This window comes from Miscanthus floridulus, chromosome 16, assembly GCF_019320115.1.
Source record: "Miscanthus floridulus cultivar M001 chromosome 16, ASM1932011v1, whole genome shotgun sequence".
Taxonomy (NCBI): domain Eukaryota; kingdom Viridiplantae; phylum Streptophyta; class Magnoliopsida; order Poales; family Poaceae; genus Miscanthus; species Miscanthus floridulus.
Window position 1 is genome coordinate 98,025,343 of NC_089595.1, and position 124,367 is coordinate 98,149,709.

The 124,367-nt window shown below is 47.3% G+C and overlaps 7 protein-coding genes and 5 pseudogenes across 7 annotated transcripts; 7 read left to right on the forward strand and 5 right to left on the reverse strand.

The window, feature by feature from the left end:
• The first annotated feature begins 11,741 nt into the window (after positions 1-11,741).
• LOC136511091 (dynein axonemal assembly factor 3 homolog) lies at positions 11,742-12,518 on the forward strand. Its single transcript, XM_066505305.1, has one exon. The coding sequence runs from the start codon at positions 11,742-11,744 to the stop codon at positions 12,516-12,518; it is 777 nt and encodes a 258-aa protein (XP_066361402.1).
• Positions 12,519-47,242: 34,724 nt separating this feature from the next.
• Positions 47,243-50,322, reverse strand: LOC136513550 (ribosome production factor 2 homolog). The gene is made up of 6 exons (XM_066507530.1): positions 50,060-50,322; positions 48,685-48,888; positions 48,176-48,421; positions 47,858-48,094; positions 47,680-47,745; positions 47,243-47,593 (listed from the first exon to the last, which is right to left on the reverse strand). The coding sequence occupies exons 1-6, from the start codon at positions 50,129-50,131 to the stop codon at positions 47,486-47,488; spliced, it is 933 nt and encodes a 310-aa protein (XP_066363627.1). The 5' UTR covers positions 50,132-50,322; the 3' UTR covers positions 47,243-47,485.
• A 325-nt stretch (positions 50,323-50,647) lies between these two features.
• Positions 50,648-51,470, forward strand: LOC136514089 (uncharacterized). Its single transcript, XM_066508072.1, has one exon. It carries the CDS (start codon positions 50,759-50,761, stop codon positions 51,260-51,262), a length of 504 nt encoding a protein of 167 aa, XP_066364169.1. The 5' UTR covers positions 50,648-50,758; the 3' UTR covers positions 51,263-51,470.
• A 2,910-nt stretch (positions 51,471-54,380) lies between these two features.
• Positions 54,381-54,977, reverse strand: LOC136511092 (pentatricopeptide repeat-containing protein At1g53600, mitochondrial-like; annotated as a pseudogene).
• LOC136511093 (pentatricopeptide repeat-containing protein At2g35030, mitochondrial-like) lies at positions 54,940-58,110 on the reverse strand (annotated as a pseudogene).
• Positions 58,111-58,315: 205 nt separating this feature from the next.
• Positions 58,316-63,343, forward strand: LOC136510126 (calreticulin-3-like). The gene is made up of 14 exons (XM_066504692.1): positions 58,316-58,519; positions 59,028-59,135; positions 59,662-59,854; positions 60,399-60,657; positions 60,741-60,797; positions 60,875-60,922; positions 61,234-61,320; positions 61,402-61,459; positions 61,624-61,691; positions 61,794-61,889; positions 61,964-62,020; positions 62,135-62,224; positions 62,781-62,804; positions 62,897-63,343. The coding sequence occupies exons 1-14, from the start codon at positions 58,414-58,416 to the stop codon at positions 62,906-62,908; spliced, it is 1,263 nt and encodes a 420-aa protein (XP_066360789.1). The 5' UTR covers positions 58,316-58,413; the 3' UTR covers positions 62,909-63,343.
• A 317-nt stretch (positions 63,344-63,660) lies between these two features.
• LOC136513955 (uncharacterized) lies at positions 63,661-65,923 on the reverse strand. Its single transcript, XM_066507930.1, has 2 exons — positions 65,388-65,923; positions 63,661-65,256 (listed from the first exon to the last, which is right to left on the reverse strand). The coding sequence occupies exons 1-2, from the start codon at positions 65,812-65,814 to the stop codon at positions 65,165-65,167; spliced, it is 519 nt and encodes a 172-aa protein (XP_066364027.1). The 5' UTR covers positions 65,815-65,923; the 3' UTR covers positions 63,661-65,164.
• A 1,878-nt stretch (positions 65,924-67,801) lies between these two features.
• LOC136511095 (jacalin-related lectin 3-like) lies at positions 67,802-78,861 on the forward strand. The gene is made up of 11 exons (XM_066505306.1): positions 67,802-68,405; positions 69,671-69,906; positions 69,997-70,137; positions 72,383-72,811; positions 73,046-73,141; positions 76,189-76,407; positions 76,677-77,135; positions 77,230-77,472; positions 77,556-77,906; positions 78,030-78,245; positions 78,361-78,861. The coding sequence occupies exons 1-11, from the start codon at positions 67,949-67,951 to the stop codon at positions 78,655-78,657; spliced, it is 3,144 nt and encodes a 1,047-aa protein (XP_066361403.1). The 5' UTR covers positions 67,802-67,948; the 3' UTR covers positions 78,658-78,861.
• Positions 78,862-88,031: 9,170 nt separating this feature from the next.
• On the forward strand, positions 88,032-89,981 carry LOC136512089 (thioredoxin H-type-like). Its single transcript, XM_066506086.1, has 3 exons — positions 88,032-88,268; positions 89,352-89,474; positions 89,567-89,981. Exons 1-3 carry the CDS (start codon positions 88,137-88,139, stop codon positions 89,699-89,701), a joined length of 390 nt encoding a protein of 129 aa, XP_066362183.1. The 5' UTR covers positions 88,032-88,136; the 3' UTR covers positions 89,702-89,981.
• A 132-nt stretch (positions 89,982-90,113) lies between these two features.
• LOC136512085 (uncharacterized) lies at positions 90,114-94,246 on the forward strand (annotated as a pseudogene).
• Positions 94,247-94,526: 280 nt separating this feature from the next.
• Positions 94,527-95,316, forward strand: LOC136512086 (uncharacterized; annotated as a pseudogene).
• LOC136512088 (uncharacterized) lies at positions 94,857-96,069 on the reverse strand (annotated as a pseudogene).
• Between the last annotated feature and the right edge of the window lie 28,298 nt (positions 96,070-124,367).

Here is a 124,367-nt window from a genome sequence, read left to right on the forward strand (position 1 = left end):
AAGCTATGATGAAGATCATGACATTGGTGATGATAAAGTGCTTGAACTTGGAAAAGAAGAAAGAGAAAAAACAAAAGGCTCAAGGCAAAGGTATAAAATGTAGGAGCTATTTTGTTTTAGTGATCAAGACACTTAGTGAGTGTGATCACATTTAGGATAGATAGCCGTACTATTAAGAGGAGTGAAACTCGTATCGGAATGCGGTTATCAAAGTGCCACTAGATGCTCTAACTCAATGCATATGCATTTAGGATCTAGTGGGGTGCTAACACCCTTGAAAACATTTGTGAAAATATGCTAACACATGTGCACAAGGTGATACACTTGGTGGTTGGCGCATTGGAGCAAGGGTGAAGAAGTTAGAAGTGAAAACGAGTTGGTCGCGAAGACGCTGGCGTCGGTCAACTGACCGGACGCTGGGTCTGAAAGCACCGGACGCTGGCAGCGTGCGTCCGGTCGAACTGGTCGGTCGGCACAGTACCTAGGGTATTGCACCGGACGCTGGTCTGGGTCCGGTCAAGGTGGACCGGACGCGTCCGGTCGAAGAAATACGCCTCAGGAAGCTTACTGGAAACGACCGGACGCTGGGGCTTCAGCGTCCGGTTAGTTTTGCCGGAGCGTCTGGTCAGCTTCGTAGCCGTTGAAATCTGACGAACAACGTTTGAAGCTAGTGACGCGTGGCGTCCATCGGGCGACCGGACGTTGAGGGCCAGCGTCCGGTCAGTATGACCGGAGCGTCCGGTCAGCCCGCGTTGTGCCCAGTGAAGGGGTACAACGGCTCTAATTGTTGGGGCTTCTATTTAAAGCCCCATGGCCGGCTCAAGCTCTTACTCTTGCACATTTTCATTGACATAGCAACCTTATGAGCTTAGCCAAAGTCCTCCCACTCATCTCCATTATTGATTCATCATCTTTGTGAGATTGGGAGAGAATCCAAGTGCATTGCTTGAGTGATTGCATCTAGTGGCACTTGGTATTCGTGTTGCGCTGCGGATTTTGCTTGTTACTCTTGGTGGTTGCCACCACCTAGACAGCTTGGTGCAGCGGTGGAGGATCGGCACGAGTTGGTGATTGTTCGTGGCCATCTCTGATGATTGTGAGGGGAGTTGTACCTTCCCCGGCGGAGCGCCGAAAGGTAACTCTAGTAAATTGCTCGTGTCATTGAGTTACCTCACTTGTGGGTCGGTTCTTGCGGTGTCCAATCGTGTGGACGAGGTTTGTGAAACACCTCTTAGCCGCCGAACCACCAAGTGTTGGTCGACACAACGGGGACGTAGCGTGTTGGCAAGCACGTGAACCTCGGGAGAAAATCGTTTGTCTCTTGTTCTTGGCATTCTCCCGGTGATTGGCTATATATTCATCTTGTGATTGGTTCATCCCCTACACGTCGGTATAATCACCCTGCTCACTTATTTACATTCTTGCAAACTAGTTGATACAAGCTCTTTAGTGTAATTAGAATTGAGAGCTTGCTTTATTATTTACATTCATCTAGTTGAGCTCTTTAGAGTAGCAAGATTGAGAACTCTTAGTGAGTAATTACATTGGAAGTTGTGTGCCTAAGTAATCATTGCAACTAGAATTGTTGGATAGGTGGCTTGCAACCCTTATAGAGCTAGAGCAAGTTTGCATTACCCTATTTGTCATACTAATCAAATTGCTCTAGTTGATTTGTACATTTTTAAATAGGCTATTCACCCCCCCTCTAGCCATATTAGGACCTTTCAACGACCCCGTTTTCGCCAAAACTCCCCCGATACATTTCTTGCATCTAACAAAACGGTTGTAATTTAACAAACAAAAATCAAAACATCATAAATTAATGTCAATGAGAACCATTTGCATTACAACAAATAAAATATAGACTACACTTTGGTGCAAACTCTATCTTAGATGCAAACATGAAAACTATATAAATACTATACTTTGGTCATTAAAAAATAAAATTTGGTACATCAACCGTGTGTCCATATATATATTCACATATAAAAGTTGAGATGCAAACTCAAACAAGCAAAATACACGGTAATCATAATTCTAACTAACCAATTAACCTTAACATTGGCAATCCTAATCCTAATCCTTCAATCCAACGTTCTAACGAACTCATATTTTCCTCCATACCCTAACTACTCATTCAAATCATTCGATCCACCGTGGAGCCCGAGGAGAAGCTTCATTACCTTGACAAGGCTGATGAGGAGCTTCGGGGAAGGTAGGGAGGGGAACGGCAAGGGATAGAAACTCGGCGGCCGGTCGTGGGGGAGCCGGGAGGCAATGGCGCGGCGGTGCGGGCTGGGAGGCACGAGAGGGGGGCAGGGCGGCACGGAGGCGGCTGTTGTGCCCTGGCGAGTGAAACAGAGAGGGAGGAAAGGGACCAGGCCGTGGGCCTATATTTGCCTCTGCCGCGCCCTGGCGAGTGTCGCGTCACTGCCGCGCCTTGATGCATGGCGCGTCACAACCGTGCCCTGATCGGTGGCGCGGCAGAGCCGGCCACGTCACCGGTCAGCGGCCCTAGTCGCTGCCACGTGAGCAGCCTCGCCGCGCCTCCATGCATGGCGCGGCAGCGTTAATTCGCCGCGCCGTGCGATTATACGCGGCCAAAAGTGTTAGATTTGAAGAAAAAAAACAGTGTTAGTTTTAAAATTAGTTTAAAAAATGCGTTAAAAATAAAAAAAATCCCAGCACATCTACCCGACAAGTCAACTCTTGGCTCCCATAAAAAAATCATATCTAATAATGCATCATATGTACTTACATTACGAAACAAATTTTAAAGCATCGGCGCATGTGGTATTGCCGTTAAGTGTGGATCTCTGTCAGGCTCGCAAACGTGCTTTGGGTAGCTAGTCGTCATCGTACCCAGTGCACAGTATTTTATAAAATGAGAAAGAAACGTTGAGCTGCTGCTGCTGCCCGTGGTACTCTCCCGATATAAAAAAATCTATTTTTTCAGTGCATTTTTTTGGCTTTCTACATTATTACCGGTTTCACATCAGTGTCGATTTATAAGAATCAACAGATCGGTTCAAAATTCAACAATAAATGAGATTTTTGAACCGACGGTGATGTTAAAGATCTAGGTAGTGAAATGGCAGGCATACAATACAACCATCGTTAACGTGCTTTGGGTAGATAGTCGTCATCGTTCCCAGTGCACAGTACTTTATAAAAATGAGAAAGAAACGTTCACCTGCTGCTGCTGCTCTGGTAGTGGTGGCAACTACATATATATTTCTGTATGAGGATGCCTGCCAGCTGGGTGCTGAGGACATCCAGGGCACACCACTACCAGATCAGAGCAACAGGGCACATGCATTTCAACGCATACAGCAGCGGCTATATTATATATACAGGTGTACGCCTCTACAAATTATGGATGACGTTGAGATCTACAGTGTTCATATAAAGTTAATCACTTTATGAGCTCATATGAAAAGAATTACAATTTTTTAATGTGTTACAAGGAAAAGTGTTACCTCATCTTTTTTTTTTAACGTGCCAAATTCAATATACATCTTAAAAAAACAATTTCAGGAGCCAATGAATTTTAACTTCCGGGATGGCGTTTTAATGGCACCATCTCTATAAAATTATTTTGGAGATCAAAGGCCAATACCACTCGCGCGCCGCAAGAAACCACAAAGCCTCATAAAAGAAGCCACCCTGGCCCAACCACACATTGTTGGTATTGTTAAATCAAAGTTTAGAAGAGATATGAAAAGGACACTTTCAGAGATACCAAATTAACGAGATGGAGATGAAAGTCTAAGCATTGACATTGGGAAAGTGTTATGATTATACTAGCCTCCTCCTACAGTTTCTCATTATAAATAGGAGGTCGCTTTCATTAGATGTAACACAAGAAAAGTGAAATACAAAAGGGCTCCCACTTACTCTCCATTCTCTGTTCTAGACCTAGTTGAGTGTATGCGAAGAATTCAATCGGACGGTCACGATGAACTATTACCTCCTAGGAGCCGTTCATTGATTTTGATCGGACGATCACCAGGAGGTAATAGATGAAATGTATATTTATTAGTTTTTTATTTTATAAAATAGGATAAATAAGGAGAGATTTAGATATAAAAATCTTTTTTCTAGATTTGATTGATGCATGCGTGATCTCTTACTAATATGGTAAATCTTTTTTATTTTATAACTTTGGACTTGATATGTTTTGATTTGCATTAAATTTTTAGCGTGTGTATGCATTTTAGGTGATAGTGGATACGTGACATGATTTTTACCGTGTGTATGCAAATTTTTTAGCGTGACACATTAAAGTTTTATATGCAATATGATTTGCATGTGCGTGCTTGTGTTAGCGTGTGTATGCATTTTAGGTGAGTGGATACGTGACATGCATGCATATTATTAGCCTGTGTATGCGTGTTAGGTGAGTGGGTAACGTGTTAGTGCATGTATCATAATTTCATTTGTAACTTTAGAATTTGATAAAAAAATATGTTTGTAACTTTAGGATTTGATAAAAGTTTCTATGTTATATATTAATTTAGTGACATTTTGTTTAATTGTTGCAAGCTCTAATACTAATAAAAACTATATTAATTTATTGATATTTCACCGGAAACATCACACGTATTATGTGTATATGAATCGAACAGTTCAAATTTAAATTTATATTTGGATATCAACTTGATTTCGAAGACAACAAATATCCACTTACTTTATCTATTATTTTATTAGAATAAATAATTGTGCATGTTCAAATTTAAAACACCTCCACGGAAGGAATGGGCTAGCTAGCGTGTACGTGGTCAGCGTGTGTGGACGCGGCTAGCTAGTGTGTGTACTGCGAGGACGGAGAGGGAAAGAATCGCTGCCGCGTGATTAGTCGGTGATCAGGGGATCGGCTTGCATGTGGGGAATCGGCATGCATCTCCTGCATTTCCCTCCCGTCATTAGGGGATGTCGCAAGATTTTATTTTGTTTTCCTGGATTTTTTTAATTTATTGTAGTATATAAAATGTGCAAAATTAATGGCTCGGATTGATTTGAAATATTACCTTCTCAGAGGTAAAGTTTGTACCTTAGCATTGCCCGTTAATACAATGTTCTGCCTACCAAGATAAGCGTACGAAAGTTGAAAAAACCAATCAGTTCTTCCACACACTTATTCAAGCACACATTTACGGAGTCGTTGTTGCACCGTCACCTTGCCGCGCAGGTTGCCGCTACGATTGAGCAGGCCACATGCGTACGTGCACCAGCCCCGACGCCGCACAAGCCTTCGAAAGATTAGGGCCGAACAGGCTCACCCATAAATCACCAAACTGATGGCCGAATTTTGAAGAGCCTTTTTATATCTGTGTGAGGAACAACATGAACAATCCATCCTGATGGACGTCCATGGATGGCCAGGTCTCATTCGGGCCGAACAGGCTCACCCATGAATCGCCGAACTGGGCTCCATTAGGCATACTGTGAATTTTTGCTACACAAAGCCCTTGAGTATGCAAAATAGTGGCTCGAAGTCTACTCTGCCATACAAACACATGACCTAATGTACGTAAAAATAATATTGGTCTGATATCCTCAACGTAAAGCGCGTTGCAAATTATTGCATTTTATTCATCGCAAATTATTTATTCCATCTATTTATAGAAGATTACACCCAGGAAACCTGTAGGGTAGTAAGACGACTACATATAGTCGTAATCCTCAAGATTACGAATAACTGATATTTACTAATCCTATAAATTAATAATGGTGAAGACATGTTGAACATCGTGAAGAAAGACTATGCCGAGCTTGCACTAGATGGCAGCAACTACCATAATGTATACATGTTTATTTGGTCTACATTGTGCATTGCAGTATGCTTACTTTTTACTTAACAGTGATGAAACGTGTAATTTGATATTTAACTATTATTTCTAATAGCTTAGAGTAGTATTTACATTTAGTTTTGGAAGGTATTTTTTATAACAACAGAGGTGGATAATTTAGATACAAATTAAAACATGTTACTTATATTATCTTTCATAACAGCGAGGAAACGATTTTAAACAATATGGCCGGTATCGTGGATAGTGAGCCAGTGAGGTTGGTCACCCGATTTTTTTAAAACTTTTTTTTGAAAAATATTCACATTTACATCAGTGAAAGACCTATCTCCGAATTTGAACCGGCGGTGATACGACCGTGGCTCTGATTTCAAAAAAATAAAAGCTGTCAGTTTGTCAGGCCTATCGCGACAGTGATACATGGAATCACTGCCGGTTCTAAAAACCGGCACTAATGATCCCTATCACTGTCGGTTTTTTAACAAAACCGACAGTGATATGAATATTCCCTCACGGGCCAGCAGTGCTCCCGCTGATCACCACAGCAGGAGCACTGCTCTCACCTACCGTGACAGCTAGCCTATAAAATGGCGTCCTCCTAGGGAGCCTCTCCATGCATGTTGATTTCAGTCAGGGCTTATCAACCATGATACAGTGTTTTTCTCTCACAACAAACCACAGATATCGTTATACGTCGTAGTCCACCAAAATGGTGCACACAAGAGGTACTAGAAGAATGCTACTGAAGATAGAACAACGCCGAAGATTAGAGATGCCACGAGGTTCATAGAACCATCCGCTGCGGTGCGCATCTGGAAAAAGGTCATGTACAGACAAGGCGTGGATTCATGGATGCCACCTTATCATCTCCAACCGGTATAGCTCGTAGACCACCTCGGTGATGCTGTTTGACCCTAGTGGGTGCTAGAAGAATGCTACTGAGGTGGTTAAATTATAATGTGTTGATACACATTGATTGTAACATTGACCTGTACGCAAAAAGGTCTTTGTTATCGTATATGGAATTTTAGTGTAAGGTCTTTATTATCGTATATGTAATTTATTTCTAATATTTTTGTTATTTTTTGATGTGTTTCATTACTATCTAAATAAATATATCGTTGTTGTTAAAACTTTCCCAATATACTATCTAAATAAATATATCCTTTACATATATGCACCTTCACTATTGGTTCTACTTACAAACCGGCAGTGATATTCACTTTCACTGTCGGTTCTATTTAAAAACCGGCAGTGATGTCCATGCCCCCTATATAAAACAAAACATTGGCCACATACATCGATTCCACCCACCCACGAACTCTCACAGTCTCATTTCTCATGTTTTACTCTCACTTCTTAAGAAACACACTGTCGGTGTTTTGGACCGGGGGATCCTCAACCAACCAGTGAATTTATGCTGCGTGTTCCCAATCCTGGATGGTGATGCAAAGAGACACAAGGTTTATACTGGTCTAGGCAATTGGTGCCCTACGTCCAGTCTGAGAGATCGATCTTGTATTCCTTGCACCGAAGTGCTTGTAGTAGGGGGTTACAAGCACGGTGAGAGAGGGAGCTAGTCCTAGGTCTCGACGGGGAGTGATGTGGGCTGCTTGAGACGTTGCTCTCAGACGGCAGGGAAGTGTGCGTGTTACCGGGTGTTGTTCTTCGTGAGTGCCTCTGTCCCCTAGAAATCGCCCAAGTCCTTTCCTTTCATAGTTTGAAGGGAGGACAAGGGTAGTACATGTGCTAACTATACGGCGTCGTGCGAACAGAGGCGGCGTGTTCGAACCCTATAGCCTGTTCCTGTGGCGGTGTGGTCGTCGGAGTGGTCCATCCTTGGAGCGCTGGGGCGACGTGCTGGTCACATCTGATCCTGTGCGTCATAGGAGCTCTAGGGCTGCCTCAAAGCGGGTGCGGCGGTTAGCGTGCGGGTCGCTGTGGATTGACTGCGCGTGAGGTCGAGGCTCGGTTGGTGCCGAGGCCGAACCACGGTGGGGGGTCTCGGCAGACGTGAATCCTGAGATAGCCGAGACCCTGGTGTAGAGTGCCGAGGCCCGGAGGGAGCGGTTGATCTGGTATACTGGTTTGGAGGCGATGATGACCCGGGCCAGGCTTCCCATGTCGCGTTATTTTTGGGGCGGGGATCGCGGGGCACAGTGTAGTGTGGGCGCTGATCGTGGGCACAGCGCCAGAATACAGTGGCCGGTAATCCCCACCGTGCCCTGTCTCAGCCGGTATGGCACTGATGCGACCTCATGTCCCGTCGGCCACTCCGCGGTGTCGAGCCGTCGTCCGGCTGAGATTGTGGGAGTGGTTGACGCATTAATGGGACATGACATGCTGTCGGGAAGGCTGGTCGAGGCGAGAGCGATGGGTTATTGTCGAGCCAGCCTCGAGTGATACGGAGAATAGCTGTCTCGCTCGAGGCCAGACGCACGAAGCCTCGGGCGAGACGGAGATTGGGCTCTCTGCCGAGGCCTCTCGCGAGAGGCCTCGCGCGAGGTGGAGATTCCGTCAGGGTGTCGAGCCCTCCTGTGCGAGGCCTCAGGCGAGGCGGAGAGCCAGTGGGCTTGGTCGGGGCCGGTGGTGAACTCATGGCTTACCTTTTGGCTTTGTCGTTGATGGGATTTAAGTGGCTCTTTTGGTGTACGCTCGGGGTACCCCGTTCTATGGTACCCGACAGTAGCCCCCGAGCCTCAGGGGGAGTGCGTGCACTCTCCCTGAGGGTTTGTCGAGACTTGGCTTGCGGCCGCTCCTGTAGGGATTGTGTTTTGCTTCTTGAGGTTTCAGTGGGTGCGCGCGAGCGCACCCGCCGGGTGTAGCCCCCGAGGCCCTGGAGGAGTGGAGTCATTCCTCTAGGGGCTTTTTTCGTGTTTTAAGTGAGGGGTTTTTATCGTATTTGCCGAGCCCACAAGTGCGAGTTCGGGTCGTGGGGTCTCGGCAAGGTTGCAGGAAGAGCCCCCTAACCTCTGCACGGAGCAAGAGGTCCGTTAGGGGTTCCCCTGGCTTTTCATACGACCCTCACGCTTCCTTTTCGCTTGGAAGGAGGGGTGGAATGTGCCAGGCTACCCTCGGTGGGCTCGAGCGTTGGCACTTCCGGTGAGCTGTTATCGGGTAAATCTGAGTGGAGGCCCGTGCCCCGTTCGCTAGGGGACGGCTAGCGGTCTAGAGACGCACTCCAAGAGTACCGGAGGGTTTCTCTAGTGGGTGCCGAGGCCGTTCGCTGGGCCTCGGTGGCTCGGTGCCTTCCTACGGTGGGATCCCATTCGGAGACCTCCCTACCGGTCTTGGACATGACTTAGGATGCCTCGGGCAATCGTTTGCTCGGGCCTTGGCCATACGTGGGCTCGTCCATAGTCGTCCCTAACTCTATTGCCCTGGGGCGGCTGTCAAAACCTTAGGGGGCCCAGCCTTCGAACCCCTAGACTGTAACGGGCTCGGTGCCCTTTGTCGTGTTTGCAACGAAACTTCTAGTGTGGGCTTAAGGTCGTTTGTCTTTGTCTTGGGTGCAGGAGGAGCCCTCGAGCCTCCACTCAGAGCGAGAGGGCGGTCAGGGGTCCCCCTAGCTTTTTTGTTCGACCCTCACATATCCTTTTCGTTCGGACAGAGGGGTTGTTTGTCGAGCCCATTCGGGTGTGAGCCGGAGCCGCTGGGTCTCGGCAAGGTTACAGTAAGAGCCCCCTAGCCTCTGCATGGAGTGAGAGGGCCGTCGGGGGTTCCCCTGACTTTTTGTACACCCCTCGCGCGTGAGGGTTTGTTTGCCGAGGCCCCTTTGGGTGCGAGCCTAGGTCGTAGGGTCTCGGCATATCTACAGGAAGGGCTCCCTAGCCTCTGCATGGAGCGAGAGGGCCGTCAGGAGCTCCCCTGGCTTTTTGTACGACCCTCACGCTTCCTTTTCGCTCGGAAGGAGGGGTTGTTTTGCCGAGCCCCCTCGAGTGCGAGCCGGGGTCGTTAGGTCTCGGCAAGGTTGCAGGAAGAGCCCCCTAGCCTCTGCATGGAGCAAGAGGTCCGTCAAGGGTTCCCTGGCTTTTTGTACGACCATCACGCTTCCTTTTCGCTCGGAAGGAGGGGTGGAATGTGCCAGGCTACCCTCGGTGGGCACGAGCATTGGCACTTCCAGTGAGCTATTATCGGGTAAGTCTGAGTGGAGGCCCGTGCCCCGTTCGCTAGGGGACGGCTAGCGGTCCAGAGACGCACTCCAAGAGTACCAGAGGGTTTCTCTAGTGGGTGCCGAGGCCGTTCGCTAGGCCTCGGTGGCTCAGCGCCTCCCTACGGTGGGATCCCATTCGGAGACCTCCCTGCCAGTCTTGGACATGACTTAGGGCATCCCAAGCATTTTGCTTGCTTGGGCCTCGGCCCCGTGTGGGCTCGCCCGCGGTCGTCCCTGACTCTGTTGTCCTGGGGCGGCTGTCGAAACCCCTAGGGGCCCAGCCTTCGAACCCCTGGACCGTAATAGGCTTAGAGCCCGGTTCCTTCATCTAAAAGGAATGGGCAGGGGGATATCTTCCCCATTGGCTCGGCAACGGCTGGCGCGCTGTTTGAGGCGGTTTTCTGGGGAGGCAAAACGATGCATGCTACCGCAGTGGTCGGGCGCAACATGGTGGATGGGACATAACTGTTCCCGCAATTAATGAGAAAAAAGGTGGGCGCGTGGGTGGTAAAATTGGATCGTGGTTAACCGCACTGGATCGAGGGGAAACTTCTCCGATTTCATCTCCCGTCCGTTTCGCCTTCACCCTGCATAAATACTCAAAGAGCCTCGCCCCTCCTCACCTTACCTCGCCTGCGTTAGCTCTACCTCCATTGAGCCGTCGCTAGAGCAATGGGTGTCGGGAAGAAGAAGGGAGAAGAGCGAGCCAGGGAGAGAGCGAGAAAGAGAGAGAGAGAGAAACTCACCGCCGCATTTGATCCCTCCACCGCGCTCATGGCCGGTGACATCGTTGTCATCGAGGCACCCTTGGGATCCTTCCAACGTCACTATGGAGATGCTTCAGTCGCTCGTCGACGGTGGACTCCTTCGTCCGGTGACGGACCCCAACAGGCCAGAGTGGATCGCTCCGTCGGGCGAGCCGGAGCCGAGGCCTCACGACGGTTACATCGTGAGCTTTGTCTCCTTTCACGAGCGTGGCCTCGGCGTCCTAGCGGATCGGTTCATGCGGGCGCTCCCGCACTACTATGGCATGGAGCTCCACAACTTCAACCCCAACTCCATCGCACAGGCGGCCATCTTTGTTGCCGTCTGCGAGGGGTACCTGGGGATTGCTCCCCATTGGGAGTTGTGGCTCCACCTCTTCTGGGCAGGGCATACTACTAAGCCGATGGGCACGTCGGGCATGAGGAAAGCGACGAGGGCCGGCGGCTGCACTCTCCAAGTGCGCCAGGACCACCAGCACCTCTACATCCCGGCCCAGCTCGCGTCATCCAATCGCCGATGGTACACGAGCTGGTTCTATCTTCGCAACAACGACGGAGGACTTCCCCCCTACACTGGGTGGATTGTGGGGAGCTGCCCAGAGAGGTGGAAGTATGGAGTCCCGAGGGAGGATCAGCCCAAGCTGCAGCCGCTTCTGGAGGGGCTGGAGAGGCTACGGGGCCATGGCCTTACCGCGGCTGTGGTCGTGGCAGCCTTCCACCACCGGAGGGTGCTGCCGCTGATGGCTCGGCGGCGGCGACTGTTCGAGATGAGGCCAAGTGAGCCCAATGAGGGCATCCAGATGTCCTCCTCCGCCCTTTCCGATAAGGAAATTCTTTGTCAGGTGGGGGAGACGGTGGAGGCGAAGCTGAGGGGCGGCAACCTAACCCCCATCACGATGCACCCATCGCGGGGGTTCCTCTTGCTGATAAGTCATGCGCCATTGTAGCCCCCGAGCCTTCTTTGTTTCTCCTTACTTCTCATTCCCTTATGCGCGTTCGCCGTTCCTGCAGGGGATGAGGGACGTGCGCGCCTCTCCGCCGCCCGTTCCCGAGGACGTGAGGCGGCGGGTGATCAACCGGGCGCACGCCGAGGCGCAGAAAAAGAGGAAGGACGCCAAGGCGGCGAAGCGCATGAAGAAGATCCTCACACGCGAGGAACTGGATAAGCGCCGCCGGCAGCAAAGGAAGGATGGCCTCCCGTTGGAGGAATCCCCATTGCCATCGCTGTGGATGGAGGGCTCAGACAGGGATGACGAGGGCGAGATGGGGTGGGGTCCCCTGGACCATCTCCCTGATGTAGGGGAGACGGTGCCCGGGGCATCGGCTAGCAGCCCAGCCAGCAGCCCGGCCAGCAGCCCGGCGCTCCCAGTGGGCGGTGCAGCTGAGGTTCCCTTGGCCGCCGAGACCACCGGGACCGAGGTCCCCGGGGTTTCACAGGCCGGGGCGACGGAGGCTGCAGCGCCCAGGACCATCGAGGCCGCTGTGGCAGGCACCGGAGCCCTTGCGATCGCCGAGGCCACGATGGCGGAGGTCGGAGCCCCCGAGACCACCGAGGCCACGATGGCGGAGGCCGGAGCCCCCGGGACCACCGAGGCCACGATGGCAGAGGCCAGAGCCCTCGGGACCACCAACACTGATGTGATCGTGGCGGAGCTGCCGGCCCAAGAAGTGGAGATGAAGGCGGCGGAGGCCTTGGCGGCACCCTTGGTTCAAGGCCCGTTGCCGTTGCGGGAGAGCGCTCGGGAGGTGGAAGTTCTTCCGATCTCCTCCGACGATACTTCCCGGGCGTAGGAGATGGCCGGCGCTGAGTTGGCCGACGTCGTGGAACAGCTGGTTCCAACCCCGGGCGAGGGAAGCTCGACCCTCGCGCGGGTGCGACCCGATCCCCACGGGTGGAACCACCCGCGTGTCCTGTGGCAAAGCCAAGATGATCCTAAGGCAGAGCCTCTATTTGCCCTCGAGGATGCGGCCGAGGGCGGTCACTAGGACACATTCGAGCAGTACCGCCAGCTGGTGGAGTGGTCTCTACGGACGACGCTGTCCGTGGTGGCCAATGATTTGCCCGGAGTCGCCCAGGTTCGTGCTTTCTTTTCCCATGCGGTGGTCTTTTTCCGAGTTTTCTTTGTAGGGATTGACCCCTGTTTTGTTTCCCCCAGGAGCTCGAGACCTGATCTCTTGGGAAGTCAGTTTTTCTCCGCCGAGAGAGGGATGTCTGGGACCAGCTTCAACGGCAGAAGGGCCTTCTTGCAGGCGCCAACGAGCTCCTATCGGTGCGAAGCGCAGAGGTGGAGGACCTCCACCTTCGTTGTGCCGACGCGAAGGTCGAGGCGGCCATAGCCTAGGAGCAGCTCACCCCTCTGGCGGCGCGGGTCAAGGAGTTGGAGGAGGAGCTCACCCGCGTGGCCAGTGATTGGGATGCCTTTAGGTCTCGAGCCGTAGAAGCTATGGCCTCGGCCACGGCTCTTGCTGGGCAGCTAGGGGCGGAACAGAATGCGCACCAGCTGATGAAAGGTGCCTTGGATGAGGCCCTTGCAGCGGCTGAGGCCTCGCGAACCGAGGCTGTGGTTTGGAGGGGAAAGGCCGAGGGTGAGTCCTAGTCCCTTCGTTTTATTCGTTTTTTCTTCTGTTCGTTCCCTAACTTCCTCGTGTGATGCAGAGCTGGGGAGTGAAGCTTCTAGGGCAGCCGAGGCTTCTCAGGTCGAGGCTCTGCGTTTGAAGGAGAAAGCCGAGGCCTTTCGGGTCGAGGCCCGACACTGGGAGCTTAAGGCCAAGGGTGAGTTCCGTAGGCTTCCATCCCTATTTAGCTTGTTTTTTCTCTCACTCAACCCCATTTCGTTTTCCGTGGTGCAGAGTCAGAGGCGGAGGTTACCCGGGCAGCCGAGGCTTCCAGCGCGGTGCAGACGGTGCTCGAGACCGAGATCGGGGAGCACGAGGCGTTGAAGAGTGCCGCCCGTGCCACCTGCGAGGCCCTGGTGGTCGAGGGGGTTCAGTCAGGCAGCTCCCTTGGGAGCCGTCTGATTGCGCTGAGCGGTCAAGTGCGTGAGCGGCTCCTAGGAGCGTTGCATGCGGGCGTCAAGCGCGCACTAGCCGTCATCGCCTCGCACTATGTTGGTGTTGACCTTCAAGCCATCAACGATGGCTATGTCTTGCCCGATGATGACGATGTGGCCGATGAGGTGGTGACAAAGCTGTTGGAGGCGGCGGAAAGCCCTGGCACCATGCTGGCAACATTGTTTGAAGAGGAGGTGGTCCCTCCCCCACCGTCTGCCGATGTCGGAGGTCCTGAGCCTTGACCTGGGCCCAGGCGGCCATGTAAATAGAGTAGGAATTAAATTTGTATCGTAACGCTTGTGGCCGTTGAGGCCTTTCTTTTTAAAGTACTCGTGTTTCTTTAATCGCTTGTCTTGTATTTCCGAGCCTCTGCCCTCTTGTTGTCTCTGATCTGATTTCTTTGCAAAAAACCTCTTTGGAGCCTAAGCCGTCCCCTGGGCGAAAGGTGGTGTGGGAGCGCCGTAGCCCAGAGGCTTAGGCCGTCTCGCGACTCAACTGGCCTTCTAGCCCTGAGACGGGCTTTTGGTCCTTGGGTTTTCCGCAACCGATTCGTCAGAGCGTGCTAGAGGGTTTGGCGTAGGATTTTTTTCGAAAAATGACTAAAAAATGGCGCGTGGGACTTTAGGGGGCATCCCCCATCTAGCCCTTGAGGGAGATTCGGTTCTGTGGAGGCAAAGCCGAGTCTCCCTTATAGTGTCATCGTATTGCCGAGACCAACGACAGGCTCGGGGAATTTCTTGAAAAATTAGAACAACTAAAAAACGGGTTTCAATTGTATTCCGGGAAACAATATATACAATGCTTGGAATTTTAAGGATAAAAGCGATGTAACTGTTCTATGTTCCAAGCGTTGGTGAAGATTTCGCCCTTTTCGTTGGCTAGCTTGTAGGTCCTGGGCTTCAGCACTTGGGCGATGATGTATGGTCCTTCCCATGGCGGGGTCAGCTTGTGGCGGCCCTTGTTGCTCTGCGCTAGCCTCAACACCAGGTCGCCTACCTTCAAGTCTCAGCCTCGGACGCACCGGGCCTGATAGCGCCGTAGGGTCTACTAGTATTTAGCCGAGTGCAGCAGCGCGACGTCTCGGGCTTCCTCCAGTTGGTCGAGGGCGTCCTCTCGGGTGGTGCAGTTGCTTCATTCATTATAGGCCTGTAGCCTTGGGGAACCGTATTCCAAGTCAGTGGGGAGGATGGCCTCGGCCCCATAGACCAGGAAGAAAGGCGTGAACCCCGTGGCTCGGCTTGGGGTGTTCCTCAGGCTCCAGATGACCAATGGGAGTTTGGCGAGCCGTTTCTTGCCAAACTTCTTCAACCGGTTGTAAATTCTTGGCTTGAGGCCTTGTATGATCATGCCGTTGGCACGTTCTACTTGGCCGTTGGTCCTTGGGTGTCCTACGGCCGACCAGGCCACACGGATGTGGTGGTCGTCGCAAAACATCAAGAATTTTTTGCCGGTGAACTGTGTCCCGTTGTTGGTGATGATGGTGTTAGGGACCCCGAACCTGTGGATAATGTTAGTGAAGAACAGTACTGTTTGCTCGGATTTGATTCGACTGATCGGATGAGCCTCGATCCATTTGGAGAACTTGTCGATTGATACCAATAGATGGGTGTAGCCCCCAGGGGCCTTTTGCAGAGGCCCGACCATGTCGAGCCCCCACACGGCGAACGGCCACGTGATGGGGATGGTTTGGAGGGCCAGGGCCGGGAGATGTGTCTGCCGAGCGTAGTACTGGCATCCTTCGTAGGAGCGTACTAGCTTGGTGGCGTCGGCGACCGCCATCGGCCAGTAGAACCCTTGGCGGAAAGCGTTTCCCACGAGCGTCCGAGGCGCCACATGGTGCCCGCAGGCCCCTGTGTGCAAGTCCCAAAGCAGGGCTCGGCCTGCCTCGGCGGTGATGCATCATTGGAGGACACCGGAGGGACTTCACCTGTACAATTTGTTATTGCAGAGGACGTAAGTCTTGGCTCGGCGTGCAAGCCATCGGGCTTCGGTCCTATCGTACTCGGCCGCATTGTTGGAGGCGGCGAAGTGGAGCCGCACCATGTAGCGCATGTGTACTCCGAGGGGCGAGATGAAGAGGAGACCCGCGCCTGCCCCGGTCTTCATCAGAGACCCGTCGAAGTACATGGTCCAGCATTCTGTCTGGACTTGAGCAGGTGGTAATTGGGTGTCAGTCCACTCAGCCACAAACTCAGCCAAGACCTGAGACTTAATTACTTTCCGAGGCGCAAAAGTCAAGGCTTCCCCCATAAGCTCGACGGCCCACTTGGCTATCCTGCCTGAGGCTTCCTGGTTATGGACTATCTCTCCTAAGGGGAAAGACAATACCACGGTAACTGGGTGGGACTCGAAGTAGTGACGTAGCTTGCGCCGGGCCAGGACTACGGTGTAGACCAGCTTCTAGATGTGGGGGTAGCGTGTTTTGGTCTTGGAGAGCACTTTGCTAATGAAGTAAATAGGTCGTTGGGTGGGTAGAGCATGCCCCTCTTCCTGCCTTTCTACTACGACGGCCGCGCTGACCACTTGGGTCATTGCGGCGACGTAGAGTAAGAGGGCTTCGTCCCTGGCCGGGGGTACCAGGATGGGAGGATTTGTGAGCAGTGCTTTGAGCCTGTCGAAGGCTTCTTCGGCCTCGGGGGTCCAAGAAAAGTGCTCAGATTTTCTCAAGAGTCGGTACAGAGGCAAGCCCTTTTCGCCGAGGCGCGAGATGAAGCGGCTCAGGGCCGCAAGGCATCCCATGACCCTCTGCACTCCTTGGAGGTCCCTGATTGGTCCCATGCTGGTTACGGCCAAGACCTTCTCTGGGTTAGCTTCGATGCCACGTTCCGAGACTATGAATCCCAAGAGCATGCCTCGGGGGACCCCGAACACACACTTCTCGGGATTGAGCTTGATGCCCGTCTCTCTGAGGCACTTGAAGGCTATCTTCAAGTCGTCGATGAGATCCTCGGCTTTTCTGGTCTTGACCATGATGTCGTCCACATAGGCCTCAACGGTTCACCCAATGTGGTCACCAAAGACCTAGGTCATGCACCGCTGGTATGTGGCCCCTGCGTTTCTGAGGCCGAAAGGCATAGTCACGTAGCAGTACATGCCGAATGGGGTGATGAAGGAAGTCGCAAGCTGGTTGGACTTTTTCATCTTGATTTGATGGTAACTAGAATATGCATCAAGGAAAGATAGGGTCTCGCACCCCGCCGTGGAGTCAACGATCTGATCGATTCGAGGTAATGGGAAGGGGACTTTTGGATAGGCTTTATTCAAACCAGTGTAGTCTACACACATCCTCCATTTCCTATTTTTCTTCCTAACTAACACGGGGTTAGCCAACCACTCTGGGTGGGACACTTCCTTGATGAACCTGGCCGCCAAGAGTTTCTGCACTTCCTCACCGATGGCCCTACGCTTTTCCTCATTGAATTGGCATAGGCACTGCTTCACTGGTCTAGAGACGGCCCGGATGTCCAAGGCGTGCTCGGCGACCTCCCTCGGTATGCCCGGCATGTCCGAGGGCCTCCATGCGAATATGTCGGCATTAGCACGGAGGAAGTCGACGAGCATGGCTTCCTATTTGATGTCGAGGGTGGCGCGGATCCTTAGCGCCTAGTCGTCGGGGCAGGCGGGGTCGACCGGGATGAGCTTGATGGCCTCCGTGGGCTCGAACACCCCTGCACGACGCTTGGAGTCAGGCGCCTCGCCACTAAGTTGGTTGAGGTTGGCGATGAGGGTCTTGGCCTCCGCGAGAGCCTCGGCGTACTCGATGCACTCGATGTCGCAGTCGTATGCATGTTCGTACGTGGACTTAATCGTGATGATACCGCTGGGGCCTGGCATCTTGAGCTTGAGGTAGGTATAGTTGGGGACTGCCATGAACTTGGCGTAGCACAGCTGTCCTAGGATGGCATGGTAGGTTCCCCTAAACCCGACCACCTCGAAGGTAAGGACCTCCTTGCGGTAGTTGGAGGGGGTGCCGAAGCAAACGGGAAGGTCGATGCGCCCGAGGGGTCACGTGCGTTTCCCTGGCACGATGCCGTGGAAAGGTGCGGCATCACCTCGGAGCCTCGACCGGTCAATTTCCAAGAGCTCTAGGGTGCTAGCGTAGAGGATATTGAGGCCGCTGCCTCCATCCATCAACACCTTGGTGAGTCGGGTGTTGCTGATGATCGGGTCGACAACAAGTGGGTACTACCCGGGATTCGGAACATGGTTGGGGTGGTCATCTCGATCAAAGGTGATCGCCTCCCAAGACCCGTCGAGGTACCAGGGAGTGGCCACCTTGACCGAGAAGACCTCTCGGTGTTCCCTCTTTCGCTGCCATGCCGTAAGGCACGCCGAGGGTCCGCCGAAGATCATGAAGGCGTTGTGTACCTCAGGGAACCCATCGTCCTTGTCATCGTCCCGGTCACCGGCGCCCTTCTGCTTGGTGTTGTCGTCGGGGAGCCTGAGCCTGGCGTAGTAACACCACAGCATGGAGCAATCCTCGAGGGCGTGCTTTACCGGGCCTTGGTGGTAAGGGTAGGGTTTCATAAGCATGTCGTCGAAAGGCCTAGGGCCCTTGGGGCCTCGGGGATTCTTGCGTTCTGCGGCCATGACTAGATCGGCCTCGAGGACGGCCCGCTTCCCCTAGCGATCCTTTTTCTTTCTTTTGGGGAGGTGGGGAACTGAGGCCTTGGGGGCCTCATCCCTCTGCTTCCCCTTGGCATCGTTCTCGAGGAAGATGGCTCCTACAGCCTCTTGGCCCGAGGCGAAGTTGGTGGCGATGTCGAGAAGCACGGCAGCCGAGCGCGGCACGTTCCGGCCTAACTCTCGGACCAAGTCTCGGCAGGTGGTGCCGGAGAGGAAAGCCTGGATGATCTCTGAATCGTCGACGTTGGGCAACTCGGTGCACTATTTAGAGAAGCGCCGGATGAACTCTCGGAGAGACTCGTCTGGTTTCTAGTGACAGCTCTTAAGGTCCCAGGAGTTTCTAGGGCGCACGTATGTGCCTTGGAAATTCCCGATGAAGATCCTAACCAAGTCGCGCCAGTCGTGGATCTGAGAGGGAGGAAGGTGCTCGAGCCAGGCTCACGCCGAGTCTGACAAGAGCAAGGGGAGGTTGCGGATGATGAGCAGGTCATCGTCCGCGCCGCCTAGCTAACAAGCCAGGTGGTAATCGGCAAGCCAGAGCTCGGGGTTGGTCTCGCCGCTATACTTTGTGAGGTTGGATGGCTGGCGAAACCGGGCTAGAAACTGAGCATTGCGGATGGCTCTACTGAAGACCCATGGGCCAGGTGGTTCAGGAGAAGGACTGTGGTCTTCCTCACTGTCATAACGGCCACCCCGATGTGGATGGTAGCCTCAGGCGGGCCCCTCACTGCCGTGGCATCGTCGTTGGTCGACCACCTCGTGGTCACCCTACGCCTCATGTTGGTTGTCGAGGCGGTCATGGACTGAGGGGACCCTGTTGATTATCGGCGCCCAAGCGGGCTCGGGACGAACTGAGGCCTCCCTATTCTATCGATGTGGTGCTGAGGGGAGGTCCGAGATGGCTTCGCACTGCCGAGAGGCGGAACTCTCTGCCTGCTGCACCACGGTGATCTCGAGGAGATCCCAAAGCTCACCATGAACCCATCGCCCTTCCGTGGTGGAGGGCTCGGGCATTGCGCGCACTAGCATCGCCGTAGCCACGACATTCTGGCTAGCGCGATTGAAGATTGGGGAACAATCGTCCCCTTCGTCGTCGTTGATGCAGTAGTGCACGTCGCGAGCCCATCGCCGGGCTCCTCCACCGTCACCGTGGCCTTGCTGCTCCTGCTCGAGAGTGTTTCGGAGCTGTTGTAGATGGAGTCGATCTTGCTCAACCTTGGCCTGAAGCTCATGGAGCTGCTCCAGGTCCGGGCATCGAAATTGTCCGAGGGCAAAGTTCTCATTCCATGCTGCCGGTGGGACAATGCGTGAAGGCGTGGCATCGCCCGTTCCCTGATGAAGCGGAGTGTGGTCGCCTACCCCCTCGTCCTCGTCGCCCGTGCTTGGCATCCCAAGTCCGATGTGGAAGCACTCATGAGAGTAATCGTAAGTACCTTCATCGTCAGAATCGGAGTAGCCAAAGCAATAGTCACTTGCGGCCAAGAAGCGATGCATGGTTTCACAGTCGTGGAGGTCGGAGAAATCCGCTCCGGCCCATGCCTCGTCCTCCTCCAAGGAGTCGGCGTGGGTGTGGGTCGACGCGGTGGTGTCGAAGTCGAAAGCGAAGCGCTGGCGGCGCTCCGAGAGATCCGCGTGAGTGGAAGCGTAGGCGTAAGCATAAGAGATGGTGGCATTTCTCAACCCGAAGGGGTATGGAGAAGGTGCCATCGCCAGGCTCTGCTCCATTGGGGTTGGCTCCTTAGAGAGTGGTGGAGCGGAGCTTGATGTCGGGGCGTCACCGGGTGCCACCGGCGTTTTTCCCTTGTCCAGGCTCAGGCTAGACAGGTCCCCAACCAGGGACCTTGCGCCAACAGCCGGTCGTGGGATACCGTCGGAGAGTGGCGAATCGCCCTAGGTTCGTGTGGCATCGGGGTGATCCTGCTCACGTCGTGCCTGGCGAGCGCGGCGAGAACGGCCGCCCGGGCGCCACCTGCGCCTGGGCTACCGGTGCATGACGTCGTCGGCGGCAGGCGGGGCTCGGGGTGTGAGAAGTACCATGTCGTACTCGTGCCCTAGAGACATGAACTCCAGGCTCCCAAACCAGACCACCATGCTGAGACGCAGCGGTCGTACGGGGTCTGCCATCTGGAACCTGTTGGGATGACGAAACTGACACGTAGAGGCCCCTACCTGGCGCGCCAACTGTCGGTGTTTTGGACCGGGGGATCCTCAACCAACCAGTGAATTTATGCTTTGTGTTCCCAATCCCGGATGGTGATGCAAAGAGACAAGGTTTATACTGGTTTAGGCAATTGGTGCCCTACGTCCAGTCTGAGAGATCGATCTTGTATTCCTTGCACCGAAGTGCTTGTAGTAGGGGGTTACAAGCACGGTGAGAGAGGGAGCTAGTCCCAGGTCTCGGCGGGGAGTGATGTGGGCTGCTTGAGACGTTGCTCTCAGGCGGTAGGGAAGTGTGCGTGTTACCGGGTGTTGTTCTTCGTGAGTGCCTCTGTCCCCCAGAAATCACCCAAGTCATTTCCTTTTATAGTTTGAAGGGAGGACAAGGGTAGTACATGTGCTAACTATACGGCATCGTGCGAACAGAGGCGGCATGTCCGAACCCTGTAGCCTGTTCCTGTGGCGGTGTGGTCGTTGGAGTGGTCTGTCCTTGGAGCACTGGGGCGACATGCTAGTCACATCTGATCATGTGCGTCATGGGAGCTCTAGGGCTACCTCGGAGCTGGTGCGGCGGTTAGCATGCGGGTCGCTGTGGATTGACTGCACGCGAGGTCGAGGCTCGGTTGGTGCCGAGGCCGAACCGTGGTGGGGGGTCTCGGCAAACGTGAATCCCGAGATAGCTGAGACCCTGGTGTAGAGTGCCGAGGCCCGGAGGGAGCGGTTGATCTGGTATACTAGTTCAGAGGCGATGATGACCCGGGCCAGGCTTCCCATGTTGCGTTATTTTCAGGGCGGGGACGCGGGGCATAGTGTAGTGCGGGCGTTGATCGTGGGCACAGCGCCAGAATACAGTGGCCGGTAATCCCCACCGTGCCCTGTCTCAGCCGGTATGATGCTGATGCGACCTCATGTCCCGTCGGCCACTCCGCGGTGTCGAGCCATCGTCCGGCTGAGATTGCGGGAGTGGTTGACGCATTAATGGGACATGACATGCTATTGGGAAGGCTGGTCGAGGCGAGAGCGATGGGTTATTGTCGAGCCAGCCTCGAGCGATACGCAGAATAGCTGTCTCGCTCGAGGCCGGACGCATGAGGCCTCGGGTGAGACGGAGATTGGGCTCTCTGCCGAGGCCTCTCGTGAGAGGCCTCGCACGAGGTGGAGATTTCATCAGGGTGTCGAGACCTCCTGTGCGAGGCCTTAGGTGAGGCGGAGAGCCGGTGGGCTTGGTCGGGGCCGGTGGTGAACTCATGGCTTACCTTCTGGCTTTGTCGTTGATGGGATTTAAGTGGCTCTTTTGGTGTACGCTCGGGGTACCCCGTTCTATGGTACCCGACACACACTCTCTCTCTACGTGATTTGGTCATAGCTCCTGCATTTTTTAATGGTATTGATATGTTGTCTTCTTTAATATTCTATTTATATTCATTTGATCTATATTTATATTCATGTTTCTTTGCATTCTACATTTATATATATTCTTATTCCTTGCATTCAATCTATATTTAATTATGTTGCCACATTTTACTTGGAAGAATTTTTTGTGCATATATTTTATGTTCATATTTTTTTGCATTTTATCGATCAGGTGGTATGAACAACGGACCTCCCCTACCACAAGAACTAGGTTTCCACCCTGGCAATGAGCCATTCGCTCCTAATATGGTCATTCCACAGTTTCCTATTCCAGCTATTGTATGAAATGTTTTTCAACAACTTTTGTTTTTTGATGCTAACAAATAAGTGTAATTAGTTTAATATCATTATTGCATACATATATGTCGCAGACTATATCCCCAATAAATTGGCTGCGAACAGCACTTAGCTGGTCCTTTATCTCGGACATCGTCGAGAACACGACATCTATTGCAAGTGGTCGGCTATGGACGTGTGAACTCGGTTTTTCCATCCCTTTGAGGGGTGCAAATCATCGGAACCATATCTATGAGACGAGAAGATAGAGCCCGGACGCCCAATTTAGTGCCGTGCGCATCTGTTTAGAGGCACTTCGACGTGTTTGCTATGATGTGCCTAATTTCTCACACTTCAAGGCACTTGCTTTGAATGCTGGTGATATCCTCGTCTCGTAAGCAAGTGAATGGTTTCGAGCTACAACCGTGTGGATGTGGTAAAATGGTCACTTATACCTGAGTCGTGGTTATTTATTGTTTATTATTGTAATAACATTCTCTTTTTTTTCTTTTTCTCCACATATAGATTGCGCTCCAGGACCTTACCTATGCTGCATGTGGCTTTTGGGTCGTTCTAGACTAAGCTACGGAGCAACTCGGGTACGATTGAGACTTCTGCAATGAAAACCTCGGCCAGCTCACTATAGAAGGATGCCAGTACTGCATAATGATTACTAACAGAGGCAGTGGTCGTTCAGTAGGTTACATCTTTGACCGACCATTCTTTCGGTATTATGAGGCACGAGAGAGTGCACTCATACGGACATTGACCTTCATCGATACAAGCGGATACATAATCTGTGACATCAATTACCATATATGGCTACATAGGCATGTTAGTGTGTGTGGTCCGATTGATCCCGACAGTGATTCTAATAGTAATTAATGTTTATTTATCTAGGTTTTCAAGGTCGTAGTTTAATTGGGTTCTAATTTTAATATGTACGGCTTTGTGTGTTTAATTATTGTCATGCATGTAATTCGTGTAATATTTGTTGGGCAACTAGAAATATATATTCTGGTGTCACATTGGTCTCAAAATTATTCTCAGGCTTGCACGTGATACAGGTGAAGGAAACACCAAGTTTAGGATTTTTCCGAAGATGGTTTGCTACTTTTTGAGATTTAATTGAATTTTCGCGTGACGACACCGATTAATTATAGGTTGAACTGAGTCTACCCACAAAAAGATTCAGAATAGTGCCAAACTTTTACACAGACTCTAATGTGCCTTAGGGATAAGAATTTTATGGAGGTCGATGAAAAAATCTATTGGGTCCAAGAAGTAATTCACCCTCTTTTGTCTCATTCAGCACAGAGAAAAATATATTAATAAAAAAATCATCAGAAAAAACTTAGATCTTGTTTCGGGCCTTAATTTGGGTATACATGCTTGCCAAAAAAATTTCAAGACATTTCGACATAGACGGAGTATACATTCTTCATAGAGTACATGACCCCTTTCATCGAACCATGACTATACACATATATTATCAAGGTTTCTGTGGTTCATACGCATTCCGGTGTCGTGTTGGTCTCAAACTTTTTATTAGGCTTGCACATGCCACATGTGAAGGAAACACCTAGTTTAGGATTTTGCGGAGATGATTTCTTACTTTCTGAGGTTTAATTAAATTTCCATACGACGATACCGTTTAATTATAGGCTGAACTGAGTCTACCCACAAAAAAATTCGGAATGGTGCCAAACTTTTATATAGGCTCTAATGTGCCCTAGGGATAAGAATTTTGTGGAGGTCGATGAAAAAATCTATTGGGTCCAAGATGAAATTCACCCTCTTTTATCATATTCAGCACAGAGAAAAATATAATAAATAAAAAACTAATCAGAAAAACCTCAGATCCTGTGTGGGGTCTTAATTTGGGTGTACATGCTTACAAAAAAAATTCAAGCCATTTCGACATAGACAGAGTATACATTTTTCACAAAGGTACATGAGTCATTTTATCGAACCATAACTATATACATAGGTTATCAAGGTTTCTGTGGTTCATACGTATTCCGGTGTTGTATTGGTCTCAAAGTTTTTCTTAGGCTTGCACGTGCCACATGCGAAGAAAACACCTAGTTTGGAATTTTTCAGAGATGGTTTGCTACTTTCTGAGGTTTAATTGAATTTTCGCGCAACGACACCGTTTAATTATAGGTTAAACTGAGTCTACCCACGAAAAGATCCAGAATAGTGCCAACTTTTATATAGGCTCTAATGTGTCCTAGGGATAAGAATTTTGTGAAGGTCGATGAAAAAATCTATTGGGTCCAAGATGAAATTCACCCTCTTTTGCCTCATTCAGCACACAGAAAAATATAATAAATAAAAAAACTAATCAGAAAAACCTAAGATCCTGTGTGGGATCTTAATTTGGGTGTACAAGCTTGCCAAAAAAAGTTTAAGCCATTTCGACATAGGAATACACATGCTTCTATTTATTCAGTATATAAAAGAATTTTTTAATATATATAAACATCGCTGTTGGTTTTAAAAAACTGACAGTGATGAGACAAAACCGACAGTGATGTTGGTTATCACTGTCGGTTTATTTTTAAAACCGGCAGTGATATATAAAAAATTAAACAAAAAATGTGCCAGCCCTCATGTTCGAGCTCAGGTCTCGGGCTGCAGAGTTCTGAGACTTAACCGTTGCGCTAGTATAGGATATGTGCCAAGGCTAATTTATTTTTTCTTTTTGACCTTTAGACTGCTTAATAAATTATAAAATTAAACCAAAAAGATTAAGCCACCTGGGTCTCGAACATGGGTCTTGGTGGCTAAGTTGCGGGGTCTTAACCGTTGAGCCAGTCGGAGGTATTCAAAAGAAATGGAAAAGATAACGTACTTAGGTCGTAACCGCTATACCGCAATCACCGCCGGTTTAAAGAATGGCCCGACTGTGATATTTTTTCATCACTGTCGGTTTAGACTTACAACCGGCAGTGATAAACCTTTTCCCAAAGTTATTTAATAATTTATAAAATTGAACCAAAAAAATTGGGCCGCCTGGAACTTGAACACGGGTCTCGAGGGCTAAGTTGCGGGGTCTTAACCATTGAGCCAGTCGAAGGAATTCGAAAGAAAAGAAAAAGTTATCCTACTTAACCCCTAACTGCTACACCCCCATCATTGCCGGTTCAAGGAATGGCCCGACAGTGATGTTTCCTCATCATTGTCGGTTTATGATTAGAACCGGCAGTGATGAACTGTTGGTATAAAAGCAAGGCGTGGGTTAAAATTTTTCAAATTCATTTCAACCCTGAGCCAACCCCTCCCCCCACATCGCTGGAGCACCAGCCCGCGTCGACGGACACACCATTCCCCGTGCACCCGTCCACTCGTCCACTGCCCCCCGTGCTAATGTTCCTAGCCCCGCGCTCCTCTTCTTCGACGCCGACGCCCATGCACCGCCCCACGCCGGAGCACCGCGTCGTCTGTGCCCTCATTCCCCGTCCATGACGCTGGCCGTGCCCCTCCTCCTCCACGCCTGCACTCCCATCGCTGAGGCCTTCAAGAGCGCGCGGACAGCTGCTTTCCCACCCCCACGGTGAGTGTGTGGCTCACTGCCCGCTATGTGTTCAATGAAATGCCCCACGGTGAGTGCAAGGGCCCTAGTTAATTGCATTCACTCCTGACTCAGAGTTACTTTTTTTAGGAAAACAAGAGGGTGTAGGCCCCTACTGTGCTTTTATTATAAGACTCAAAGTTACTTGAATAGATGTTCCTGAGCCCTGACCTATGGTTTTCATAGAAAAGCTATGAATCATGACATGTGTTTTCCATAGAAAAGATGTGAATCAGTAGAGGTGTTGTTGCTTACTTGAATTAGTATGCATGGTTTATATGGAGATGTGGATATATCAGAATCCATGGTTCAAAGTTTTTTGGGAACAAAAGGACCATTATCAGAGAAAAAATTATTTTTTGTCTAATAGTTTTTAGCAAGTAAGCAGCCAACCTAATTCTGGTGCATGTACATTTATGATTTATTAGGTTGTTGTCTTCCTAGTAGCAGCCGATTCCTATTCAATTGAGTTATAGGCTACTTGGCTAAATTATAAGACTTAGTTTGCTTTTGCAAACCTGCAACCACACATGTACAGGCAGCTTGGTCAAATTATGTCATATATGCTTCTACATGTTTGGTGTGTGTAGTCTAAACATTTGAACAGAGTATAAATTCTTGTTTATCGAGATGCACTGAATATATGTCTCACACATCATCTAGCACAATAAGTTTAGACAAGTGCTTGCTAAATCTCTCTGACTAATAAGGTCATAGCTGGCTAAGCTTTTTAGTACAAGTGATCCATGGAGAGAATACAAAGCTTCAAAATGACACATAGCTTCAAAATGGGATTTTCTTTAAATTAATTCACCATGAAATGATATTGACTGTTGAGGCACATCGTGTGTTTTTGTTCAAGGTCAACTATACCAAAAATCGGTAGGTGTGTAAATCCTACATGTTCTATGTGCTATATAACCATGGCTATCAAAATCCTAGCTGTATGTGAACTTAATATTCTGATACATCATGTTTGAATGACAACCTAATTTACTAAAATGTATAGGCAACCATGACATGGTATGTAGTGCATGTTGGTCACATGTCTGGGATTTATCGAACCTGGGAAGATTGCTATGCTCAAGTCAATCGCTACCCTGGTAATTTGCACAAAAAATACAACACAGAAGTTGAAGCTTTGAGGGCCTACTATAGTCATCTGGCCTACCTTGCAAACTATGGGCAACCGGCCTACTATGGTCCAATGAATGCAAACCATGGCCATCCGCTGGCACTGGAGATTGAAAAGAAGTCACCCGTCGGAGATGTGAAGATTAGGAGAATTGTTCGTTGGTCTTGGAAAGATGTCATACTTTTATTTATGGCTATGGTCATTGCTTTTTTTATTTAGAAGTTGATGTAGGCTTAGTTTCGTAGAACAGTAGGTGGACTTTGTTGTATGTGGACTTATTATTAGACTTTACATTAAACATATTATATATATAATATGAACATATGCTATTAGTAGTTATTTGCAGCCAAAACTAACCATGATCGTATTATAGCCATGACTCATCATCACTTATTACCTCATCACCGAAGAACAGATCAGCAACAAGAAGAGGCTGATATCACTAGGACCGGAGAGCCGCATGATCCGACAAACGGTGACGGTGTCAATTAGGACGGTGAGAACGAGAAGCCATGGACCCCGTCCGACCTGCTCGATCTGGGTTAAAATGACCAAGATGGCCAGGTAACTTTAGTATCATTTGACTATGTAGCCACACACGCTAATCAATTGAGAGGGTCATAGCTTACTTGGTGTCTCCAGCAAGAGCCTCTGCCTACCAAAGAGCTAGAGGGTTTGGGTAGCCGGAAGGCCAGATCCAAGCGAGGCGTGTCAAAGATTTCTGTTGGTAGGAATGCACACTGGCACATCATTGAGTTTGATGAATTCAGGGATCCACTCTCACCGCCTATAGCTTTGACCAAATACAAGACTATTCTCGGGTTACTTGTAAGGGACTTCGTCCTGATTAGGTACAGGAAGTGGATTGGGAAAGATGATGACCCATGGAGGGTTCCTGAAAGTGAGAAGGATTACATATGGGATATCAATATCCTAGAGTATTTTACTTTCCCAATGGAGTATGACAAGGAGTTAGTCAAGAAAAAAGCAAAAGAAATCATGGGGACATGCTTCAAGAATTTTAAGGGGACATTGTACAAGAATTTTGTCCTCCAAAATAAAGAGCCAGATTTCGATGGTGGATAGTTTAGCAAGCAGAAGGACTTCTGGCAGGATTTCAAGGAATACAGGTTATTCGAGTACTTAGAACTAAGCAGGAAGAATAAGGAGAACTCGGAGAAAGCGATGAATTCTCATCATCTCGGCTCTCGTGGCTATGCCAAAAAGATGCTAGAATTTGAAGCAGAACTTGAAAAGATGGATCGCCTTGCTGAGGAAGGCGTTCAGGTTGAGACCACCGATTGGGAGCCCAGATCGGTAATATACTGTATGAGGAGGAATGTATAGCACGTCAAGGATGGGAGCTTTAGCTCCACAAATCAACCCATGAGCGAACTCATCCAGAGGATCTCCCAGGTAACTGAGGAGGTGAGGCAAGAGACTCGCACTTCTAATAGGGAGAAAGACGTGCTCACCCAAGCACTCGAAACCAAGGAGCACCCTGATCGCACTAGAGGAACCGGTGTTGTTCCTTGAAAACTAGCATTCCTCCAAGAATCTAACACTTACCAGAGCCACTCGAGGGGTAGAGCAGATCAGGAGGTAGAGTATTTGAGGCGATGAAAGCTCTAGTTTGATTTTGGTGAATTGATGAAACCCTAAGTGCTAACCTAGTTTATCAAGTGATCATGAGATAGGTAGCACATTCCAAGTGGTGAAGCAAATGAAGATCATGACATGATGATGGTGATGCCATGGTGATGATCAAGTGCTTGGACTTAAAAAGAAGAAAGAGAAAAACAAAAAGCTCAAGGCAAAGGTATAACTTGTAGGAGCTATTTTGTTTTGGTGATCAAGACACTTAGAGAGTGTGATCACATTTAGGTTTGATAGCCATACTATTAAGAGGGGTGAAACTCATATCGAAATGCGGTTATCAAAGTGCCACTAGATGCTCTAACTCATTGCATATGCATTTAGGATCTAGTGGAGTGCTAACACCCTTGAAAATGTTTTGTAAAAATATGCTAACACATGTGCACAAGGTGATACATTTGGTGGTTGGCACATTTGAGCAAGGGTTAGGAACTTTACTGGTGGAGTGTTCGCCCGTAGAGTGCGGATAGTCCGATAGTGCCACCGGCACCCTAGACAGAAAAGACGGAGGTCACTGTAAGTGACCGGACGCTGGTCTCTGTTGGACTGGCGCGTCCGGTCAGTAGCAGCAGAGGGCACGCAGCGTCGGTCTCTAACCGGATGCTGGGTCACTTAGTGATCGGACGCTGGACGGCTACGTCCGGTCCCACGAACATGGCAGTACATAGAGGAGATGCCAAGTGATCGGACGCTGGGAGAGTCCGGTCGAGCATGACCGGACACGTCCGGTCGTGAAAAATCATTTCTGGATGCTTACTGGAAACGACCGGACGCTGAGGTCCAGCGTTCGGCCACTTTGAGCTGCTGGGTCCGGTCGTCACTTGACCGTTGAGATTAGGCGATCAACATTTGAAGAGAGGGGACACGTGGCACGCATCGCGTGATCGGACGCTGAGGTCCAGCGTCCAGTCGATATGACCGGAGCGTCCGGTCACCCCGTGTTGTACCCAGTGAAGGGGTACAATAGCTCTATTTCGTGGGGGCTTCTATTTAAGCCTCATGGCTGGCTCAAGCTCACTCTCTTGGCCATTTGCATTGACATAGCAACCTTGTGAGCTTAGCCAAAGCCCTCCCACTCATCTCCATCATTGATTCATCATCTTTGTGAGATTGGGAGAGAATCCAAGTGCATTGGTTGAGTGTTTGCATCTAGAGGCACTTGGTGTTCATGTTTTGCTGTAGGATTTGCTTGTTACTCTTGGTGGTTGCCGCCACCTAGATGGCTTAGAGCAGCGAGGATCGTCGAGCGAAGGGTGATGATTGTCTCTGGCTCTGATCGTGGTGATTGTGAGGGGTTCTTGACCTTTCTCTGGCGGAGAGCTAAAAGGTACTCTAGTGAATTGCTCGTGGCTTGTGTGATCCTCATCTTGTGTTGGTTGTGCGGCACCCTATTGAGGGTTTGGCGTGTGATGCCAATTAGCGCGTGAACCTCCAAGTGAGTGAATCGCCACAACGAGGAGTAGCTTGTCGGCAAGCAAGTTGAAAGGTCCTAATATGGCTAGAGGGGGGTGAATAGCCTATTTAAAAAATCTACAGATCAATTAGAGCAATTTGATTAGTATGACAAATAGCGTAATGCAAACTTGCTCTAGCTCTACAAGGGTTGCAAGCCACCTATCCAACAATTCTAGTTGCAATGATTACTTAGGCACACAAACTTGCTATGTAATTACTCACTAAGAGCTCTCAACCTTGCTACTCTAAAGAGCTCAACTAGATGAATGTAAATAATAAAGTAAGCTCTCAATTCTAATTACACTAAAGAGCTTGTATCAACTAGTTTGCAAGAATGTAAATAAGTAAGTAGGGTGATTATACCGACGTGTAGGGGATGAACCGATCATAAGATGAATATATAGCCAATCACCGGGAGAATGCCAAAGACAAGAGACAATCAATTTTCTCCCGAGGTTCATGTGCTTGCCAACACGCTACGTCCCCGTTGTGTCGACCAACACTTGGTGGTTCGGCGGCTAAGAGGTGTTTCACAAACCTCATCCACACGATAGGACATCGCAAGAACCGACCCACAAGTGAGGTAACTCAATGACACGAGCAATTTACTAGAGTTACCTTTCGGCGCTCCGCCGGGGAAGGTACAACTCCCCTCACAATCACCAGAGATGGCCACGAACAATCACCAACTCGTGCCGATCCTCCACCGCTGCACCGAGCCATCTAGGTGGTGGCAACCACCAAGAGTAACAAGCAAAATCCGCAGCGCAACACGAATACCAAGTGCCTCTAGATGCAATCACTCAAGCAATGCACTTGGATTCTCTCCCAATCCCACAAAGATGATGAATCAATGATGGAGATGAGTGGGAGGACTTTGGCTAAGCTCACAAGGTTGCTATGTCAATGAAAATGTGCAAGAGATCGAGCTTGAGCCGGCCATGGGGCTTAAATAGAAGCCCCCATGAAATAGAGCCGTTGTACCCCTTCACTGGGCACACTGCGGGCTGACCGGACGCTCCGGTCAGACTTGACCGGACGCTGGCCCTTAGCGTCCGGTCGCCCGATGGACGCCATGCGTCACTAGCTTCAAATGCTATTTGTCAGATTTCAACGGCTACGAAGCTGACCGGACGCTCCGGCAAAACTGACCGGACGCAGAAGCCTCAGCGTCCGGTCGTTTCCAGTAAGCTCCTCGAGGCGTATTTCTTCGACCGGACGCATCCGGTCTACCTTGATCGGACACAGTCCAACATCTGGTGGTTAACCCTAGGCACTATGCCGCCAGGTCAGTGCGACCAGACGTAGGCAGTCAGCATCCGATGCAATTAGATCCAGCGTCCGGTCACACGATCGACGCTGGCATCATTTCGACCAACTCCATTTCAACTCTAACCTCTTCACCCTTGCTCAAATGTGCCAACCACCAAGTGTATCATCTTATGCACATGTGTTAGCATATTTTCACAAATGTTTTCAAGGGTGTTAGCACTCCACTAGATCCTAAATGCATATGCGATGACTTAGAGCATCTAGTGGCACTTTGATAACCGCATTTCGATACAAGTTTCACTCCTCTTAATAGTACGGCTATCTATCCTAAATGTGATCACACTCACTAAGTGTCTTGATCACTAAAATAAAATGGCTCCTACATTTTATACCTTTGCCTTGAGCCTTTTGTTTTTCTCTTTCTTCTTTTCCAAGTTTAAGCATTTGACCATCACCATGCCATCACCATTGTCATGATCTTCACCATTGCTTCATCACTTGGAGTAGTGCTACCTATCTCATAATCATCTTGATAAACTAGGTTAGCACTTAGGGTTTCATCAATTAACCAAAACCAAACTAGAGCTTTTAATCTCCCCCTTTTTGGTAATTGATGACAACCCTTATACAAAGATATGAATTAAAGTTCATTTGAATCCATGTTGCTTGCCCAAGCATATTTACCATGTGTAAAGGATATGGGCAAGTTTCATGAACTCCATATGATAGCAATTGCTCCCCCTACATATGTGCTAAGAGTTTGGATTAAAGCTTTGCACATATGATTAGATAGGAAATATAGGAGTCAATTTCTACCAAATGATGCTAAGGTATAAGAGATGGACCTTTGAAGCGTGATACCAATCGGAGTGCACCAATATACCATCCTTAGCACCATTAGTAACTAGACATATACAAGAACTAGAATACCCCATGAGATCAACATTACATGCAAGGGTCTAGTTTCCATAGAATGAACATAAGTCTAGTTACTTAGCCTATGCATGCTAGTTTTTCACTTCAACATTCAAACCTACAACTAGCATACACCACACAAGCATGGATATTTGAAATTAAAACTTATGCCATGCAAGTAAACATATGCAATGCTCATTCAAATGCACCATACAAGTTTATGAGCTTGCTCCCCCTATTTGTATGCTCAAAATTTTAATTGATCCCCTTCTTTTGTCATATATTATCTCTCCCCCTTTGTTTCACTATCTTTGTACACTATTTCTCCCCCTTTATCATCAATGACCACAAAGGCTTAAAGTATAGATAGGGTAGGATTATTAATGTCAACAATTTGCATAAAAGGTGTCCTCAAATTATAGATATGTTGGGGTAAAACCATGTGAAATGAGGATCATTTTCCCAATTTGGTTCAATCTAGATTACTTGCAAAAGATATTTAACTCGGTTTGATCCAAGGATAAGCTTCTTCACACCTCCAAATAAGGGTTATCTTGTACCATGTTGAGTTAAACACTTATAGCTCATTTTCTAAATTAAATACTAGGTTTACAAGCCCACAAACATGTCATATGCTACCACTAGATCATTTCAAACATACAAGCAATAGTGGTACCATACAAGCATCAAATTCATTTGATTTTCATGAACGAGCCTATTCAAATGTGAAATATGTCTAGATGCACTAATCATGTCCTTAGCAAGGATGTATGCCATGCCAATCAACTTTTACCTTGGATTTGCTCGAAGGAGAGGCATGTCATATAATGGGGTTGCATCAACACATATTGGAGAAGTCAAGTATGTTCAATTCATTCCTTAGCTTGCAAAACCTCTTCTCATCAAGTGACTTGGTGAATATGTCGGCAAGTTGATCTTCGGTGCCCACACTCTCTATGCAAATGTCCCCTTTTTGTTGCTGATCTCTTATGAAGTGATGACGGACATCTATATGCTTTGTTCTTGAGTGTTGAACCGGGTTGTTGGTGAGCTTTACGGCACTTTCATTGTCACATAGCAATGGCACTTGCTTGAACTTGATTCCAAAGTCACTCAAAGTAGCCTTCATCCAAAGTAATTGAGCACAACAACTACTGGCCGAAATGTACTCTGCTTTGGCGGTTGAAAGTGCTATACTATTTTGCTTCTTTGATGACCAAGATACAAGTGATCTTCCCAATAGTTGACATATGCCCAATGTACTCTTTCTCTCAACTTTGCATCCCGCATAATCGGAATCCGAATATCCAATCAACTCAAATCTTGCTCCTTTGGGATACCATAATCCAACATATTGTGTATGCTTCAAGTACCTCAATATTTTCTTTGTTGCCTTCAAATGACTTTCTCTTGGTGAGGCTTGAAATCTAGCACACATGCATACACTAAACATCACATCCGGTCTTGATGCAGTCACATAGAGTAGGCTTCCAATCATAGACCGATACATCTTTTGATCCACCATGTTGCCACTAGCATCACTATCCAAGCTTCCACTTGTCCCCATTGGTGTACTAATAGCTTTACTCTCATCCATTTCAAACTTCTTGAGCATGTCCTTGATATAGTTGCCTTGACTCACAAATGTACCATTCTTCATTTGCTTGATTTGAAGACCAAGGAAGTAACTAAGCTCTCCAATCATAGACATCTCAAACTCACTTGCCATCATCTTGCTAAACTCCTCACAAAATTCTTGATTTGTTGATCCAAAGATGATATCATCAACATAGATTTGTATTACAAACAAGTCATTGCCAAGCTTCTTAGTGAAGAGAGTGGTGTCAACCTTTCCCATCTTGAATCCCTTAGAGAGTAAGAAATCCCTCAATCTCTCATACCATGCTCTAGGTGCTTCCTTTAATCCATACAAAGCCTTTCTCAACTTGAACACATGGTTGGGTTTCTTCTCATCTTCAAAACCAGGAGGTTGCTCAATATACACAAGCTTATTGATGTACCCATTGAGAAATGCATTTTTCACATCCATTTGGTACAACTTGATGTTGTTGGCACAAGCATAAGCTAGCAAGATCCTAATTGCTTCCAATCTTGCAACCGGGGCATATGTTTCTCCAAAGTCAAGACCTTCAACTTGAGTGTAACCTTGAGCCACTAATCTTACTTTGTTCCTTATTACTATCCCATCTTGATCTTGCTTGTTCTGAAAGATCCACTTGGTTCCTATCATATTATGATCCTTAGGCCTCTCAACTAACTCCCATACTTGGTTTCTTATGAAGTTGTTTAGCTCTTCATGCATAGCATTGACCCAATCAATATCATTCAAAGCTTCATCTATCTTCTTAGGCTCAATGGATGACACAAATGAGAAGTGCTCACAAAATGATGCCAATCTTGATCTAGTTTGTACTCCCTTTGAAATATCACCAATAATAGTATCCAATGGATGATCTCTTGCAACATTGGTTGGTTGAAGCACTTGCACTTGATTGCTAGCATTTGATTGATCACTTGGTTGAGATGATGAACTAGCCATTTGTTGATCTTACACATTGCCATCACTAGTGCTTGCTTGGATTTGATCATGAGAACCACTAGCTTGCACATTTGAGTTAGAGAGCACTTGATTCTTGTCATCTTCAATATCAATCACCTCTCTAGGCCTTAACTCACCAATGTCCATGTTCTTCATTGCATTGACCAATTGAGTGCCTCTTACATCATCTAGATTCTCATCTTCCTCTTGGGAACCATTTGTTTCATCAAACTCCACATCATGAACCTCCTCAAGAATACCACTAGCCAAATTCCAAACTCTATAAGCCTTGCTAGTAGTGGAGTAGCCAAGCAAGAAACCTTCATCACATTTCTTTTCAAACTTGCTTAATCTAGTGCCTTTCTTCAATATATAGCATTTACAACCAAAAACCCGGAAGTATGCTATGTTGGGCTTTCTTCCATTCAATAGCTCATAAGGTGTCTTTTCCATCATGGGGTGACAATAGAGTCGGTTGCTATAGTAGCAAGCCGTGTTGATTGCTTCGGCCCAAAATGAATGACTCACATTGTACTCACTCAACATTGATCTTGCCATATCAATCAAGGTTCTATTCTTCCTTTCAACTAAGCCATTTGATTGAGGAGTGTACTTGGCCAAGAATTGATGTCTAATTCCAAATTCATCACACAACTCATCAATTCTAGTGTTTTTGAATTCACTACCATTGTCACTTCTAACTTTCTTGATGGTTGTTTCAAACTCATTTTGAATGCCCTTGACAACTGATTTGAATATTGCAAACACATCACTTTTGTCAACAAGAAAGATGACCCATGTGTATCTAGTGAAATCATCCACAATCACAAATCCATATTTGTTTCCACCAATGCTAGTGTATGTGGTTGGTCCAAACAAGTCCATGTGCATCAACTCAAATGCCTTAGATGTGCTCATTATGCTCTTCTTAGGATGTGTATTATCAACTTGCTTTCCGGCTTGACATGCACTACATAGCTTATCCTTCTCAAATGTGACATCTTTCAAGCCTCTAACTAAGTTATGCTTAATCAATTTGTTCAATTGTTTCATTCCAACATGACCAAGCCTTCTATGCTATAACCAACCCATGCTAGACTTAGTGATCAAACATGTTGACAATTGAGTTTCTCTAGCATTGAAATCAACCAAGTATAGATTCTCATATCTAAATCCTTTGAATATCAAGTTAGAGCCATCTACACTTATGATCTCTACATCATCCACACCAAATATGCACTTGAAACCAAGATCACACAATTGAGCTACCGATAATAGGTTGAAGTTCAAGCTCTCTACTAGTAGCACATTAGAAATGCTCAAATCATTGGATATTGCAATCTTACCAAGCCCTTTGACCTTGTCTTTGCCATTGTCACCAAATGTTATACTATCAATCCCATTGCTCTTGCTTTCATTGATTGAATTGAACATTCTTGGATCACCGGTCATGTGTTGTGTGCACCCACTATCAAGCACCCAATACTTTCCCCTGGCTTTATAATTTACCTATAAAAGAAGATCAATTCCTTTTAGGTACCCAAACTTGCTTGGGTCCTTGTAGGTTAGTCACCAAGGTCTTTGGTACCCAAATGGCCTTCTTCTTTGGGCCCACAATTGGTATACCAATGAACTTAGCCTTCACACCATTGGCACCCTTATAAAGCATATAATAAGAATCAAATTTGATTGAGGATACATTAGGTAGCTTGTTCTTGTTAGTCTTGCAATTTTGCTCTATATGCCCAACTTGCTTGCATCTATTGCAAAACCGACCATTGCCCTTCACAAAGCTAGCTTTGGAAGTGACAAAGGCCGCCTTGCCTTTCTTGGGGGTATAGCCTAATCCCTCTTTGTTGAGAGAAAATCTTTGGCTACCCAAGCACTTTAGCAAGTGGGCTTCTCCACCATAGGCATTGCCTAAGGCACGAGTGAGCTCATTCACCTCCTTCTTGAGGGTTTCATTTTCCACCATAAGTGAGGCATCACAAGTGAGACCATCATTCAAGGGTGAAGTAGAAATAGTAGTGCTACAAGAAGTGTTAGTAGGAGCAACAATAATGGGTTCATGAAAAGATTTATCAATAAGATCACATGTTAGTCCCACATCACATGTTATGATCACTTGCTCCTTCTTGGCTTCCTCCACTTTGACTTGCTCAATGAGAGAGGAGTGAGCCTTTTCAAGCTTAGAGTGAGCTTTGCCAAGCTTCTCATGGGCTTCCATTAGCCTCTCATGAGTTGCATTGAGCTCATCAAGGGATTGCTCAAGAAATTTGACTTTCTTGTTTAATTCCTTGCACTCCTTTCTCTTCATCTCAAAGCAAGTATGCACTTGCTCACACATGTCCATGAGCTCCTCCTTGGAGTACTCCTCATCATCATCATCACTCCTACAAGCATCACTTTCACATTCATCATCATCACTCACATCATATTTTACCTTGGTAGGTTTTGTCATGAGGCACGTCGATGGAGTGTCGAAGATGGAGGGCTTGTTGTTGATGGCAATGCTTGCTAGTGCTCTCTTGATAGATTTCTTGTCATCATCACTAGAGCTATCACTATCCGAAGAGCCATCACTATCCCATGTGACCACATAGCCTCCACCCTTCTTCTTCTTTTGGAATGTCATTCTCTTCTCTTTCTTCTCCTTCTTTTCTTTCTTATCCTCCTTGTGCTTCTTCTTCTCATCCTCATCATTGTCACTATTGTGTGGACAATTTGCTACTACATGATCGGGGCTTTTGCAATTGTAGCATCTTCTCACATACTCTTTCTTCTTGGTGTGATCTCTTCTCTTTCTTGCACCATAGCCCTTCTTCTTCATGAACTTGCCCATCTTGCGCACAAAGAGAGCCATAGCTTCATCATCAATATCACTAAGATCATCATCACTTGATTCTTTCTTGGACTTGCCCTTGTTCTTTGATGATGATGAGCTAGCCTTGAATGCTATGCTTTTCTTCTTCGTGTCTTCTTCTTCCTTCTTTGTCATCCTTGTCATCCCCCTCCCTTTCCACACGGTATGTATCTTGTGTCATGACATCACCTAGTACTTGGTTGGGGGTAATATCCTTCAATCCTCCTCTTATGATTAGCAATCTTAACATCTCAAATCTTGGAGGTAAGCACATCAAGAATCGATGGGAGACATCATCATCCTTGATCTTTTCTCCCAAAGCCTTCAAGTCATTAACAATTACTTGTAGCCTATGGAACATCTCTGGAATGCTCTCATCATCCTTCATCTTGAAACTTGTCAACTTGTCCTTGAGGATGTACAACTTAGCACTCTTCACCGCCGGTGTGCCCTCATATATTTCCTCCAATCTCTTCCACACCTCATTTGCTCTTTCACAATCCTTGATTTGCTCAAACACCTTAGAATCAATGGCATTGTATATGGTGTTGAGAGCTATTGTATTGCATTGCTTGTTGATCTTATCTTGGTTGGTTGGATCATCGGGATCAATGATAGCATAATCATTCTCGGTCACTTCCCATACTTGATCATTGATTGAACCAAGATACATCCTCATCTTTCTCTTCCAATAATCATAGCATGTGCCATCAAAGAATGGTGGTTTGCCCCCCACATGGTTGAACACAACTTGAGCCATAATTTGACACCGAGGTTGTTAAGCCTTCAATCAAACGATGACCACGGCTCCGATACTACTTGAAAGGTCCTAATATGGCTAGAGGGGGGGTGAATAGCCTATTTAAAAAATCTACAGATCAACTAGAGCAATTTGATTAGTATGACAAATAGCGTAATGCAAACTTGCTCTAGCTCTACAAGGGTTGCAAGCCATCTATCAAACAATTCTAGTTGCAATGATTACTTAGGCACACAAACTTGCTATGTAATTACTCACTAAGAGCTCTCAACCTTGCTACTCTAAAGAGCTCAACTAGATGAATGTAAATAATAAAGCAAGCTCTCAATTCTAATTACACTAAAGAGCTTGTATCAGCTAGTTTGCAAGAATGTAAATACATGAGTAGGGTGATTATACCGACGTGTAGGGAATGAACCGATCATAAGATGAATATATAGCCAATCACCGGGAGAATACCAAAGACAAGAGACAATCGATTTTCTCCCGAGGTTCACGTGCTTGCCAACACGCTACGTCCCCGTTGTGTCAACCAACACTTGGTGGTTTGGCGGCTAAGAGGTGTTTCACAAACCTCGTCCACACGATAGGACACCGCAAGAACCGACCCACAAGTGAGGTAACTCAATGACACGAGCAATTGACTAGAGTTACCTTTCGGCGCTCCGTCGGGGAAGGTACAACTCCCCTCACAATCACTAGAGATGGCCACGAACAATCACCAACTCATGCCGATCCTCCACCGCTGCACCGAGCCATCTAGGTGGTGGCAACCACCAAGAGTAACAAGCGAAATCCGCAGCGCAACACGAATACCAAGTGCCTCTAGATGCAATCACTCAAGCAATGCACTTGGATTCTCTCCCAATCTCACAAAGATGATGAATCAATGATGGAGATGAGTGGGAGGACTTTGGCTAAGCTCACAAGGTTGCTATGTCAATGAAAATGTGCAAGAGATCGAGCTTGAGCTGGACATGGGGCTTAAATAGAAGCCTCCACAAAATAGAGCCGTTGTACCCCTTCACTGGGCACACTGTGGGCTGACCGGACGCTCCGGTCAGACTTGACTGGACGCTGGCCCTCAGTGTCCGGTCGCCCGATGGACACCACGCGTCACTAGCTTCAAACACTATTTGTCAAATTTCAACGGCTACGAAGTTGACCGGACGCAGAAGCCTCAGCGTCCAGTCGTTTCTAGTAAGCTCCTCAAGGCATATTTCTTCGACCGGACGCATCTGGTCCACCTTGACCGGACACAGTCTAGCGTCCAGTGGTTAACCCTAGGCACTGTGTTGCTAGGTCAGTGCGACCGGATGTAGGTAGTCAGCGTCCGGTGTAATTAGATCCAGCGTCCGATCACACAATCGACGCTAGCATCATTTCGACCAACTCCATTTCAACTCTAACCTCTTCACCCTTGCTCAAATGTGCCAACCACCAAGTGTATCATCTTGTGCACATGCGTTAGCATATTTTCACAAATGTTTTCAAGGGTGTTAGCACTCCACTAGATCCTAAATGCATATGCGATGAATTAGAGCATCTAGTGGCACTTTGATAACCGTATTTCGATACGAGTTTCACTCCTCTTAATAGTACGGCTATCTATCCTAAATGTGATCACACTCACTAAGTGTCTTAATCACTAAAATAAAATGGCTCCTATATTTTATACCTTTGCCTTGAGCCTTTTGCTTTTCTCTTTCTTCTTTTCCAAGTTTAAGCATTTGACCATCACCATGCCATCACCATTGTCATGATCTTCACCATTGCTTCATCACTTGGAGTAGTGCTACCTATCTCATAATCATCTTGATAAACTAGGTTAGCACTTAGGGTTTCATCAATTAACCAAAACCAAACTAGAGCTTTCACAAGTGAACCTCGGTAAAAATTCATTGTGTTCATCATTTGATTCTGAGGTGATTGGTCTTCATTGTTATTCATTCTTGTGATTGATTAGCTCCTTCCTCGACACGGCGGTATAAACAAATTGCTCACTCTCCTTACATTACCGCAAACTAGTTGTCAAGCTCTTTAGTGTAGCTAGTTGTGAGAGCTTGTTAGTTTGGTTAGTGTGGCTCTTTAGTTAGTTTTTGAGAGCACACTAACTTAGTGTAGTGTCATAGCTATTGTGTGGATAGAAACTATATAAACTAGAATTGTGATAGGTGGCTTACATTTTTAGTATGCTAGCGCAACACTTGCTTCGTCTCATAATTGTCTAACCGGTTTGTTAAGTGTTGTTGTAGAAATTTTTAATAGGCTATTCACCCCCCCTTAGCCATTAGGACCTTTCAGGCGACTAAAAGAGATGGAAGACAGAATGGACGCATGGATTGAGGCGACTATTGAAGCACGAGTCCAGCAAATTTTGCTGTCCAAGGGGTCAGGAGTACCATAAAACCATACTCCTACTACCTTTAGCCCACAGTTTAGGGGTCGTAGCAGCTGCGGATCGACCCCGCTCGACGAAGAAGATGCGAATGTGCCTCATCCGATGGACGACATCACTGAAACCGTCAATGTCAAGTTGTACATCCATCAGGAATGGACAAAGGACAAGGTGGCACTCGGCCAGGCCTGGCCTGTGGGAGAAGGGACCATTAATGGCCGTCCAATTCCATAGGGGTACGCTTGCATCACTATTGATAGAATACTTGATAAGAAGTATAGCAAGATACACATTGAGTACCCCACAGCGGAAGACAGGCCAAAACTTGGTCATAACAAGGGCTCTCAAGTGGCCTGGCGCAAGCGCTTCATTAAGCTTGACCACCAATTGTCCTCTAATGATGAGGACGACTACGAGTCTTCGCCCACCCGTGATGATCACTCACAATCTCCCAACAGAGATCACTCTCCTCCTCATCCCTTGCCATCACCCTCGAGAAGACAGAGGTCTCCTTCTATTCCTCCTCGTCCGACTCCATCTTCATCAGCCCCAAGAAAAGAGAAGACTCCTCCTCCTTCATCTTCATCAGCCCCAGGAAAATAGAATTCTCGTCGTCATCCTCCTCCTCCTCCTCCACCTCAGCCCAAAACAAGATCAAAGGCATCCTCGCAGTCGTAGAAAAGGTCCTTGGATTCGGTCGCTAATGCTCCCAAAGTGGACCAACAAAAAAGAAAAAGGTCGTTCAGTGGTAGCGTTACAAACTTGATGGAAGAAAAATTTACAGCACACATCTCGAAGTAAGATTGTGTTAGTTTCTTCAATCTATGTGTCTCACTGCCTCCGTGTTTGTTGAAGTCCGAATTCGAAAGGCAAACACAGAATCAGTATGCTACAATAAGAGCCGATAAAATACACAATGAAGATTTAAGGAAGATATAGAAGTACGTCGAAGACAACCCTGAATTAACCATAGAAGAGGCCGTGAACATATATTATGATGTACAAGGGACGGGAACACCGGCAATGAAGTATAAAAGGGGCACTCTTTTGGTTCCTGATGACGAGTATAAAAATTTGACAATATATATGCGCCAGTTGCATGAATATTACATGGCTCAAGAAACAAAGACGGAGGACTTTGGTTTTGAGGTTATTATCCGTTTGCCACATGTTTTTCATTATTCTGGAGAAGAGAAGTTCGATGTCGAGTGGGAGTGCTTGTTCCGGCTATACCAGAAACGCTCTCTCGATTCACAAATGTTGACGTTGTGGACTATGTAAGTACCCTACACGCACGATATTATAATTAACTACTCTCTCGAGACACAAATTGTTAACTTTTGACTAATTCCCATGATTTTATGTAGGTGTATAGCAAAATTTTACATACTAAAAAGCAAATGGGATAACATAGGCTTCTTGGACCCCTTGCGAGTCAATAAGAAGACATGTTTAGGCCTTCATGGATGTGACGTGGAAGACTTGAAAGAGAGATTGATTGTTGTTTTCGATGAATTCAAGATGAAGAACAAAACCCACATACTTCTAGCCTACAACTACGAGTATATGTTCTCGGCTTTTAATTGTATGCTTCTTTTTTCGTTAAGATTATTCGATAATTAGGATTCTGTGATTGCAGCAACCATTTCGTCTTCATTTGTGTCAATCTTGCTAAAAATTTGATCGAGGTGTGGGGCTCGAAGAAAAAATCATTTCATCATCTGGATGCACTGGTGGCAGTGCTGAATTAGTAAGCGATCCTAATAATATATTATTTTCTAGTCACACATACCGCTTTCTAATGTTTCTCCTTTTAATGTTGTACAGTGTCTGAAGAAGACATATCGGTGGGACGCAGGTCCCATTTAAGGTTATCGAAATGGAGGGGAAGTACCTAAAACAGCCGGCGGAAAATAATGAATGCGTGTTTTATGTAATGTGGGCAATGCTTCGCTACATCGGCGGAAAATCGGAAGAAGCCGATAAGTTGGTGTGTATAATCCCCATTTCATTTATGTCTGTTAATAATTTAACAAAATAATTTACTGATTCCTCTTTGAATATCATCTTTTTTGAACAACAGCGCAAGAAATATAACCACGAAAGGCTGTTAGACATGGAGATCATCGCACTGCAATCGAAGGTGGCAAAATTCATCTTAGCCGAGGTATTTGAAAAAGATGGAGTATTTTCTATTGCACAATCCGTGAAGTTCAAGGACTAGTATAGCCCAGAGTGGCTCGCTAGATTATTCTAAGAAGTCCGAGAAGCATGCTTCATCTTATCGAATAATTTCTTTTTTTATTTTGAGGGATCGAGATCTTGATAAGAACATTTGAACTGTAACTGTAACATTTGTAATGTTTAATATTGATGGACATGTCGTCTACGTAGCGTATATAAAGCGAAACCGATTCCACAAAAAAATATAAATTAAAATAAATTATAAAACAATAAAATACGAACGGGCCATCACTGTCGGTTAGCAACAAACCGACAGTGTTGTCGTAACCATCACTACTGGTTAGAAACAAACCGGCAGTGTTGTCGTAACCATCACTACCGATTAGAAACAAACCGACAGTGTCGGCTTGATCAACATTGCCTGCTTGAACCATGAATCGACAGTGATGGTTACGATAACACTGTCAGTTTGAGCCATGAACCGACACTGTAGGCTTGCTCAACACTGCTGGCTTAAGCCAAGAACCGACACTCTTGAAGCAACCATCACTGTCGGTTGGGACTACAAACCGGCAGTGTTGTTCAACTGGACACTGCCGGGTAGAGCTAGGAACCAACATTGTTGCCTGATGATCAGTGTCGTTTTTTAAGAACCGGCAGTGATGTCAACCCCTCATCATTGCCGATATGCCACTGTCGGTTCAAAATCCGACAGTGAATGGGGTTTTTTAACCGACAGTGATGTTTAGATCTAGCGTAGTGTCTATTGGTGCCCATAAAATATACTGGCAAAGGTGGCCTAATAATAAGTTATTGGTGCCCATAAAATATACCGGCAAAGGTGGCCTAATAATAAGTTGACTAGACCTAATTAAACATTAAGGATGGATGGGTTTCACATGCCTGTTCGCTGGTTGATTTCTGGGCTGGTTTGGGCTGGCTGGTGTTGGTTTATTGTGAGAGAGAAACACTGTTGACTAACTGGTTTGGGCTGGCTGAAACCAACAAGCGAACAGGCCTTGACCAGGAGACAGGAGTAGACCGGAGACTTAATGGACACGAACACGACACAGCTAAGCAAAGGGAAGTACCACTGTTCGTCTAAACGGCCGTTTAGCCCGTTTAAACACCGTGTAAACGCTACACGGTGGTGCGCCGTTTCCGTTTAATCACCCGTTTACCCCGTTTAATTGGCCGTTTAGCCCGTTTAATGGGACGTTTTGCCTGAATAATGGCTAAACGGTAGGTGACCGACTGTTTACCGTTTAGCGTTTAGGAAAACACTGGGAAGTACACACTACTTGCCAAAATGGTGATTTTACGTGGCAACCGGAAGGAAGAAAAGTTCAAACGCATGTGGAGAACAATTTTGCATGGGCATGATATTTGTCATGCGGGCTGTCTACCTGTCGTTCGCGTGTATTGTGGTCCACCAACACCCGGTTGCTACAGCTAGAAAAAACAACCGATAAATAGTACACGTCGGGTGTTTCTATCTTCTTTTTTTTTAGAAGATCGGGTGTTTCTAGTTTTTTTTTTAGCAAAATCGGGTGTTTCTAGCTTTTTTTTTTTAAGGAAAATCGGGTGTTTCTAGCTACTACTACCTGCTTTGGGTTGGACTTCCCAGCATGCGGCCCGGTTCAATTGGCAGGCCGGATGTCTATACGGGCCGCTTTGGTATATGGCATCATGTTCTATTTTGTTATGTTAAAAAATGCCGGTTCATTATGTGGCACGGCCGCACGGGTAACAATTATACCTAGTTGTTTATACAGGCTAGTTCATTTGTATTTATCCGATGTTTATACATGCCGTTTGTCAACATGAGCCAAATGTTCACCGTACCAAATTGTAGTATAGAAGAAGCCCAAGCCTAATGGGTCAACATTAGATTTAAATTAACAAAAAGATCAGCCGAATGTTTTTGAAAAAAAAATCGCGACCAATACACACATCCTCGTGTGTTGCTACGTGTGTTGAATGAATTGAAAATACACCAAGAAATAATAAAGGAAAATGTCTAACAAAGAAAGAATAATTTGGAGAATACAAAACAAAAATGAAAAACATTCTAACAATTTATACCTGCACCATCCACAACCAACTACATATGGCAGGTGCCATGTTGCTAATCTTGTGAACCCACCGTGCTCTTGCATATGAGAGTAGGCACAGTGCAGGCATGGGATTTACCTAGGCGCATGGGCGTTGAGGGCGGAGGGGATTCGAAATTGCAGAGGCCAGGGGGTGAGGGCTGCTAGGCAAGAGGAAATCAAGGGTTCTATGTCAGGTGGTGGTCTGAGAAACCTAGTAGGAAACAGATCGTTTTTCACATGGTGAAATCAGTACATTTGTGCCGAGAGAATCGATGGATCTTGGCATGGAGAAATGACCTTGGCTTTGTGGGGGAGAATAGATCGTCAAGGGGAACAAAAGAGTTATTGGAGAGGGGAGCAGTAAAATAGATCGAGCAGGTTAGCGACGATGACAAAGCGCTAGATAATGACCGGCAAAAATTTAGGTGCTGAAATTTGGCTTATGTTGCTGCTTAGACTGTCTCCAACAATCGTGACCCAAAATACAAGACACATTCATTCTTTAGGTAGCGCTACAGACAAAGGGTTCAATATCTATTTTTTTATCTTCTCCAACAATAAGACCTAAAAGACAACATTTTCTACATATGAGTCTCCAGGAGAGAGGATACTCAGATTTGGGTTATGCCTCTCCTATCACCTAAAATGGGTATTCCATATAGATACTTTATTGGAGATTATATGTATTGTGTTGGAGACCTATTTTTGGTTTGGGTTCCGCAATGGGTCTTCTGTTGGAGACAGCTTTATGCTGATTTGTTGTAAGAGAAAAACACCGTTCGTTCGCTGAAAAGTACTGCTGAAGTACTGCTGCAGAACATGGCGTTAGTCGTCGGGTATCCTTGTACAACGCCTCAATCCTGTAGTAGTGAAGGACTCATTCATGGGAAAAGAGGAAAGGAGAGGTGTTAAATGTAAAAAAAGCATGTCATGCTAACGTATCACATCAACATGAAACGCCTATGTGGCTGACATAGACCTAGAGTGCACCCCTCAGTAAGCTTAGGGACCAAGAAATATATTTTTAAAGTTTATGGACTTTAAGTGTGACACCCTTATAAGTTTAAGGGTTGCTGATGAATTCAACTCTTTTTTAATTAATCTCATCTCTCGCTTATGTGGCAGCTCATGTTGTTGTGCCTTGTTATCATCAAATAGTTTAGGGTTTCATGGTATCCATGCATACATAAGTAAAAAATGCCCTTTCTATCCTTACCTATAAGGTTACTAAATTCCTTGAACCCATAATGAATCCAAATGTCTGTCATATTCCATCATCCATCTTAACCGTTATTTCGAATTAGAAGACACTTTGGCTTTTCCAGTTATATTGTTTTTACTATGTATCTAAGTATAGTGCATATCTAAATATAAAAGCTATGTATATAAAAAAAAGTCTTATAATTTGAAATAGATAAGGTAACATTCTAAATCAATTTATCTCCTAAAAACACCCTTCAACCATTCGCACAATCGCTCTCCCACATAGGACGTCGTGGGCTCGTGGCCGCAGCCCACAGGTCCCTCGCACGCCTTCGGCCTAGCACAGCCTATCCACCTCATGCTGCTTCCCCCCGCCGAGTGCTCCTGTCCCCGTGTCTAGATGGTCGCATCCAAAAGAAACAAAAATGAAAATTGAAACGGCCACTCTGATAATTAAGTGATGAAATTGACTTTCATCGTTTCATGACGAAGTCTGAGACGAAAGCAGCAATTCCACCAACGTAATACATTGCCAGTTAGAATAGAAGCTTCTCAAGATATGGAAGTACGGTGGGGGAGCGGCCTTTCTTTCACATTTTCGTTTTGGGCTTACTCTCACATCGCCCAGCCATACATAACCTCCAAAGCCTTGGGATGATTCTTTGCCAGTGATATTTGACTTGCTCCAAGACCAGGTACACTTATCCAGAAGCAAGAGCAAGACGATAGACATAAGTGGAGGAAATGACTCGTGATCTTTGCACAGCACAGAAACACAGAAGAGCAGATTGCATGGCAAGATGACTCAATTGCAACTGCGAATTTGTTAACAGCTTGAACCACGTTGATTGAATCATAGAAATGCCATCCATTTCGTGAGGGCAAAGCACATCCATCATGGACCAGTGACATCAGTACTGGCAAATGTAGTGTAGGATAACATTCTCAAAATTTCCATGCTTATGTCTAACATGAATGAATTGGTACACAATACTGTTGTGGAAGTCATACCAAAGGTTTCCTAAGAAGATGGCACTAAACTATTTACCACAATCTGACAGCAAGCGGCTTCCACTTGGATAAAACAGCAGTTGGGAACAGTTACAAGCAGGGTTCCTTAATCTGACATGTATCCAAGACAAAGGTAAACATAAGTGTTCTTTACTCAGGGTTGACCTTTTGCTTCTTCGAGTCGTCCTTGTTTTTCTTGGCTTCGCGGCGCTCCCTCTTTAGTCCCTTTATGTCGTTTGACAAGGTCAACTTTCCAACCTGAATTCAGGCAAAACCGTGAATCGGGTTATCATGTCAAAGGCAATCCTGCTACAAGTTTTCCGAAAGCAAGACTCAGTACGAACCTGCTGGTCTGGCATGTAGACCTTGCCCAGCTTGCCCTGCACTGGATCCTTAGTGACATTTTTCATCTGCAAGAAGGTTCACGATAGTTGTGAATATCAGTGCAGTGACTCAGGAAGTCAGGAGGAAGATTTCAGTGAGAACACAGAAAAAGGCAGATGTTAGTTCCATTGGGTTTACCTTCTTAGCATGTTCAGCAGTCTTCATAGCTTCTTTCTTTAAGCTTTCAACTGGAAGTCTGTGCCTCCTTACAACCAGATCCATTGAAGGTCCAACTTCGACCAGCTCCATCCTAGGAATAGATGTACCTGACCTTTTTAGACGAAGAGCACAGTGCATCATGTAGACAGTAGTAGGAGAGATTGCAGTGCACACATAGATCTGATCCACACCAGCAAGGCTTAGATTCTCTACGACCTGCATTCAACAGCAACAGTTTATTAGGAAGCTCAAGAGATTTATCCATGCATGCCACCCTGTAGTTACAAAATTGCGCACCTCTCCTCTGAAAAGATCAAGCAGCACTTCTTTCAAATGTTTCAGCTCTTCAGCACTCTCAAAGTGTTCCCCTATGAAAGCAAAGAAAGGCTTCGATCCAAGTTTTGGTGCTAGCTTCTTATCATAAACATAAGACTCCATCGACTTGTAGTTCTCAACTCCTACTTCAACAAGGTCATATATGTGGTGGTCATACGTTCTTCCCAAAATCAGATTGTTGGGCCTCTTCTTTGAATGAGAACCATACTGCATCATGAGTTAAACAAACAGTTGAAAACAATGGAGTGAGATAATCTCTTTAAGACAAGGGTACAATGACATAAGGATAAAGCATTGAAATAGAAATAGAAAATATTATACTCATTTACAGATACATTTAGCAGGCATGGTTGACAGAAATTAATTATGTAGCCACTAGATTATTCTACTTCTACTCCACACTATGAATTATTACAACATCAGCAAATACAAATAGCAAACGATGAACTAGTCAAAATGATGTCACTCACCACTATAAGGCTACAGTCTGTCTTGAGGGAGAAAAATTCCAGAGAAGATTCTCCACCACTTTCAAAAGGCCTAATGTTGTCATTCTTCTTGGTATATTTCACAGCATTATCACGCTTTAGGTGGTAAATATCTGACAGCACAGAGTTCAACACAGCACTAGTCTTGGTACCATGGAGGATCAGTGTCTTCTTGCTGGTCTCAACCTGGCAAAATTATCAGAGCAGAAGGCAGATGTGAGATTGAAACACAAAGCATCAAACATGCTATTTCTATTACCACTTCAAATTATGCAGAACCTCCTTACATGGATACTAGATAGCTAAGACCAAGAATACCACATGATTTTCGGCATAAAGCATAGTGCATTGCACAATGTGCCAAAAGGTCACGTCTTTAACCAGCTAGCCAACCCACTGCGAGATTTGATAAAGATTATATAGAGCTTCATCACTAGAAAGGATATGAACATCACACAAGACTTGCTAAAGATTATCCCGAGATTGCCTTGGCAATACTGTTTGTTCTAAGATGGTTCCTGCACACTGACCCTGCAGGGCGGCAGCACAGCCACAGTGTTCCATGGTAGTGGCTGATCAGGACATGGTATGATGACGAGGTGCCCTACTAGTATCCAGTAGCAAGAATCATTTCTTTAAGGGCAAATAGCAATCACACACATATAAGATATGCAAGCAAGTATGATACTTTCGTCCTATACGTGTGTTTGCCAGAAAATAAAACACTAAGGCCTTGTTTGGATGTCATTGGATTCACCTCAATCCATGAATCCGATTACATCCAAACAAGGCCTGAAGGACACAGGAACCCTCCTTGCCAGGGCACCCTGCGGACAGGAGCGCCAATTGGAGCAGACGACTAGGGGAGGGGCAGGCCAAAAGGGCGACAGACTGTGTGGCAGCCCACCGCGAGCAGCAGGGCCATACCACACATTTTGAAGGGCCTCTGCATACATTACATCAGCAGGAGCGTACCACAAAGACAAGGCTAGCTAGTTTGTACTTTGTAGATTAGATAGACGAGGTACAAAATCCGGATGAGAAGCTGACATATACAGGACCCTCATCGATGGGTATTCTGATCTGATAATAGTTTAGATGTATGACGAAGCAATCTCTCGAAAGATTTCCTACGTTTACTGTCTCTGCTCCCATATCTCTTTGGAGTGTCGCAACTAATCTGCATAATTCTTGATGAAAAAAATTAAGGGCGCATAATTTGTTGGAGAACCCGCACGGTCGCCATCCTGCCGTCCTAGAACTAGATACCTGGTGGGCCTCCCCACTCCTTCTCGCCGCAGGGAGGTTTTGGAAAAGGGTACACGGGTGGGAAAAGGGAGCAGAGAAGGAAGCTTACGAGCTTGGGCGCGTGCTTGAGTAGCTCCCGCCTGGCGCGTTGGGTCTTGGGCACCCTGATCGCCGCCACCATCTTCTCCTTCCGCTCCGATCGAAGCCGCCGCCGCGGAGAAGAACAAGCTGAAGAGGAGGAGGGGAGGCGGCTACCTGACAATACAGCACCGGACCACTAAACCCTAGAAAACCCCGCGCCGCTTTTGTTCAGTAGGGGATTCGCGTGGCGCCAGGCAAGCCAGAGAAGCGCCGTCGAAGGGGAGTGGAGAAACGGCGGCGCCAGCCTCGCCTGGTCAGCAAACCTAACCAGCTCGATGGGCCTACTGGCTTCTCCGGCTCACTAGTTACTGGGCTGCCATCACATGTGTCGTTGTAGGCCCATTAGCCCATGAGGCGAAGTTCCTTTCTCCCCTTTTCGTTCTCGGCCCTCAACGTCTCTCTCCCTTCGCTTCCGTCGCACGCGACTGCCAGGCGGACAGGCTCCTCCCCGGCACTAGCCGTTAAGCCGTCGGTGCCCAACGGCTCCATTCCCGCCGCGCTCCGCTCTATTAATGCTCGCTCTCCGGTCAGTCCACTCCACTCCACTCCTCGCGCCGCATCCATCCTTCCATTCCCTCTCGATCTCTCTCTGCTGTCTCCCGGTCGCAGATCCCGACCGAGCAAGAAGCAAGCCGGCGCCAGCGGCCAGCGCAGAGGGTGGTCGACGATGGCGGGCAGCACGCGCGCGGCGCACAAGGCGTTCCTGCTGTGCAACTACACGCTGCTGGGGGCGGCGTCGGCGTGCATCTTCCTCACGCTCTCGCTCCGCCTCGCGCCCTCCGCGTGCGGCCTGCTCCTCGTCTTCCTGCACGCGCTCACCGCCGTCTTCGCCGCCGCGGGCTGCTCGGGCTCCTTCACCGAGGGCGGCGCCGGGGCCGGCCGTGCGCACGCCGCGCACACCGCGGGGGCCGTCCTCACTGCCATCTTCCAGGGCGCCGCCGCGCTACTCGCCTTCACACGGACCGCCGACTTCCTCGCCGAGCTGCGGTCCTACGTCCGGGAGGAGGACGGCGAGGTCATTCTCAAGCTCATCGGCGGGCTCGGTACCGCCATCTTCGTGCTCGAGTGGGCTGCGCTGGCGCTCGCGTTCGCGCTCCGGCTTGACGACGATGGCAGCGAGGAGATCGACGGCGTGCACTGCAAGAGCCGGGCGTCAGGGTACCATGTCTGATTCTCCTCTGATCAAGCACCGCGTCTGAAGAGATACAGGCACAGAAATCAGAAAAGAGGGATATTTTTTTTGTCTTCTTTTATTTACAGCTGTGGATCTATTCCGCTGTTGTTACTGTGATCATGGACCGAAGTGCAAAGGCAAATGTTTTGCTTTGCACTGTATTCAATTCATCTGTTATAAGTAGCAATAAAAACTATTCATTCAGTGAGCCGTAAAAGAGTGACTCTAATCCTTTTCATCCAAGCGAAGCAGACTCATCACTATTAGAAAAAATGACAGTAAAATTATTGTCCAGTTGGAGGGTAATTTTAAAAATAACCTACCAAAAAGATTTTGTCAGTTTAATTAGTAATGATAACATAAAAGCTTAAAAACAAACTTCCGAGAAATAATATTGAAGGATTGGAAACATACTTTTCACCAAGTAAAGCACTGGAAACATACTATTGAAGGATTGGAAACATACTTTTCACCAAGTTAGAATATACACACAAGCCTCAGTACAAATGCAATTTGAATCTTTTTCTACAGCTATGTGTAAGTTGAATAAATAAATAAAGATCAGACATCCACCATTACATACAGAAGCCAAAAAGAACAAACAAGAATGCAAAGTGAAAGATAAAAATAATGAAAGCCAGCCTAACTGTTCATACAACGAGCAGATTGTAAAACAGAATATGATTAAAACATGAAGCTTATCAGTCTGGGGCCAACTTAAAGATCATAGTACGGCAGTGTTTGTTCTAATGTGACTGAAAAGAATAATACCCATAAATATCATCCTTGCGTTGTCTGTAATTGTAGTCGTTTGATGCTCCTAAGCACACATGTGGGAGTCATGAACTTTAAAACTCGTTGGTGGTCATTCGTCTTCTGCTGCTGCTCAGCGACACCTTGAGACCTGTTACTGATAGAACCCACATATAGACCTGTTACAAAGATGGTTGTTGGCTTCCCAGGACCCCGGAAGCAGGCCATAATTCTCAACTCTGATTCATATCCAAATCAGTGTCAACATCTTCTTCATCCAACGAGCAACAGTAACCTTGTTCGGCAACTGTTTCCCACATTCCATATGGTGGCAATGTTCGGCTTTTGCTGTCAATACTGATCAAGTTTCCTTTTCCATTGGTGGAAGAAGGAAATTGCAGAAGCCATCACCAGTATCATCTTCTGTTACTTATCCTGCCATTATGCAGCCTTGCTGACACAGTCACTTAGAAAATTATCACGTACGTCAGACATTAGTCCTTTCTTTGCATCTTCCGGCAATTTTATGGTAACCTTGAGGAGCTTTTCTTCCTCTGCTTTCTGAATAAGAAGCCATTGTGCATATGCACGCTTGCAGAGTGGTTTCTCTCTCAACCACTGAAGATGCGTTTGGATCCATCCAAAATTCCATAAGCTGGTAGAAGCTAGGTTCATTCAGCTTTTGAGATTGTGGAAGCTAGCTTGGTGGATGTTTGGAGACTATCCCAGCTTCCACAAGCCATTGTGGAATCTCACAAGATCCAAACAGGCCGTTGACAACTGATAATTGATTATATGGACCTATGATCATATTGCCCATCTGCCCTCAGGTGTGGGACTTTGTTGACACAACTGCTATATTCATGAAGATGCCTTGAATATGCTTTCTTACAATTGGCTCACAACTTATCTCAAAACAGCTGCCTGATAACAAAGAAGAAACAAGGGGACATGGAATATTGTTGTCAGATAGAATGAATTGACTAGATTAGCAAGTTTTGTGCACTACAAAAAGGGGTAAGATTGTAGGAGTAGGAGTATTAAATACCACGTGTCTTGCACCATGAAGAACATCTTGTGTTGTTTCAAACATTGCACATGTGAAATTTGCAGCAACCTCTTCAAGAAAATCTTTCCTGATATGAAGCTCGCCTGCTTCTTGAAAGAAACATATATGCATAAGGTGTCAAACTTGAAATCATTTTCTGTACAATACAATTTTCTAGAGCATGAAAATTAATGTAAACAATGGGTACGTTGCGCAGGCAATATTGTTCTAAAGAAGAAAAAAATGATATGAAGTGTCAGCTTAGATCATGTACATGTATCTTTGTTAATGTCAGATGGTGACCTGATTGGTCAGCACTGCCAAATTGGGTGCCAACCTCCCATTGCCTCTTAATGAAAAACGTGCTATGCAGGAGAGCTGCGCGTTGTTTCATAAAGAGAGGAAAGATGTTTCGAAAAAAAAGGAAAGAAAAATACAAAGGAGGAAGCCAAAATGGACCCCTCCCCAAACACATCAACACAAAGCCGGCTAACAAACATGACTACAAAAGCGCCACAAAATAAACAAGGCAACAACCAGAAAACAAATTAGGAGTCAGGGTTTGAGCAACCTACGGAGTCCGTGGAGTGTGCAAGTACCAGCGAAACACCACAAACTCATCGGTGTAACAAAGTCTGAATACTTGGCCGGGCTCCCTCAAACACGCAGGCGTTTCAGTGCTTCTAGACTTCTGAAGTCACTAGGAACAGCTTCCATTCCTAAAAATGATGGAACTGATTCACGTCCCTAATGTCAATTTCTCTCTTTGTGTTTGATGAAAGTGTGACAGTCAACACATATTGGGTGTAACAAGGAGACCCATAAGCAAGCAACAACAAGCTTCTCACTATGGTACAGAAGCAAGCTCTCCTTCTGTTCTTCATCTATGGCATGGAGAACAAATTCAGTGTCAAGCACATTGCTTTAGCCATTAACAAAGTGTACAGCTGCTGGTGGGTAGCCTATATATCTTAAATTTACTCATGTTCCTCATCTTCAGTGAATGAGTGGATTCAGTTCTTTATCTGCATCCAACTACAACAAGTCTACTTGTTGACACCTTGTTCTTTCATAAGTTTTCATACCTTCGCAACTTCATCCCAAATCCCTTGGGAGATGAGAGGAGTATATATTTGATAACATGACATAGTTAATAGCATTTGATGGCTCAATAGACAAAAGTTTCTCAGCTGCCCTTCAACCAATTTCTACATTCTTGTGAATCTTGCATGCCCCATGAAGAGCACTCCAGATCACTGTACCTGGCTGAATAAGCATATTGTAAATAAAATGATCATCTCCTCGCATCACCAACTCACTCAAGTAGGTCCACCATGCAAGCATAGTGCTCCAACAGAGGAGTTAGTCCATAATAACTGTTCATAGACTTGAAAAACTATTGGTTTAAATCTACCAAACCAGAATGAGCATATGCGGATATTATTGTAGTCCAAGAGACAACATCTCGACTCGGCATATTTTTCAAGTGTATCTCTTGCTTCTTCCAAATATATATTATTTTGTATAAATGTTGTAAGAAAGAAATACACGATACTATATCCTTAGTTGTCATCTAATCAAAGATCTGCCTCGTGAACCCTATGTGGCTATGTTCCTGCTAGTGACCAGTGCATTACAAACATACCTATTAAACTGACACCTGGCCAAGTGAATGCACTTGCTTTCCTGTCTCAAGAGCTTCGCTATTTTAACAAGCAAAGAAGCTACTAGACAGGCTAGGTAACATCCCGTTCCTATAGAGTGCTTGGAGCAAAACAAAAGCTTGTTCACTCCTCCCATTATGTTACCTTGTGATCATCCCAGCCAAGATTTTGTGTTTCTGAAAGGCATCCTGTTAAAAAGCTCTTCTGCTTCATCTACCATTTCATCCTGCATGTACCCAGTAATCATGGCATCCAAGGATACAACATTAATTTAGGCTCAGGTATCTGCTCAAATAAAATTCTTGCATCATTAATCAAGTTGACCAAAGAATTTTTGCATGTACCCTTGCATGTTACCTTTAGGCTCGAGAATTCTTGCATGTACCCTGAGAGAGTGCAGGATTCACGGTTGACCAAAGAATTTTAGTACTCTGTCAAGTATGGCAGTGCCAACAACCACATCCCTCTCAAAGACAGACTTACGCACGAGAACATGGGTACTCTAACTCTCTAGAATGCCAAGGTTACCAAGATGGCGTATAGCTGAAAGCACAGAAACAAGGTTTGATTGCTCTTATGGCATTCCATCACAGAGCACTGTGCCAAAGTCCAAACTTGTCCCAATCGTTGCCATACTTCTCAATTAGAGTATTACCCAGAGAAATCATCACTATCCGAGAAACCAAGTTGCGTTCTGGCATTTGTTCAAACTTCAAACAGATTCATCTGCATCCACCATCAGTCGGCTACTGGCAGTACCCAGTAACTGTAAGCACTGTGTTCCGCGATGAGGCATCCCTGCTCGGCATTGCATCAAACAGTATGCGCGCAAGAGTAATGCCCTCATTCTGGACATAGCCGGTAAGCATGGGCATTCCACGCTACGGTGTTCCGAGCGCGCGTTTCATCGAACACACTCCGAGCGTCGCGCATACGCTCGACGCACGAGTAGCCCGACAGCGGGATGGTGCCCGTGCGCGTGCACCGAGCAGCGAGTCGCGGGGGATGAGCAGTGGCTGGCGCATACACGGCCGTGTCCCCGCGCTACGGCCGCTGAGCTCCCTCAGGGTCAGGACCCATCTGCCAGAGAACGGTAGCCGTTAGGAGACGTGGAAGTGGAATGCAAAGAGCTAGAGCAAGAACACATGTATGGGAGCATAAGTCTTTAATAAGCAAAGCCAAAGAGATAGGGCGAGATGATCGAGAATTAGGCCAGTCTTAATGGGGATTTCATAGAGTTTTATGGGCATTAAATATGCTGACATGGCACTGTCTTGATGAAGAGAGAGAAAATAAAAGTTTCATGGGAGTAGAGAGAGTTTTATGGGGATCAAACTCTTCTTCACTGTTTCCAAAATATGGGTGTGTTGGAAACTGGGAGATGAAACCCCCACTGAGACTGGCCTTAGGTCCAATTAACCAATTCCATGAAACTAGGCTAAAAAAGATCGATTAAGGCCCTCTTTGGCAAGGCTCTCGGAGGCTCCGGCTCCTCCTCAAATTCACCGCAGCGACACTGTAGCAGGAGCCGTTTCGAAAATCGAGGCAAAAAATGAACTGGAGAGAGCCGGAGTCAGTGAAGCCATGATTTCAAGCTTCTCCAGCTCTGTGCTACAGTACCCAGAGCCGGAGCCGGTGAAGCCCTGCCAAAGAGGACCTAAGGCTATGGCATTGACCAAGTGAGCACTAGTCATAGTAGAGATGAAAATTAAACTCTAGATAACTTTAGTTGCAGGTTGCAGAGACTTTGACAGGATTTTGCACAACTGAAGCAACATCTTTTTATGAATGTACTCAAATATTTGATTTGATTTAAAGTAGGCACGATAGAACACTATTCATGAAATATGTATATTGCGATGTAAATGATGCCCAAGACATGAAACTGCAAAAATGACAACACCCAACACAAACAAAAACAAATGACACCTTTAGAGAAAGCCACCGATCCTTTTCACTGACTTATATGCTTCTAATGCTACGCTATCTTCCAGTAATGTGCTCCAAATTATTATAGACTTATCTAAGTAGAACTTTTAAACTTTGATCACGTCATTATTGCAGCGTCACTATTTATGAGTTTCCCCTCTCTCTAATGAAGCTATGATCACGTTCGGCTGATGGTTTCTTTAGCTGATAAGCCGGCTGATGTTGTTTTGTTATGAAAGAAAAATATTGTACCATGACTGATAAACCGAATTGATAAGTTCAAGCGAATAGGACGATTTTTTTTGCCTCGTCCACTGCAGCTAAAAGGCAGTGGTTGCAACTGCAACATGTCATTCTTCACATAATCTTTGGCTAGGAGAATAAGGACATGTATAGTTTGAGCTCAGCCATGAATTTCAGACGTTCAATTCTAGAGGCTTAGGGCTGAGATTGTTGACTAGCCTAGGAGCTATCTAGATGGACTTCAACCAAACAATCCCTAACACTAATAGCCACAAATTGCAGTTGCAACAGTTTTAGTTGTGCTGAACACCTCATTTGTTTCACCCACTTTGACTTCACTAGTAAAACCAGACTTATGTAAGCCATGTTCGCTTGAATTACTTATCAGTCATAGTACAATATTTTTCTCTCACAACAAAACAACATCAATCAGCTTATCAGCCACAAAAACCATCAGCCAAATAGGCTGTAAATTTCTACCAAACAAGCTCTAAGATATCAACCACTATCATACACAATACAAGGATGAATTTAGACATATTTATCGGGGTCACAAGGGCGAGTTTAGGCATATTTATCGGGATCCCAACTCCCAACCCAATGGCATATGCAAATCCTTTATTAAAACATTGTTATAAATTAAAAAGATCCATGTCATATAATAAAGTTAACCTTGTAGACGTTAATGGTGTTCTCGCTCGGCTAATTTTGCCCATGACCATACCCTCCTTTCGTGGGTTCTGCACTCCTATAGCAGCTATATACTTTATCTTTCAAGTTCACGCGTTTACCTTTGCAGGTTCCTTCATATCATTTCGCGACAGAATGGTCGTCACACGTTGGATGCTTGGATAGTTGGATGTGAAAATCTGATAGTGATAGACAGACACCGCCGCACCGGAGGCAAAGGCGACCAAAAAAAGGTTCTTCCACCATGCACACAGGCAACACACTACACGTCGTCCCGGTGGCGTGGCGAACTCCTAGTGGCTGTCTCTGCAGCTCCGACGAGCGGCGATTCGCTGCGGCGGGGATCCGTGACGCTCAGCAGAGCAGACAGCAAGCAGTCAACGTCGTGCTCAATAGGCCCAGGTCTCCGGCAACGGGCCCTACCTACAGCTCGGGCCGTGCCGCCGTGGCCCGTGGGAGTCCAGGTCCGCCATGGACTTCGACAAGTCAACGTCGTCGCCCACCGCGTCGCTGTCCATCTAGCCGGTCCGCCACGGAAGACTCGACCGGCCTTCACCAGCGAGTGACCTCCCCACTCTCTCCCAAGCTGACCCGGGCGTTCATAACAACCACAGCAATGCCATCCCCACGTCGGCAAGACGGCGCGGGACGGAGTGGCATCCTCGTGAATAGCCACGCTTCCTGAGCCCCTTCTCGGATCCGCTCTCTTAACAAATATTCCCTTCGCGGTTCCCAGTCGCCCACCGAGACTGGTAGGAAAGCTCGTCGCCGTACGGGGCTCGGCTCAGGTGAGCGAGCGGCGGGTACTGAGGCCGGAGGCGATGGGCCGCCTCCGCGACGGGCGAGCCTTCCTCCACCGCGCGCTGGTCCTCTCGTCGCTGCTCCTCCTCGCCTCCGGCGAAATCTTCTTCGAGGAGCGATTCGATGGTACTGTGCGTCGCTTGGGTTGATTTTGTTTCCGGTTTAGCTAGTCGGCGCGTTTAGTTCGGTGGTCAACGGTTGTCTTCGAGGAGCGATTGGGTGATTCTGTGACTGTGTTGGATTAATTTGGTGCTCCTTTGTCCTATTCGCTGGTTTAGTTGCGCATTGGTGTCACTGTGACTAGTTACTGACTGCCTGCTAACGCCGACAGATTCAGAATTTCGGTTTGTTGGTTCAGAGTTGTTCGTTATTCATATGGTTTAGCTTTCCAGAGAAGTGAATTAGTCTAGAGGTATTGTTACTGCTAGTTGTGCCTTCTGATATGCTCCAGCGGTCCTGCCTCCAGGACTCGAAGAACTTACAGTTGACTTTCAGTCCGTCGTCCTATCGATGTGATGCCATGTGCAGTCCATGAACTTATCAGTAGTTGATGTCTGATCAACTTTCTTGTTTTTCTAGGTGGATTTCTTTTTTTAATTTGATTAATGAAATTGTGCAACATGGTAACATTCAGATGGGTGGGATAGCCGTTGGGTGAAATCTGATTGGAAGAAGAGCCAAGGACAAGCCGGAACCTTCCGACACACAGCGGGAACCTATTCTGGAGACCCTGACGATAAAGGTGAGGGTCTATTCATGAGTGGACCTTTATATGCAGTGCCCTATTCTCTTGGCTGATAAGCTATGGCTGAAAGTACTGTTGGCTGATTTGTTTCGTTGACTGAAAAAGTACGGCTTATAAGCCAAGCGAACAGGGGCATGTGGTCCCTCTTTGCTTCTTGTAGTATCTTGTGTTTTACAAAGAAAACAAATCTGTATTTGACAGTGACAGTGGATATTTTGATACCCAGTTTCCAGCTAGATATGCCTTGGGTCTATTCATGTTATTTCAACTACTGAACTTGAGCATCTTTTTAAAAAACTTCAATCAGAGGAGGTGCTCAGGCTGCATTCCATTCGCCACCCCCTGTTTTCATCATAAACATTTTTTTTGTTAAAAAAAAGAGGAGCATTTCTAGATTTGTACATACTTTATCAATCATCTTCAATTTTTAAAACCAAAAAAGGTATAACCTTATCTTTGGCTTTTTGCCATGGTTTGTTTCGTGTGTCATATGATTATTTGCATTGTGCAACCATCTTTTCAGGTATACAAACAACTGGGGATGCCAAACATTTTGCTATATCGGCAAAATTCCCAGAATTTAGTAACAAGGGCCGGACATTGGTGATCCAGTACTCTCTAAAGATTGAGCAAGACATTGAATGTGGTGGTGCTTACATCAAACTTATGTCTGGTTATCTCAACCAGAAGAAATTTGGTGGCGACACTCCTTACAGGTCAATTTGCTCTCTGTGTTTGGCCTAAAAAAGTTTGTTTATGAGGTTCCTTCATATAATGTTCAAAATTATAGATATGAAATGTGTCCTTGTGTATCCATGAACTCTACAACTGCAGCTTTTCAGTCTTCACCTTGATGTAGAACAATTTTTTCATAAAACCTGGTAGTAATCCTACCTTCGGATCTTGCGCATATTCCTAGAGAATCATCAGTGGTAATTTGGTGTATTGATCATCTGTTGAAGTTGATTGCAGCTGTTAAGGGAAGTCGATAACTTTACCAAAAAAAAGTATTAACACACTGTGTTAGCATGCTTCAAACTTAAAAAAAAATCATTAACTCTCTTTTTCTTCAAAAAGCCAATGGGTATCATGATACATACCAGCTGAAAATTAGTTGGAAGATCATCTAAAACAGAGTCAATCTAGTTACTAATGTATAGTGTCCTGGTTGCCTTCCTGTTGAACTGTTAGTAATTATTCAGTCTGTCTTAGCTTCTACTGGCTATTACCTACTAAATGTCTTGATATTTGCTTATGCAGCTTCATGTTTGGGCCTGATATATGTGGGGATCAGAAAAAGAAGCTCCATCTCATACTTTCGTACCAAGGGCAAAACTACCCTATCAAGAAAGATCTAAAATGCGAAGCAGACAAGTTGACACATTTTTACACATTTATTCTAAGACCTGATGCCACTTATAGCATCCTTATCGATAACCGGGAGAGAGAATTTGGAAGCATGTACACTGACTGGGATATCCTTCCTCCTCATAAGATCAAAGATGTTAATGCAAAAAAGGTTTGAGAGTTTTCTGGTGTGATGAAAACATTGTTATACAGTAATTTCAACCATGCCTTTCCTTATGCATCTGTTTCTTTCAGCCAAAAGACTGGGATGACAGGGAATATATTGAAGATCCTGATCAAGTTAAGCCAGAGGTATGCCTTGTCATATTTCCTGTCTTAAACTTATCTTGATCAATAATTCTATATAACCTTTTACCTGCACTGAACAGGGATATGATTCAATTCCTAAACAGATACCTGATCCAAAGGACAAAAAGGTATGCATGATTCTGAGTTTTTTTTTTAAATATACACCAGTTCGGTTTTAACAATTTAATTAACACTTTCATGCTTCAGAGCACTTATTCAGATCTCAGTATGCAAATGATAGACCTTTATTGTTTATATTATGAAACAAACGAGGGTAGAGAAACATTCAATTTTACACATTCATGCCTGTTACTTTTCCTTTCTTCTTTTTGAGCATCCCAGTCACTTTTCCTGATTCACTAGCGTGTGTCAGTAATTTCTAGACATTCATCACTCAACGAACACAATATGACAGTATTTTTGTTTTATGCTAAATCAGCCTGAGTCATGGGATGATGACGAAGACGGTACATGGAAGCCCAGAATGATACCTAATCCAGAATACAAGGGACCATGGAAGCGGAAGGTTTATTTACTTGACTAGTAATCTTCTCATGACCTTTTGTTTCTTTGAATAGTTATGTACTCATGAAATTTCTGCTCTCAGAAAATTAAGAATCCTAACTACAAAGGAAAATGGAAGACCCCATGGATTGACAATCCAGGTGAGAGACATATGTCTAATCTTGTGCCCTTTACATATGTAGATTATGTCTACTGTCTGGTCGCATGACAGTTTTATGTATTTCTCGACAGTAATTTTACTGCATGTGTCTTTGAACTGAATCTTGCACGCTTGATCCAACATTAATTAAACTATATTTTGCAGAGTTTGAGGATGACCCAGACCTATATGTTCTGAAACCTTTGCAGTATGTGGGGATTGAAGTCTGGCAGGTATGAAACATCGTAACTGGACGAAGGCGTGCCCCATCACAATCTTTGTTTGTATCAAATGATTTAAATCCTATCTGAACTAACTACTACCATGGTATACAGGTCAAAGCTGGTTCCGTTTTTGACAACATTTTGATTTGCGATGATCCAGACTATGCAAGACATGTTGTAGATGAAACTTTTGCTGCAAATAAGGAGGTAGACACACGGCATGTTGTGATCCATGTTGTCCCTCCCTGGGAACCCTTTTTCATTTTATTTCTATGCTGCAGGCTGAAAAAGAGGCCTTTGAAGGAGCTGAAAAGAAGAGGAAGGCTAGAGAAGAAGAGGTTAATTAACATGGAATCTTATCCTCTTTCTGCTCTGGTTGCTGTTAACTGTTAACAATTCTGAAATTCTGAAGACGAGCCTTGGAAGAATTAACAGGCGTTGCTTTTCTGCAGGAAGCACGGCGAGCACGCGAGGAAGGGGAGAGACGAAGGCGGGAGAGGGATAGGGACCGTGGCAGGGACCGTTACAGGGATAGATATAAGGTACATTTCTTCCATTCGCCATACTGGATCCCTTTTCCCTGTTGCAGTTATGTTTGTCCTTGTTATATAAGACCTTCTTTTCTTGATTTGTGTTCCCTCCATTCCAAATTATAAGACATTTTGGCTTGTCTAGATACATAACTTTTGCTATGCGATTAGATATACATTATGTCTAGATATAAGTATAGTTAAAGCTATGAATCTAGAAAAGCCAAAACGTCTTATAATTTTGAGTGGAGTGAGTAGTTCAATATTCCGTCCTCTTAACTTATCAGTAGCCTTCTTAAGGATTATTATCTGCCAAAAGTTTCAGGTTGTAGGTCCTTGCTTCCCTGTAGAACAGTGATATAAACCATTGCATGAATAATATTACAATAACAGACGTGGCCCGCACACCTATGAATAATTTCAGCGTATTCACTCCAGTGAACAAATTTAGCAAAAATATGTGCCAAGTATTCATATCTCTTAGCTGCATAGTCAGTCTCAGTAATATGGCAGTGCTTTATATATCAACCATATGCTAACATATTGTTTCTTTCCTCTGCATTTGCAGCGTCATAGACACTACGACTACCATGTAAGTTACAAAGTATCTTCATTTCTTATCCTGGAACGCCCAAAGCACAAGAAAAGGTACCTGACGTTATAAGTTGTTTGTTTCGTGTTCAGGACGAGCTATAGATCACCTGTTCTTTTGAAATCTGCACGATATTGGTTGTCTATGGAGGGCCTTGATGATTGTGCCAATAAGGTGTACCACTTCAGGACGGGCACAGATGTTTGAGGTCCTTAACCCTACTGTTACAGTCGTGGAGAGCACACGTGCAGAACTTGTATGTTGTACACGGGAATCAAGCTGAATCTGTGATTTTGGCGATGGGTAGAGATTGACCATCGCGGCTGTAACTAAACTTCCCCGTTGCGAACTTGCGATGCAATATGAGCTGTAGTACTGTCCTTGTACTAATATTTACCTCGAAATGTTATATTCGTGCTGCAAACGTTGATAAACCTTTCATTGTCAGGAGTCAGGACAAGGAAAAACACGAAGGGGCCTGATTGAGGACTCCTTTGTTGTTTGCTTCCTATCAAAATAAAATGTTTTATCTTTGTATACTTGCCCTACTCACTCAACTTTTTACTATTTTCCAACAGTTCGACAGCTTAAAATGACTATTGTACCAGAATCAGAATCCAGAAACAGAATCCTTTTATTTTAGACTCCAGAGCCAGAATCCTTTGATGGAAAGGTGGTCAAAACAATACAAAGGCAATACACGTGCAAAATTCCTGACATTACATTTCAGACCGTTGCACCACCACATTAGCAGCGTCAGTCAGGCCTACCCTGTTCCGGCAGGCTGATCGACATAGCAGAAATAGCCTGAAATCCCAGGCCTAATCCCAACCGAGCTCTGCCACACATTACAGGATCCAGCGAACAAAATGCATGCTACAACAATAAATATACATGGATCTACTGAACAAACACCCAAAAATTCAGATTGGGCAAACATGTGAGCTCTCAGCTGTTATAATACAAGAAAATAATCAAAGTCAGTCGATTTAACATGAAGACATTAACATAATACATCAAATTCTTAACAGGAGCAACTGAACACTTATATTTCTTCTACCAACTAAAACAATAGGCTGAAGAACATCCGAAGTCAAAATCATCAAGGTCTTAACAGCAGCAACTGAACATATATATTTCCTCTGCCAACAGAAACAATAGGCCGAACAGCAGCAACTGAACATGTATATTTCTTCTACCAACTAAAACAATAGGCTGAAGAATATCTGAAGTCAAAACATCATGGTCTTAACAGTAGTAACTGAACACGTATATTCTTCTATACCAACTAAAACAATAGGCTTTGAAGAACATCTGAAGTCAAAAGGAGGAGTCTTGTCAAACTGTCATCAGTCATCGAACAACAAGAGAACAAGCTTTCCCAAAAACTCAACTCAAGCAACACTTTGCTGAGGTCACTTGCAACTCTGTAAGGTGAGTGAAGAAATCAGCAACTCCAAATGTCAGGGCCGCTGAAAATCCAAGACACCGCAGGAGCCAGTGGAACATGAGCAAAGGGCATGATGCGCATGTCTGGTTCGCCTGTGAACCTGCCACCAGCAATGCCACCCAACTCATTGTAAGTAGGTGCTCCAACAACACACCCGAGTTCACTGGAACAGGATGCCGTGATGTCATTGATCCAAGAAGCAGAGGACAAGGCCCTCGGTGCACAGTGAGCAGGCATTGGAGGGGCAGGGCTGACAAACCACCCGAGTTCACTGGAACAGGATGCTGTGATGTCATTGCCTATCCAAGAAGGAGAGGACAAGGCCACCTCCGGTGTACAGTGCGCACGCATTGGAAGAGCACCGCCGGACATCAAGAAGCTGCAGTTCATCGATGATTTGTCTACCTGTGATGCTTCTGTCTCCGATGTCCAGAATCTCTGAATAATAGACTCGCTGACCTTGTCCTGCGATGGCTCTAGTTCGGACTTGAAAGCAGAATCCAATGTAGCATTGCTCTTATCCTGTAGCAGCTTTTCCTGCGACAACTCTTGTTCTTCAGACGCCCCTGTCTCGGCCTTTGTCCAGAATCTCTGAATAATAGACTCACTGGCCTTGTCTTCAAGCCTGAAAGCTGAATCCAATGTAGCATTGTTGTTGCCCTGCAGCTGAAAGTTGTACGAGACTCTAGAGCTCAGCTTTTCTTGCAACGTCTCTAGTTCTTCAGGCTTTGCTTCCTCATCATGCGATGGCTTGGGTAGCAACCCGCTGCACAGAAACTCCAATGAAGAAGAAAGTTGATAAGATATGACCTGTTCGTGCGATGCCTCTGGTTCTGCCTCGTCCTGCGACGGCTTGGATTCGATCCCACTGTGGAGAGCCTTCAATCGAGCAGCAGGTTCATACCACGCTTTATAGCTGACCGGTTCCTGTGACGCGGCCGCCATAGAAATTGGAGCAGGATAGTCGAAAAGCCGGCGCTTTGCCATCACGGGAGATGAAACCTGATTGAGGAGCTCGTCAGTGGGCTTTCTCTTGCGCGCTGTTGATGATCTAGAACTAGAATTAGAGTGGGCCTTATAGATCTTGCAAAGAACTAGCACGGGCTCGCCGCCATGGATGCGGTCGTGGTTACCTTTTTGATCGTCGTCGCTGAACTCCACCATATACCATTGGGTCCTTTCACTGGAGTTCTTGCCGGTCTTAATCTTGTACGAGAGATACTGAAAGTGGCCGATGCAGTTACCCTCGTCGTCGAACACGGCACGGGGAGCACGCTCGGAGTGCCAGGTGCCCACTCCGCCGGCGACCTGGCGAGACTTGCGGGTGTCACGGCTGCTCTTAGGCTTCACGTGGGTGAAGAAGAACCAGGAATCGCCATCTCCTTTCTTCGCCGGGGCCGGCTCGTGGACCGATGTGAGGATGGCTGGGTCGGCGGCGTAGATGTCGACATCGTGGAAATGCGTGGCGGCGGTGGCGAGGAGCTGCTCGCCGGCGAGCTTCCGGCGGAGAAAGGCTAGCAGCCTGTCGTCCGAGTAGTCGGACGGCATCGGAGGCGTCATCTCCGACGGGAGGGCAGCTTGGCGTAAGGCGGCGGCGGTCGGCCCTAAACCTAATTGTCGCGAGCGGCGGATTAGGTTGTTCGTGGGACGCGGCTGACCAAAATTTCAGTGGGCCAAAATTTCTTCGATGCGCACCGTAGGTTGTTCGTGGGTATAGGCCCTGTTTGGTTGAGCTGTGGCTGTGAGAAAAAGCTGTTGTGGGCTGTGAGCTGTGGAAAAGCTGCTGTGGGCTGTGAGCTGTAGAAAAGCTGAAAGCTGTTTGGTTAAATAAGTATAAAATATATATTTTATCTTTATCTCTCTTGAAACAACTATGGAAGAGCTTTTTATTCCACCAATTTCGAAAAGCAGAAAACCAAAAGCTAAAAGCAGGGTCAACTCAGCTTTCAAAAATGAACTACGAAAAAGCAGCTGCTTCTAAAAAAGCACCCTTTAAAAATAGCCCCTTTGATTGGGCTTTTAGCTTTTGAGACCAAAAGCCAAAGCCAAAAGCCCAACCAAACAGAGCCTAAATCTACCATGGCGGGCTGCGCGGACAGTTTTATTTTTTCCTTTAAAAACGTCCTCATCTTTGTTGCGTGATGAGTCCGATTTAATTTTTTAATAAAATGGATTTAGTTTTTCGAAACCGTTCCTAAGCGGCTTTAAAAGTTCGCTAATGAGACACCACGTAGTATGTCCTATATTACATCATTTCAACAACGAGGATAGGTTTTTTAAAAAAACGAGAAGGATAAATCTAACTTTCGCAATAGTTCAAAGCGGTTCTATAACTATTTGGGACTGTATGGATATAGTGGATTATTTGGACTGTGCAGAACATGCTACGTTGATTATGATGTTCTTTGTGGTTGCATTGTGCTCTCTGGATGATTAAATATTTTGATTATATAATGATGTTTCTGTTTGTAACTGTGGATGCTCCTGAAACAAGGAAAACTTTTGCGATTTTTTTTCCGTGAATCATTAATCATTCTACACTGTTAAAATAGCACAAATATAGTACACATATTAAATGTAAATTCATTAGAACGTGTATAGTCCAATCGTATCGTACAGACGCTTTGCAGATGAATCTAGGCCTTTTAAGTAACAGTGAACAAATAAAGGCTTTTTAGACAATGAAAATGGACTTTTCAGTTATAAGGACATCAGCGATTTATCACTTCACTGACATAGTACTGGCATGCCGGTTTTTCGTCGATTCTGTGGCCGCCGGTTTCCTGTTCTAGATTTTCCGGAGTTTGGGTTAATCCCCAGAGATGATTTGTTGGGGATAAGTTCGTAGTTAGTTGAATTTCTCGTAAAATTTAGGAGCGAATCATGGAGTTTTGAGTTAGATTTCGTCGATTTTGTTGTCGCCCTTTTTCTGTTCTTGAAGGCATCAGCCTCCTGTTCTTCTGCTTGCACACAGGTTCGAACAACAGGGCCAGCGCAGTGCACCGCTCATCCTTGGCTAGCAGCCCCGATCACTCACGTGCAGTAGGCAGGTAGCACCTGTTGTTCTTCGTTTTTTCCTGCTTGTTCGTCGTGGGAGGCCGAGCAACAGGAGCCGCGTGCTCCCAGCGCCAGATCCAGCGACCGGTTGCTCGCCCAGGTGCTCTGCTCAGCGGTGAGCAGCTCCACCGCTCAAGCCCCTCTTTGTCTCCCACCGTCTCTCTCTGTGCCCGGCGACAAGCAGCACCACCGCCCGCACTTCTCTCTCTGCTCGTCTGCTCACTTTTTCCAGTCGCGGACAAGGATAAAACGATCACGCCTGGTCAAAAAAGATGGGTCAGAAATTTACAAAGTTAGAAAAAATACGAAATGATAAAAAAAACGTGTTGGATTTATTTCAGTGAAGGCCACAAAATTAATAGCTTTGGGCGAAGCCCACTCCCCTGGGCAAAATTCCGATTTTCTCCTGCGCCGGAGTCGGCCGTCGCTTTCTTGGTGGCTTGTTCATCGTTGCCTCCATCCAATCGGCCGCCTGCCTTCCTCTCCCAGCGCGCTCGTCTTGTCGTCGCCATACCTTCTCCACACTTCTCCGCTCTCCGGCGTACGGCTCCGATCCGTACACGTACAATCCAAACCCTACTTAAAGCTCCGCCACGAGAGCAGGCGAAGGAGTGCCGTGGTGGGTGGAATCGCCAGAATGCCCTCCGTCCTCCACCTCCTCCTCCCGCTGCTGCTCGCCGCCTCGGCCGCGGCGGCTGGCGCCGGCGGGGACCCGCCGGCGTACGAGGCGCTGTTCGACGCGTGGTGCGCGGAGCACGGGAAGGCCTACGCGACGCCCGAGGAGCGCGCGGCGCGGCTGGCCGTGTTCGCGGACAACGCCGCCTTCGTCGCCGCGCATAACGCCCGCGCCAACGCCGCTGGCGGCGGCGGCGCACCCCCGTCCTACACGCTCGCGCTCAAGGCCTTCGCGGACCTGACGCACGAGGAGTTCCGCGCCGCGCACCTAGGCCGCATCGCGGCGGCGGGGGCGACGCTCCGGAGCCCCGCCGCGCCCGTGTACCGGGGCCTCGACGGCGGTCTGGGCGCGGTGCCCGATGCGCTGGACTGGAGGGAGAGCGGGGCCGTCACCAAGGTCAAGGACCAAGGGAGCTGCGGTGAGCTTCCGTTACTCGATTCTGCTCTATGCTTTCGTTGAAATTAGCAAAACCCAACCCATGTGTTCCCCACATCAGATTCCAGTGTAGTGTTCAGATTGCTTGTTAAACGAAGCACACAGTAGTGAGTTAATCGCCCTGTTCGCTTGGGCTTGTTTGGCTTATAAACCGGTACTTTTTCAGCCAACGGACATTATTTTTCTCTCACACCAAATCAGCCGAAGGAGGAGTAGATTCGATTCGTAGAATTAAGCTTAACAAGTAAAAGGGAACCGAGGATGAGGAATCCAAGCCTATTTCAGACTTTTCGAATTCATCAGGTGCACCAAAACATGGAGGGTTGATCAATCGATAAGAATAGCTCACTTGCTTTTCTACGGTGGATTAAGTCACACCTCTGGTGTTTCTCATTCTGTCCAATTATGATTTTTCCAATGCTCAGGGCCTCAGTGGATGTGTCACAAGTCAACCTTAAATGTTTTGTTTACATGATCATTTGCAATTGTACCAACTAGAAGTTTGAAACTGTGTGGTCTCATTCATTTGAAGCTTTCTAGATCTTTCCAGGCTTTAGATCCAACACGAGTTTTGCTATGACAAAGTTAGCAAATGTCTACCGCCTGTACTTAGAGTTAAATTGAGTCATTTGAATGATCTGGTGACATAGAGATGAAAAGTCACAAATGAAATCCTTCAAAAATAAGTTTCACAATCCATGTGAGATTCTTCATTGCGTTCAATGCGATGTCAGCAACATGTCTTGCTTCAGTTTACAATGTGTTGCACTGAAAAATTGCATACGGGGAAAGACTTTTAGCTTCTTACTGTTGGAATAGACGTACATGTCTTGGATATATTATGTAATGCACTTGGCCATTATGAAGTTCATAAGATTGTTGGAAATATCAGTGCTTATGCTTCAAGCAATCCAGTGTCTGTTAGGGTGGCTACAGTAAAAATAGGGGGAAAACATACATCTTATGTAATACATACACGCAAGAGCTTTCTCAAAAATCTTGTTTTACAACATAGTAGAAGCAGTAGTAGGGCCACCTAGTAGGAATGATGGTTTGCACAAGTCTGATCTGCTTTGGCGTAGTCTGCCTTGAGTCCTTGACTTGTATCTAGTTTTATTTTCTCCTTCTGTTGAAGCCTGTTTTGATGATAATTCTCCTTTAAATGTTGGTGTTGATTTTTTGGTACGTATTTTCAATCATTGTATGCGCCACAAGTTAATGTGCCTTAATTTCTTTATTGCTGTTCAGGAGCTTGTTGGAGTTTTTCTGCTACAGGTGCTATGGAAGGAATAAACAAAATCAAGACAGGCTCTCTGGTCAGTCTTTCTGAACAGGAACTAATTGACTGTGACAGATCTTATAATAGTGGCTGTGGTGGTGGCCTCATGGATTATGCTTATAAGTTTGTGGTTAAAAATGGTGGAATTGACACAGAGGAGGACTACCCGTATCGTGAAGCAGATGGTACATGTAACAAGAACAAGGTAACATGGGGTTGCAGAAAAGTACCTTCACAAACTGTGTAGCGCCTTTTACCATGCCATGTTTATGTGATGTGTTTTCTTATATTACAGCTGAAAAAGCGAGTTGTGATAATTGATGGTTACTCTGATGTACCTTCCAACAAAGAAGATTTGTTACTCCAGGCTGTTGCCCAGCAACCAGTTAGTGTAGGAATATGTGGCAGCGCTAGAGCATTTCAGCTATACTCCCAGGTACAGTACTGTTTATTTTACTTCCCTTCTATATACATAATTAGTTTTTTTTTTGAGGTCAACGGGGGGAGGCGTTCCCCACCTGATTTCATATATTGGCCCAAAACGGCCCGTTATGTTTTACAAGGCATTTTGTACATATAAGTGGCACAACCAAAGTTCACCAAAAGAGAGAGAAGACTACATCACGGCACAAGAACTCTTCGACGATGCCTCCAGGGAGGTGAATGACGCGTAGATGTAATCATCGTCCGTCGAGCAAAAGCTTAGCAGGGCTTTCGCCCGAGTCTTGTGCCGAGGAGAAACCGCAATGGCCTGGCTGACCCTGAAGAGGAGGCAGCAGGAGGTTCTTCAGCGATGCCATCAAGAAGGAAGACGTGCTCGAAGGCGATCTCATCGCTGGCCCAGCCAAGAGCTGAGCAGAGCTTTCGCCCAGAAACCTCGCCGTCGCGCTGTGGAGCCGGCACTCTCTGCCCTCCCTGACAAGAGGCACAGGGGGAGGGCAGCCGTGGACACGCAGCCCCGCTGCCGGCACGCCCGTGGCCAAACCGCGCGCACCGTGCATGTACGTGAAGAACATTGCACCGCTGCCGAGAGGACAGCGGCGGCTCCACCGAATCCGAGCACGAGCCATCGGATCTAGCGAAGAGGACGCCCAAGGCAACGCAGCCCCGCCGCCAGCAAGCTCACGGCCAAACCGCACACCTAGGGCCCTGCACACGCACATGAAGAAGAGACACCACAGAGCAGCTCCAGAAGTACCCGTGCAGGGGCTCCGCCGCTCGGGAGCACCGCAACGGGGAGTTCACGCCAGGGGGGTCTTGCACCAGCACGTATCCGCGTCAGGTCGCTGAGCGCTGCACTGGGGCTTCCCGCCGACCAGGGGTGGTGGGCCACCGTCGAGGCGCCATTGGGGCCGGACTCACCCGCGATGATGGGAGGCGTGCACTGGCAATGCCAGCCGCCGCCACACGTCGTGGAGGCGTGTGGACTCGCCCGCGACGATGGGAGGCACGCACTGGCAGTGCCGGTCGCCGCCACACGTCGCGGAGCCGTTCGGACTCGCCCGCGATGATGGGAGGCGTGCACCGGCAGTGCCAGTCGCCTCCATACGCCGCGGAGCCGTTCGGACTCGCCCGCGACGATGGGAGACGTGCACCGGCAGTGCCGGCCACCGCCACACGTCGTGGAGCCATTCGGACTCGCCGCGCCGATGGGAGGCACTCACCGGCAGTGCCAGCCGCCGTCACATGTCGCGGAGCCATTCGGACTCGCCCGCGACGATAGGAGGCGTGCACCAGCACGTCGCCGCGCTGAAACTTGACGCCCCCGTGCTGATCTGCCCACGACAACACGCGGACAAGAGACGCAGCATCAAATTACCGTGTCGACGCGGAGAAGCTGGCCGCCACAGCCCCCAGTCAGCAGCCTGGCTGCCATTCGCCACCACGCGCCGTCCACGTCGCCGCGCCTCGCCGTCATTCGCTGCCCTGAACGGCATCTTTTCCCGACGTGGCCATGGTGCGGGCAACCACCGGAAGGACTGGAGCCACTGCATCAGGCCCCCGCACCACAGTCGCAGCAAGCAGTGGCCGCCCGCCAGCGCCGGCGAGCCGCAGCCGCATGCGCCAGCACCACCCGGCTGTGGGCCACAGCCACGACGCTGCCGCGACCTTATGCACCAGCCGTCCACGCGGATCCGGTGACGGTGGCGGCAGATCCGGGCCCTGGGGGGCCGAATCCACCCCGCCGGCCGCCCACGCACGTCGGAGATGAGGAAGGAGACACGGAGGGTGTCGGTGAAGCCGAAGACGAGCCAGAGATCGAGCATAGCACAGATCCGCGATGGAGGAGTACGGATCCAGTCGTCTCCTATGCGCATCTGAAGCTAGCCCGCGCAGCCGCGCCACCGCCAGCCAACGAAGCCTGCAGCCATGGAGGAGCGAGGGGGGGGGGGGGGGGGGGAAGAGTAGAGGAAGTGGGAGCTGGGCCCTGCCGCCGCCTTCATTGCCTCCGTGCGGGCACCCGCCGGCGAGCTCTGGCAGCAACAGGGGATGGGATGGGGAGGGAAGGGCCGGCGGTGGTGTGGTCGGGATCGCCGCCCTAGTCGCCCACGGAAGGGACGACGCGGGGGCCACAAGTGGAGCGTTTTTTCACCTTCACATAATTAGTTTCTTCTGTACTAACATGTGTTACAGAACAGTAACCGTTTATTTTACTTCCCTTCTGATTTTTTCTTATGCAGGGTATCTTTGATGGTCCATGTCCAACATCTCTTGATCATGCTGTGTTGATTGTGGGTTATGGTTCTGAAGGTGGCAAGGATTACTGGATTGTGAAAAACTCTTGGGGTGAAAGTTGGGGAATGAAGGGCTATATGCATATGCATCGAAACACTGGTGATTCCAAGGGTGTCTGTGGTATAAACATGATGGCATCATTTCCTACCAAATCAAGCCCCAATCCTCCTTCACCAGGCCCAGGTCCAACCAAATGCAGTCTGCTTACATACTGTCCTGAAGGATCCACCTGTTGTTGCTCGTGGCGTGTCTTGGGCTTTTGCCTTTCCTGGAGCTGTTGCGAACTGGACAATGCAGTTTGCTGCAAGGATAACAAATACTGCTGCCCTCATGATTATCCTGTTTGCGATACAGATCGCGGGCTGTGTCTCAAGGTTTGTTCGCTTGACATGTGTGTAATCTGTTTGAACTTTAGCCATTATTTGTTAGGGCACTGGCCTGCATCAAAGTTTATTAGTGTTTGTTCTAATCTTTTCTGAATTAATTTTCGTCTTTATTTGATTATTACCTTTCCTTTTTCAGTTATGAACTTTTCCATGTATGGTCGTTTAAAACATTTCAGTAACTGACATCATAACTGAATACTTTGATTTATTGTATTGTATCAGGCCAGCGGCAACTCTTCTGCTATAGAAGGAATTAGGAGGAAACAGACTTTCTCTAAAGCTCCCTCTTGGACTGGCTTGGTGGAATTGATGGACCAATGAGCATATATAATCAGATATGGATGGAAGGTAAGATTAAGTCAACTTGATTTCGCTAATGCTGTTATATTTGACGTCCATTCCTTATATTACAACCCACCCATGCTGACCGCTGTTTGTCTCCAACAAATAACAGATTCAAGCAAGTTCTCGTGCGATCGGTAGGTCGGCTAGTGGCCTTGTTCAGGTGCCCTGCCACTTTCCTGTATGTTCTTTCTCTGCTACCCGCCGCATTGCACCGAGATGCCTGGATTTGCTCTGTATTATTCGGCCTGTTCGCTGGTTGGTTTCTGGGCTGGTTTGAGCTGGTTGGTGCTGGTTTGTTGTGAGAGGAAAACACTGTTGGTTGGCTGGTTTGGACTGGTTGAAACCAATAAGCGAACATGGTGATTGAACCCTATGCTGGTGTAAAGTTTCACGATTGTACATGTATGAGCTTATGAATTAGAGAGGCCCTGCACGGATGATTTACCGCTGTTGAGGGCTATTGAGGGCCAGGCCGCATAATAATAATAAAGAAAGAGATGCGTCATGCATCTAGTGCTGGCCCAGTGTGTTATGTCCCTGTTTTATTTGACTGTGGCTTGTCGTAAACGATCGTAAATTTTCAGTCGGAATAGTATTTTTTTCTCACACAAACCAGCCAGCAGAACTTCTTCACGAACCAGCAATGATATGAACCGGCCAACCGAACCGGCTGAGCAGTGCCGTTTTTAAGCTAAGCCGAAGAGGGCGACGAGAAGGGCCTGGTGGCTCCGTCGACGAGCCCATCGACCCTCTGGAGATCTTCACCGTTTTGCTCCACCTGCCGGCGACTGCTCCCTACGAGGCTACGAGATCGCCGACCATCTGCAGACCGTCCACGTGATGTGCATGTGCGCCAACCGGCACTCCGGCAGTAGTTCATCGTCCTCTCCACCGGCCCGGCGGCCCCAAAGCTATTTGGTGTACCTGGTGTACGACACGAAAGCCGAGGCCCCCTGTCGCAGATGAAAAATTAAATAAAGACTAATGTTTACCTACAGTAGTATGTTTCATTTTTTTTGAAAGGTTAGTACTATGTTTCATTTGGTATGGCTCCAAATGGAAAGTAAGTATTTTTAGAGAATCACTTCATGTAATAAAAACTGTTTGGCAAATAGATTCTCAGCGTGTCTAGCTGTGATTCAGTGGTGTCAACGATTTGTGGTTCTCCTCTCTTTTTCTGAAATGCGTTCTTCTGCTCCACGTCGGTAGAAAATGTGCCCGCGCCGGAGCGGCGGAGCCGACGCCGTGAAGCCGTCGCATTCGCCGTGGAGAAATAGATTCCGATCCTCGATACACCGGTGATGGCGCCATATGCTACGAACCCGCCCCCAGCCGCAAACGTGATAGGCCGACGGTGATGGGTGGTGGGCTGGTGGCTGTCTGTTGAGCGTCAGGCGAAGCGACCCTCCCCGATTCGGTCACGTCGGCCGTCGCGTCCGACGCTTCGCTTCCGCCTTCGGACGAGCGGCGCGCGCGCGCGCTGGCAGCGTGTGGATGAGGTTCGCTCTCCCCACGATTCCCCAACGCCAACGCGCAGGCGTTGCTCTCCAGTTCATAAAGGTGAGGTATGGCGGAAAACGAGATCCCCACCAAATTCGTTTTTAGCGTGGGAGGCGCGCGGGGCCACGACGGCATCGAACTCGTCGGCGCTTCGAAAGCTCAAGTATGCCAAGAGCACATTGGCAGATTGATTGGGTAACCTTTTCTATTGTTTTTTTTAAAAAAAAAAATTGCTGACTTCCTGTTCAGATTGATGAAATTGCCATGCTGCAGAACTAAGGTTCAGGAAATCAATTTCCATTTTGTCAGTGTGTCCACTGCTTGAAACGGAGTCAAGACTATCCCGGAGAAGTGCAAGCAAGCAACCCCTTCTCGAAGATGGAATCAAGAACCCACCAAGTTACATTTGCTAGGTGAGTGCCACCAGACCACCTCCGCCCACAACAGGCAGAATAACGAGTGAAAGAAAAAACATTATATTGCAGGATTCATATCATAAGAAATGTGGCTTCTTTAATTTCCCATCGCTAGTTTGCAGGGAATCATGCAAAGGTCGGTGTGGCCTGGGATTGCAGATCAGTAAAAGGCGAATATGAGGGGCTGGAAACAGACTGATAATCGCGTCGTGGAAACTGTGTGCGTGAATTGGCTCCAGTAGGTCAGAGAATCTAGTTCCCTTGTTTGCTTTCAGGTCTCCTCAACCGTTAGCGCTGCCGCCTGCTTGCGAGTTGTGACTAGTGGCTGGTTTGGCCCTGGCATCCTTTGCTTTAGTCATCCTATAAATTGGCAGGGGCATGCTTCTTCTTGTCTTATTAAACTCACAACACGGTAGCAGGGGGTAGTAGAAGGCATAGGCTCAGTTCTCTGACTCTCAAAGTGTTTGAGTCTATTTTGCGCAACGAAAAATGGTACTTTCTTTTGTTTGTTTGTAAGCTTGTATGTGCGCGTGCACACACATATTTCTGTGTTTGTTTTCCAAAACATATGGTGTGTCGATAATGGTCTAACGAACTTCTAAGTATGCATAGAACCTTCAAAAATAAAAAAAAGGCAGACCCAGTGTCGGAAGCTCCCACATGAGTGGGGTCTGGGGAAGGGAAAAACCGAGGCAAGCCTTCCCCCGCAAAATCTGCGGAGAGGCCGCTTTGAACCCGCGACCTGGTGACTCAGTAAGACAACTCTCACCACTGCACCAAGCCTGCCCTTCGTATAATTGTGCAGAATAGTTGGGATCACATCACGTGACAAACCATTTGGAGTTTTCATTTGCCAGTTTTGGAAATTGGACACTTTTGGACCCTTTCTTGGAAATCTTAGAATCTGGAACAGGACTTGCATTCAATGATGTTTTTTCATTCCATGAAAAACTTGCCAACTGAATGTGATAACAGCACTTCGATTTTGCTGGATATGAATTTAAATCAAAGTTTAAAACACAATGGTTTATATGTCATATAGTTTTTAGAATTCTAGTTCTGTTACCATGTTCTAACAAAAAATTTGTGATCTATGTCTACTAGAGCATCAAAAGCATTAACGGGAAGAGTCCCATAGTGGTTGGACCTTGGGGAGGGACAGGAGGATACCCTTGGGATGACGGTGTGTACTCAACAATACGCCAGATCGTGGTCGGCCATGGTGCAGCTATCGACTCAATAAGGATTGAGTATGATCTGAAAGGAAGGTCAGCTTGGTCAGAGACGCATGGAGGTACTGATGGAGGCTCTGAAACAGATAAGGTATACTTCACTAAATCATCCCTGAAACATCTGTATTTTTTCTATTTTGATATGAAATGACCCTATTTGGATGCTGATGAACTTCAAAGACAATTTTTCATTTTGTTAATCTGGTTTACTCAAGCTGCACCGAGTTTGCACTCGACAAGCCTAATTTGATCTCTATTCTAATCGAGACAAGTGGTTCTGTGTTGATCAAGAAGTTCAGTATTTCAAATCAGTTTTCACGCCTGTTTGACAAAATTGTTCATGCTTTGTGTAATCTGCAGGTGAAGCTAGATTTTCCAGATGAAGTCCTTGTGTCTGTAAGTGGACATTACGGATCTGTTTGCGGGACACCGGTCATCATAAGATCATTGACATTTCAGAGCAACAGTTCGACGTATGGACCTTTCGGCACCGAAGATGGGACACCTTTCTCACTTCCAGTGAGCAGCGGCAAGATCATTGGATTTCATGGGCGGTCTGGGTCATATCTCAACTCAATAGGTTTCTACCTGAAGCAAGTGCATTTTCCAAATCCAATGAATTCTCCACCTTCACCTATGAGCCTCCCAAGCTCACAAAGTAGAAACGGCTATGGACTCACTCGTGGTGATACTGGACCTGACATGGTTCTCGCTGTGCGAGATAGAGGTGACAGCTATGCTGTTTATGCTAACAATCAGCCCAAGCAGCAGTATACAAACCCATCACCGGACTACAATGATGGAGCACTCTGGAACAAGGTGTGACAAACTAGCCTACCACATGCATCCTGTTCTCTTGTTATCAAATAATTGTACAAACTTTAAATTCTGAAGTCTGAACTTTGCCTTGCAGATGGTTTCTTTCCCCAGTTACTATGGAGATACAGGAGCTGCAGCCGTGAGCAGCCCTCAGACTTATGGTCCCTGGGGTGGAAGTGGTGGAACCATATTTGATGACGGTGTATACACTGGTGTGTGGCAGATCAATTTGACACGCGCAGTGGGAATTTCTTCTATTAAGGTTCTGTATGATCGAAATGGACAGGCAGTATGGGGTAACAAGCATGGATTCAGTGGAGGTGTTATACCTGACAAGGTAATGTAACTGTCGTATCAGTTTTGTTGTTGAACAGTAACGTTTATCAGGTTTGGATGATCTGACAACTTTTGTCTTGGCAGATAATATTCGATTTCCCCTCAGAGGTGTTGACTCATATAACCGGGTTCTATGATTCAGCAATAATCATGGGCCCAACCGTGGTCAGATCTCTAACGTTTCACACGAACAAGCGGACATATGGACCATACGGGGATGAGTATGGCACATACTTCTCCACAAGTTTTACCAATGGAAGGATAGTAGGATTTCATGGCAGGGAGGGGTGGTACATCGATGGCATTGGAGTTCATGTTCATGAAGGCAAGTTGACATCACAGCGATTTGTTAGCAGACCGAATGCCGCGACTAGCCCATCAGTACATTACAACATGCTTGCTCAAGCGCAGAGCTATACATATACAGACAATGAGGTAACTAAAATTCTTAAGTCTGAAACTCTGAATCCGGTTCGGAAATGTGGAGCCATCACCAGCATTTCTGCAGGGGAGATAGCTGAAACAGACAGTGATCGATGAATTCTAATCATTTTGCAGGTTGCTTATGGCATGGTGAAAGAACCGGTTCCGATGGGACCAGGACCATGGGGTGGGGAGGGAGGCCGGGCGTGGGACGACGGCGTTTACACTGGCGTGAAGCAAATCTACATCATGAGAGGAGCATTCATCGGGTCGATACAGATCGAGTATGACAGGAGTGGCCACTCCATCTGGTCTTCGAGGCATGGGAACAGCGGCCACATAACGCACAGGGTGAGTGCCGAATCAAGTTTCTCTCATGTTCATCCATCCCCTTGCCGGGATATGCCATGAGCCCTGCATAAATCTTCAGCATCGTGACATCGTTTTCCCCTGAACGCATGTGCAGGTCAAGCTGGACTTCCCGCACGAGGTGCTGACGTGCGTGTACGGCTACTACAACACGAACAGGGAGGACGGCCCCCGTGTCCTGAGGTCACTGACGTTCATCACCAACCGCGGCAAGTACGGCCCGTTTGGCGACGAGTTCGGCGCCTACTTCTCGTCGGCGACGACGGAGGGGAAGGTGGTGGGGTTCCACGGCCGGAGCGGGCAACACCTGGACGCCATCGGCGTGCACATGCAGCACTGGCTCGGGGACAGGAGGCCTGCCCCCAAGTACGTGCTGTCCAAGTACCTGTTCTGATTTCTGATCACCGGGCTGGTCGGTCTACACGTAGTAGATTCAGCTCTATACGAGAGGGATGTATCTAATTTGGGCTGGCCGATTTAATTACTTGTAGCTTCAGCATTTGTTGGTCTTCATTCCCTGTATTCGGGGCATACTCCTATGTATCGATCGAATTAAAGAGATGCAGTTGTTCCAAGTAGATCCTCTCTGTTGAATTTCAATACATCCTTTGTCAGTTCTAATGCCCAATATTCGAATGTGCTGCTGCTTGATATTCGAATGTGCTGCTGCTTGTTATGAACGCAGAGGCAGGGTGCTCTGAGTTCTTTTTTCAAAAAAGAAAAGTAGGTTCCCTATGTTTTATTCTAAGAATAAAATACACTTAGCGTATTTGAGGCGCGGCCGTCATTCTTATGTTGAATTCTTTCTTTTAGGGCGCATTTTGCAGATCTCCGGCTCTCAAGTGGAGCAGCATTGTTTGGCTCCGGATAGCTTCTCAATAAAAATATTCGGTAAAATAGCTTGTCAAACCCCCTCCCCCGCCCCCCCCCCCCCCCCCCCCCCCCCCCCCCTCTCTTCTTCTTTTTACGTATCCTCTTTTTTTCTTCTTTTATTTTTTCCTCCTCTCCTGATTGACTATTTCTCCTTTCTTCCCTCTTCTCTCTCTTTCAGATCAACTTGGCCCTCCTTGCCTCCGCCCCACCTTGCTCGTCCTGTGACTCGATTGCCCGTGCCCCGATCGCCTTGCTTGGACCGTTGTCCACCTTGCTCCTTGCCTAGACAGAGGGATGTTTTGGGGAGGCCCGCACGCATATACAGAGGAGCCAGACGAAGCTACCGGTCTGTTCGTTGTTGTTAAACACTTTGGACCATCCGTGGCGTAGATCAGTGGGGTGATATCTTTTCTAATCGAATCACATAGACCTGGAGTTTGCTTCGGGAGTAGGAGAGAGAGAGAGAGAGATGTAGGAGCATCTGACAGTCGGAGAAGCTTCTTGCCTTCGTTGGTTCGTCGGTGAAGATCTGCGCACGGGTAGCGACGTTTGGTGTAGCTGTGGAGACCGGCGGTGGTGGAGGCAGTGACGCTTCCCGCCGCTGGCAGTGTCACCCTCTGGATCGGATTAGGGTTAGGACAGTGGGGCTGTGGCGACGGTGAACCTCGTACCCAGAGTCGTTTGCCCCACCTCCTCTTTATAGGCACTGTGCGACGGAGGCCCACTAGCCACTAGATGACTGGACGTCCCCGATCAGAACGCGGTCAAGGGGTCCGTCTCGACCGTTGGGTCAAGACGGATGAGATCAATTCTAACATTCTCCCCCTTGATCTCAACTCATACTTTAACTTTGAACTTTGACTTTAATCCCTTTCACTTTTATTTGTTCCATCATAGATTAGTGCATAGAGCATGCTTCATCGTCACGGTCAATCGCCGATAGACTTAACAGCTACAATACACATCTCTGTTCTGAAACAGATTCTTTAACTTTGGGCCCTTTATTGTCCAGAAATCATAGGCTATACTATAAACCCATGTCGACTGTGTGTTCTCCAAACACACTGGGTGGTAAGCCTTTTGTACGCGGATCCGTAAGCACTTGCTTGTTACTTATATGTTCAATACTTTTAGTATGATTCCGGACTTTCTCCTTCACAACGTACAACTTTAACGTCAATGTATTTGGCAGCACACTTGACCCGTTGTTATAGGAGTGAACTACTTAAATGGTTATTGCTGTTGTATACCATTATCAATTCCGGGTGTAAGTTCTTTTAACCACTTCGCCTGTCCTTAAGCCTGATAACAAGCTATACTGTGGGTATGCATCTTTGATGACACCACATCTGTTTCTTTGGAGCTTTTTCACAATAAAACTCCAACTGTGAGTGTTAGCTATAATGTGAGTTTCACTAAACATCTCACCAAAATTTAACATTTGTACCCACAACTATTTGAGAGTACTTATTCTTTCTTACTCACCATGAGGCCTATAAATCTTTGCACAATTGCAAAACATTCTTAACTCCATTTCAGTGATCTATATCTGAACTGGACTTCTGCCAAAACATCCCGGATACATGAACTATGTCAGGGTAAGTTCTTACTTATAAGCATTCATTAAGCTTCCAACGGCTGAAGCATATATGACGTCCTTTTAATCGATCTTACATTGGTTCTTGGAACACTGGAAGTTCTCAAAACTATTACCCTTTACTATAGGAACAGGCGTATGTTTACTCACATATATACTTTATTTCTTTAGAATCTTCTCTAAGTATATACTTGAGATAGTTCTAATACCCCTTTTCCTTTTATCTCGGTAAATTCCAATTTTTGGAACGAATGACGCTTTACCAAGACCATTCTCATTGAAACTCGAGGACAAGAACTGTTTCTTCTCCAACAGTAGATTAACACCACTACTAGCGAGTAAGGTGCTACCCACATGCAGGATTAGGAAAATAAATTTCCCATGTTTAAACTTTGCATAAATACAATTGTCCTCTGCATTCTCTTTAAACTCAAACTTTCTTATTATACTGTCAAACTTCAAGTACCAATGTCTTGAAGCTTGCTTTAATCCATAAATAGATTTCTTTAGCAACATCCCTTACGTTCTTTTCCTTTCACGACAAAACCTTTTGAGTTATGCCATGTAAACTTTTCCATACAAATCCCCGTTGAGGAATATGTCTTTACATCCTTCTGATGTTACTGTAAATCGTAATGTGCCACTAACGCCATTATGATTCTAAAAGAATCTTTGCATGCTCATTATAATCTATTCCTTCTCTTTGTGTAAATCATTCGCCATAAGTGGTTCTTTATAGCTTTCAATATACCCTTTGGATATCTTTCTATATTCCCTTTGGAGTCACCTTTTTCTTGTAGATCCATTACAGCCTACTATTTTGGCTCCATTAGAAATTTCTTCTAAGTCTCAAATATTGTTGGTATTTATCGATTTCATTTCATCTTCCTTTGAGAGCTAACATCAGGTGTTGTATATGTCATACAACATCAATATGTATTAAGCAATTTGTTGCTCTAAAATACTGTAGTGGATATGTAATCCCACTTCTATTCAAGCCTTAGGTATCTACATACCATGCTCCCCCAGATTACTCTATCTTCTGTAAGATGGTGTATCTTCAAATTTTTTATTTTGGGTTTAATCTGCTAAAAACTCATATGACGCGTTTAGCATTGCTTTGATAACTCTGAACTCGTCCAGTATGAATACTAGTCGACTATGCTATCTTTCTATTGGAACTGTAAAAGGTCCAGGAATTTAGCTATTTCTTTACTTTAGGGGTATCGTTATTATGACCGTCTTACTCCCTCAACGATCACATTCATCTTTTATAGATCACTTTTACCTTCAATGCATAGTATGCATTGCATTATCTGAAGTATGGGGAAGTATCTTTCTAAATTGTCTTCCTTAATTAATCTTACATTTCTCCCCCTCGAAATGTGGTATGAACTTTTCTACCACAATTTCGAAACATTCAGAACTCTTGTGAATGAGGAAACTTTGATTACTTACTTCATCCACATGATTACATCATGCAAACAAAATACATATGGGAGTACATTTTTCTCATTACACTTCAAAACTCAACATAGTCTATTATTATCAATACTTCTGCAAGTCACACTTGTATATCATTCTTATCTTTTGGTTCACATGCAACTTTCTTTTGTTCTTAAACTCATTGAGTACTTATGACCATGACACAATCAGAGTGTATGGTAAATACTAGGATAGTATAAGAGCTATCCCAAACTTCTCTCCATGTGCGGGATATTTCTTTAGAGCACATGAATCATCACATCCTCCTCCTGCCATGCGGGATAAGTACTATGCCAAACTCTCCCGCCATGCAGGATTGGTTAACATATGTACTATGCCAACTTTACCCCGCCATGCGGGTATTTTCTCAAACTTTTTCCGCCATGCGAGATAATTCCCTTGAACAGACATAATTGCCAGGATTGGCTCGTGTTCAATCATCAAATTCAAAAATAAATTCGAATATTCTTTAACACACATGTGTAATCCAATGTTAGTCAAATTAAACATGTATATGACTTTTACAACTCTCATAAGTGAAACTGAAAATAAATTCTTCTTCACAGAGAGTACATAAAAGACATTTCTCAATGAAGACTCTCATTGATCTATCTCTTTTCTTGGATCAATATCCTAGAATTCTTTTCTTTTGAAGCCATTCTTAAAGAGAACACAGTCCCTTAAACAATGGCATTCTTTTATACATAACTTGCCCTTAGGCATTTCATCATCTGAGTCACAAGTACCCAGCTCATTTCTCTTACTGCCTTCAAGAATGAAAGCATGGAGGTCTTTTGTCTGAAAAAATATTCAACAATAATGCTCATTAAACTTTGAAATCTTTATGTTCTATTCTATATCACCGTTGGGCAGAAATAGAATAAAACATCATTCTTCTACATTAATTCCACATCACCGTTGGGTAGAAATAGAATTAACGTATAGAAATTCAATAATCATGAAAACGTAGAACTGCTCCTCAAAATTAAATTCTCCCGTTGGTTTGAATTTAATTAGAAGACAAACAACTTCATTGCAGCGGAAACATGAAAATACATTTCTCTAGTTTAAGAGCATTCCTTGATCTTTATCTTTTCTCTGAAAAATTGGTCACTTTGATGCAAAATTCATCAGAGATTTAAACTTTAAACATAAAACTCATAGAATTATAATATTGTTATCATCAACGTTGGTCAGAAAATAACAATACCATAATTTAACTTTAAACTATCAACCGACTATTCCTCCAATTAAAATTTTCCCGTTGGTTCCAATTTTAACTGGAGGATCAACTTTTCATCATTTATTGAATAACTATAACTGCTCTTCAAATTAAATTCTCCTGTTGGTTTGAATTTAATGAGAAGATAATATTCTTTAACTTTGTAGCGGTAGCATGAAAAGTTCTTGAAAATAATACTAATTCAGAAGCATTTTTACTTTACTCATCTGTTCTCTAAACAAATTATCACGTTGGATCAAATTTGAGTAGAGTTCAAACATTTAAACTTAACTTTATTCATTGAAAATAGCTTCTGAAAAAAAACTGAAAACATCTCCTTGTTCATTTGGCCTGGAGGCCTGCTTGGCTTGAAGGCCTGATCGCTTGTTCGGCCCAGCAGTCGCTCGCGCAGCGCGCACCCGCGCCCAGGCCGCAACCTGGGCCTGGGCCGGGAAAGTGGCATCCCGCCTGGGCCGCTGAGTGGCCCGGTCATTCCACATCGTCGGATCAAATTCGACGACCGTCCGGCCGTTTCGCCTGATAAAAAACCCCGCCGCGGCCGGCCTCCCTTTGAACCCTAGCCTCATTTCTTTCTCCCCTTCTCTCTCGCGCGTCTCTCTCTCTCTCAGCAGCGCGCCGCACACGAGCGACAGTGAGCCGCGCCGGAGGAGAAGACTAAGACGGCGCCACCGCGGGCCCTTTTGCCGGCGAGCGCACTCCCCGTCGGGAGAGCGCGCCGCCGTCAAGCGGCTCCGTGTCGGCGCCCTATACCCGTACCCGCGCGGATGCATCTCGGTGACGAACACCGGCACGGTCCGGTCTTTCCCGCACGATGGCGGAGATGGTAGCGGTGAGGTAAGCCACCGGCCTTGCTTTTCCCTTTCCCCGTTTCTTCTTGTTTGGATCTTGCTTGCTCTTCTCGGTTTAGACCGATTGGGATGGGGATCGAGTTAGGGTTAGGGTTTCGGGTTAGGGATTCACCCTTTTCTTCTTCTTCCCCGAGTCTGTAGCGGGTTAGGGTTCGGATCTCATCGTTTTCTTGAATCCAAGCCCTCTGTTTCCATCTTCGCCCAGTTAGGGTTAGGGTTAGTGAAAACCCTAGTCTGTATGCTCAGATCCGAAAGGATTTAATCCGTTCTTTTCTTTTCTGTTCTTTTGATTCTCTTCCCACACGTCAGCAAGCCGGCGACGGGTGCTCCATCCCGCGTGAGGCGGTAGTGACGTAGCGGGGAAGCCCTGGTAAGACTTCCTCGGACCGTCCAATTTCTTTAGGGTTAGTGTTACATTTTCTCCGAACCGAAGTTCGTTTCTCTTTCTTTTCTTTCTTCTTTTCTTTGCCCCGATCTAGATCACACGCCTAGGGAACTGGCTCTGATGCCAATGTTATACACTTTGGACCATCCGTGGCGTAGATCAGTGGGGTGATATCTTTTCTAATTGAATCACATAGACCTAGAGTTTGCTTCGGGAGTAGGAGATAGAGAGAGAGAGGGAGATGTAGGAGCATCTGACCATCGGAGAAGCTTCCTGCCTTCGCTGGTTCGTCGGTGAAGATCTGCGCACGGGCAGCGACGTTTGGTGTAGCTGTGGAGACCGGCGGTGGTGGAGGCATTGGCGCTTCCCGCCGCTGGCAGTGCCACCCTCTGGATTGGATTAGGGTTAGGACAGTGGGGCTGTGGCGGCGGTGAACCTCGTACCCAGAGCCGTTTGCCCCACCTCCTCTTTATAGGCACTATGCGACGGGGGCCCACTAGCCACTAGATGGCTGGACGTCCCCGATCAGGACGCGGTCAAGGGGTCCGTCTCGACCGTTGGGTCAAGACGGATGAGATCAATTCTAACAAAAAACACTGTTGGCTGATTGATAAGCTCTGACTGAAACCAATAAGTGAACAAGCTGGTACAGGGTAGAGCACAACAGAGACACTGAAAGAGAAGCATGTTTGGTTCGTGGAACATGGAATTGCTATAGGAGCGCTATTGATGGGGCCTTAATAACATCATATATGAGTTTTCTTAACTTTATTCTTGGTGGAAATTTGATTCGGATGCTTTGCTTCTCTGTGTTCACTTCAATCTTCAAGCCTAATTGTTTTTGCTTTTATTTGGCTTCTGCTGGCCAAAAGCCAGAAGTTCAAACAAACAATGCAGTTGTTGAGTTTACTTTTGAAAATCTAAAAAGCTGGCTTCCGAGAAAATGAACTTAAAATTGAAAGGCACGTTGATAGCAGCTTTAGAAGCTAAAGATTCATTACAAAATCCAATAGCAGAATTAAGAAAAGCCAGCTTAAGCCAAAATTCTAAAAGACACAACTCAAACAAATAGGCGCTCAGTCACTTGTGGATTTGGAATTTTTAGTATTGCGAGGTTCACTTTAGCCTGAGTTAACCTAGTCAAATTTAATCCTATAACGATATTTTTTTAGACGGAGTGAGTAAAGATTAGTAGCAGCTAGTACGAAAAATGCCAACGATCATGGGGCATAGCCGCATAGTCTGCACGATCATCAAAGACGACGAACACAAATGACAAACCGAGTCAGCGATGCCCGTACAGCCAGTGTGCGGTGTGCCACTGTGGCACTGTCTGATAGCAGCAGATCCAAAGATGCCGCTTGGCCTGCCTGAGCACGTGCATCCTGCCGTTCGTTCCCGACCGGTCCGGTTCGCTCGTCTAAAACTTAGTTAAAATTAACTGAAAATACTATTTCAGTTAAATTGTTGTAAAAAAAAACTATTTTAACTAAAAAAAATCGAACAACCTGAATATGGACGAACAGGACTCTAACCTGCGGACCAAACCGTTTACTCCAGTCCCGTGCGGCCGTGCCCCCGTTATATTAAAAAAAGGCATAAAAAATGTGTTTCACAGTTTAAAAAAATATAGATGAATAGATAATGCAAGGATCTACATTCATGCAAAATTTGAAGATGAATTTTGACAGAAGAAACAAAAAAGAGAAAATTAGCATGCAGTTGATGCGAGTTGGATCCAGGTAAGTGGTAAACAGTGCACCCGACCTAGTTACATTTTTTTTTGCGGGGAGACCTAATTACATCTTGATTTTCTTTATTATTCTCCTTGTACAATTTTTTGTTCATTCTAAATTTTTGCACGAACACGGATGCTTGCATCACCTTTCCAAACATAATTTTAGTTGAATTTTTCAAGCACTTTATATAAAGTCTACGTAAACCCTTCAACTATTTAGTGTGTACTGCTCCACCCCAACTATGAAACCGGATTTTCTATCAACTGAACTTTTCAAAACCGGTCAAATAACCCCCGAGCGATCTTGGACAGTGGTTTTGCTACCGTGACAGTGGTTTTATCTTTTTCTTTTTATTTATTTCCGCTAAATCTTTAAAAAACATAGTAAACCACGGAAAAATCATAAAATAGAAAATTCAATTTTGTTGGACTCCACATGAGTAGATCTATACAATGAACGTATAATATGGTATGTTTTAGTAGAGTTTTTATTATAGCTTTAGATCTATGTTTTTTGTAATTAATTAGAATAATTTATAGCTGTAGCTTCTGTGGTTTAATTATGGTCAAATTTTTACGGTGAGCTAATTATTGTATGCTTGATCTGTAGTAAAAATTTCATACTCATTAATCATGTATAACTTAGTTATAAATTTATTTAGGTTTATACTTGTTAAATCTATGCTTTATCTATAACTAAGTTATACATGACCTAATGAGTATGAAATTTTTACTATAATTCAAGCATACAATAGTTAGTCCACCGTTAAAAATTTCACCATAGGATCATAGAAGCTACAGTTATGAATTATTTTATTTAATTACAGAAAATCATAGATCTAAAGCTACAGATAAAACTTTATACTAAAGAATATCATATTATATATTCACTGTGTAGATCTACTCACCCATTTTATTATTTTTCTGTGATTTACTATGATTTTTTCAAAGATTTAGCGAAAATAAATAAAAACGAAAAAGACAAAACTACCGCCACTGTAGCAAAACCATCGTCCAAAACCGCTTGGAGGTTATTTGACCAGTTTTAAAAAATTCATGATAGAAAATCTGGTTTTATAGTTTATGGTGAAGTAATCCGACCTATATATAGCCTGTTCGACAGGCCGTAAACGATCGTGGATTATTTACTGCTGGCTGGTTTGGTGTGAGAAAAAAATACTATTTAAACTTATAATCTACGATCGTATGCGAACAGCTTAGGCCTTGTTTAGTTGGCGAATTTTTTAGCGAAATGGTACTATAGCACTTTAGTTGTTATTTGACAATTAGTGTCCAATTATAATCTAATTAGACTTAAAAGATTCGTCTCGTGAATTTCATCTAAACTGTGTAATTAGTTTTATTTTTTATTTATATTTAATACTTTATACATGCGTCTAAAGATTCGATGTGACAAAGAATCTTGAAAATTTTTACAAAATTTTGGGAAGTAAACAGTACCCTATAGTCAGCGTTAGGTAGACCTTTTTGTTTATTGGAGCACGAGAGCGTCTAGCGTTATGTTCCGAGACTCCCGCTGGGCGCAAGGGCATATTCGTAATGTGGTCCCACGGGATAAATATCTTGCGGAGCGCGTCCCGAAAAGGAGAGAGAAAGACAGAAGAACAACCCTTCCGTGTCTGCGTCCAGTGTGTCCGCTCCTCCTCAACTCCTCAAGCGGTAGCGTGCGCGCGGGAGACGGAGATGGCGACTTCGGAGGCGGCGGCGGCGGCGGCGGCGACACCGGTGGCGCCGGCAGAGGGGTCGGTGATCGCGATCCACAGCCTGGACGAGTGGAGCATCCAGATCGAGGAGGCCAACAGCGCCAAGAAGCTGGTTTGTTTCTCTGCCTTTGTATTTCGCCTCTCCCCCCTCTGTGTGTCGCTGCAAGGAATCTGGCTAGATCAGTCCATGCCTACGCTCACTTAGAATCTGCTGGATGGATGGTGTGTTTGACTAGGTTGTCTTGGTCTGTGCCGATTTGTAGAATTTCGAACCGTTTGGTATGATTATTAGTGTATTATACCTGGTATATACGTTTGTTTTCGCCTACTTGTGGGCTTGAGGCTGAGTCTGTCCTTATTCAAATCGGATTGGGATTTGTTAGTTTGCATGATTTGGGAAGCGTGTTGGATCTGTTTTCCCCTTTTGTTGGTGCGTTAGGGGATATTTATAGAAGAAGGGTTTATGTTTAATCTCGTGTTCCCATTTTTGAATTTCATACTTCCGGTAGGTGAAATATGATGACAACTGATATACTAGGAGTTTAGCAGCAGGGTTGAAAAATGTAACATCCTTTGTGGAATTCGGCCCTCTTGTTTGAAGTTAGCATAATAAAAAGTGTGTAGCTCTGCATTGAAGGTTGATCCCAGTTTCAGCCTACTCATTCGTTCTTTGTAAGTAAAATACTTTTAGTATTATGGTTGATTTGCCGATGGCATATCTCCTTTTACAACTGCTGCAGTTTTATTATGTGTAGTGTGTCTATCCCAACATCCTTGGGACCGAAAGTCTTTGTTGTGTTGCTCCAGAAGTTCAGATTGGTATTCTTACAATTTTCTAATCTGCAGAGAATACTCGTCTTCTAATATCATCCCTTGTTTTTGTAATGCCGAAATACTGTTCTAGTTGAATTGTCTATGTATACTCATAAGATTGCGTGCAAACCATGATATCACATTGTCACTGCAATTACACATATCAGATGATTCATAGCATGTTATTCACTAGACCCCTAAACCATGATATTGTTTGTGAAATGGTGCGGCGTTGAGTTGAGAATTTGGTTGTTTTGGTAATTTTGATGTGACAAAATCATCACAATTTATAATGTAAGATCAGATAGGTTTATTTTTCAACACACTTCATATGCTTCTGCTCAACGCGTGCTTATTTATATACTTTTCCTTGTAATAATAGGTGGTGATTGACTTCACTGCCACATGGTGTCCACCATGCCGCGTGATAGCTCCAGTTTTTGCTGAACTGGCCAAGAAGCACCCAAGTGTTGTTTTCCTGAAAGTTGATGTTGATGAAATGAAGGTTGTTGAACTTTCTAACACTCTTTTCAGATTCTCATAATACAATATACTTTATAATTGCATCGTTTGTTATGATATCTATTTTCTAAGCAGACCATTGCTGAGCAATTCAATGTTGAGGCCATGCCAACATTCCTGTTCATGAAGGAGGGCGACGTCAAGGACAGGGTTGTCGGCGCAGCAAAGGAAGAGCTAGCAAAGAAGCTTCAACTGCAGATGGCCCAGTAGACCAGTAATGCTGTAATGAAGTAGTATTCGCCTAAATAAGAAGACGCCTCAACTCTGAGAGAACTAGTGCCTCTGTGATGGTACTTCGTATGAGAACTAGTGCCTCTGTGATGGTACTTCGTATGTAGTATTAACTCCTATCGTACTATGTTGTTTAGTTTCTGGATACTGGTAGCATAATGCCCTGCTTGATCCAGCTTGTGCTTTTCATACCATGTTTCCTCGTTCAGCTGAGGTGCTATAATGGTGAATCAGAGTCAATATCTTGGAAATTGCTTAACTATTAGTCGAGTTTTTGTTTTTTTTATGGTATTTGCCTAGCAGCCACTCAAGTTCTTGTTTAGCCACAATGCGTGGGTTCTTTCGGACCGTCTTCTCATGCCAGTATGCTTCTTCTCCCTGAGCACTCAAGTTTCCAGCTTTACGATCATGGTCTGGTATTGAGAACTGATATCTTCATGTTCATCTCCAAACCAATGTTGAATGGGATATATTCTTTTCTTCATCTGGTGCCATCTCATCGGTCCAAACTCGTGCTCTTGCAGAGAAGCAGAAAAGGCAATTTACCAGCCGCTGAGGATATCTGACAGGTTTAAGAGAGAAGAAAGGATTTTGATATCTTACAGGTTTCAGAGAGAAGAAAGGTTTCTTGAAACTTTGGGGGAGATTCTTATCTTGCAAGAAATGCCACCGCCACAAGCCATGACCATGAGACATGACTCATAAAAGAAGCCACCTCGGCATCTTGTAAATGGACAACAATTCCAATTCCATTCATTGCCGTTTCTTGCTGTTTTTTTCCTTCAATTCTCTTTCAGTTTCATCTTCTCCCTTCATGGATAAATGCGTTGGCTTTCCATGATCTGCTCCTGCCACTTCAAGAGCCCCCGCTGGTCAGGTCAGTGGATCCAGTCAGGCGAGCCCACGATGGAGGTAAGCCGGGCAGCCATACGCGGCATCCGGGAGAGCCTCAGCACGGTGCAGGGCAGCCTGCTGCGCCTGGAGGTGGTGGTGCTCCTGAGCGCGCTCATCCTCGCCGCCCTGGTGCTCTACGGCTCCGCGAACCGCCGGAGCAGCGACAAGCTGCTCCGCGGCGCCATGTGGATGGCCTACTCCATGTCCTACGTGGTTGTCTCCTACGCCGTGGGGATCATCCAGGACGGGCCCTTCCGCGGCGAGACGTTCGTGCTCTGGGCGGCCGCGCTGCTGCTCATCCAGGCGAGCGCGTACTCGGCGCCCGTGCACAGCCGCCGCGACGTGGACCAGCGCAAGAAGCTGCTGCTGCAGCACGTCCTCCAGACGTGCCTCGTGCTCTGGCTCATCATCAACGCCACCGGCCGCAACGCCAGCTACCGGGCCGCCATCTGGGCGTTCTGGGCGCTCAATGTGCTCAAGACGGCGGCCAAGATCGCCGAGATGATCGAGGCCAGCCGCCCCGACCTGTCCGTCAGGGTGGTCGCCGAGTACATGGCCGAGTACGTCGCCGACAGCGACCAGCAGCCTGCTGCTAACCCCGTCACCATGCAAGGGTACAAGTACATCTTCCACGGCGAGGAGGTGATGGAGCCGGTCATCCACACCGGCGGCCTCCGCGTCCGTGAAAACATGCTCTCCCAGAGCGCCGCCAAATCGGTCGTCACGATCGACCAAGTTTACCAGTGGATCGATCAGCAGCCGGACAGCGATGTCGAGAAGGACAGGGCCAAGGACTTCTGCCTCGCGTTCGCCCTGTTCAAGCTGCTGAAGCGCCGGTTCTACGGGTACGTTCCGGCGGAGGCCGGCTCGGAGAAGGCGCGCAGCCTCGTCCTGAACGGGCTCATCCACATGGGCACCACCGGCCCTGACGCCGCGTTCCGGGTCGTCGAGGCGGAGCTCGCCTTCCTCTACGACTTCTTCTACACCAGGAACATCGTGCTGGTGGGGGCCAAGACGTACATCTTCATCGCCGTCGCCGTGGCAGGACTGACCATGTGGACGGCGTTCTTCGGCACGCTCGGCCCCGGCTACCATCGCCTCCACATCGGCGTGCGCGACCTCGACCGCTCCGTCACCATGCTCGTCGTCGTGATCACCGCGGGGCTCGAGGTGTTCCAGGCGGTGGCCGGCTTCTCCTCCAACTGGAGGTACGTCAAGACCGTGTACCGCTGCGTGCGCGACGACCGGCCATGGTCAGGGCGGCGGCTGGGCCACCACCTGTGGTGGAAGCAGAGCATCACGCCGCCGGAGACCAGGTACTGGGAAGACAAGGTCGGCCAGTACGTGCTCCTGAAGCGGTTCAACCACCAGCCGTGCAACCTGCTCTCGTGGCTGACGCTCTACCTGGTAGAGCCGCGGCGGCAGGGCCAGAAGCGGGGCCGGAGGAAGCCGCTGCAGCCCGAGGTGAAGCGCGCCGTGCTCCTCTGGCTCAAGCAGAGCCATTGCCAGCTCAGCAATGGCGTCGTGACCCTGCGAAAGCACCATCTGCTGCCGCGTCTGGCATGGGCGTGCAGGCTTCCCAAGGTCACCGATCAGATCCTGGCGTGGCACGTGGTGACCACGAGCTGCGACTGGTCTTACAGTTTCAGTCCAGCTGGGCGCGCCGCAGTCGGTGACGAGCACCACCGGCTCGTCGCGAAGAAGCTGTCCAACTACTGCGCCTACCTGGTGGCCTTCGTGCCGGAGATGCTGCCGGACCCCAGCTACAACGCCGAGCAGATCTTCGACACGGCGGTGCAGCAGGCGCGGGACCACCTCGATGGCTGCAGGACGCAGAGCATCATAGTCGCCAGGCTAGAGGAGATAGAGGCCGCAGAGCGGCCGTACGTGCAGGAAAGTGGCACGTACGATAGAGCCGCCGGCGCCACCGTCATTGAGAGGGCGGCGGTGCTCTGGGGGCAGCTCAGGGCGGCCTTTGGCGGCGACGACGCGCGGCGGTGGGAAATGCTTGCCGAGTTCTGGACGGAGCTCGTGCTGTTCCTCGCGCCGTCGGACAACGTGGACATCCACGCCGAGATGCTCGGCGCCGGGGGCGAGTTCATGACGCAGCTGTGGGCGCTGCTGTCTCACGCCGGCGTCCTGGAGCGACCGCCGATCATGCAGAGGCAATGATGGAGTTATTATTAATAGGTTGGTTGACATTGACTGGAAAACCCGAAAAAAAATAGGAAAATCTGTCTTGCATCAAGTGCGAGCAAGAATGTTTATGCATGTTATTGTTTTTTTTCCCGATCGAAACAGGCGAGCTGCGGATTATATATTAAAAAAAAGATAAACTCAGACCGAGTAAAATAATAGAGGTAGCAACATGACTCCAATAATAAAAACAACAATAACTAACAGTATTAAACGGTTGCAATTCCAATTTTTGAAGGTAGTGGGAACCGTCTTGCCTGGCACTATGATAAAAAGGGGCTCTTCAGTGTTAGAAGCGCCTGTAGAGTCTGTAGAGATGACTTGCTTAGAAGGGCTATTTGGGGTGAAGCACAGGGCAGCAGCAGGAACCAACCCGATCCAATATGGGGCAAGATTTGGGACCTAAACTGTCCAAGCAAGATCAAGCACTTCATATGGCGATTTTCATATAATAGCCACCCCTACGATGCAACCTAGTTCGACAGGGTTTCAAAATAGATATTCAGATTGTTCGCTGGTTGGTTTCTGGACTGATAAGAGCATCTCCAAGAGTTTGGTATTTTTAACTTGGCAAATCTTGTGATTTGGCAACTCCCAAAAGATTTGGCAAGCTAAAAAAAGAACCCCTCTCCATGAGTCTCCTATTTTTAACTTGCCAAATTGAAAAAAGAAGCCCCCACAATCTATATTCCGCCCCCCCCCCCCCCCCCCCCCCCCCGCACGCAACTAACCCTTCCTGTTTTTCGCGCGAAGGACGCCGCCGCCGGTCTTTTCATCGTGCATGTTGCAGCCGAGCTTCCCCAGCCGGCCATCTCTTCCTCCCTGTCGGCCCTCTCCTCCACCCAGCCGGCCATTTTCGTCTTCCAAATCGGCCAGCAGATCTTTCCAGCCTCCCGCAGAAGCTTGAAGGCGTTCTTGATCCATCAACCGCCGGCCAGGAATCATGCCTTTCAAGAGATCCCTTGTACAGAGAGAATTGGATGATTCATCATCAGATGACGATGACTACGTGATATTCTCAGCTGCTCGGATTGTGCATACTTATTCCAATACCAAAAGGAGTCACGGTGGCTCTGTCCTTGGCCATAGAGTTATTTATCGTGATAGGGAAGGCGGCCACAACAGGATGTTTCAAGATTATTTGGCGGTTAATCCAACATACGGCCCTCAAATATTCTGTCGAAGGTTGTTGTTCTTTCACTTCAGAATGGTTAGTAGTACGTGTTTAATTATTATTCGTGTTGTTAAACTTCAGGTACAGGATGTCTAGGGAGCTATTTCTACGCATAATGAATGCTGTTGAAGCACACGATGATTACTTTGTGCAAAAAAGGAATGCGACCAATGTACTTGGATTGAGTTGCTTCCAAAAAGTCACTGCCGCATTTCGTATGCTCACTTATGGGATTCCAGCTGATGCTACAGATGAGTACGTTCGCATTGGCGAAAATACTGCACTTGAGAGCCTACGTAGGTTTGTTGCTGCAGTTGTTGATATTTTTGAAGATGAATACCTGAGATATCCCAATGAGACTGACACAACACGCTTAGTGGCATTCGGTGAGCAAAGAGGCTTTCCTAGAATGTTAGGGTCAATCGATTGTATGCATTGGGCGTGGAAGAACTGTCCAGTAGAAAAACAAGGTCAGTACAAGGGGCATGTGGACAAGCCCACTATGATTTTGGAGGCTATTGCTTCGAACGACCTTTGGATATGGCATGCCTTCTTTGGAATGCCTAGGTCTTATAATGACATCAATGTCCTTCACCGGTCTCCTTTGTTTGCAAACTTGGCGGAAGGTACAGCTCCACAGGTGAACTATACTGTTAATGGGAATGATTATACGATGGGTTATTATCTTGCAGATGGTATATACCCCTCATGGGCTACTTTAGTGAAATCCATCACTCTTCCTATGGGGAACAAGAGGCAATATTTTGCCAAAGCGCAAGAAGCAGCGAGGAAGGATGTCGAGAGAGCTTTTGGGGTTCTTCAATCTAGGTTCGCCATTGTTTGAGGACCAGCTCGCATTTGGGACACAGAGACAATAGGAATGATCATGAGGGCTTGTGTGATCATGCACAACATGATTGTTGAAGATGAAGGATTCGTGGACCCTGACAAGCGTTTCGATTACGGTGGTGAAAATGTGCAACCTGCTCATGGCCAGGCTACTCGTACACTTGATGAATTTATTGATGCACACAAAAGGATCAGAGACAAGGAAACACATGTGCAGTTGAAAGAAGACCTCATCGAACACCTTTGGAACCATTATCCTGATTTATATTAGCTACATAGTAATTTTATTTAATTGTGCTAGTGGGATCTAAAACTTAGACCAGTGGGATAGCTATCATCTTTAAGCCACACATTGACACATGAACGTTGGCGTCAGATGTGTTCATGTTCAGAACAGTCAATACTAAGCAGTTGTATAATTGTGCTAGTGGAGTCTTGAAACTCAAAGAACTATTAGCTATCTAGCTACATAGTAATTTTATTTAATTGTCAAATGAATTACATACTGATCCATAATGCTTCTGCTGAATCAAAAAAGGTTCTGCTGAATCAAAAAAACAAGCAAACTAAAGTTTAATAATTCCACAACTCAAATGACAAGAACTAAATTTAATTTGCCAAATGCCTAGCGACAATCTTCTGCTGCATCGTCTCGTAGTATTGACGCTGCAACGGGTTGAGGGAAGTAATGTCGATTGACATTATTTCTTTTTCTTGTTTAATCAAGTCAGCTTCAAATTTTTTCTTCATTTGACACTCGCTTCTTCTCTAGCTCAAGTGAAGCCATTAACCTCTCCTGTTTTGCCTTCTCTTTTTCCTTGTTGAAAGCCTCCTTCTTTGCCCACATCTTGTCCAATGCCTCCATGCAAGCTTCGCCACCTCCTCGCCTAAGAGCTTCTTTTGCCTTCTTTATCCCCTGTGGCCTTTTCCTTGCTTCGGTTTCTGGAGCAACAACCTCTGTGACTTCTTCATTGTTGGGGGCTTCTACATCCCTTGGCCTAGACACCTTGGTGGACTTCTGTTTTTTCTTGCTTGCTAGTTTCTCCAGCTCGGCAAGTTCAATCCTCTTGGCTTTCCACTTGTCTTCCTCCTTCAATATGTTCCAACAATGTGTAAGAGTAAATGACTTGTCCTTGTCTAATTCCTGGTACATCTTGGATGCTTGTGAAATTTGTACAGGGAATTTGTCAATGTATATATCATTTTCAAATAAACCAAATTTAAGTAAAAGATTCAACACATATTGTATACCTTGTCTTGGATAGTTGTTCCACTTTGATTCCTACGCTCAATCGCCTCATAGCAAGAACAATACTTGTTCACTTGAAACTAAATTGTCAGCCACCTATGCAAAATGGAACTCTCTGTCCTCAAAGCTGCAGTTTTCTTGTGTTTCTCAAAGAAAGCATGAACTCTACTCCAAAACGTGGAATGAGATTGATTTGCCCCGTTAATGAGATCTTTGCTAACGTTCAACCAGCCTGAGCATACAACTTCGTCTTCCTTACAATGAAATTTTTTTGTCCTCTTCGATCCCTTTGTACTGCGACTTGGCTGCACTTCCACATGAACTTCTTGAACTTCAGAAGGAAGGTCATGAATACTCGAGTGTCTTGTGTGATCGGAAAGTTGAGGTCGTCCAAACCAGCAACATCACCATCACCTCCATTTAGAAGAATGTCTGTCAAGAATCCATCTCCTTCCATTCCAATGAGTCTACAAAAAGAAAAGAAAAAATACAAATAAGAAAAATACAATCTGTAATAACTGGGTCAGAGTGGCCTTCTCTTTTTCCTTATCTCAAGGTCCTTAACCAATGAATCTGTAATATCTGTAATAACTGTAATACACATTGAATCTAGCTTTTTGGTTTTGTGGACAGATTACCTACATGTACAAAGAGTAAATTACAAGTCCTACATATACAAAGAATTTATGCTAATAGGCTTCTAGGGCCCATACCTCTGGGAATCGGTAAGCTGGCTAATCTGAAAACATTGTATCTAGGCAACAACCAGGTCAATGGTTCTTAGAATATAGAAAATTCCATCTATTCCATATCGATAATTTACATAACGGAACTCTATTCAACAGGAACAGGAGCTCAGTCAAATTCAACATGCAGTATAACTTAACAAAATGAACAGAGATCATACTGGAACATCGACGACAGGAATTAGAGGGAAGGTAGAGGGGAGATCGTACCTGACCCTAGCGAGCACCTCCCGGCGTCGATGATTGGGGCTTCACGCGAGAGAAGGATCCGAGAGCAACGATGATGGCTTCACACGGGAGAAGGAGGGGCGCGACCTGGCTTTGCGAGCGCGGGAGAAGGAGGGGCGCGACCTGGCTTCACGCGCACTGGAGAAGGAGGGGTGTGACCTGGCTTCGCGCGCGGGGGGGGGGGGGGGCGGCGCGATGGCTTCGCGCGCACGGGAGGAGCGGCGGCGGTGCGAGAAATCACGATGGCAACTGAGTGCGCGCGCGTATATTTGTGCGTGCGGAGGGGGAATTTGCCAAGTTGCTATTAATGCCAATTTGTTTTGCCAAACTGTTGGAGGCCATTTTTTCTTGTTTTGCCAAAATTATATGGATGCCAAGTTGAAATATCAAACTCTTGGAGATGCTCTAAGTCTGGCTGATGCTGGTTTGTTGTGAGAGAAAAATATTGTATCATGACTGATAAGCCCTGGCTGAAATCACCAAGCGAACATGCTGGTGTTGGTTTGATTGTCCCATATGTGGAAGGGAAGAGAAAGATGGAGCTCATTTATTTTTTAAATGCAAGTTGGCTAGAACCATGGGGTAGTTGCTTTCACTTGAAGGGGGTAGGGTGGTGCTAGCTGCTCTAAACGCACATAGTAGTCTGTTCATTTATTGGTTTCAGCCAAGGCTTATCAGCCAGTCAATAGTGTTTTTCTCTGGCAACAAACCAGTACCAGTCGCGAACAGGCTGCATATCTTGAAAGCGAAGGAAGTGAATAAACTATTGATGGTGATACTGCTATGGTTTTTATGGAGAAGAAGAAATACTATTCATGAAGAAGGAAAGCGGAGAAGTGCTGACACCCTGGCTCGTTCGATCAGGCTGTACGCAGCTGAGAATTCTAAAACACAAGGGGAAGAAAAGCTGAGAGTTCAAAGACCAATGGAGCACTGGAGTAGGCCACCAGTGGGGATGCTGAAGATGAATTGTGACGCTTCCTTCAAGGCTGAATCCAATACAGGCAGCTGGGGATCATCATACGCGACAATGATGGTGATGTGGTGCTCACAGGCCAAGGGAGAATCAATCATTTGCTCAGCGCTTTTCACGCGGAAGTCATTGCAGGGCTGTAGGGTGTCCAAGCTGCGCTGAACTTGAGCGTCAGTAGATTAATCCTGGAAACTGATTCCCTTTTGCTCCAGCAAGAGATGACTTCGGTGATGCCCTGTGCAGGACCGGAGGGAGGGTTGGTGAATGAATCGAAGTCTTTAGTTGCTTCAAATTTTTATGCTTTTGTGTGTGTGTTCAAGAGAAGAGAATGTAATAGGCCTGCCCATGGTATTGGCAGAGTTGGGTTTCGAGTCTGTTGAGGGACAAGAGCTGATCACTAGCTCTATCCCAAACAATGTAAATGTTCCTGTAGCTGCCAATCGTGTGGCAGATGAGTAATGGATATCCTAGTTTCAAAAAAAGGCCTAACAGTAAAAATTCACCACCAAAATACATTATTGCCCCCTTCATCACGAAAGAAGACACAAGTCACATCACCCCGCAATCAAACCAACACTATCACTAGATGACAAAACTACCAATTCACATATTGTAGTCGCAACTTGTGGCACCATTAAAGGCGATGTTCCACACCGAGCAAGCCATTGCCATGCAAGGAAAATCGCTACGAGTTGTGCAGCAGCCACAGGATTGTTTCTATTTGCGACGTCTGACGATATTGTCCTGCACGGAACTAACCACTGCCATGCAAGGATACCCAATATAGCCCGCTGCAAGCCGTGAAGCCGACACACAGACAACTACCTATGGTCGCTGACCGTATAGCTCCAATCGACCTAGCCACTTTGCCAAAAAAAACAACACGTCAAAAGCGGATGCTTCCAGTAGCCAATCTGAAGGTCTCTACACAAACCAAAGCAACAGTGCACTTCTATTGGCCACCTTGTGTTGCACCAACCTCTAGCCAACTTTATGTTGTCAAAAAAAAACCCTCTAGCCAACTTTGCTGCCACCTCTAGAGCATGGTGCCACTCTACCGTCGCCAACAACTGCCATACAAAAAGCTCCCCAATCCTATGCAGATGTTGTTGTCAAAGACTCCTACCTTCGTCGACGTGTATTCTCTCAGGTCGGTTGCTATAGCCTCAACACTCACCGAACTCACCAATGCATTGTAAACACCACCGTGCACTGCACCCCGCACAAGACCAACTAGATTGTCATTGCCAGCCTCCACGCACAGCCTCGCCTACGGCTACCAACTCACTCCATCCATGAACACCGAGGAAACCAAATTGTTGCATGTCCATTCACCACGAGCCACATGAAAAAGTCTAGACTTGCTTGGATGCCAACTTTTTCATTCACGTCCCATGCCCTAAACTGTACAGCCCCTTTGAAGAAACCATCATGAGCTGGTTTGGATGAATAAATATTAGTGGAGAGGCGCTAAAAATGAGTGCCTTTCACTCTAGGTTATAATATTACTTGAGCATTGAGATGCCACAATTCTAAAAATGCAGTGATAACTCCCATTGTTAGAGCACCTTGAATATCAGCAAACCAATTATTTACAATAAGGGTCTCTTGCATAGTACGCTTGTTCACACTTAGCTTAGACACCAAAACATAGAAACGAGTAGCAAGGTGTCGGGTTCATAAACCCGGGTCCCTTGGGGACCGGCTTCTGCGCCAAGGCTCGGCCCAAGAGTCTAAAAAACAACAGGTCAAAGGGGCGGTCCAGCAACCGACCGGAAGGCCAGGCCCAAGAAGAGCAACGCCCGCTTGTCAGCTACTTTGGCCCACCTCTCCGACTGGAGCGCTCGATTCGGGCTTCAGCCGCCTCCGAACGGCCTCTCCGATCGGAAGGCCTGCCCTGAGCTCTACTTCCGACTCCGACCCCGCGTCTCTCTGACCGAGGTACGTAAGAACCCTACTCGTCGCTCTTCTCCGACCGGCGTAACCTAAGCCAACTGGGGCCATCCGATCGGGGACGCCCACTCGGAAGGGACCAGGGACGAACGGAGAAAGCAGCACGTGAGTCAAACCACGGTATAGGGACCATACCCTATACACCTGCGGGAATAGTGTTCCACAACCACCCTGACACAAACAGTATTGTAGGCGCCAACATTTATCCCTACAGTATTGTAGGCGCCGCTGAAGTCCCATATGGCAAAAAGCCCCTCACATGCCTCTAGGCATCAATAGTGTTGTAGGCGCCGGGATTCACCATACCTAGTAAACATGGTGAGACTCCTCAGCAGTATTTTGCAGGTACCGACGTCAACCCTCCCTGAAGAAGACAACGCAACCTCCCACGTGCACCTAACATTCTACAATGACATCAACAGTGTTGTGGGCGCCTACCATTATCCAATCCTCATCGACGTGGGCAACAAGGCTTAAAAACATCCGTACCCTCTCCCTCTCACCTATAAAGCCATCCCCTTCATCTATAAAAGGGGATGCACTCCCTCCAATAGAAAAGACCGAATGATCCAAGCTCAGTTCCTTTAGATTCATTAGTCCAATAGCTCACAACCATAGAACTGCCAGGTTCAGACCTCAAGCACATGCTTGAACACTTAGCTCATAACAGAGTCCCCGTCACTCTCGGCCCTTCCGACCGGAGCCAACCGGGCCTCTTGTACACCCCATCTTTCTTGTTCTCGTTTGTAACCCCACAACAAACTTCGAGCACCTGGGCTCATAAATAAAGTCACCGACCAACCCCGACTGAACATAGGGCATGTTGCCTGAATCAGTATACATTCTGTGTCATTGAGTACTAGGCCACCTCCGATCACAATGTACAGCAAAACTACAAATATTCACTAGTTGATCACTTTATGTACCGATAGTTGGCGCCGTCCGTGGGAAAGACGCTGTACGTTCAACACTTTTTGGTCATCGGATGGCCCATACTTCTGCCACCCCCGCCGTGGCGGGCTCGGGTGATACAATTCGCTTCGGCTCGTTGGAGTTTCCCACACTCTCGCCCGCCGGGATGCGGGTTCCACCCGTTTTCGAGCCATCCCAGGCCTTCCTCTTCGAAAGCCTGGAATTCGTCGTCGATCGGCTCTGCGTACTCCACCTCCATGAGGAGACTTGTGACCCAGCGCCCGTCGGGGAGACGTCCTCCATCGACTCTAGGATGCGTGACTTCAACGGCGCGGCATCTACGCTTCATTCCGAGCAAACTCTGTGCTCAAACCCACTGTGAGTAATATACATACTGTTATTCACTTACTACGTTCTATCCTCTGCCAAATACCCGGAGGGTTGCCGTTGTCCCCATCGCCGCCACCGTACGATCGGTTCCCCTACGGCCTCGTGTCTCCTATGGACGCGTGCGCCCGGGGGCTCCAAAAAATTATGGCGCCGCTCCCTCTCATGTCCGAATTTGTGGGGATGGCGAGCTATGCTCCCACCTATTTCCATGACATCATGGATGACGATGCCAGGAATGATGGCTCCAGCATCGACGACGTGGCACCTAGCCACCGTCCGTCCCGCGAGTGTGCTATGGCGGATGCTCCAGAGTAGCCGCCAGGGGTAACGGAGTCCTCACGGACTCACGCCCCTCTGGGCCCTCATGCGAAGACCCTCAAGCTCACACGTGAGCACAGGGAGGATCTACGACAATAATGGCTGCATCAGCCACCGACTGCACCAGCACGCTCGGCGCACCACACTACACCCTGTGCGCATAGACCGGTGAACGATGCTTGGGGTCACGCCCGTCAGGTCCAGCGCAACATCCCGGTTAGGGGGACCGATCCCCCGTAGTTCGCTCGGGCCGGTCAGAACATTGCCACCACGGCAATGCTCCTGTGCGACCTGTCCGAGCCGAACGACCCTCACGAACGGGTGATCCACCGGAACCTCCGGGCACTGCCGGAGACCGCCGTCGTTCAACAAGCGGAGTGCTCTATATCATGACGCCGACTCACGACCTCGCTCCCCATCTGTGGAACAGAGACGCAGCAGATGGGGCACTACACCCTATCACCGCAACAACCACAGAGTGCGGCACAGGAAGCCGCAATGGCACCTCACCTCGACTTGACCGGTCCATGCTGACCGCCTGTCTACGCATGGCTCAGGCCAAACCGAGACACGTGCAGCATCGACCGGAGTCCCAGCCCTGACAGCCTGGAACCACAGACCTTTGTCCAACACCTTCAGCAAGTGCCGTTCCCACCGTGCTTCAATGAAGGCCGCGGCAAAGGTAAGGCCAAGCGCCAGGATCAAGACGAGGGCCCCTCCACATAGAGGGGAAAAAAGAACAGAAAGGATCGCCGCCGACCGACCAACTCCGCGTCGATCGCGGCGGCCGATCACACGGGCACGCAGCCCCAGCAAGACCCTCTGGACCACTTTCATAAGCTCATGGAGAGCCCATGCACCAACCACGACTATCCCATCAAACATCTCTACAAGGACTGCCAGCTCCTCAAGCGCCTGCTGAGGTAGGCTGGCATGCCAAGGAAAGAAAAAGGCGAAGAGGCAGCAACCGAAGAAGGGGGCACAGTGGGCAAGGATCCAGATGACTGAAGGATGAAGTGATCTGATCAGATGCCTACCAACTGAAGGACAACAATGATGATGCTCTCTCCGAGCACCTTGGAACAGCTATGATGTTTTTTCTTTTCCTAAGTTTTAGTCTTACCTTTGTTTACTTAGCGAACGCTCCTATAAAAGCACCCTGACCTAAAAACTTTTCAGCTCGGGGCGCTCGGGGGCTCCACTGGGGGGCTCTACTACCCCTCTGTTTTGTTTTTACTTTGAGTACCCTTTTACTTTCATATGGAGAAACTCCTTCCTACTCGAACAAAAGGGCAGTTCATTCCTTTGATTTACCTTACATAGCTTTGCTTTAAAACATTCCGACTGATCGCACCTCGCATTTTCCTACGGTTACGAGCGGTCGAGCCTGGTGGGCCACACCTAGGCTCACAAAGTTGCAGCCTACGTGTCGGTGCAGAATGTGACCAATTAGTGAATATTTGTAGTTTTGCTGTACGTTGTGATCGGAGGTGGCCTAGCACTCAATGACATAGGATTTATACTGGTTCGGGCAACGTGCCCTACGTCCAGTCGAGGTCAGTCGATGACTTTATTCCTAAGCCCAGGTGCTCGAAGTTTGCAGTGGAGTTACAAACAAGAAGGAGAAAGATGGGGTGTACAAAAGGTCCGGTCGGCTCCGACCGGAAGGGCCGAGAGTGATAGGAACTTTGCTATGAGCTAGGTGTTCAAGCGAGTGCTTGCAGTCAGAACTTGGTGGTTCTGTGGTTATGAGCTATCGATCTGAGGATCTCTAGCCTACTAGAATCAGTCTTCGATCATTCCGTCCCCTCTGTTGGAGGGAGTCCATCCCCTTTTATAGATGAAGGGGATGGTTTTACAGGTGAGAGGGAGAGGGTATGGATGTTTTTAAACCTTGTTGCCAACGCTGACGAGGATCAGATAGTGGTAGGCCCCCACAACACTGTTGATGTCACTGTAGAATATCAGGTGCACGTGGGAGATGGCGTTGTCTTCTTCAGGAAGGGTTGACATCAGTACCTGCAAAAAACTATTTAATGCCTAGAGGTATGTGAGGAGCCTCGCTATGTTCACCCGGTATGGTAAATCCTGGTGCCCATACCGCTATCAATGTCTAGGGACACGTGGGGGGTTTTACCATATGGGAGTTTTAGCGGCCCCTACAATACTGTAGGGGGAGACATTGGCGCCTACAATACTGTTTATGTCAGGGTGGCCGCAGAGTGCTGTTCCATGCAGGGTATGGTCCCTGGTATAGTGGTTTTCAGTTGTGAGCCTTGCCTTGCCTTTCCCCGCACGCCTTCTGGTTCCTTCTGAGTGGGTGTCCCTGGTCGGATGGCTCTAGTCGGCTCTGAGTGCACTGGTCGGAGAAGAATGGTGAGCAGGGTTCCTACGAGCCCCGGTCGGAGGGACACGGGGTTAGAGTCATAAGTAGGGCTCAGGGCAAGCCTTCCGATCAGAGAGGCCGTCCGGAGGCGGCTGAAGCCCGAATTGGGTGCTCCGGTCGGAGAGGTGGGCCGAAGTAGCTGATGAGCGGGCGTTGCTCTTCTTAGGCCTAGCCTTCTGGTCGGTTGCTAGACCGTTCCTTTGCCTTGTTGTTTTTAGACTCTTGGGCCGAGCCATGGTGTAGAAGCTGGTCCCCGAGGGACCTTGGGTTTATAAACCCAACAGGAGCCCCTGAGCCCTCGGGTGATTTAGGTAGAATCGTCCAAGGGATTTTTGTTATGTCGTTAGGTGCGCGAGAGCACACCTGCGGGTGTAGCCCCTGAACCCCTAGGCAGTTCAGGCAGAACCATCTGGGGGTGTTCTATGTTATCAGGGGGAGTTTTCTGTTTTGTTGGTGGGTGCGCACGAGCGCACCCGCGGGTGTAGCCCCCGAGTCCCCAGGCAGTTCAGGCAGAACCGTTTGGGGGTGTCATTTTAGCGTGCGTGTTTTTTGTCTGAGATGGAATTTAACCAAGGCGTCGTTGTGCAGCTGAGGCATTTTTCAACTTACTGATCACGGCATTGATGCGCGCCGTGGATCGGGTGAGGGAGTTAGTTTGGTAGTTAGAGAGCTCTCTAATCCTGGCGTTGGTGTGCGCCGTGGTTTTGAAATGGTTAGTCCAAGGGATGGATGTGACTATGCCCGTGGGTCCTAGTGTCGTGGATCCCTGGCCTCGACGCAGCCTGGACAGCTGAGGTAGTTAGTTTAGTTAGTTTTCACGCGAGTTCGGAGTCATGGTCCCTTGATTTTTGGAGTGGGCACCGGCTCCTGTTGACACGAGTTCGGGGTTGTGGTCCCTAGATTTCTTTGGAGTGCAGTCGGAAATGAAGCCGTTATGCGAGTTCGGAGTCGTGGTCCCAAGCCGTAGCTGGATGTCATAGATCCTGTCGACGCGAGTTTGTGGTCGCGGTCCCTAGATTTCTTTGGAGTGCAATCAGAAATGAAGCCGTTACGTGAGTTCGGAGTCGCGGTCCCAAGCCGTAGCCGGATGTCGTAGATCCTGTCAATGCGAGTTTGGGGTCACGGTCCCTAGATTTCTTTGGAGTGCAATCGGAAATGAAGCCGTTACGCGAGTTCAGAGTCACGGTCCCAAGGTTTTTGGCATTTGAGCCCCCGAGCCTTGTCGGGCCTTTGTGGGGGTCAGTGTGAGTTGTTTTTGCGTTACCCCATCCGGTTCCTCACAACCAAAGGGGCTAAGTTTTGTCGCCTATCCTGATCGCTCGAGCTCGAAGACTAGCTCGGTGAGCTCGCTAACGGGTGTGATTGAGTGGAATCCGGGTCCGTCGTTCATGACGGGGTCGGCATAGCTCTCTTGTGACATTCCACTACTCCTTTACCTGTAGCCCGATAGATGCCTAGGTCATTCCGAAGACTGACCCAGGTGGCCTAATGGCCTCCCCTCGATGGAGATTCTGTGGGCTTGGCGAGAGGTTCAGAATCAAACGAGAAGGTTGAGATGACCTGGTTTGCCTGACCGAGCAAAGGCCGCACGGTGCTCATCTATGGTTTTCTCCCCTAGCTCTGTTGTTTGCCTATGCTGAATGAGGCAACCACCGCTTCGTGACACAACACGGAGCATTCTGGTGCATTTCGCTACACGTGCGATGCTTAGTTCCCGAGCCCCCGAGCGGTTCTAGGCCCAAATCGTCCGGGAGGCACGGGCGTATGGAATGAAGTGCACATATGGATGTATGAAATGATTTATAAGGAATTAGAGGGGGTTTGATAGTGTTTACCTTGACGATTGGAGTGACGGGGTTCGGAGGGCTTTAGTCAGAAATGTCTGACCAGGACCTTGATAGCCTGGGTAGCTGCCTTATGTGCATGAGAAGGTCAGGAGCTCCCTGTTCTTCTACTGAACATCTATGGGTGCGATGCCCTTGAGGTATTTGTTTGTGCTTGCCGAAGCCGAGGGAGCGGAACTGAGCGGATCCTTGTCGGTCGCAGTGGTATTTGCAGTAGTAGAAAATGTAAAAGTTAAGTTTGTGGGTGAGTCCCCGTGTGAACAGTTTTTTGTATTTAATGAATACATCAGTACTGTCCCTATGACAGAACCATGATATGCTTTCCCTATTTATATCCTAGCATAACCTTCGTTCTTACCCTTTCTCTCTCGTACCTACCCATTTGTCTCGTAGGGTGCGACCTTGGGAGTCCGGGGCATGGCCCACGGGGCTCGACTGCTCGCGTCCATAGGGAAAGGTGGGGTGCGTTTGGTTTGGAGTAAGAACAGAGTTACATAGGGTAATCAAGGACATGGAATGCGTTTTTGTTCGAGGACAAAGTTGTTTGTTATGTGATGACAAAAGAAAGAGGTAATATACAATATTGTACCCTTATGGAGAAGAAAGAGGTAATATACAATATTGTACCCTTATGGAGCCCTCGAGCGACCCGGGCTGAAAGTGTTTCGGGCAGGGGTGCTCTTATGGGAGCATGTTTTAAATAAAAAGCGGTTTAGACCATTTTTAGGGGAAAACGACATAGCTATTCAATGTTCTAAGTGTTGGTGAGAGCGTTGCCATTGTTGTCCTCCAGTCGGTAGGTGCCCGGTCGGATTACTTCGATCACTGTATAGGGCCCTTCCCATGGTGGAGAGAGCTTGTGCTTTTCCTTCGTTGATTGGGTCCTCCGGAGCATGAGATCGCCGACTTCGAGTATCCTTCCCCTAATCTTCCTTTCGTGGTACCTGCGGAGGGTTTGTTGGTAGCGAGCGGAGTGGACGATGATCATTTTGTGGGCCTCTTCGAGTAGGTCGACCGTGTCTTGTTGAGCCTCCATGGCTTGGTCGCGGTCAAAAGCCTTCACTCTTGGTGCACCGTGGTCGAGGTCAGAGAGCAACACTACCTCAGCTCCATAGGCCAGGAAGAAAGGTGTGAATCCCGTGGATCGGTTTGGGGTCGTTCTTAGGCTCTAGAGGATCGTTGGAACCTCTGCTACCCAACACCCAGTGTACTTATTGAGTCGGTTGAAGATGTGTGACTTAAGTCCTTGGAGGACCATGCCATTGACACGTTCGACCTGACCGTTAGTTCGTGGATGTCCGACCAAAGCCCAGTCGATCCTGATACCGTATCCATTACTGAAGTCTAGGAACTTTTTTCTAGTGAAGTTGGTCCTATGGTCAGTGATGATACAGTTAGGAACATAGAACCGGTAGATGATGTCGAGGAAGAATTTGACTGCCTCCTCCGACTGGACGTTGGTGATGGGTTTGGCCTCTATCCACTTGGTGAATTTGTCGATTGCTACGAGTAGGTGAGTGAAACCGCCTAGGGCCTTTTTTGAGGGGTCCTACCATGTCGAGGCCCTAGACTATGAACGACCAGGTGATGGGGATGGTTTGGAGCTCCTGTGCCGACAAATGAGTTTGCCGAGCATAGAACTGGCATCCTTCACACCTGCGGATGACCTCCTTCGCATCTCGTAGCGCAGTTGGCCAGTAAAAACCTTGGCGGAAGGCTTTTCCGACCAGCGACCTTGGGGCCACGTGATGCTCGCAAATGCCGACATGGACCTCAAGGAGGAGCTGCCTCCCTTGGTCGGTGGGGATACACCTCATGAGTACTCCTGATGGGCTCCGTTTGTAGAGCTCATCACCAAGTGCGACGAAGGTCTTTGCACGTCGAGCAATCCGTCGGGCTTCAGCCCTTTTGGGTGGGAGAACCTCCTTGAGGAGGTAGGCGAGTGGTGGTACTCGCTAGTCGGTTTGATCGAGTGCTAGTACAGCGACGTTCGCGGGTGTCATCGAGGTACTGGGGTCGAGGTCCCCGGGCGCTGGCTGGGCATCGGGGTCGGAGCCCCCGAGCGCTGGCGGGGCATCAGGGTGTGTCTAGTTCAGACCTTCTAGGATGTGGACGGACGGTTCATGGATGTCATTGATGAAGACCCCACTTGGGGATGGTTCTTGCCTGGCGGCCAGTTTGGCGAGGAAATCAGTGGCATCGTTGTCCCTTTGAGGGACGTGATGCAGTTCGATCCCCTAGAATTTGTCCTCGAGCTTGCGCACCTCTTGGCAGTATGCTGTCATGAGGGGGCTTTTGTAGGAGGACTCCTTCATGACCTAATCAACGACTAGTTCTGAGTCACCGTGGACGTAGAGTCACATAGCTCCGAGCTCGATGGCAATGCGGAGCCCGTTGATAAGGGCCTCGTATTCCACAGCATTGTTTGAAGCTGAGAAGTGGAGGCGAATGGCATAGTGGAGCCAACTCCCGTCTAGGGAGATTAGAACCACCCTAGCCCCTGAGCCGGGCGCCATCACAGACCCGTTGAAGTACATTGTCCAGTACTCATGGGTGACATCTAGAGTCGGCAGCTGGACCTCCGTCCATTCGGCGACAAAATCTATGAGAGCCTGAGACTTAATAGCGGTGCGGGGGCTATATCTGATGTCATGGCCCATGAGTTCAAGTGCCCACTTGGAGATTCGTCCCGCGGTGTCGTGGTTGTGGATGATGTCTTCGAGCGGGTATGAGGTGACGACTGTGACTTCGTGGTTGGTGAAGTAGTGTAGGAGCTTCCTGGTTGCCATCAATACGGCGTATAGGAGTTTCTGCACCTGAGGGTACCAGACCTTGGGGTTGGTAAGTATTTCTTCGATCAAGTATACGGGTCATTGTACCTTCAACTGGTGTCCCGGTTCCTCCCTCTCGATGACCAGGGCGGCGCTCACCACGTGGTTACTTGCCGCGATGTAAAGAAGGAGGGGTTCTCCTTGCTCGGGAGTGATGAGGATTGGGGCCGACGTCAGGGATGTTTTGAGGCTTTCGAGAGCCTGCTAGGCTTCCTCGGTCCATACGAAGGCATCCGTCTTTTTGAGGAGCTTATAGAGTGGCATCCCCCTTTCACCGAGCCGGGAGATAAAGTGGCTTAGGGCAGCCACGTAGTCGATGAGCCTCTGCATGCCCTTGATGTTGCGTATGGGACCCATGTTGGAGATGGCTACAATCTTTTTAGGGTTGGCTTTGATGCCGCGCTCGAATACGATGTATCCAAGCAGCTTCCCCTTCAGAACCCCGAAAACACATTTTTTGGGATTCAGCTTGATGTTGAACATTCAGAGGTTCATGAACGTTGTGGCTAAGTTTGCTATCAGATCGCACGCTCGAGCCATTTTGACCACTATGTCATCAACATAGACGGCGATTGTTGGTTTCGGCCGTTCGGCCTGATCAGGCTGATCGGGTGGGTCAATTTGGTCAGCGAAGGATTGCTGCATGCACCTTTGGTAGGTGGCGCCAGCGTTCTTCAAGCCAAAAGGCATGGTTACATAATAGTATGAACCATATGGGGTGATGAACGAGGTTGCAAGTTGATCAGACTCTTTCATTACGATCTGGTGATAGCCTGAGTAGGCGTCCAGAAAGGAGTGGATCTCGCAACCTGAAGTGGAGTCGATTATCTGGTCTATGTGCGGCAAGGGAAAGTGATCCTTTGGACATGCCTTGTTGAGCCCATTATAATCAACACACATTCTCCATTTCCTGGTCTTTTTCCTGACAAGGACAGGACTGGCGAGCTAGTTGGAGTGAAAAACATCCCTGATGAATCCGGCTGCTAGGAGCTTGGCGATCTTTTTGCCTATGGCCATGCGCCTCTCGTCGTCGAAACAATGCAGGCGTTGCTTGGTGGGCTTTGAGCCTAGGATAAGGCATAGTGAGTGCTTGGTGACCTCCCGTGGTATCCCCGGCATGTCAGAAGGCTGCCATGCGAAGACATTGCGATTATCACGTAGGAAGTCGACGAGCTCGCATTCCTATTGGGCCGGGAGCTGGGTCCCTGATTCGCACCGTTTTGGCTAGGTCGGTGGGGTCGACACCCACCGCCTTGGTTTCCTCGAGCAGGCGGAAGGTCGTCGAGGAGGTTGGTTTGTTGCAGTCTGGGACTGCTGGGGTTGACGACTCCCTGAGCTATGGGAGCTCGGATGAGTTGACGACCATGGTGGTGAGCTCGTAGTGCTTGTGGTCGCACTCGAAGGCATGTGGGAAGGCGCTACTCACGGTGATGATGCCATTTGGTCCTAGCATCTTTAGCTTAAGGTAGGTGTAGTTGGGGATTGCCATGAATCTTGCGTAGCATGGCCACCCCAAGATGGCATGGTAGGACCCTAGAAAGTCCACCATTTCGAAGGTGAGGACCTCCGAATGGAAGTTGGCCCGGCTGCCAAACGTGACGGACAGATCGATCTATCCAAGCGGGTATGCCTGTGCTCCCGGGATTACCCCATGGAAGGGGGAGCCTATCAAGCGAAGCTCTGATCGGGGGTTGCGTATGGCCTTGAGGGTGTCGATGTATAGGATGTTGAGGCCGCTACCCCCGTCCATTAGCACCTTGGTGAGGCGCTTCTTGTGGATGATGGGGTCAACGATGAGTGGGTGGCATCCCAGTCTTGTGACATAGGAGGGATGGTCCCTCTGATCAAAAGTGATTGGGGATTCTGACCAGCTAAGGAAAGAGGGGACGGCCGTCTCAGCAGCGCATGCCTCCCTAGCATACCTTATGCTAGCGTTTAGTCTAGATGGCGTCGGACCCACTGAAGATCATGATGCACTCTTTGGGTTCGGGGAAGCCGTCTCCGTCCTTGCCTGTCGCGCCTCCCCTCTTGGCTGTCGGCTCCTTGCTGTCTCCCTCCTTTGGCCTGTCGGCCTATCGGAGGAAACGTTTGAGGAGCTCACACTCCTTGTAGAGGTGTTTGATGGGGGTAGGCATGGTTGGGGCACGGGCCATCCATGAGCTTGTTGAAGTGGTCAGGTAGTCCCTGCTGGGGCTACTTGGCTGCGTGATCGGCCGTGGCGACCAGCGCGGGGCTGTCCGACCGGTGTCGATCTTTTTTGTTTTTCTTGCCCCTCTACGTAGAGGGGCCTTCGTCCGGATCTATGCGCTTGGCTTTGAGCTTGTCCTGGCCTCCGCAAAAGACCGCTTCGACTGCCTCCTTGCTAGAGGCATGGTTGGTGGCGACGTCGAGCAGGTCACGGGTGGTACGAGGTTTCGAGCAGCTAAGCTTGTGGATCAGGGACTCGCAGTTCGTCCCTAAGAGGAACGTGCTGATGACGTCTGCGTCGACGTCATCGGGGAGGGAGTTGCATCGTTGGGAGAACCTATGGATGTAATCCTGCAGGGACTCATTGGGCTCCTGGTGATAGCTCTTGAGGTCCTAGGAGTTTCCTAGGCGGACGTATGTCCCCTAGAAATTGCCGACGAAGACCCTCTTGAGGTTTGTCCAGTTGCGGATGCTGTCGTGAGGAAGGAATTCGAGCCATGCCCGAACATGTTCCCCCATGCAAATGGGAAGGTATTGGATGATGAAGTAGTCATCATCCACTCCTCCGGCCCGACAGGCGAGCCAGAAGTCTTTGAGCCTAATGGCTGGGTTGGTCTCCCCAGTGTATTTGGTGATGTTGGTGGGCGGCTAGAAACGTTGCGGGAATGGTGCTCTCCGGATATGTCGGCTAAAGGCCCATGGCCCTGGGCCCTTAGGGCTAGGGCTCCGGTCGTCTAGCCGGTGGCCGTGCCTGGGACGCATTTCACCACTTCCCTCGATGGTTTGGCCGGGGCTCAAGGTGAGCATGTGTTCATTAAATACAAAAACTGTTCACACAAAGGCTCACCCACGATTGACGAGCGCAGGTCCTGGTCGGACATTTTAGACTGAAGCTTTCTGAACCCCGTCACTTAAGCCATCAAGGTGAGCAGTACCGAACCCCTTATTTCCTTATAAATTATTTCATACATCCATACACGCATCTCATTCCATATGCCCGCGCCTCCCGGACGATTCGGGCCCTGAACCGCCCGGGGGCTCAGGAACTAAGCATCGCACATGCAGCAAAATGCATCAGAATGCTCCATGTTGTGTCATGAAGCGGTAGTTGCCTCATTCAACATGAGCAACCAATAGAGCTAGGGGAGAAAACCATAGATGAGCACCGTGTAGCCCTCACCTGGTCTGGTAGACCGGGTCATCTCAACCCACAGAATCTCCTTCGAGGGGAGGCCGTTAGGCCACACGAGTCGGTCTTCGGAATGACCTAGGCATCTGCCGGGTTGTAGGTAAAGGAGTAGTGGAATGTCACAAGAGGACTATGCCGACCCCATCATGAATGATGGACCCAGATTCCGCTCAATCACACCCGTTAGCGAACTCACCGAGCTAGTCTTCGAGCCCGAGCGATCGGGACAAGCGACGAAACTCAGCCACTCTGGTTGTGAGGAACCAGATGGGGTAATGCACACAACTCACATCAACCCCCACGAAGGCCCAATAGGGCTCGGGGGCTCAAGACAAACGCCAAGGAAGCGACCTCGAACTCGCTAGATCCATGACTCTGACTCACCCGGTCCAACGGCGCGCACCGATGCCAGGATCCACGAGCATCGCCTCGTCCGATCTTTAACTAACTAACTAACTATGCTTTGTCTGCGCTCCAAAAACCCTAGGACCATGACCCCGAACTCGCGTCGATAGGATCTATGACATCCGGCTACGCTTGGGACCGCGACTCCAAACTCGCGTAATGGCTTCACTTCCGACTACGCTCCAAAAACCCTAGGACCGCGACCCCAAACTTGCGTCGATAGGATCTACGACATCCGGCTATGCTTGGGACCATGACTCCGAACTCACGTAACGGCTTCACTTCTGACTGTGCTCCAAAAATCCAGAGACCGTGACTCCGAACTCGCGTGAAAACTAACTGAACTAACTACCTTGGCTGGCCAGGCTGCGCTAAGGCCAAGGATCGATGACTCTGACCCGCTCAGTCCCACAGTGCACACCGACACCAGGACCCATAGGCTCGGTCTCATCCGTCCCCTGAACTAACCATTTCAAAACCACGGCGCGCACCGACGCCAGGGTCTATCTGAACTAACTCCCTCACCTGATCCCACGGCGCGCATCGACGCCAGGATCAGTGAGCTCTCTCACGACCAAACTAACTCCCACACCCTATCCCACGGCACGCATCGACGCCAGGACCAGTGAGCTCTCTCACGTCCGAACTAACTTCCTCGCTCGATCCCACGGTGTGAATCGACGCCGGGATCAGTAAGTTTTGTTTCAATCCAATCTTCGTGCCTAAAAATGCCTCGGCAGCACAACGATGCCTTGGTTGACAAAATTCCATCTTAGACTAAAAACACACACACACACACACCCGCTAAAACAACCCCCCTCCCAGACGGTTCTGCTCGAACCGCCCGGGGGCTCGGGGCTACACCCGCGGGTGCGCTCATGCGCACCCGCCGACAAAATAGAAAACTTCCCCTGATGACACAGAACACCCCCTAGACGGTTCTACTCGAACCACCCGGGGGCTCGGGGGCTACACTCGCGGTTGTGCTCGCGCACACCTGTCAGCAAGACAAAAATCCCCCAGACGATTCTACTCGAATCGCCCGGGGGCTCAGGGGCTCCTGTTGGGTTCATAAACCCGGGGTCCCTCGGGGACCGGCTCCTGTGCCAAGGCTCGGCCCAAGAGTCTAAAAACCAATAGGGCAAAGGGGTGATCTAGCAACCGACCGGAAGGCCAGGCTCAAGAAGAGCAACGCTCGCTCGTCAGCTACTTTGGCCCACCTCTCCGACCGGAGCACTCCAGGCTTCAACCGCCTCCGGACAGCCTCTCTGATCGGAAGGCCTGCCCTAAGCCCTACTTCCGACTTCGATCCCGCATCTCTCCGACTGGGGTACGTAAGAACCCTGCTCGCCGCTCTTCTCCGATCGGCACAACCTAAGCCAACTAGGACCATCCGACCAGGGACGCTCGCTCAGAAGGGACCAGGGACGAACGGAGAAAGCAGCACACAAGTCAAACCATGGTATAGGGACCATACCCTATACACCTATGGGAACAGTGTTCCACAACCACCCTAATACAAACAGTATTGTAGGCGCCGACATTTATCCCTACAATATTGTAGGCACCGCTGGACTCCCGTATGGCAAAAAGCCCCTCACATGCCTCTGGGCATCAATAGTGTTGTAGACGCCAGGATTCACCATACCCGGTAAACATGGTGAGACACCTTAGCAGTATTTTGCAGGTACCGACGTCAACCCTTCCTAAAGAAGACAACGCAACCTCCCACGTGCACCTAACATTCTACAGTGACATCAACAGTGTTGTTGGAGCCTACTATTATCCAATCCTCATCGGCGTGGGCAACAAGGCTTAAAAACATCCGTACCCTCTCCCTCTCACATGTAAAGCCATCCTCTTTATCTATAAAAGGGGATGCACTCCCTCCAACAGAAAAGACCGAATGATCCAAGCTCAATTCCTTTAGATTCATTAGTCTAATAGCTCACAACCACAGAACTGCCAGGTTCAGACCTCAAGCACACGCTTGAACACTTAGCTTATAGCAGAGTCCCCGTCGCTCTCGGCCCTTTCGACCGGAGCCAACCGGGCCTCTTGTACACCCCATCTTTCTCCTTCTCATTTGTAACCCCACAGCAAACTTCGAGCACCTGGGCTCAGGAATAAAGTCACCGACCGACCCTAACTAGATGTAGGGCATGTTGCCTGAACCAGTATAAATCCTGTGTCATTGAGTGCTAGGCCACCTCCGATCACAACATACAGCAAAACTACAAATATTCACTAGTTGGTCACTTTCTGTACCAACACAAGGTCTATGATTTTTTACCCATGTAACCATCTGCCTCTACATAAAAGGGTATGTACACCATCTCCCACTTATGTAGCCACAACCATAGAAAAGAAAGCTTAGGGTGAAGTTTGATAGAAAAAATGTCGCAAGGGCGATTAGCCTCGATCTTTTGGAACCATGGTCATCTCATTCTCAAAGCCCAACTTATGTGTTGGACATCCAACATGCCAAGCCACCAAGCTCTGGGCCATACTCTAGCCCATGCAACAAGGCAATGTCCATCCTTTGCATCAACACATTGAAATTGGATAAACATTGCTCTTCTGCACATTCCAAGATTTTTATGATGGCGCATGAAGCTAACCACGTCATCAGCATATAGAGGAATACATACAATGCCGCAATTATGTCCTAGCGAGGTGCTGCTATAGGCCTTCCTCCAAAGTTCTTGGTAAAATGTGACTCAAAACATCCATAACAAGGATGAATAACATGGGAGAAGACTTCTCCAGGATATAGAGTCGGCACAGGCGACCGGGACGACTCCCCGACCTAGCCACCATCGCCCGCCAATCGTAGCCTCCCTATCCCCTCGCTGCTGCCCGATGTGGCATAACCGCTCGAAATAACACACTTACGGAGGTGCTCGTCTTCCATCAGACACTAAGCACCCTAAAAGCAAGCTACAGCGGGCGGGTTCCGTTGGGCACACCCCAAGGGAGAGCCTGAAAGATCCACATTTTCCCCCAAGGATCCAATAATGAGAACGAGTTACAATACTTAGTACATTTCATACATCCAGAGTTCCTAGAAATTCATTATTACATTGCCAAATTCAGAGTACGGAATATTAAACAGTGGAATGATAATAAACATCTATCGATAATGAACAAGGATCCGTCTATGCCCACCAGAAGAATCCTTCATACAATGGGTACTCCTCAAGTTTAACTTGCAACAGGGGTAAATAAACCCTGAGTACACAATGTACTCGTAAGACTTATCCGACTAGTGGGAATAATTTCCTGACTCCAAGGAATATGGAAAGCTTTAGGGTTTGCTGGGTTTCTTTTTGTAGAAAGCAATGCTAATAATGAATCCTTATTTATGTTATTATTAGCAGTCATGATTAATTCTTTATCTAGCCATTCTATGTAAGCACATGTTCTACTTTCAAGCAAGGGTTGAGCAATCAGTTCCATTTCACCACATTTCATCTTTTAGTTCTTACTACGGTGCTAGACTATAGACAAGTCGTATCGGATCGTCCAGCGATTCGCGAATCAATGCCCCCAGCTGGGTACCTCTAAAACACACACCTCGCTTGTACCCTAGGCACAAGCAGGACCAAACCATCATGCTCCTATCATGGGGTCTAGGTCCCATCCAAACTTGGACTCCAAGCCCCCGCTCCTGAGTTCCAGACTCAGTGCGGTGCAAGGACCTCCACCATCTCCGCCTCCAATCAATCAGTCTAGAAAGAGCTAGAACCCATGATAGGAGAGCAACAAGTCTTCCCTACGCCCATACCCAAGTATGTGCTCAGGATAATAAGTCTATGACTTGCCTAGAACCCAATGCAATGGCCGGTTCTTAACCGATACAGGCAGGGAAAAAGTGTAACCAAACTATGCCCTATTAGCCACAGGACAAAACCCCTTACACCCACCAATACCCAAACCATATCTCTGCCCGGTCATCATTTTTCCTTTCCACTAGTTTATCATGAGTGATCATAATTTTCACCTATTGTGAGTAACAGCAGGTTATTCATGCTACCAATGCCCTAAGCATAGCAGTTACTAGACCTATACTAGTAGGACTCATAGGTAAGTATATCTATGCATGTAGTTTTCATAAAATGCTTAAAACATAAATGCACATCATATATATTCAGTGATCATTCAAAAATAGGGGTCATGCACCAGAGCATGCCGTCGACGCATACCGACACGGTCCTATTGACTCGGTGGGAAGGAAGCTCCAAATTAGAGCATTGCACAGCAAGGCTCCCTACATGGTGGGGTCGGGTGGTTGGCTTACTACATGACGGAACCATGGGCAAAGTTAATTGGATCGAGGTGCCTCCATTGACCTAAATTGAAAGTGCGGGTCCGGCGACCATGGCGATTGAGGAATAGAGGGCGAGAGGCATGGCTTGGCTCATCACTGCCATGGTGGGACATGGCTGTCAACTTGGTGCACAATCATGCACGTGCTAGTGGTCATTGGGGAAAACGGCCAAACACGCTCAGAATTGGTTGGCCACATTGCCATAACTCGTAAGCCGACGGCAGCTGCTCGGCCCTTTGTGCCATAGTGGCATGGCGCCGGTCCGAGAGAGGTAGCAGCACAGCATCGCATCAAGCATGATGTGATGGCCAAGGTAGGTAGGGCAAGCCCACGCGCATGCAGCCATGAAGGGTCAGCAGCAGCAGTGGCCGCACGGTAGCGGTGGTCGGAGCGCAGCGTGATTGGGGATGTAGCATGATACGATGGTGAGCATACTGGGACAGGCCAGCCGAGGACGGCCATGTGCGCACGAGGAGGTAGTGTGGCTCAGGCAAAGGTGACGGCGGTGGTAGAGTAGCCAGGCTCGCTGGGCCCTAGCGTCCTGCTAAGCGCGGCGTGTGCCTAAGTGCGTAGGTGCTTGTGTGCGCAAGCGTGTGCATGAGCACGATAGTGGTGGTGCAGCCTGCAGCACGGAGCCAGCAGGAGGACTAACCAGCATAGTGGCACACATGTGGGCATGCGTGTCGGCCGGCCGGCGTAGCGACACCGAGTGCCGGGCATGGTGACCGTGCCCAGACGCTGCAACCGTCTAGAACGTGTCATGCATGCTTTTTAAAGCTGCTCAACAATCCAACTCGATAATCCAGTTGCTAAACCACCTATCTTATGCTCGAGATGGTATATCAAGCTTCTAAAACCAACCATGAAATTATACTACTTCTTAATCCAATTCGCACACTTACGGAGGCGCTCGTCTTCCACCATACACTAAGCACCCCGAAAGCAAGCTATAGCGGGCAGTATCCGTCGGGCACACCCCAAGGGAGAACCCAAAAGATCCATATTTTTCCCAAGGATTCAATAATGAGAATGAGTTACAATACTTATCCATTTCATACATCAGAGTTTCTTAAAAGTACATTATTACAATACCAAATATCAGAGTGTGGAATGATAAACAGTGGAATTTAAAAAAAATAAACATCTAGCGATAGGGACGAGGATCCGTCTGAGCCCACCAGAAGAATCCTCCACACAAGGTACTTCTCATGCATCACCTACAATAGGGGTAAATAAACCCTGAGTACACAATGTACTCGCAAGACTTATCCGACTAGTGGGAATAATTTCCTGACTCCAAGGAATATGATAAGCTATATGGCTTGCTGGTTTCTTTTGGCAGAAAGCAATACTAATAGTGAGTCCTTAGTTATGTATTATTATTATCAGCCGTATTAAGTTATCATCTAGCTAGTCTATATAAGCACATGTTCTACTTTCAAGCAAGAGTTGAGCAATCAGTTCCATTTCTTCTCCTTTCAACTTTCAGTTCTTACTACGGTGCTAGACACGAGACAAGCCGTACTGGATTGTCCGGCGATTCGTGAATTAATGTGCCCAGCTGGGTGCCCTGAAGACACACGCCTCGCTTGTACCCTAGGCACAAGTAGGACTAACCCATTACTCTCCTATCCCGGGTGTCTAGGTCCCCGTCCAAACTTGGACTCCAAGCCCTCACATCCTGAGTCCCGGACTCAGTGTGGTGCAAGGACCTCCACCACCTCCTCTTCCCATCAGTCAGTCCGGAAAGAGCCGGATCCGCGACAAGAGAGCAACAAGTCTTCCCTGTGCCCATACCCAAGTATGCGCTCGGGACAATAAATCTGTGACTTGCCCACGATGCCTTATGCAACGACCAGTCCTTAATCGACACGGACAGGGAAAAAATGTAACTGAGCTATGCCCTGTTGGCCGTAGGACACAACCCTTTACACCCACCAAAGCCCAACCATATCCCTGCCCGGTCACCATTTTCCTTTCCACCATTTTATCATGAGTGATCATATTTATCACCTGTTTGCAAGAAATGACAGGTTACTCACGCTACCGATATCCTGAGCATAGCAGCTACTCGACCTATACTAGTAGGACTCATAGGTAGATATATTTATGCATGTAGTTTCTATAAAATGCCTGTAATGTAAATGCACATCATAGATATATGTTCAGTTATTATTCAAATTAAGGGTTATGCACCGAGGCTTGCCTTCAGCGGGCACGGTGTCAGCAAAGTCAGTGACGGGCGGCTCCGAAACGTCCTCCTACACGAGGATCTCCTCCTCGTACTCTTCGACGACTTCGTCGTACTCTTGCTCGCCAAAGGTCATGATCTCCAGTGACGCGTTCTCTATATGCATGCAGTGATGATGATGCAATACTCAGTAATACAGCAACATCAACTCTTAAAATAAGAATACATCTACCAAGCTACTAAGCTAACTCTAATGACTAATACGCAAAGTTACCTATTATTCCCACTAAACAGGTATGAAACATTTCATATATTATCTTAGCAACTAAAGGCATCCTTATTGTTAATATCAATTTACTATATATATATATATATATATATATATATATATATATATATATATATATATATATATATATATATATATATATATATATATATATATATATATGATTAAACAAGGTGCACTAGCTACCATATTTATCCACTTATTCTAAGGCCACAAAAATTACAGTGAGCACATAATAATACAATGAACCTACTGTAAAAGAATTCTAGGGCTAGCACTTCTACCAATGCATCATAAAAATTCATTCTCTAAATAACCATAATAATAATACGCATCTTGAAATAATAAAGTAATCCTAAAGGTATCACTGAACTATACGAACTAATTACACTAACAGATAGATCATGAATTTAGGAATCTAACAAAATTTATTTCACAATAAATAAATAAATTCAAATGAGCTCTAGAGTTGAAGAAAATGATATTATTGGAGAAGGATAATCATGCTATTGGACTTGTTGACTTGCACATGACTGTGGGTCTAGAAATACTAGATGAGACCATGGGTCAAGAAAATAATAGAGAAGGAGGATGAAGGAATTCTTGTAGGCTAGCTACCTCGGAATTGAATGAAGTGCCACCTACGGTGATCGATGTGAGGAGGCAATGCAAGAGGAGAGACACCAGGGAGCTTAGCAATTTCTTGCTCTGCGTGGAGCAGAGCAGAACCATATATAGCACTGGTTGTGGGTGGTCATGACAAGCTAGGTAGTCTGGAAGCATGAAACGAGTTGGCAGGGTTGTCCTCTGGCTCCATGCCGTGTGCGGTGGTGTGGTCTTTGGTCATGAGAGAATTAATTCAATGATGGACTTTGAGTGGTCTTGGACTTACGAGCACATCAGGACTAGAGTGTGCTTTGGGCGAAACGTGCTTGGCGGTGGGCGCTGGTTCATTCATGCAGGTCAAGGAATTAATGGGGGAGGAGTGAATAGTGGTTTCTACGCTGCTACAGTACCGGCGTGCGGAAAAAGGATGTCTGCCCTTCGCTTGCAAAGTAACTGAGCAGCGTGCAAGCGGAGTGCTTAGCGGGCCAAACTTGCGAGTGACATTAATGCGTAGCGTGTGTGACACGCTATGGCAGCGGCAGCGTGTCATGCACTGATAATTTTGCAAGGTGATTAGCAAGCGAAGTAAAGGCGGGGTAATTAGAACAACGAGAGATGACAGTGGCACGTCGCGAGATTGATGGAGATATAAATCTTGTCAAGTGGTATGCTAATAATTAGTGAATGATAATAATTTATCATTTGTCTTTGTGGCTATGGAGCTCTCACGTGGAGAGAGATGACGCTGGAAAGATAACTTGGACTTCATGATGCTTGTTGGACTTGATGACCTGGTGGATCCTAGTGAATGTTATTTGGGTACATTAGTGGGGGTCAAGAATAATGGATGACACCAATTCTACAAGCTGCTGCGGTCGGTCATCTTCGTTTGCTGAAGAGCGTGTGCAACACGCTAGAGGCTACTGCCTAACTCACCATTCATGACATGGCAAAGTAATGACATTGTGGTGAAACATGCCAGTGAAGGGTACTGCAAACGTGCTATGCGGGCTTGCTCTACGAGTGTGCTGAGGCATGCTCTGAGGATCAAGAAGGAGATGAAATAGTGAGAGATGGAGTTGGATCAGGATGACAATAGTGAGTTGAGTTGTGCTGGAGAGTATTTGGACAAGGAATAAATTAGAGCTTAATTCGAGAATTAGTGCAATAAAATTTAATTTCTCATTTACCACATGCAATAATACATAAACATGATGCTCATGACATGGTTTAGTGTTTTGATTAAGGCGTAACACCAAGGGTGTTACACATGCCTTTGCTCCATAATAATATGCTCAAGTAATTCTGAGACTAAGGCAATGTGAGCCAGCACCTCAGCATGGTTGAGAGACAAAGGTGCTTCCTCAACCTGATAAGACTTCTGGCTCAACGCATCAGCTACCACATTGGCCTTTCCTAGGTGGTAATGTACTTCCAAGTTATAATCCTTGATCAACTCCAACCATCTCCTTTGCCTCATATTTAACTCAGACTGAGTAAAAATATATTTGAGGCTCTTATGATCTATAAAAATATGTACTTTGTTGCCCAACAAGTAATGCCTCTAAATTTCTAGAGCGTGGACCACTGCAGCTAGCTACAAATCATGGGTGGGGTAATTCACTTCGTGCTTTTTCAGTTGGCGCGAAGCATATGCTATCACACGCCCATCCTGCATAAGCACGCATCCCAACCCCGTCTTTGAGGCATCACAATATACATCAAAAGGTTTGTCAATATTTAGTTGAGCCAAGACAGGAGCAGTGGTCAGAAAGTTCTTTAAAGCTTGGAAGGCTTCTTCATAGGCCGAGCTCCAATCAAACTTGGCTTCTTTTTAGAGTAGTTTGGTCATCGGCTGAGCTATCTTGGAGAAGTCAAGAATGAAACACCAATAGTATCCAGCTAGACCAAGGAACTGATGAATCTGGTGCATAGACTTGGGAGACTCCTAATTTAGCACATCTTGCACCTTGCTGGGGTCAATGGAGATACCATCAGGTGTTAAAACATGCCCCAAAAACTACACTCGATCTAACTAGAATTCACACTTGCTGAATTTAGCATACAGCTTGTGTTCCCTCAATTGAGCCAGTACTATCCGAAGGTGTTGGGCATGCTCTTCCTTGTTCTTGGAATATATCAGGATATCATCAATGAATACTACTACAAACTTGTCCAGCTTCGGCATAAAGACTGAATTCATCAGGTGCATGAAGAATGCAGGAGCGTTGGTGAGACCAAAAGACATGACTAGGTATTCATACAGCCCATACCTAGTAGAGAAAGTTGTCTTTGGTATATCTTGTGATCTAATCTTGATATGATGATAGCCTGAACGAAGGTCAATCTTGGAGAACACCTTAGCACCAGCTAGTTAATCGAACAAAGTATCTATGCGGGGCAAAGGATACTTCTTCTTAATGGTTACCGCATTAAGAGGGAGGTAATCCACACACATCCGAAGAGTGCTATCCTTCTTCTTCACAAAAATACCTGGCAAACCCCATTGTCGGGTTCATAAACCCGGGGTCCCTCGCAGACTAGCTTCCCAACAAAGGCTCAGCCCAAGCAGACAATGCGCAACTCATGGGCCGACCCAAGTATCAGAACAATAGGCTAGAAGGGCGATCCAATCACCCACCAGAAGGCCTGGCCGAGGAGGAACAACGCCTGTTTTCTGACTCCGGCCCTCCTCTCCGACCGGAGTGCTCACTTCGATCTCCAGCCCGCCTCCGGACGGCCTCTCCGACCGAAAGGCCTAGCCAAGACACTACTTCCGACTCTGACCCCACGTCTCTGACCGGGGGTACGCAAAAACCCTGCTCACCGCTCTTCTCCGACTGGGGACCGATCGACTGGGGACGCTCGCCCGGAAAGGACCAGGGAATGAACGGAGAAAGCAAGGCAAGGCACACAAGTCGAACCACGATACTAGGGACCATACCCTGTACACCTACAGAAATAGTACTCTACAACCGCTCTGACACAAATAGTGTTGTAGGTGTTGACATTTTCCCTATAGTATTGTGGGCGCCATTAACTCCCATACGGTAAGGCTCCCCCCACATGCCTTTGGGCATCAACAGTGTTATGGGCGCCGGCATTTACCATACCGAGTGAATATGGTAAGACCCCTCACATGCCTCCGGGCATCAACAGTATAGCAGGTACCGATATCTACCATACCCGAACAAAACGGCGCAGCCTTCCACGTGCATCCAACATCCAAAAGTGTTGTGGGTGCCTACCATCATCCTGTACCCGCCGACATGAGCAACAAGGTTTAGAAGCATATGTACTTTCTCCCTCTCACTTGTAAGGCCATCCCCTTCATCTATAAAAGGGGATGCACTCTCTCCTAAGAGACTCAGTTAATCTAGGTCAATTCAAGTGCTTCCAGATTCATTAGATCGATCAAGTTCACTAGCTCACAACCACAGAACTGCTAGGTTCAGACCTCAAGCACATGCTTGAACACTTAGCTTATAGCGGAGCTCCTATTGCTCTCGTCCCTTTCGACTGGAGCCAACTAGACCTCTTGTCCCCCCATCTTTCTCCTTCTCGTTGGTAACCCCACTGCAAACTTCGAGCACCTAGGCTTAGGAATAAAGTCACCGACCGACTCAAACTAGACGTAGGGCATGTTGTCTGAACCAGTATAAACCCTGTGTCATTGAGTGCCAGGCCACCTCCGATCATAACGTATGGCAAAACTATAAATATTTACTTGTTGGTCACTTTCTGCACCAACACCCATGGTGAAGAGCTAGGACGGATGAAACCTTTTTCCAACAACTCTTCCAACTGCTTCTTCATTTGAGCCAATTCCTTTAGAATGGTGAGCTTCATTCAAAATCTTCCTTTTCAGCTACTGATTTGATGGAACCACCAATCTATCCTTGTACCTCACTACACCTTGCTCATCAATACTAAACTAAGGACCATGCCCTTCGGTAATTAGTTTCTTGATGTGAGGAATTTTCAAAGTGTCTTGCCTTTGCTCCATAATAATCTGCTCAAGTAATTCTGAGACTAAGGCAATGTGAGCCAGCACCTCAGCATGGTTGAGACACAAAGGTGCTTCCTCAACCTGATGAGACTTCTAGCTCAACACATCAACTACCACATTAGCCTTTCTTAGGTGGTAATGTACTTCCAAGTTATAATCCTTGATCAACTCCAACCATCTCCTTTGCCTCATATTTATCTCAGACTGAGTAAAAATATATTTGAGGCTCTTATGATCTGTAAAAATATGTACTTTGTTGCCTCTAAATTTTTAGAGCGTGGACCACAGCAGCCAGCTTCAAATCATGGGTGGGGTAATTCACTTTGTGCTTTTTCAGTTGACGCGAAGCATATGCTATCACACGCTCATCTTGCATAATATACATCAAAAGGTTTATCAATATCTGGTTGGGCCAAGATAGGAGCAGTGGTCAGAAAGTTCTTCAAAGCTTGGAAGGCTTCTTCACAGGCCAGGCTCCAATCAAACTTGGCTTTTT

What these genes read in the sequence shown, in the direction of transcription:
- LOC136511091 (XM_066505305.1), top strand. Translation starts at nt 11,742, where the DNA reads ATGAGGGACGTGCGCGCCTCTCCGCCGCCCGTTCCCGAGGACGTGAGG.
- LOC136513550 (XM_066507530.1), bottom strand. Translation starts at nt 50,131, where the DNA reads ATGGTGGCGGCGATCAGGGTGCCCAAGACCCAACGCGCCAGGCGGGAG. An exon ending in CTGCTGAACATGCTAAGAAG is followed by an intron (nt 47,746 to 47,857) that starts GTAAACCCAATG and finishes ACCTTCTTGCAG; the next exon opens with ATGAAAAATGTCACTAAGGA. An exon ending in TCTACATGCCAGACCAGCAG is followed by an intron (nt 47,594 to 47,679) that starts GTTCGTACTGAG and finishes GCCTGAATTCAG; the next exon opens with GTTGGAAAGTTGACCTTGTC.
- LOC136514089 (XM_066508072.1), top strand. Translation starts at nt 50,759, where the DNA reads ATGGCGGGCAGCACGCGCGCGGCGCACAAGGCGTTCCTGCTGTGCAAC.
- LOC136510126 (XM_066504692.1), top strand. Translation starts at nt 58,414, where the DNA reads ATGGGCCGCCTCCGCGACGGGCGAGCCTTCCTCCACCGCGCGCTGGTC. An exon ending in TGGGGATTGAAGTCTGGCAG is followed by an intron (nt 61,692 to 61,793) that starts GTATGAAACATC and finishes CATGGTATACAG; the next exon opens with GTCAAAGCTGGTTCCGTTTT. An exon ending in GGAAGGCTAGAGAAGAAGAG is followed by an intron (nt 62,021 to 62,134) that starts GTTAATTAACAT and finishes GCTTTTCTGCAG; the next exon opens with GAAGCACGGCGAGCACGCGA.
- LOC136513955 (XM_066507930.1), bottom strand. Translation starts at nt 65,814, where the DNA reads ATGACGCCTCCGATGCCGTCCGACTACTCGGACGACAGGCTGCTAGCC. An exon ending in CAGCGACGACGATCAAAAAG is followed by an intron (nt 65,257 to 65,387) that starts GTAACCACGACC and finishes CTCCTCAATCAG; the next exon opens with GTTTCATCTCCCGTGATGGC.
- LOC136511095 (XM_066505306.1), top strand. Translation starts at nt 67,949, where the DNA reads ATGCCCTCCGTCCTCCACCTCCTCCTCCCGCTGCTGCTCGCCGCCTCG. An exon ending in CATTTCAGCTATACTCCCAG is followed by an intron (nt 70,138 to 72,382) that starts GTACAGTACTGT and finishes TTTCTTATGCAG; the next exon opens with GGTATCTTTGATGGTCCATG. An exon ending in TGGTGGAATTGATGGACCAA is followed by an intron (nt 73,142 to 76,188) that starts TGAGCATATATA and finishes TATGTCTACTAG; the next exon opens with AGCATCAAAAGCATTAACGG.
- LOC136512089 (XM_066506086.1), top strand. Translation starts at nt 88,137, where the DNA reads ATGGCGACTTCGGAGGCGGCGGCGGCGGCGGCGGCGACACCGGTGGCG. An exon ending in CCAACAGCGCCAAGAAGCTG is followed by an intron (nt 88,269 to 89,351) that starts GTTTGTTTCTCT and finishes TTGTAATAATAG; the next exon opens with GTGGTGATTGACTTCACTGC. An exon ending in TTGATGTTGATGAAATGAAG is followed by an intron (nt 89,475 to 89,566) that starts GTTGTTGAACTT and finishes TTTTCTAAGCAG; the next exon opens with ACCATTGCTGAGCAATTCAA.